The 101213-nt window shown below is 44.7% G+C and overlaps 10 protein-coding genes across 10 annotated transcripts; all 10 read right to left on the bottom strand.

Moving 5' to 3' along the window:
* Positions 1–13951: 13951 nt before the first annotated feature.
* LOC140489042 (ferritin heavy chain B-like) lies at positions 13952–15681 on the bottom strand. The gene is made up of 3 exons (XM_072588281.1): positions 15514–15681; positions 14750–14875; positions 13952–14107 (listed from the first exon to the last, which is right to left on the bottom strand). Exons 1-3 carry the CDS (start codon positions 15679–15681, stop codon positions 13952–13954), a joined length of 450 nt encoding a protein of 149 aa, XP_072444382.1.
* A 6551-nt stretch (positions 15682–22232) lies between these two features.
* LOC140488949 (ferritin, middle subunit-like) lies at positions 22233–25910 on the bottom strand. Its single transcript, XM_072588174.1, has 4 exons — positions 25809–25910; positions 23913–24059; positions 23111–23236; positions 22233–22446 (listed from the first exon to the last, which is right to left on the bottom strand). Exons 1-4 carry the CDS (start codon positions 25908–25910, stop codon positions 22291–22293), a joined length of 531 nt encoding a protein of 176 aa, XP_072444275.1. The 3' UTR covers positions 22233–22290.
* Positions 25911–29221: 3311 nt separating this feature from the next.
* Positions 29222–34071, bottom strand: LOC140489041 (ferritin, middle subunit-like). The gene is made up of 4 exons (XM_072588280.1): positions 33970–34071; positions 30677–30823; positions 29847–29972; positions 29222–29377 (listed from the first exon to the last, which is right to left on the bottom strand). The coding sequence occupies exons 1-4, from the start codon at positions 34069–34071 to the stop codon at positions 29222–29224; spliced, it is 531 nt and encodes a 176-aa protein (XP_072444381.1).
* A 3968-nt stretch (positions 34072–38039) lies between these two features.
* Positions 38040–42503, bottom strand: LOC140488948 (ferritin, middle subunit-like). Its single transcript, XM_072588173.1, has 4 exons — positions 42402–42503; positions 39436–39582; positions 38649–38774; positions 38040–38195 (listed from the first exon to the last, which is right to left on the bottom strand). The coding sequence occupies exons 1-4, from the start codon at positions 42501–42503 to the stop codon at positions 38040–38042; spliced, it is 531 nt and encodes a 176-aa protein (XP_072444274.1).
* Positions 42504–50448: 7945 nt separating this feature from the next.
* On the bottom strand, positions 50449–55229 carry LOC140488947 (ferritin, middle subunit-like). The gene is made up of 4 exons (XM_072588172.1): positions 55128–55229; positions 52160–52306; positions 51344–51469; positions 50449–50662 (listed from the first exon to the last, which is right to left on the bottom strand). Exons 1-4 carry the CDS (start codon positions 55227–55229, stop codon positions 50507–50509), a joined length of 531 nt encoding a protein of 176 aa, XP_072444273.1. The 3' UTR covers positions 50449–50506.
* A 4008-nt stretch (positions 55230–59237) lies between these two features.
* LOC140488946 (ferritin, middle subunit-like) lies at positions 59238–64113 on the bottom strand. The gene is made up of 4 exons (XM_072588170.1): positions 64012–64113; positions 60900–61046; positions 60131–60256; positions 59238–59451 (listed from the first exon to the last, which is right to left on the bottom strand). Exons 1-4 carry the CDS (start codon positions 64111–64113, stop codon positions 59296–59298), a joined length of 531 nt encoding a protein of 176 aa, XP_072444271.1. The 3' UTR covers positions 59238–59295.
* A 3964-nt stretch (positions 64114–68077) lies between these two features.
* On the bottom strand, positions 68078–70690 carry LOC140489040 (ferritin, middle subunit-like). Its single transcript, XM_072588278.1, has 3 exons — positions 70529–70690; positions 68845–68970; positions 68078–68233 (listed from the first exon to the last, which is right to left on the bottom strand). Exons 1-3 carry the CDS (start codon positions 70688–70690, stop codon positions 68078–68080), a joined length of 444 nt encoding a protein of 147 aa, XP_072444379.1.
* Positions 70691–76704: 6014 nt separating this feature from the next.
* On the bottom strand, positions 76705–80990 carry LOC140488945 (ferritin, middle subunit-like). The gene is made up of 4 exons (XM_072588169.1): positions 80889–80990; positions 78168–78314; positions 77383–77508; positions 76705–76939 (listed from the first exon to the last, which is right to left on the bottom strand). Exons 1-4 carry the CDS (start codon positions 80988–80990, stop codon positions 76784–76786), a joined length of 531 nt encoding a protein of 176 aa, XP_072444270.1. The 3' UTR covers positions 76705–76783.
* A 7357-nt stretch (positions 80991–88347) lies between these two features.
* LOC140489039 (ferritin, middle subunit-like) lies at positions 88348–92879 on the bottom strand. Its single transcript, XM_072588277.1, has 4 exons — positions 92778–92879; positions 89624–89770; positions 88970–89095; positions 88348–88503 (listed from the first exon to the last, which is right to left on the bottom strand). The coding sequence occupies exons 1-4, from the start codon at positions 92877–92879 to the stop codon at positions 88348–88350; spliced, it is 531 nt and encodes a 176-aa protein (XP_072444378.1).
* A 4314-nt stretch (positions 92880–97193) lies between these two features.
* On the bottom strand, positions 97194–101043 carry LOC140489294 (ferritin, middle subunit-like). Its single transcript, XM_072588683.1, has 4 exons — positions 100942–101043; positions 99073–99219; positions 97937–98062; positions 97194–97407 (listed from the first exon to the last, which is right to left on the bottom strand). Exons 1-4 carry the CDS (start codon positions 101041–101043, stop codon positions 97252–97254), a joined length of 531 nt encoding a protein of 176 aa, XP_072444784.1. The 3' UTR covers positions 97194–97251.
* Positions 101044–101213: the final 170 nt, after the last annotated feature.

Below are 101213 nucleotides of genomic sequence, written 5' to 3'. Positions count from 1 at the left end.
GTGCTTTTGGGTCATCTAGTGCAGGCAACTGATGTACTTTGTGGATCCATTCAGAATCTGCTGTGATCTTTTTGACCTGAGGTCTCAGGAAACCCAGTTTACAAACCAAAGCGGTAAATGCGCTGAGTGCGTCAGCCATGTAGTAGGCCTCAGGCTTCCATTCCTAAATTGCTGTTAGAAACATACTGCATGGTCAGCTTTTCTGTCTCCATGTTTAGTTATTAATTGTTTCAAGAAGGACCAGTCCCTCAACTCAAAGATGTTTCCAAATGGGAAGATTCTGGTTCTGTTTACATTGCAATCTGTAAAATGTGCAGCTCAGAAACTGGCCTCCCAGCTCAACATGGTGCGTCCCCACAGCGATATGGACATGAGGGTGTCTCAACCTAAAGTTGATTGTGTTGAACTGAGCAGCCTCCGGTGGAGTGGTGGGCTGTGAGAGTTTGGGGATTGAAGGTGCCTACTCAATGTTAGGGTATGATCACAGCATTGACGGATGGATTGGTGGAAGCAAGTTACTTTGACCCAGTATCTGATTCAAATACCAGGTTACAGTCTAGCCATTACTTGTCAGATTGAGTTACAACTTTGAATATTATTCATGGAACCATGGTCCGAGGTCAACCCTGATAAATAATCATGGCGATGAGAGCAGGTCAGAGGCTGGGAATTCTGTTGGGAATTTCTCAACTCCTGAATTTCCAAAGCCTCTCCACCATCTACAAGTAAAAGTGGTGGAATACTTTCCAATTTTCGGGCTGAGTCCAGCCCCAACTACAGTGACGAAGCCCCAGGGAAATCTCTCGCCATCCGGAGTTGGAACAATATCACTGTTTCTGAATCCAAGTCCCGGAAGCCCCCCCCCCCTCAGCAGCAGCAGCATCATTCTGGTCTCTCCCACACCAGGTGGGATGTAATAACCAGCTCATCACCACCACCTGAAGGGTCACTGTGGCTGGGCACATCAGGAAATGTATTAAAGAAAAAGAGAGATCCTATAAAGTGGCTAAGAACAGTGGGAAATCAGAAGACTGGGAAGGATACAAAAGTCAACAGAGGATAACAAAGAGTGTAATAAGAAATGAGAGGATCAAATATGAAGGTAGGCTAGCCGGTAATATTAGAAATAATAGTAAAAGTTTCTTTCAGTACATAAGAAACAAACGACAGGCAAAAGTAGACATTGGGCCACTTCAAACTGATGCAGGGAGCCTAGTGATGGGAGATAAGGAAATAGCAGGAGAATGTAACAAGTACTTTGCGTCAGTTTTCACAGTGGAAGACATGAGTAATATCCCAAAAATTAAAGGGTGTCACGGGGCTGAGTTGAGTATGGTTGCCATTACGAAAGAGATAGTGCTAGAAAAGTTAAAAAGTCTTAAAATTGATAAATCTGCTGGCCCCGATGGGATACACCCTAGAGTTCTGAGAGAGGTTGCTGAGGAAATAGCAGAGGCATTGGTTGAGATCTTTCAAGAGTCACTGGAGTCAGGAAAGGTCCCGGATGATTGGAAGATGGCTGTAGTAACCCCCTTGTTCAAGAAAGGATCAAGGCAAAAGATGGAAAATTATAGGCCAATCAGTTAACCTCGGTTGTTGGTAAAATTCTAGAATCCATCATTAAGGATAAGGTTTCTAAATTCTTGGAAGAGCAGAGTCTGATTAGAACAAGTCAACATGGATTTAGTAAAGGGAGGTCATGCCTGACAAACCTATTGGAATTTTTTGAAGAGGTAACAAGTAGGTTAGACCAGGGAAACCCAGTGGATGTGGTCTATCTGGACTTTCAAAAGGCCTTTGATAAGGTGCCACACGGGAGGCTGCTGAGCAAGGTGAGGGCCCATGGTGTTCAAGGTGAGCTGCTGGGATGGATCGAGGATTGGCTGTCTAACAGAAGGCAGAGAGTTGGGATAAAAGGTTCTTTTTCAGAATGGCAGCCGGTGACGAGCGGTGTCCCGCAGGGTTCGGTGCTGGGGCCACAGCTGTTCGCATTATATATTAATGATTTGGATGAGGGAACCGCGGCCATTCTAGCGAAGTTTGCCGATGATACGAAGTTCGGTGGACAGGCAGGTAGTACTGAGGAAGTGGGGAGGCTACAGAAGGATCTAGACAGGTTGGGAGAGTGGTCCAGGAAATGGCTGATGGAATTTAACGTGAGCAAGTGCGAGGTCTTGCACTTTGGCAAAAAGAATAAAAGCATGGACTACTTTCTACATGGTGAGAAACTTAATAAAGCCAAAGCACAAAGGGATCTGGGAGTGCTAGTCGAGGATTCTCTAAAGGTAAACATGCAGGTTGAGTCTGTGATTAAGAAAGCGAATGCAATGTTGTCTCTTATCTCAAGAGGGTTGGAATATAAAAGCAGAGATGTACTACTAAGACTTTATAAAGCTCTGGTTAGGCCCCATTTGGAGTACTGTGTCCAGTTTTGGTCCCCACACCTCAGGAAGGACATACTGGCACTGGAACGTGTCCAGCGGAGATTCACACGGATGATCCCTGGAATGACAGGTCTAGCATATGAGGAACGGCTGAGGATACTGGGATTGTATTCATTGGAGTTTAGAAGATTAAGGGGAGACTTAATAGAGACGTACAAAATAATACATGGCTTTGAAAAGGTGGATGCTAGAAAATTGTTTCTGTTAGGCGAGGAGACGAGGACCCGTGGACACAGCCTTAGAATTAGAGGGGGTCATTTCAGAACGGAAATGCGGAGACATTTCTTCAGCCAGAGAGTGGTGGGCCTGTGGAATTCATTGCCACGGAGTGCAGTGGAAGCCTTGACGCTAAATGTCTTCAAGGCCGAGATTGATAGGTTCTTGTTGTCTAGAGGAATTAAGGGCTAAGGGGAGAGTGCTGACAAGTGGAGCTGAAATGCGCATCAGCCATGATTGAATGGCGGAGTGGACTCGATGGGCTGAATGGCCTTACTTCCACTCCTATGTCTTATGGTCTTATGGTAGCCTTCTGATTGGCACACTGAAGATTGACCAATAAAAACCACCCTGGGATGGGGGTGTGGGAGTACAACACTAGAGGGGCATAGACTAAAGGTGAGAGGGGAAAGATTAAAATAGAGACGTGAGGGGCAACCTTTTCAGACAGAGGGTGCTGTGTACATGGAACGAGCTGCCAGAAGTAGTTGTGGAGGCGGGTACAATTATAACATTTAAAAGACATTTGGATGGATACATGAATAGGAAGATTTGAGAGAGACATGGACCAAATGCAGGCAAGGGCAACTGGTACAGCATGGACAGGTTGGGCTGAAGGGTCTGCTTCTGTGATGTATGACTCTACTGGTGTGCAGCGATGTGTTTCCTTAGGATGGTGTGTGGGCTCAGTGGTTAGCACTGCTGCCCCACAGCGCCAGGGACCTGGGTTTGATTCCAGCCTCGGGTGAGTGTGTGTGTGTATACTCTCCCTGGGTCTGTGTGGGTTTCATACGAGTGCTCCAGTTTCCTCCCACAGTCCAAAGATGTGCAGGATCGGTGAATTGGCCATGGGAAATGCAGGGTTAAGAGGATTGAGTGGGTCTGAACAGGATGCTGTTCAGATAATTGGTGCAGACTCAATGGGCTGAATGGCCTCAGCCTGCACTGTAGAGAGTATGTCAGCATGACTTGATTGTTTACAATAAAAGGTTTTACGTTGTGGAATAAATACGTTAAGGACCTAAACCCTCCCTGAAGGCTGTAGTGTATGCTCATTACAAAAGTCACTCAAACAATCACCAGGAGAGCCCCCTCCCTAACCCACGATCCCTGAAACCCCAAAGATGAAGGAGCAGCTGTACAGAAGAGTCAGCATCTCCAGGTTTTCCTTTCAGGATGACAGCACTCCCCAACTTGGAGAGAAATCACTGCTCCTTCAACATCACTGGGTCAAATCAAACTGCATCAGGAGAATCCTTCAGCACATGGGAAGCTGGGAGGAAGCAAGGATCAGCTTGGACTGCAAACTGCTGACTTTAGCAGCAAGAGTAAACCAGATGGAAGCATCTAACCTCAAGCATTGCTGTGTTATTCCCAGATCACAGTCATGCTGCTCATTTCAGCTGTAGGAGACGATGGGAGCATGTGTATTAATTCAATGCAGCTCAGGAGAATTTCTTCAGCTGACTCCCAGGAACGTGTATCTGCAGGGAATTATCCCAGCTCTGTGTGGGCAGGCTTGAGGTTCAGATAGGGAGGTACACAAAAGTGAGGGATGATACAGGGGGGATAACATTGCTACTGTGGGGAAGAACTCTCCCTCCTGTGGATTGGCTCCTAGTTGTGCTAGGATGGGTATTTAATCAAGGAGACCATCAGGAGCTGCATGTTTTATTCAGACTACAGAGAAATGAGCCACTCTTTGTACCCCACTGTTAAGGGCTGTAACAAGGGAAGGGGTGATGATCACAGGCCCCTGGGCTAGTCTGAACACCAATGGGCTCCAAAGGCTGGGCACAGAGGTAGAAGAAAACAGTAGCATTTAGAATATCCTGGTCATGTTAGAGTTCCATTGGGAGATATAACCTGACGAATTGAGATCATTAGTTAGAAACCAGAACCTCATGTACCTCACCCAAAGCCCATAAGGAAGAGGTGAACAGATCTGGTTATCCCAATCATGCAGTTTTTGATTCCAAATTGTGGAGCAAGACATTGATGCGGAGGTGAACACTTGATGAGCAAATCTGGAAATGAACGTGGAATCAAAGATTTAGGGTGTCTCGGGAAATGGATGTTTGGTCTCTAGAGGTATGGAAACTTCCCTGCCCACTGTTTGCCTAAAACTGTAGGTATTAGTCCATAAAAGTAGAATTCTTGGACAAAAGAATCATTAAAAATGTTTTATACCCGTGTAAAACACCCAACCTCACACGTGGGGCAGGATAGCTTGTATTTTAGTTACAACAACCCCATCTAGTTATTCCTGTCCACTGGGGTGTGGAGTGTCAGCTGAGGTGGAAGAGTAAAGAGGAGACATTTGGGAAGATGTTTTAGTCCAGAGATGTGAGCCAAATTGCAGGATGATTACTGACATCAAGCCCCCCCAGAGATAGCACACAAATTGGAGAGAAGGATCAGTGGTGTGAATGAAGGACAAAAAAAGCAAGATCAAGAGAACATTTTATCCATTTCCATTCAGGTAGTACAGCCATTACATTCTTGTCAACATATTCCTTCTCCCTAGGGAGGAGCCAGATTGTCCAAGTGAAGTCAGTAATGCATTCAGACAAAAGCAGACAGTACCCCCTGCCCCACTAACTGCTGTCCTCCAGTGAGAGCCTGTCAAACAGGTACTCTCCCAGCCCATTCTCAGGGGCTCCCAGACGCTTCAGGTTGGTGGTGTAGTCCCCAAGTCGCTTGATGTTCTCAACCTCCTCATCCAAATAGTGAGTCTCCAGGAAGTCACACAGCTGGAACACAGGAATATTACAACTCATTACATGAGCACAATCCAAGACAGTTTGGAGAATTCCCACTGCAAAACAGACTGGGCAGTACTAGCTCTAGACAACCCTGAAAAATCTAGCAAACTAGAGATTTTGTACTGTCAAATATAAATCAGCCTTTCAGCTGGCACATCTTGCCATTTAAGTGGAGCTGAGTTGTATTGGGGTGGATGGTCATCATTCCACTGCAATGGTCCTGAATGAGGATTCAGTGGCCAATATCACTTCAGCACTCCCACCAGATTACAATCCAAGTTCCTCCTTGCTGAAGAGTTAGATTGATCATTCCAGATCTGTACTGGTGGTTACAATGTGATATCTGGACAGAGTTAAAAATCACAACAGAATTTGTCCAACAGGTTTATTCAGAAGCACTGGCTTTCAGAGTGCTGCTTCTTCAGGTGGTTGAAGATTAGTTTGGAAGCGCTTTGAATAAGCCTGTTGGGCTATAACCTGGTGTTAGCTTTAACTTTGTACACCCCAGTTTGACAGTGGCTTCTCCAAATCACATCTCCCCAAATATGTTGCATTATTGAATTTCAAACCCAGAGACCAACCAGTGAGGTGTTGCCCTGAGGGTCTCGCAGTGATGAGAATGAGGAGGTGGTGAAGCTTACATGAGGGTCAGTCTGGGCAGTGGAGAGTTGGTGTAGATCCAGCAAACTCTGGTTCACATTCTTCTCCAGATCCAGGGCAACCTGCATTGCCTGCAGACTGTTACCCCACTCATCCCTCTCTGGCTTCTGAAACATGGAAACAAATGACAGTGGAGGATCAGAATCAGAATCCTGACAGTGGAATGAAGCAGGTCATTTAGCCCATTTGTCCACATCAACCCTCCAGAGGGTCCCACACTGACCCAACCCATACCTGTAATCCTGTTTAGAGAAACATGTAGCCTGTGTATCCTTGGAAACTGGGCAACCTAGCATGACCAAACTGAACAGCACATCTTTGTGCCATGTTCAAACAGAGCAGATCCTAGAGGCTGGAATTGGACCTGGGTCCCTGGCATGAGACAGTGCAGTGCCAGTACCATCCTCAAGTCCAGAGGATGATTTGAGGAGGAAGGGTTTTAGAGGGATCTCAGGAAATTGAGAAATATGGAATGCAGCACCTGAGTGTGGGGGAGGCAGCTAGTCCAGTGACATTGCATCTGGAGAAATACTTCAAATACTAGGGTATAGTGGGTGAAGGACTAAGTGCAGGTAGGTGGGATTAGTGTAGTTTGGTCAGCCTAGATATGGTAGACCAAAGGGCCTGTTTCTAGGCAGTGAGTGGGAGATGGAAGAGATCATATGGGAAAGACAAGCAACAGTTCTTCACTTCCCCCTTCAGGGTGAGCAAACCCTGTTACTGGTAGATTGAAGCCACATCACGAGAGCAGCCAATCCCCTCCCCAACATTCCCACCTTCACATCCTGGAGGAGGACTCTGCCTCCACGCTGATTCTGGAATTTCAGCAGCTTCTCTGCATGTTCCTGCTTCTCCTGGGACTGAGCTTTGAAGAACCGGGAGAAATGGTGCAGGGCAACATCATCCCGGTCAAAGTATGACATCTGAAAGAGAACCATTTCCATCCCATTAGCACATCATGGGCCCAATTCTAGTTGGGAGAAGTAGAGACTAATTTAGCCATCAGTCTGACAATTCAAGCAGTTATTAATGCACTGCATTCTCAGCCATTTTAATATCCCAGTGTTGTCCAGTGAGCCAGCAGCTCTTCACCCCAGCTTCCTCCTGAGGACATGCAACATCCATGTTTTAATTTGGATTAAACAGCTGGTGAGTTCCTCAGCAGGTCTGTTACAGCATCAGAGGAGAGAAACACGAAATTCATGTTTCTGCTCATTAACACCATTAGAATTGGAAGATATTAGACATTGACTGAAAAACTCTTCAATAAAAAGGAAGGATGTATTTAGAGTGATGTGCCAAATGGAACTAGATTAATGTGGGATATCTAGCTGGCATGGAAGAGTGGCTTCGAGAGTCTGTTTCTGTGAAGACCAGGTCTGGGATGGTAGGTTTCAAATATTCTTCAGTTGGTTCAATGTAGTTGTAACCTTTAACAAGGTGAGGGTTCAGTTGGATGACAAGGAAAGCCACTGGAGTACTAAGTGCAGTCTACTCCAGTCACTTGTGCAACTTGTAGATCATTGGGATTGTCTGTACCATAGATTGGATCAGTACAAATGTGTTCATATCAGAGTATGGAAGGAATGAGTGGAATGGAGTGAGAGAAAGGGGACCTGGGGTTTGCTGAGGAAAGCCTGTGCAAGGAGCCTTTGAATTGTGAGCAAGCAACTGCGTGATTAGAAAAGTGTAACTTGATCAAGGAAGAGTCCGAGACAGAAAACTTCATGCAGCTCAGATTAACCATTACATCAAGCTGGTGACACCATCTGCAGGTAAACTGATAAGTACTAAGCTTGGTTGGACTTGAGCAGTTTAAACCCATAATTAAACCCATAATGGGTGTAGATTTACACCCATAATTGACACAAACATTGAACCATCATGCTCACAAGTGAAGTGTTAATGCTACTCCTTTCAGCAGGATGTTTCGTCCTTGGTTTGTGCCCCCCCTCAAGAAGGGTCATAAAGGCAGAGGTGCTGCTGTGTCTGGAAATAGCTTCAAAAAAAAACAAACAAACAAACAACAGGGGTGGGGCCAGTTATTCTCCAATCTTGGTTTGTTTTAACAGGCAGAAACTGCTAGTAGCAGAGAAGCTGTTACTCAAACTAGGTTCCATGCTTCAAACAGATGTTTCTTACTTGAATGCTCTGAAAACACCTGCCAGCAAGAAACAGAGTTTGTATTTATCATTTGCTAAAGGGGGTGTTTTTGGGCTGTTGTGGGGATTGGAACAGCTCCATTGTTATGTTGCAATTGAGTCCATTGGGCTCCAAATAGTTGGATTGTCTCAAATTCCTGTTTCCTTTTGTTGGGGCTTTTATCAGAGAATGTAGATAGTTGTTTTTATTAAGCAGAATGGTTTGACCAGCTGCATCACCTCCTGGAGTATACACAATACTACTGCCTTTCTGATGAGGAAAGGTTAGGGTCTGGGCAACCTTAGTGGTTTTGACAGATCCAGATTGGGCCCCAACAGTTGGTTGAGGATTATGAAGGGGCACAACTCAGGTCAGACTGGAAGGGAGTGATCCATCCTTATTAAAAGCTAACTGGTTCACCAATGAAAGCTGTTCCCACCTCCATCAGAGCTCTAGGGATTTCATCCTCATCTCATGAGAGGGGACCTTTAAAACAGAGCCCAGAGTGTGATGAATATTCACCACATTTGTACGAGTATACCTACAGCATTCAAGCAGACACCATCCAGGATAAAACAGCCCACTCCATTAGTACTGCATTCTCCACCTCCCTTCAATGTCCATTATCTACCAGGTACCCTGCAGCACTCACTAAACACCTTCCAAATAGGTCATTCTAACACTTCAGAAGGGCATGGGCAAATCATTACTGGAACAAAGTGGGCCATTTTAATTCTCATACCATCCTGATTTGATGGTCTCCATTTCTTCAGTCATTGGGTCAAGTTTCAGACTACTCCAGCCACCTTGTGGGTACACCAACACTACAGCAAATTGGCTCTTCCTCCAGGTGAAGGGGTGGACAGCCAGTGGCTACCTGACCACCCACACAAATGGATAATACAGAAAGCTAAATAGGCCTCAACTGGAGCCTACTTAACAGGCAGCCAGTCACAGGCTGACATTAAATACCTCTGCTCAGATAAGCCAAGTATCATTGATAAACACTGCCATAACACCCTTTTACAGTATCAAAAAAGTATGCTGCTTATTTGGCATTAGCAGAAAGTGCAAGCATACCAGAATGCATTAAAATAGCAAAACAGCAACTAGTCAATGGATACCTCCATTTCCACCATGTGGTGGACCTAAATTCACTTACTTACAGTGTGGAAACAGGCCCTTCAGCCCAACATGTCCACACCAACCCTCTGAAGAACAACCCACCCAGACCCACTTTACTTCTTCACCTAAGACAGTTAATTTAGCACAGCCAATTCACCTAACCTGCAGGTCTTTGGACTGTGGGAGAAACCAGAGCACCCAGAGGAAACCCACACAGAAATGGGGAGAATGACAATTGTCTGTGTGGAGTTTGCACAGAGGTGGGAATTGAACCCAGGTCTCTGGTACTGTGAGGCAGCAGTGCTAACCACTGTGCCATCATGCCACCTACAAAATGGTTAAGCTATTCCTGTAAAATATCCTGTTTTGACAACTCTAGGGAAAATGACAGTTACTGCCTGTTATAGCCATATCAGAGAACTGTACACTAACCAGGACACTGCACCCCAGCAACATCACTGAACATAAACAGGAGCATACATTATTGCACATCAGTATCATACCCCATTGTTGTTGTAACACCACATTTATCTTGAATTATGAAATAGGCAAGAGCCAGTCAAAAAGAGTATCAAGGTAATTAGAAATAAAGAGCTCACTTCAAATAATAGAAGCAATTATAAATAGAGACAACACTCACCAAAGACTGATAGAGATAGGAGGCAGTGAGCTCCAGGTTAATCTGCTTGTTGACAGCAGCTTCACAATCCTGGTGATAGTTTTGACAAACCTGGGAAGCCATTTTGTGAGAAATATTGTACTACTTGCCTACCACAAACTTTGAATTATAACCAACTCTACCTAAATCACCACAGCCTTTGGACTTTTATTTGTATTCCAGGAGCAGACCTCATTTTATTAAGCAGGAAATGACATCATCAGTGATGGCCAATCACTCTTGTTAATCAATCGATCAGCTGCCATGTCCATTCAGCGCAGAATGGGAATTGGATCCAGAAGCCAATTAGAATTGACAACCAGTGGATGATGAAATTGGTGATTGACCTTTGACCTCTTACACAAGTGCAAATTCTGTAAATATATCTAGCTGAAAATGAGATTAAAACATACTCTGAAACTTTACTATCGTATTTGTGCTTGTGTTTTAAGACATGCTGAAAACAGATTTGCAGAATTTTATTAGTTTTTCACTCTGAGGGATTTGTCTTCCGAGCTTTTGAATGACAGTGTTGTGAGTCTATTGAAAAATGGCTAGATTTTGTTGATCTTAAACATTTGCCTATTGATTGACAGTGACAGAAGTGAAGTGTTTTTGGGTCATCTAGTGCAGGCAACTGATGTACTTTGTGGATCCTTTCTGAATCTGCTGTGATCTTTTTGACTTTCGGTCTCAGGAAACCCAGTTTAAAACCAAAACGGTAAATGTGATGAGTGCGTCAGCCATGTAGTAGGCCTCAGGCTTCCATGTTTAAACTGTTGTTAGAAATAGACTGCATGATCAATTTTTCTGTCTCCATGTATAGTTATTAATTGTTTCAAGAAGGACCAGTCCCTCAACTCAAGGATGTTTCCAAATGGGAAGATTCTGGTTCTGTTTACATTGCAATCTGTAAAATGTGCAGCTCAGAAACTGGCCTCCCAGCTCAACATGGTCCATCCCCACAGTGATATGGACATGAGGGTCTCTCAACCTAAAGTTGATTGTGTTCAACTGAGCAGCCTCCAGTGGAGTGGTGCGCTGTGAGAGTTTGGGGATTGAAGGTGCCTACTCAATGTTAGGGTATGATCACAGCCTTGACGGATGGATTGGTGGAAGCAAGTTACTTTGACCCAGTATCTGATTCAAATACCAGGTTACAGTCTAGTCATTACTTGTCAGATTGAGTTACAACTTTGAATATTGTTCATGGAACCATGGTCCGAGGTCAACCCTGATAAATATTCATGGCGATGAGAGCAGGTCTGAGGCTGGGAATTCTGTTGGGAATTTCTCAACCCATGACTTTCCAAACACTGTCCACCATCTACAAGTAAAAGTGGTGGAATACTTTCCAATTTTCTGTCTGAATCCAGCCCCAACACTGACGAAGCCCCAGGGAAATCTCTCGCCATCCTGAGTTGGAACAATATCACTGTTTCTGAATCCAAGTCCCGGAAGCCCCCCCCCCCCACCCCAGCATCATCATCATTATTCTGGTCTCTCCCACACCAGGTGAGCTGTAATAACCAGCTCATCACCACCACCTGAAGGGTAACTGTGGCTGGGCACGAAACGTAGCCTTCTGATTGGCACACTGAAGATTGACCAATAGAAACCACCCTGTGATGGGGGAGTGCAACACTAGAGGGGCATAGGCTTAAAGTGGGAGGGGAAAGATTAAAAACAGGGATGTGAGGGGCAACCTTTTCAGAGAGGGGGTGCTGTGTACATGGAATGAGCTGCCAGAGAAAGTGGTGGAGGCGGGTACAATTATAACATTGAAAAGACTTTTGGACGGATACATGAATGGGAAGGTTTTAGAGAGACATGGGGCAAATGCAGGCAAGGGCAACTGGGACATATTTGGAAATCTGGTCGGCATGGACAGCTTGGACCGAAGAGTCATACATCACAGAAGCAAACCCTATGATGTTACTGGTGTGCGACAGCATGTTTCTTTAGGATGGTTTGGGTGGCTCAGTGATTAGCACTGCTGCCTCACAGCGCCAGGGACCTGGGTTTGATTCCCGCCTCGGGTGAGTGTGTGTGTGGATAGAGTGTGAATGCTCTCCCTGGGTCTGTGTGGGTTTCCTATGAGTGCTCCAGTTTCCTCCCACAGTCCAAAGATGTGCAGGATCGGTGAATCGGCCATGGGAAATGCAGGGTTAAGAGGATTGGATGGGTCTGACCAGGATGCTGTTCAGATAATTGGTGCAGACTCAATGGGCTGAATGGCCTCAGCCTGCACTGTAGAGAGTATGTCGGCATGACTTGATTGTTTACAATAAAAGGTTTTACGTTGTGGAATGAAATATGTTAAGGACCTAAACCCTCCCTGAAGGTTGCAGTGTATGCTCATTACTAAATTCACTCAAACAATCACCAGGAGAGCCCCCTCCCTAAAACCCCAAAGATGAAGGAGCAGCTGTACAGGAGAGTCAGCATCTCCAGGTTTTCCTTTCAGAATGACAGCACTCCCCAACGTGGAGAGAAATCACTGCTCCTTCAACATCACTGGGTTAAATCAAACTGCATCAGGAGAATCCTTCAGCACATGGGAAGCTGGGAGGAAGCAGGGATCAGCTTGGACTGCAAACTGCTGACTTTAGCAGCAAGAGTAAACCAGATGGAAGCATCTAACCTCAAGCATTGCTGTGTTATTCCCAGATCACAGTCATGCTGCTCATTTCAGCTGTAGGGGACGATGAGAGCATGTGTATTAATTCAATGCAGCTCAGGAGAATTTCTTCAGCTGACTCCCAGGAATGTGTTTCTGCAGGGAATTATCCCAGGTCTGGGTGGGCAGGCTTGAGGTTTACTGAAAGTGCAGGAGTGAGTCTTCAGATAGGGAGGTACACAAAAGTGAGGGAAGATACAGTGGGATAACATTGCTACTGTGGGGAAGAACTCCCCCTGCTGTGGATTGACTCCTAGTTGTGCTTGAATGGGTATTTAATCAAGGTGCTCATCAGGTGCTGCATGTTTTATTCAGACTACAGAGAAATGAGCCACTCTTTATACCCCACTGATAAGGGCTGTAACAAGGGAAGGGGTGACGATCAGAGGCCCCTGTACTGGTCTGAACAGCAATGGGCTCCTAAGCCATACTCAGGAAAAAGAAAACAGGAGCATTTCGAATATCCTGGTCATGTTAGAGTTCCAGGGGGAAGTTATAACCAGACAAATTGATATCATACCATTCCACCATCTGGGTAGAAACCACAACCTGATGGATCTCACCCAAAAGCCTATGAGAGGGGAACAGAGCTGGTCACCCAAATTATGCAGTTTTTGAAAGGACTCTGCAATTTGGAATCAAAGGAAAGAAAGGCATTGATGCTGAGGTTAACACTTGATGGGCAAATGTGGAAATGAACTTGGAATCAAAGATATAGGGTGTTGAGGGAAATGGATGTCTAGACCTGATCTTTTGATGTATGGAAGCTTCCCTGCCCACTGTTTGCCTAAAATTGAAGGCCAAAAAGTATAATTCTAAGACAAAAGAATCATTAAAAATGTTTTCTACTCCAGAGCGTAAAACACCCAACCTCACATGTGGGGCAGGATAGCTTGAATTTTAGTTACAACAACCCCATCTAGTTATTCCTGTCCACTGGGGTGTGGAGTGTCAGCTGAGGTGGAAGAGTGAAGAGGAGACATTTGGTGAGGTGTTTTAGGCCAGTGATGAGAGCCAAATTGCAGGATGATTACTGACATCCAGCCCACCCAGAGATCACAAACAAATTTGAGAGGAGGAGGATCAGTGGTCCAAACGATGGACAAAAAGCAAGATCAGTAGAATGTTTTATCCATTTCCATTCAGGTGTTACAGCCATTACATTCTTGCCAACATATTCCTTCTCCCTATGGAGGAGCCAGATTGTCCAAGTGAAGTCAGTTATGCATTCAGACAAAAGCAGACAGTACCCCCTGCCCCACTAACTGCTGTCCTCCAGTGAGAGCCTGTCAAACAGGTACTCTCCCAGCCCATTCTCAGGGGCTCCCAGACGCTTCAGGTTGGTGATGTAGTCCCCAAGTCGCTTGATGATCTCAACCTCCTCATCCAAATAGTGAGTCTCCAGGAAGTCACACAGCTGGAACACAGGAATATTACATGAGCACAATCCAAGACAGGTTGGAGAATTCTGCTGCAAAACATACTTGGCAGTAATAGGTCTAGACAACTCAAATCCAAACTAAAGATTTTGTACTGGTGAATATATTAGCCTCTCAGCTGGCACATCTTGCCATTTAAGTGGAGTGAGTTGTATTGTGGTGGATGGTGATCATTCTACTAAAATGGTCCTGAATGAGGATTCAGTGGCCAATATCACTTCAGCACTCCCACCAGATTACAATCCAAGCTCCTCCTTGCTGAAGAGTGGTAAGATTGATCATTCCAGATCCACACTGGTGGTTACAATGTTACATCTGGACAAAGTTAAAAATCACAACATCAGGTTTTGTCCAACAGGTTTATTCAGAAGCACTGGATTTCAGAGTGCTGCTTCTTCAGGTGGTCGAAGAGTATTAGTTTGGAAGCTAGAGCTTTGAATAAGCCTGTTGGATTATAACCTGGTGGTGTTAGTTTTAACTTTGTACACCCCAGTTTGACATTGGCATCTCCAAATCACATCTCCCCAAATGTTGCATTATTGAATTTCAAACCCACAGAGACCAACCAGTGAGGTGTTGCCCTGAGGGTCTGGCAGTGATGAGAATGAGGTGAAGCTTACATGAGGGTCAGTCTGGGCAGTGGCGAGTTGGTGTAGATCCAGCAAACTCTGGTTCACATTCTTCTCCAGATCCAGGGCAACCTGCATTGCCTGCAGACCGTTATCCCACTCATCCCTCTCTGGCTTCTGAAACATGGAAACAAAGGACAGTTAAGGATCAGAATCCCTACAGTGATGTGAAGTCAGTCATTTGCCCACATCAACCTTCCAGAGGGTCCCACACTGACCCACCCAACCCTGAAATCCTGTTTAGGGACAAACGTAGCCTGTGTATCCCTGGAAACTGGGATACCTAGCATGACCAAACTGACTGGCACATCTTTGATCAGTTCCCAGATGCTGGAATTGGACCTCGGTTGCTGGCACTGAGATACTGCAGTGCCAGTACCATCCTCAAGTCCAGAAGATGATTTCAGCAGGAAGGGATTTAGTGGGATCTCAGGAAGCTTGATAAATATGGAATGCTCACCTGAGGATTGTGTGGGGGGAGGCAGCGAGTCCAGTGACATTGCAGTAACATCTGGACAAATACTGCAAATGCCAGGGTACAGTGTGTGAAGGACTAAGTGCAGGTAGGTGGGATTAGTGTAGTTTGGTCAGCATAGATATGGTAGCTGAAAGGGCCTGTTTCTATGCAGTGACAGGGAGATGGAAGAGATCATATGGGAAGACAAGCTACTCTTCACTTCCCCCTTCAGGATGAACAAACCCTATTACTGGTGGATTGAAGCCACATCACGAGAGCAGCCATTCCCCTCCCCAACATTCCCACCTTCACATCCTGGAGGACAACTGCCTCCACGCTGATTCTGGAATTTCAGCAGCTTCTCTGCATGTTCCTGCTTCTCCTGGGACTGAGCTTTGAAGAACTGGGAGAAATGGTGCAGGGCAACATCATCCCGGTCAAAGTACGACATCTGAAAGAGAACCATTTCCATCCCATTAGCACATCACTGGCCCAAATTCTAGTTGGGAGAAATTGAGGGCTAAATTAGCCCTCAGACTGCCTGCCTATTCAAGCAGTTATTAATCCTCTGCATTCTCAGCCATTTTAATATCCCAGTGTTGTCCAGTGAGCCAGCAGCTCTTCACCCCAGCTTCCTCCTGAGGACATGCAACATCCATGTTTTAATTTGGATTAAACAGCTGGTGAGTTCCTCAGCAGGTCTGGTACAGCATCAGAGGAGAGAAACACGAAATTCATGTTTCTGCTCATTAACACCATTAGAATTGGAAGGTATTAGACATTGACTGAAGCTCTTCAATAAAAGGAAACGAGAGTGCAGGATGTATTTGTGGTGGGGTGGGGGCCCAAAGCTAGACAACACAGGGTTAACATGAGGGATGGACATAAATGGACCCAGGCAGCAGCTTTTTCCAAAAAAAAAAAAGGTATGGAATGAACTGCCAAAGGAAGTTGTGGAGACTGGTACAATTACCACATTTCAAAGGCATCTGGATGGGTATATGTATGAGAGTTTAGAGTGATATGTGGCAAATGGAATGAGATTAATGCAGGATATCTAGCTGGCATGAAAGAGTGGCTTAGAGGGTCTGTTTCTGTGCAGACCAGGTCTGGGATGGTAGATTTCAAATATTCTGCATGGAACCAACTGAAGTTGTAACCTTTAACAAGGTGAGGGTTCAGTTGGGTGACAAGGAAAGCCACTGGAGTACTAAGTGCAGTCTACTCCAGTCACCATTAACCAGAGGGGAATACCCAGTCACCAGGACATTGGGATACAAAACTGATATCAGAACACAGGGACTGTAGGCCATTCAGCCCCTCAAGCCTGTCCTGCCATTCAATGAGAAAGTAACCATGAGGCTGCTGCAAGGAACTACATTGTTCCTTTGGGGCTAAAGTGGATGTTGGACACTGCTGGCACTAATTTAAATTAGGAGAGGGGGTTTGTGGAAGTTGTAGATCATTGGGATTGTCTGTACCATAGATTGGATCAGTACAAATGTGTTCATATCAGAGTATGGAAGGGAATGAGTGGAATGGAATGAGAGAAAGGGGACCTGGGGTTTGCTGAGGAAAGCCTGTGCAAGGAGCCTTTGAATTGTGAGCAAGCAACTGTGTGATTAGAAAAGTGTAACTTGATCAAGGAAGAGTCCGAGACAGGGAAAACCTCGTGTGACTCATATTAACCATTCCATCAAGCTAGTGACACCATCCGCAGGTAAACTGAAAAGCACTATGCTTGGTTTGACTTGAGCAGTTCAAACCATTAGATTTAGACCCATATTTGACTCAGACATTGAACCATCATGCTCACAAGTGAATGTTATGTTAATGCTACTCCTTTAAACAGGATGTTTCATCCTTGGTTTATGCCCCCTTCAAGACAGGTCATAAAGGCAGAGGTGCTGCTATGTCTGGAAATAGCTTCTTCAGTGGAAAAAATGACAGGGGAGTGGCCAGCCCAGTTATTCTCCAATCTTGGTTTAACAGGCAGAAACCACTAGTAGCAGAGATGCTATCACTCAAACTAGGTCCCATGCTTCAAACAGATGTTGCTTACTTGAATGCTCTGAAAACTCTCCTGCCGGCAAGAAGCAGAGTTTGTAGTTACCATTTGCTAAAGGGGGTGTTTTTGCCTGCAACAGTGTACCTGCAACATTCAAGAGTGAGACACCATCCAGGATAAAACAGCCCATTCCATTGGTACTGCATTCTCCACCTCCCTTCAGTGTCCATTATCTACCAGGTACCCTGCAGCACTCACTAAACACCTTCCAATTAGGTCATTCTAACACTTCAGAACAGAATGGGCAAGTCATTACTGGGAAAGTTAGGCCATTTTAATTCTCATACCATCCTGATTTGATGGCCTCCATTTCTTCAAAGGGAAACTTCAGACTACTCCAGCCACCTTGTGTGTACACCAACACCACAGCAAATTGACTCTTCCTCCAGGTGAAAGGATGGAGGACAAGTGGCTACCTGACCACCCACACAAATGGATAATACAGAAAGCTAAATAGGCCTCAACTGGAGCCTAAGTGGAGGCCAGTCACAGGCTGACATTAAATACCTCTGCTCAGATAAGCCAAGTATCATTGATAAACACTACCTAAACTCCCTTTTACAGTATCAAATCTAGTATGATGCTTATTTAGCATTAGCAGAAAATAAAACCAAACATACCAGAATACATGAAAGCAGCAGAAAGACAGCTGGTCAATGGATACCTCCATATGGTTGACCTAAATGGTTTTTAAGCTATTCCTGTAAAATATCCTGTTTTGACAATCCTAGGGAAACAACAGTTACTGCATGTGACAGCCATATCAGGGAGTTGTACACTAACCAAGAACACTTCACCTTGCATACATTATTGCACATCAGTATCATACTGCATTGTTGCTGTAACACCACAGTTATCTTGAATTGTGAAACAGGTAAGAGCTACTAAAGTCAATCTCCAGGAGCATCAAGTTAATCTGATAAAGGAAAAAGGAAAACTTTACTTCACATAATAGAAGCAATTATAAATAGATACAACACTCAAAGACTGATAGAGATAGGAGGCAGTGAGCTCCAGGTTAATCTGCTTGTTGACAGCAGCTTCACAATCCTGCTGATAGTTTTGACAAACCTGGGAAGCCATTTTGTGACAAATATTGTACTACTGGCCTACCCAAGACAAGTCACAAACTTAGAATTACCACCAGCTCTACCTAAAGCACCACACCCTTTGGACTTCTATTTATATTCCAGGAGCAGACCTCATTTTATTAAGCAGGAAATGACATCATCAGTGATGGCCAATCACTATTGTTAATCAATCGATCAGCTGCCATGTCCATTCAGTGCAGAATGGGAAGTGGATCCAGAAGCCAATTAGAATTGACAACTGGTCGATGATGAAATTGGCGATTGACCTCTTACACAAGTGCAAATTCTGTAAATATATCTACCTGAAAATGAGATTAAAACATACTCTGAAACATCACTATTGTATTTGAGCTTGTGTATTAAGACATGCTGAAAACAGATTTGCAGAACTTTGTTAGTTTGTTACTCTGAATGATTTGTCTTCCTAGCTTTTGAATGACAGTGTTGGGAGTCCATTGAAAAATGGCTAGATTTTGTTGACCTTAAACGTTTGCCTATTGATTGACAGTGACAGAAATGAAGCGCTTTTGGGTCATCTAGTGCAGGCAACTGATGTACTTTGTGGATCCTTTCTGAATCTGCTGTTATCCCTTTAACCTTAGGTCTCAGGAAACCCAGTTTACAAACCAAAACATTAAATGTGCTGAGTGCCTCAGCCATGTAGTAGGCCTCAGGCCTCCATGTCTAAACTGCTGCTGGAAATATATTGCACGATCAACTTTTCTGTCTCCATGTTCAGTTTTTAATTGTTTCTAGATAAACTAGCCCTCAACTCAAGGATGTTTCCAAGTGGAGAGATTCTGATTCTGATTCTGATCCTGTTTACATTGTATTCTGTCGAACATACAGCTCAGATACTGGCCTCCCAACTCGATGTGGTTCATACGTACATCTTTACGGACATGAGAGTATCTCAACATAAAGTTGAATGTGTTGAACTGAACAGCCTCAAGTGGACTGGTTGAGCTGTGAGAGTTTAGGGATTGAAAATCCCCACTCAATGTTAGGGTATGATCACAGCCTTGACGGATGGATTGGTGGAAGCAAGTTACTTTGACCCAGTATCTGATTCAAATCCCAGGTTACAGTCTAGCCATTACTTGTCAGATTGAGTTACAAGTTTGAGTATTGTACATGGAACCATGGTCCGAGGTCAACCCTGATAAATAATCATGACGATGAGAGCAAGTCAGAGGCTGGGAATTCTGTTGCGAATTTCTCAACTCCTGAATTTCCAAACACTGTCCACCATCTACAAGACCAAAGTTATGAAAAGTGGTGGAATACTTTGCAATGTTCTGGATGAGTGCAGCCCCCAAGAACACTGACAAAGTCCCAGGGAAATCTCTCGCCATCCGGAGTTGGAACAATATCACTGTTTCTGAATCCAAGTCCCGGAAGCCCCCCCCCTCAGCAGCAGCATCATCATCATCATCATCATTCTGGTCTCTCCCACACCAGGTGGGCTGTAATAACCAGCTCATCACCACCACCTGAAGGGTAACTGTGGCTGGGCACGAAACGTAACCTTGTGGTTGGTACACTGAAGATTGACCAATAAAAACCACCCTGGGATGGGGGAGTGGGAGTACAACACTAGAGGGGCATAGGCTAAAGGTGGGAGGGGAAAGATTAAAATAGGGACGTGAGGGGCAACCTTTTCAGAGAGAGTGTGCTGTGTACATGGAATGAGCTGCCAGAGGAAGTGGTGGAGATGGGTACAATTATAACATTTAAAAGACATTTGGACGGATACATGAATAGGAAGGTTTTAGAGAGACATGGACCAAATGCAGGCAAGGGCAACTGGTACAGTTTTGGAAATCTGGTCAGCATGGACAGGTTGGGCCGAAGGGTCTGCTTCTGTGATGTATGACTCTATGACTCTACTGGTGTGCAACAACATGTTTCTTTAGGATGGTGTGGTGGCTCAGTGGTTAGCACTGCTGCCTCACAGCACCAGGGACCTGGGTTTGATTCCAGCCGCGGGTGAGTGTGTGTATATATAGAGTGTGCATGCTCTCCCTGGGTCTGTGTGGGTTTCATATGAGTTCTCCAGTTTCCTCCCACAGTCCAAAGATGTGCAACATCGGTAAATCGGCCATGGGAAATGCAGAGTTAAGAGGATTGGGTGGGTCTGAAAAGGATGCTGTTCAGATACTTGGTGCAGATTCAATAGCCTCAGCCTGCACTGTAGAGAGTATGTCAGCATGACTTGATTGTTTACAATAAAAGGTTTTACGTTGTGGAATAAATATGTTAAGGACGTAAACCCTCCCTGAAGGCTGCAGTGTATGCTCACTACAAAATTCACTCAAACAATCACCAGGAGAGCCCCCTCCCTAACCCACGATCCCTGAAACCCCAAAGATGAAGGAGCAGCTGTACAGGAGAGTCAGTATCTCCAGGTTTTCCTTTCAGAATGACAGCACTCCCCAACTTGGAGAGAAATCACTGCTCCTTCAACATCACTGGGTCAAATCAAACTGCATCAGGAGAATCCTTCAGCACATGGGAAGCTGGGAGGAAGCAGGGATCAGCTTGGACTGCAAACTGCTGACTTCAGCAGCAAGAGTAAACCAGATGGAAGCATCTAACCTCAAGCATTGCTGTGTTATTCCCAGATCACAGTCAGCCTGCTCATTTCAGCTGTAGGTGACGATGGGAGCATGTGTATTAATTCAATGCAGCTCAGGAGAATTTCTTCAGCTGACTCCCAGGAATGTGTTTCTGCAGGGAATTATCCCAGCTCTGGACGGACAGGCTTGAGGTTTATTGAAAGTGCAGGAGCGGTGTTAGGAGTGAAGCTTCAGATAGGGAGGGACACAAAAGTGAGGGAAGATACAGTGGGATAATATTACTACTGTGGGGAAAGAACTCCCCCTGCTGTGGATTGGCTCCTAGTTGTGCTAGGATGGGTATTTAATCAAGGCGCACATCAGGAGCTGCATGTTTTATTCAGACTACAGAGAAATGAGCCACTCTTTATACCCCACTGTTAAGGGCTGTAACAAGGGAAGGGGTGAAGATCACAGGCTCCTGTACTGGTCTGAACACCACTGGGCTCTTAAGGCTGGGCACAGAGGTAAAAGAAAACAGTAGCACTCAGAATATCCTGGTCACGTTAGAGTTCCATGGGGAGCTATAACCAGCCAAATTGAGATCATATCATTAGCTGGTTCCACCATCGCGTTAGAAACCAGAACCTCATGGACCTCACCCAAAGCCCATAAGGAAGAGGTGAACAGATCTGGTCATCCCAATCATGCAGTTTTTGATTCCAAATTGTGGAGCACCTCTACAGTGAAGGAAGACATTGATGCGGAGGGGAACACTAGATGAGCAAATCTGGAAATGAACGTGGAATCAAACATTTCGGGTGTCTAGGGAAATGGATGCTTGGTCTAGAGGCATGGAAACTTCCCTGCCCACTGTTTGCCTAAAAGTGTAGGCATTACTCCAAAAAAGTATAATTCTTGGACAAAAGAAGCATTAAAAATGTTTTCTACTCCAGAGTGTAAAACACCCAACCTCACATGTAGGGCACGATAGCTTGAATTTTAGTTACAACCCCATCTAGTTATTCCGGTCCAGTGGGGTGTGGAGTGTCAGCTGAGGTGGAAGAGTGAAGAGGAGACATTTGGGTGAGGTGTTTTAGTCCAGTGATGTGAGCCAAATTGCAGGATGATTACTGACATCAAGCCCCCCCAGAGATAGCAAACAAATTTGAGAGCAGGATCAGTGGTCCGAATGATGGACAAAAACCAAGATCAAGAGAACATTTTATTCATTTCCATTCAGGTGGTACAGCCATTACATTCTTGACAACATATTCCTTCTCCTTAGGGAGGAGCCAGATTGTCCAAGTGAAGTCAGTAATGCATTCAGACAAAAGCAGACAGTACCCCATGCCCCACTAACTGCTGTCCTCCAGTGAGAGCCTGTCAAACAGGTACTCTCCCAGCCCATTCTCAGGGGCTCCCAGACGCTTCAGGTTGGTGATGTAGTCCCCAAGTCGCTTGATGATCTCAACCTCCTCATCCAAATAGTGAGTCTCCAGGAAGTCACACAGCTGGAACACAGGAATATTACAACTCATTACATGAGCACAATCCAAGACAGTTTGGAGAATTCCCACTGCAAAACAGACTGGGCAGGACTAGCTCTAGACAACTCAAATCCAAACTAGAGATTTTGTACTGGTGGATATATTAGCCTTTCAGCTGGCACATCTTGCCATTTAGGTGGAGCCAAGTTGTATTGTGGTGGATGGTGATCATTCCACTGCAATGGTCCTGAATAAGGATTCAGTGGCCAATATCACTTCAACACTCCCACCAGATTACAATCCAAGTTCCTCCTTGACCTTCTTGTTGAAGAGTTGCAAGATTGATCATTCCAGATCCACACTGGTGGTTACAATGTGATATCTGGACAAAGTTAAAAATCACAACATCAGGTTTTGTCCAACAGGCTTATTCAGAAGCACTGGATTTCAGAGTGCTGCTTCTTCAGGTGGTCGAAGAGTATTAGTTTGGAAGCTCGAGCTTCTGAATAAGCCTGTTGGACTATAACCTGGTGGTGTTAGTTTTAACTTAGTACACCCCAGTCTGACACTGGCATCACCAAATCACATCTTTGCACATATTGCATTATTGAATTTCAAACCCACAGAGACCAACCAGTGAGGTGTTGCCCTGAGGGTCTCGCAGTGATGAGAATGAGGTGAAGCTTACATGAGGGTCAGTCTGGGCAGTGGCGAGTTGGTGTAGCTCCAGCAAACTCTGGTTCACATTCTTCTCCAGATCCAGGGCAACCTGCATTGCCTGCAGACCGTTACCCCACTCATCCCTCTCGGGCTTCTGAAACATGGAAACAAGACAGTTAAGGATCAGAATCAGAATCCTGACAGTGGAATGAAGCAGGTCATTTAACCCATTTGTCCACATCAACCCACTAGGGGGTCCCACACTGACCCAACCCATCCCTGTAATTCTGTTTAGAGAAACATGTAGCCTGTGTATCCCTGGAAACTGGGCAACCTAGCATGACCAAACTGACCAGCACATCTTTGTGCCATGTTCAAACTGAGCAGTTCCCAGAGGCTGGAATTGGACCTGGGTCCCTGGCACTGAGACAGTGCCGTGCCAGTACCATCCTCAAGTCCAGAGGATGATTTGAGGAGAAAGGAAGGATTTTAGTGGGATCTCAGGAAATTGAGAAATATGGAATGTAGCACCTGAGTGTGGGGGAGGCAGCTAGTCCAGTGACATTGCAGCAACATCTGGAGAAATACTTCAAATACTAGGGTATAGTGTGTGAAGGACTAAGTGCAGGTAGGTGGGATTAGTGTAGTTTGGTCAGTATAGATATGGTAGACCAAAGGGCCTGTTTCTATGCAGTGAGTGGGAGATGGAAGAGATCATATGGGAAAGACAAGCAACAGCTCCTCAATTCCCTTCAGGATGAGCAAACCCAGTTACTGGTGGATTAAAGCCACATCACGAGATCAGCCATTCCCCTCCCCAACATTCCCACCTTCACATCCTGGAGGAGGACGCTGCCTCCACGCTGATTCTGGAATTTCAGCAGCTTCTCTGCATGTTCCTGCTTCTCCTGGGACTGAGCTTTGAAGAACTGGGAGAAATGGTGCAGGGCAACATCATCCCGGTCAAAGTATGACATCTGAAAGAAGAATTCCCATCCCATTAACACATCACTGGCCCCAATTCTAGTTGGGAGAAGTAGAGACTAATTTAGCCCACAGACTGACTATTCACAGTTATTAATCCTCTGCATTCTCAATTGATTTAATATCCCAGTGTTGTACAGTGAGCCAGCAGCTCTTCACCCCAGCTTCCTCCTGAGGACATGCAACATCCATGTTTTAATTTGGATTAAACAGCTGGTGTGTTGCTCAGCAGGTCTGGTACAGCATCAGAGGAGAGAAACACTAAATTCATGTTTCTGCTCATTAACACCATTAGAATTGGAAGATATTAGACATTGACTGAAACTCTTCAATAAAAGGAAGGAGGTATTGAGAGTGATGTGGCAAATGGGACTAGATTAATGTGGGATATCTGGCTGGCATGGAAGAGTGGCTTAGAGGGTCTGTTCTGTGAAGACCAGGTCTAGGATGGTAGATTTAAAATATTCTACATGGAACCAACTCAAATTGTAACCTTTAACAAGGTGAAGGTTCAGTTGGATGACACAGAAAGCCACTGGAGTACTAAGTGCAGTCTACTCCAGTCACCATTAACCAGAGGGGAATACCCAGTCACCAGGACATTGGGATACAAAACTGATATCAGAACACAGGGACTGTAGGCCATTCAGCCCCTCAAGCCAGTCCTGCCATTCAATGAGAAAGTAACCATGAGGCTGCTGCAAAAAAAATGACATTATTCCTTTGGGGCTAAACTAGAAAAATGGATGTTGGACACTGCGGGCACTAATTTAAATCAGGAGAGAGTTTTGTGCAAGTTGTAGATCATTGGGATTGTCTGTACCATAGATTGGATCAGTACAAATGTGTTCATATCAGAGTATGGAAGGGAATGAGTGGAATGGAATGAGAGAGAAGGGACCTGGGGTTTGCTGAGGAAAGCCTGTGCAAGGAGCCTTTGAATTGTGAGCAAGCAACTGAGTGATTAGAAAAGTGTAACTTGATCAAGGAAGAGTCCGAGACAGGAAGAACCTCATGCAACTCAGATTAACCATTACATCAAGCTGGTGACACCATCCACAGGTAAACTGAAAAGCACTATGCTTGGTTGGACTTGAGCAGTTCAAACCATTAGATTTAGACCCATATTTGACTCAGACATTGAACCATCATGCTCACAAGTGAAGTGTTAATGCTACTCCTTTAAGCAGGAGGTTTCATCCTTGGTTTGTGCCCCTTCAAGACAGGTCATAACGGCAGAGGTGCTGCTGTGTCTGGAAATTGCTTCAAAAACACAAACAGGGAAATGGCCAGTTATGTTATTTTCTAATCTTGGTTTGTTTTAACAGTTGCCAGAGGTGGGAATTGAACCCAGGTCTCTGGTACTGTGAGGCAGCAGTGCTAACCACTGTGCCATCATGCCACCGACAAAATGGTTAAGCTATTCCTGTAAAATATCCTGTTTTGACAACTCTAGGGAAGTGACAGTTACTGCCTGTGACAGCCATATCAGGGAATTGTACACTAACCAAGGACACTGCACCCCAGAAACATCACTGAACATAAACAGGAGCATACATTATTGCACATCAGTATCATACCCTATTGTTGTTATAACACCACATTTATCTTGAATTATGAAACAGGCAAGAGCTACAAGAGCCAGTTGAAAAGAGCATCAAGTTAATTAGAAATAAATAAATAAATAAATAAATAAATAAATACCCATAATAGAAGCAATTACAAAGAGAGACAACACTCACCAAAGACTGATAGAGATAGGAGGCAGTGAGCTCCAGGTTAATCTGCTTGTTGACAGCAGCTTCACAATCCTGGTGATAGTTTTGACAAATCTGGGAAGCCATTTTGTGACAAATATTATACTACTTACAACAAGTCACAGGCCAACCACAAACTTAGAATTACCATCAACTCTACCTAAATCACCACAGCCTTTGGACTTTTATTTATACTCCAGGAGCAGCCCTCATTTTATGAATCAGGAAATGACATCATCAGTGATGGCCAATCAGTCTTGTTAATCAATCGATCAGCTGCCACATCCATTCAGCACAGAATGGGAATTGGATCCAGAAGCCAATTAGAATTGACAACTGGTGGATGATGAAATTGGTGATTGACCTTTGACCTCTTACAGAAGTGCAAATTCTGTAAATATATCTACCTGAAAATGACAATAAAACATACTCTAAAACTTCACTATTGTTCCTGGGGTTGTGTATTAAGACATGCTGAAAACAGATTTGCTGAAATTTGTTAGCTTGTTACTCTGAGGGATTTGTGTTCCTAGCTTTTGAATGACAGTGTTGGGAGTCCATTGAAAAATGGCTAGATTTTGTTGACATTAAATATTTGCCTATTGATTGACAGTGACAGAAATGAAGTGATTTTGGGTCATCTAGTGCAGGCAACTGATGTACTTTGTGGATCCTTTCTGAATCTGCCGTGATCTTTTTGACCTTAGGTCTCAGGAAACCCAGTTTACAAACCAAAACGGTAAATGCGCTGAGTGCGTCAGCCATGTAGTAGGCCTCAGGCTTCCATTCCTAAATTGCTGTTAGAAACATACTGTATGATCAACTTTTCTGTCTCCATGTTTAGTTATTAATGGTTTCAAGAAGGACCAGTCCCTCAACTCAAGGATGTTTCCACGTGGAAAGATTCTGATTCTGATTCTGATCCTATTTACATTGTATTTTGTCGAATGTACTGCTCAGAAACTGACCTCCCAACTCGATGTGGTCCATACGCACATCTTTATGGACATGAGAGTATCTCAACATAAAGTTGAATGTGTTGAACTGAGCAGCCTCCAGTGGAGTGGTTGTGCTGAGAGAGTTTGGGGATTGAAGGTGCCCACTCAATGTTAGGGTATGATCACAGCCTTGACGGATGGATTGGTGGAAGCAAGTTACTTTGACCCAGTATCTGATTCAAATACCAGGTTACAGTCTAGTCATTACTTGTCAGATTGAGTTACAACTTTGAATATTGTTCATGGAACCATGGTCCGAGTTAACCCTGATAAATATTCATGGCGATGAGAGCAGTTCAGAGGCTGGGAATTCTGTTGTGAATTTCTCAACTCCTGACTTTCCAAACACTGTCCACCATCTACAAGTAAAAGTGGTGAAATACTTTCCAATTTCTGGCTGAATCCAGCCCCAACACTGACGAAGCCCCAGGGAAATCTCTCGCCATCCTGAGTTGGAACAATATCACTGTTTCTGAATCCAAGTCCCGGAAGCCCCCCCCCCTCAGCAGCAGCAGCAGCATCATTCTGGTCTCTCCCACACCACGTGGGCTGTAATAACCAGCTCATCACCACCACCTGAAGGGTAACTGTGGCTGGGCACGAAACGCAGCCTTCTGATTGGCACACTGAAGATTGACCAATAAAAACCACCCTGGGATGGGGGAGTGGGAGTACAACACTAGAGGGGCATAGGCTAAAGGTGAGAGGGGAAAGATTAAAAATATGGACGCGAGGGGCAGCCTTTTCAGAGAGAGGGTGCTGTCCACATGGAATGCGTTGCCAGAGGAAGTGGTGGAGGCGGGTACAATTATAACTTTTAAAAGACATTTGGACGGATACATGAATGGGAAGGTTTTGAGAGAGACATGGGCCAAATGCAGGCAAGGGCAACTGGTACAGTTTTGGAAATCTGGTTGGCATGGATAGGTTGGGCCGAAGGGTCTGCTTCTGTGATGTATGACTCTATGACTCTACTGGTGTGCAACAACATGTTTCTTTAGGATGGTGTGGTGGCTCAGTGGTTAGCACTGCTGCACCAGGGACCTGGGTTTGATTCCAACCTCGGGTGAGTGTGTGTGTGTATATATATATATATAGTGTGCATGCTCTCCCTGGGTTTCCTATGAGTGCTCCAGTTTCCTCCCACAGTCCAAAGATGTGCAGGATCAGTGATTTGGCCATGGGAAATTCAGGGTTAAGAGGATTGGATGGGTCTGAACAGAATGCTGTTCAGATAATTGGTGCAGCCTCAATGGGCTGAATGGCCTCAGCCTGCACTGTAGAGAGGTATGTCGGCCTGACTTGATTGTTTACAATAAAAAGGTTTTATGTCGTGGAATAAATATGTTAAGGACCTAAACCCTCCCTGAAGGCTGCAGTGTATGCTCATTACAAAATTCACTCAAACAATCACCAGGAGAGCCCCCTCCCTAACCCCCGATCCCTGAAACCCCAAAGATGAAGGAGCAGCTGTACAGGAGAGTCAGCATCTCCAGGTTTTCCTTTCAGAATGACAGCACTCCCCAACTTGGAGAGAAATCACTGCTCCTTCAACATCACTGGGTCAAATCAAACTGCATCAGGAGAATCCTTCAGCACATGGGAAGCTGGGAGGAAGCAGGGATCAGCTTGGACTGCAAACTGCTGACTTTAGCAGCAAGAGTAAACCAGGTGGAAGCATCTAAACTCATGCATTGCTGTGTTATTCCCAGATCACAGTCAGCCTGCTCATTTCAGCTGTAGGAGACGATGAGAGCATGTGTATTAATTCAATGCAGCTCAGGAGAATTTCTTCAGCTGACTCCCAGGAATGTGTGTCTGCAGGGATGGTTTGCAGTGAGTTATCCCAGCTATGGGAGGCAGGCTTGAGGTTTATTGAAAGTGCTGGAGTAGTGTTAGGAACTTCTCTCCCCACTGTTTGGACTAATGCCTACAGTTTTAGGCAAAGGATAATTCTTGGACAAAAGAATCATTAAAAATAGGTTTTCTACTCCAGAGTGTAAAAACACCCAACCTCATGTGGGGCACGATAGCTTGAATTTTAGTTACAACAACCCCATCTAGTTATTCCTGTCCACTGGGGTGTGGAGTGTCAGCTGAGGTGGAAGAGTGAAGAGGAGACATTTGGTGAGGTGTTTTAGGCCAGTGATGTGAGCCAAATTGCAGGATGCTTACTGACATCAAGCCCCCCTGAGAGATAGCAAAAAAATTTGAGAGAAGGATCAGTGCTCTGAATGAAGGACAAAAAGCAAGATCAAAAGAACATTTTATCCATTTCCATTCAGGTAGTACAGCCATTACATTCTTGCCAACATATTCCTTCTCCCTAGGGAGGAGCCAGAATGTCCAAGTGAAGTCAGTAATGCATTCAGACAAAAGCAGACAGTACCCCATGCCCCACTAACTGCTGTCCTCCAGTGAGAGCCTGTCAAACAGGTACTCTCCCAGCCCATTCTCAGGGGCTCCCAGACGCTTCAGGTTGGTGATGTAGTCCCCAAGTCGCTTGATGATCTCAACCTCCTCATCCAAATAGTGAGTCTCCAGGAAGTCACACAGCTGGAACACAGGAATATTACAACTCATTACATGAGCACAACACAAGTTTTACAATTCCCACTGCAAAACAGACTGGGCAGTGGTAGCTCTGATAAACAATGAAAAAGGTCTAGCAAATACAAGATAATTTGCACTGTGGTGAAGATTAGCCTTTCTGCTGGCTCATCTTGCCATTTCTTAATGGGAGCCAAGGTGTATTGTGGTGGATGGTGATCATTCCACTGCAATGGTCCTGAATGAGGATTCAGTGGCCAATATCACTTCAGCACTCCCACCAGATTACAATCCAAGTTCCTCCTTGACCTTCTTGCTGAGCAGTTGTAACATGGTAACCATCAATATGGATCTGGATTGATCAATGTTAGATCTGGACCAAGTGTTGCATTATTAATTTCAAACCCACAAAGACCAGTGAGGTGTTGCCCTGAGGGTCTGGCAGTGAGGAGAATGAGGTGGTGGTGAAGCTTACGTGAGGGTCAGTCTGGGCTGTGGCAAGTTGGTGTAGATCCAGCAAACTCTGGTTCACATTCTTCTCCAGATCCAGGGCAACCTGCATCGCCTGCAGACCGTTACCCCACTCATCCCTCTCTGGTTTCTGAAACATGGAAACAAAGGACAGTGGAGGATCAGAATCCATACAGTGGGATGAAGCAGGTCACTTAGCCCATTTGCCACCAACCCACTAAACTGCATCCCACACTGACCCCACCCCATCCCTCTAAATCCTGTATTTGCCATAGCTAATGCATGTAGCCTGCACAATGGGCAACTTAGCATGGTCAACCAATTAACCTGCACATCTTTGGAATGTAGTAAGAAACCGTACTGGAGGAAACCAACCCACATTGGGAGCACATGCAAACTATAGACAGTTGCTGGAGGCAGGAATTGAACTGGGGCCTCTGGCACTGAACCACTGCCATCCATGAAGTCCACACAAAGGTTTGAGGATGAAGGGACTTGAGGAAGCTGCTCAATAGATATGGAATGTACCACCTGAGGAAAGTGGGGGAGGCAGCTAGTCCAGTGACATTTCAGAAACATCTGGAAGAATACTTCAAGTACCAGGGCATAGTGGGCTAAGGTCCAAGTGCAGGTCAGTGGGATTAGTGTAGTTTGGAGGTTAGTCAGTATAGATTATAGTGGACTGAAAGACTTTTTAATATTGTGACATTAAGATGGAGGAGATCATACTGGGGAGCCAAAAGACCTTTTCACCTCCCTTCAGGATGTGAAAGCCCAGTCACTGACTTGAAGCCACATCACAAGATCAGCCAATCCCCTCCCCAACATTCCCACCTTCACATCCTGGAGGAGGACTCTGCCTCCACGCTGATTCTGGAATTTCAGCAGCTTCTCTGCATGTTCCTGCTTCTCCTGGGACTGAGCTTTGAAGAACTGGGAGAAATGGTGCAGGGCAACATCATCCCGGTCAAAGTACGACATCTGAAAGAGAACCATTTACATCCCATTAACACATCACTGTGTGCTCTTTTCCTCCCTCCCTCCACCCATTCTAGTTGGGGAAAGCAAAAGACTAGTTTAACCCTTGAAATCTGACTGAGTATTCAAGCAGCTGTTAAACCTCTGGGTTCTCAGTAATTTTAATATACTAGTCTTGTCCAATGAGCCAGCAGTTCCTTTAACTGGTTAAGGTACAACTCCAGCTGCCTCCTGGGGACATGCAAACAACATGTTTTATTTTGTATTAAACAGCTGGTGAATTGCTCAGGCCTGGCACAGGATCAGAGGGGAGAAACACTGAATTCATATTTCTGCTCATTAAACACCATGAGAATGGTTAGCCAGAGATTGAATAGGGTTTAAACAAAAGAAAACTAGAGTGTAGAATGTATTCAGGGTGGAAGAGCCCAGAACTAGAGGACAGGTTTAAGGAGAGAGCAGAGAGATTTTAAAAGGGTTACAACAGGCAGTTATTTCAGTAATGGTGAATGGAATGAGCTGACAAACTGATGAAGGCTGGTGCAATGACAACATTGAAAAGGCATCTGGATGGATAGATACATGAATGGGAAGTATTATAGGGATATGGGCCAAGTGGGACTAGATTAATTTAGAAGAATTAATCAAGTCTAGACATAGAACTGGATTATGGGGTCTGTTTCTTTGCTGTACATTTCTATCTCTGTATAGATCTCAATTGGTTCTATGCAGAACATTGGAAGTCATAACCTTCAACAAGGTGAGGGTTCAGTTGGATGACAAGGAAAGCCACTGGAGTACTAAGTGGCGTCTACTCCATTCAACATTAACCAGAGGGGAATACGCAGTCACCAGGACATTTTTCTGAACAGAAGTAGAGATACAAAGCTGATATCAGAACACAGGGATAAGGGTAGTCAGCTCAAGCCTGTTCTGCCATTCAATGAGAAAGTAATCATGAGGCTGCTGTACGACACTACATTGTTCCTTTGGGGCTAAACTGGATAATGGATATGTGCAACTCACTAGTTTAGTTTAGTCAGGAGAGAGAGTTTTCTGCAGTTTGTACATCATTGGGATTGGATGTACCATACACTTGATCTATACAAGACTGTTCCTATCTTGAGGATGGAGGGGAATGAGAGAAAGGGGCCCCAGGTGTTGGCTAAGAAAAGCCTGCCCAACGACAGCCTTTGGATTGTTGCAGCAACGGTTTATTACAGGCCTGTGTATACAGTGCACAGACATTCGAACTTGTAAACAAGCAGCTGAGTGAATATTAAAGTGACATGATCAAAGAATGTTAAATACAGGAAAGACATCATGTGACCTGGCCATCCAACAATAAGGTCACCAGCTTAAAAATGTGACCTGAAAAACCACTATGCATGGTTTGACTTAATCTAAGTTCAAACCATTTAGATTTACATCATATTTGACTCAAACATTTTAATCATCATGTTCACAAGGGAATGGTGTGACCATGCAGTTCCTTTCAGGAGCTTTTCCTTGGTTTACCCCCTCAAGAGGAATCAAAGGCAGATGTGCCACTATGTTTGAAGAAGTTATTTACAGACAGACAATGGAAAGGGAGGGACCAGTTCAGTTATTTTCTGAGCTTGGATTGTTTTAGCAGAGAAGCTGTTACTCTGAAAGTAGGTTCCATGCTTCAACAAGTGTTTCTTACCTCAATGCTCCAAAAACACTGCCTGCAAGAACCAGAATTTGAATTTAATATTTGCCAAGGTGTGCATTTAGGATTGTGGGTACTGAAACAGCTCTTTTTGTTGAGATAGTCAATTGGGTTCCTAAAGAGTTGTGGTTTTAAATTGTTCTTTTGCAGGTGCTTATGCCACAGTATGTAAATAAAGTCTGTTTTATATAAGGCAGAGTGGTTTGACCAGCAGCACCACCACTGGATGATCCACCATACATCTGCCTCTAAATACAATTAGGGTCTGGGTGACCTTAAATTGTTTTACAGATCCAGCCTAATCCCTAACAGTCAGTTGAGGATTATGAAGGGGTACAACTCAGGTCAGAGTGGAATGAGTGATCCATCTTCATTAAAACTGGTTCATTGAAAGTTGTTCCACCACCCTCAAACAAAGGGTTAAGGAATTCATTCTCATCTGAGATATATACCCATCTAACCATTGGAGATTAGAAAGAGGAAGGGTTTGGAGGGAAATGGGCCAGGTAGGACTAGGTTGGGATATCTGGTCAGCATGGACAGGTTGGACAATATTCTTCCCATGTCTGGATGAGAGCACCAAAACATCTAAGCAGCAGACACCATCCAGGATAAAGCAGCCCACTCCATTGGTACTACAATCTCCACTTCCCCTCAGGTGTCCATTATTAGCAGGTACCCTGCAACACTCACTAAACACTTTCCAAATAGGACATTCTAACAGTGCATGGGCAAACCACTACTTGGAAAAACTGGCCATTTTGTTTCCCATACCAGCCTGATTTGAATGTTTCCACTTCTTCAGTCATTGGGTCAAAGATCTCAGACCACCCCAGCTACCTTGTGGGTGCACCAACACTTCAGCAAATCAACTCTCTTTGGGTGAAGGGATGGACAACGAATGGCTACTTGACCACTAAGTTACTCACGGTGAATGCAAAAAGCCTTAGGCCTCAACTGGGGCCTACTCAAGCAGATGCCAGTCACATCCTGACATTAAATACTTGTGCTCAGATTAGCCAAGCATCATTGATAAAACTCCCTGTTGCAGTATCAAAACCAATATACTTATTTAGGAACAGAAAATAGTTAAATATATCAATACATTAAAACAGTAGAAAGGCAACTAGCCAGTGGATTCTTTCATTCCACCCTACAGTTGACCCAAATGGTTTCAAAAATATCCAGTGAAACATCCAATTTTGACAGCCCTATAGGGGGAAGTGACAGTTACTACTAGTGACAGCCATATCAGCAAATCACATACTAACCAAGAACACTTCACTCTGCACACATCCCTGAAGGCAAACTGAGACATTAGTTAGTGTACAATCAGTATCATACCCCATTATTATGGTAGGAGCCAAGCTACAGGAGTGTCAAGTTAATTAAAAACAATGGAAAGTTGACTTTATATAAAAGTTTTAACTTTAAGCCCCAAGGGGACAATACTCACCAAAGACTGATAGAGATAGGAGGCAGTGAGCTCTATATTAATCTGCTTGTTGACAGCAGCTTCACAATTCGGGTGATAGTTTTGACAAACCTGGGAAGCCATTTTATGATGACTATTGGTCACCACAAATCAATTCACAGCCCAACTACAAATCTAAGACTAAGACCAACTGTACCTAAGCCATTACTGCCTTTGGACTTTTATTTATAGTCCTCATTTTATTCTGCACAAATGACATCATCAGTGATGGCCAATCACTCTTGTTAATCAATCAATCAGGTGCCATGTCCAATCAGCGCAGGATGGGAATTGAATCCAGAAGCCAATCAGAATTGACAACTAGTCAATGACGAATTTGTTGATTGACCTTTGGCCTCCTGCACAACTGCAAATTGTGTAAGTATATCTATCTGAAAATGAGAATAAAACATGCTCTAAAACTTCACTATATCTGAGGTTGTGTATTAGAAGATATTTAACACAGATTTGCAGAATTCTGTTTGTGACTCTGAGGGATTTGTCTTCCTACCTTTTGAATGACAGTGCTAGGACTCCATTGAAAAATGGCAAGACTTTGTTGACAGTAAACAGTTGCCAATTGCGACACAGCAACAAAAATAATGTGCTTTGGGTCATCTCATGCAGCCAACTGATGTACTTTGTGGATTCATCCTGAATCTGCTGTGATCACCTTGACCTTAGGTCTCCGAAAGGTCAGTTTGAAAACAAAAACACTCAATGTGCTGAGTGTCTCTGCCACGTAGTACGCCTCAGGCCTCCATGTCAAAATTGCTGCGAGAAACATATTGCTCGTTCAACTTCTCTATCTCCATGTTCAGTTTTTAATTGTTTCAAGAAGAACTAGCCCTCAACTCAAGCATGTTTCCAAGTGGGGAGAGTCTGATTATGTTTACTTTGGAATCTGTAGAACATACAGCTCAGAAACTGGCCTCCCAGCTCAACGTGGTCCATACCCACAGCTATATGGAGGTGAGGGTCTCTCAACCTGAAGTTGATAGCATTGAACTGAGCAGCCTCCAGTGGAATGGTGGCCTGTGAGAGTTTGGGGATTGAAGATCCCACTCAAAGTTCAGGTATAATCATCTCCATGAGGTATGGGTTGGTGGCAGTAAGTTACTTTGACCCAATAACTGCTTCAAAAACCGGGTTACAGTCTAGCCGAATCTTGTAGGATTGAATTACAGTTTTGAATATTACGCATGGAACCATGGTCAGAGGTCAAACCTGATAAATACTCATGGCTATGAGAGCAGGTCAGAGGCTGGGAATTCTTTACGAATTTCTCAACTCCTGACTTTCCACAGCCTCTCCACTATCTACAAGACCGATAAGTGATGGAATACTTTCCAATATTCTAGCTGAATACAGCCCCAACAACACTCATGAAGCCCCAGGGAAATCTCTCGCCATCCTGAGTTGGAGCAATATCACTGTTTCTGAAACCAAGTCCCAGATGGCCCACCTCAGTAGCAGCGATTTGGAGGTGTTGGTGTTGGACTGAGAGTGTATAAAGTTAAAAATCACACAACACCAGGTTATAGTCCAACAGGTTTACTTGGAAGCACTAGCTTTTGGAGTGCTGCTCCTTCATCAGGTTACTCTGCACAACCACCGTAGCCTCGTGATTGGTTTGCTTCTGTGATGTACGACTCTATGACTCTAATGAAGTACAATAGCATGTTCCTTTTGGGTGGTTTGGTGGCTTGGTGGTTAGCACTACAGTCTCACAGAGCCAGGGACTTGGGTTTGATTTCAGCTTTGGGTGACTGTCCGAATGGACTTTGCATGTTCTCCCCACGTCTGTGTGGGTTTCCTCCTACAGACCAAGGTTGTGCAGGTTCGGTGGATTGGCTGTGGGAAACGCAGGGTTAAGGGAATCCGCAGGATGGGCTGAATGCCCTCTTCTGGCACTGCAGGGAGCCTGTGGACAATAGCTTGATTGTTTAAAAAGATTTATGGAGTCATCGAATCAGAGAGATGTACAGCATGGAAACAGACTCTTCGTCCAACCCGTCCATGCCGACAAGATATCCCAACCCAATCTAGTCCCACCTGCCAGAATCCGGCCCATATCCCTCCAAATACTTCCTATTCATATACCCATCCAAATGCCCCTTAAATGCTGTAATTGTACCAGCCTCCACCACTTCCTCTGGCAGCTCATTCCATACATGGACCATGTTATGGAATAAATACAGGCCTTAAAGTCCCACACCCTGCCTGAAGGCTGCAGTGTGTATTTACTACAAAATTCACTGAAACAATCACCAGGATGTCTCTGACAGCTCCCTCCCTAACCCATGATCCCTGGAACCTCAAAAGGTAAAGGAAACAGCTGTACAGGAGAGTCAACATCTCCAGGTTTCCTCTCCCAGTCACACCACAGTTTACAGGGCAGTGTGATGCCAAAGGCCTGGGTTCAATTCCCATCACTAATTTGAGGTTACTATGAAGGAGTCTCCTTCTCAACCTCTTCCCTTGCCTGAACTCTGGTGGTCCTCAGGTTTAATCATCAGTTTCTCCTTTCTCTAATGAGAGCACAGCCCAATGGTCTGGTCAGACTATGGCAACACATCAACTCCCAACTTGGTCAGAAATCACTGCTCCTTCAACATCACTGAATCAAATTAAACTGCATCTGGAGAATCCTTCACCCCATGGGAAATTAGGAGCAGCTTGGACTACAAACTGCTAACTTTAGCAGCAAGAATAAATCAAATGGAAGCATCAAACACTGAGCATTGCTGTGTTATTCCCAGGTCACTATCATCCTGCTCATTTCAGCTGTTGGTAGCAATGGAGAGTGTGTATTGTAATCCAATACAGCTCAGGAGAATTTCTTTTTAGGCTGACTCCCTGCAATGTGACTGACAGGAATGCTTGGAGTGAATTTTCCCAGCTGTGGGCTGACAGGCTTGAGGTTTATCAAAGGGCAGGAGTAGTACGAGGAGAGAATTCACAGATAGGGAGGGATAGTTAAGTGAGGGTACCACAGTAGGACTATATTGCTAGTTCAGGCGAACATTCTCTCCACCCCCTCCCTGGCCCTCCAGTATGCATGAACTCCTTGAACTAGAATTGGTATTTAATCAAAGTCCCCATCAAGAGCTGCATGTTTGACCAGTTAATTCCTCCAGTTGTCTGACTCAATGTGCCCAACTGCCAGTGGCAGTGACAAGACAAGGGGTAAAGAACACAGGCCTGTGAGCTGTTCCAAACTCCAAATGGCTCCCTGTGCTTGGCCCACAGGGGAAGAAAACAACATTTACAATGTACTAGTCATGGTAGTGTTCCAGTGGGAGCTGTGCTAGACAACTTAAGATCATTTCATTGCCAGGTTAGCTGGTTCCTCCATCTGACCAGATACCAGAGCCTGATGGACCTCATTCAAGGCCTGGGGGAGGGAAAGAGAAGTGAACGTTTGATGGGTAAATCTGGAAGTGAACATTGCCCTAGATATCCCATATTTTTGATTCAATGAATGTCTGGACTTGATCTTTTGAGGAGGTATGGAAACTTCCTTTCACAAAGTGTATTTGGGTACAATTGTACTCAAGTCCAGAAAAGTGGAATTGTTGGACAAAAGAATCAGATGTTTGACACCCCACAGATTGCAACCATGAGTTGAAGCCCTTGTTTGGGGTGGGATGGGCAGGGGGTGGTGGTGAGGTGGGCAGGGTAACTTGAAGTTATGGTCATGACATAACCCCATCTAGTGGTTTCAGTCCAATGGGGTGGTGGGGAGGGGAGGAGAGAGAAGATGCAGCATCTAGTAAGGTGTTTTAGTCCACTAAATGTAATGAACCAAATTGCAGAATGATTACTGGCATCAAGTTCTCCAGAGATCACAAACAAATTCAAGTGAAGGATCAGTGGTCTGAATGATGGACAATAAGCAAGATCAACTACAAGATTTTATTCATTTCCATTCAGGTCATACAGCCATTACATTCTTGCCAACATATTCCTTCTCCCTATGGAGGAGCCAGATTGTCCAAGTGAAGTCAGTAATGCATTCAGACAAAAGCAGACAGTACCCCCATGCCCCACTAACTGCTGTCCTCCAGTGAGAGCCTGTCAAACAGGTACTCTCCCAGCCCATTCTCAGGGGCTCCCAGACGCTTCAGGTTGGTGATGTAGTCCCCAAGTCGCTTGATGATCTCAACCTCCTCATCCAAATAGTGAGTCTCCAGGAAGTCACACAGCTGGAACACAGGAATATTACATTAGCACAATCCAAGACAATCAAATTCCCACTGCAAATGAGACTTTGCCATATAACTCTAGACAGACATTAAAGTCTCACTGACAGCCAGAGAATTTGCACCAGTGAGGATGATAGCATTTAGCTGCTTCATCATGCAGTTTCTTAATGGGAGCTGAGTTGTATTGTTATGGACAGTGATCATTCCACTGCATTGGTCTTTAATGGGGATGGTGGCCAATATCATTTCAGCACTCCCATCAGATTAGAATCCAAAGTTTTACTTGACCTTATTGTTGAACAGTTGTAACATTGTAACCATCAGTATGGAGTGATCAATGTTACATCTGGACCAAGTGTTTTATTATTGAATTGCAAACCCACAAAGACCAACCAGTGAGGTGTTGCCCTGAGGGTCTGGCAGTGAGGAGAATGAGGAGGTGGTGAAGCTTACATGAGGGTCAGTCTGGGCAGTGGCGAGTTGGTGTAGATCCAGCAAACTCTGGTTCACATTCTTCTCCAGATCCAGGGCAACCTGCATTGCCTGCAGACCGTTACCCCACTCATCCCTCTCTGGCTTCTGAAACATGAAAACAAAAGGACAGTTAAGGATCAGAATCCATACAGTGGGATGAAGCAGTTTGATTAGCCATTTACCCACACCAACCCTCTAAATATCCCACTGACCCCACCCCATCCCTGTAATTTGTATTTCAGATGAAAAAATGCATGTAACCTATGCATCCCTGGAAACTATGGGCAACTTAGCATAAGCAAACTGACCTGCACATCTTTGGACTATTAAGACTGATCAGTTGTCAGTGGCTGGACTTTGGACCTGGGTCCCTGGCACTGAGTCAGTAGTATCAGTGCCATCCTCAAGTCCAGATAAGATCGGAGTGTGAAGGGGACAGAGAGGGTATTTGAGGAAGCTTCTCAATAGAGAAATATGGAATATACCAACTGCAGGGACTGGGGCAGCTGTTCGTGACATTTCAGCAACATTTGGACAAAGATAGCACACTATGCCCTGGCATTTGAAGTAAAGACCAAGTGCAGGTAGATAGGATTACTGTAGTTTGGAGTTTTTTGGTCACAGACTAAAGGGCCTGTGTCTATGCTATGACTTTCCTGGGAAAGCCAAAGAGCTTTGCACTTTCCCTTCAAGATGTGAAAACCTGGTCACTGTTGGCTTGAAGCCACATCAAGCAGCCAATCCCCTCCCCAACCCCCATTCCCACCTTCACATCCTGGAGGAGGACTCTGCCTCCACGCTGATTCTGGAATTTCAGCAGCTTCTCTGCATGTTCCTGCTTCTCCTGGGACTGAGCTTTGAAGAACTGGGAGAAATGGTGCAGGGCAACATCATCCCGGTCAAAGTACGACATCTGAAAGAGAACCATTTCCATCCCATTAACACATCACTGGGCCACATTTTGTTGAGAGAAGTAGGAAACTAGTTTAGCCCTTGAAACCAGACTATTCAAGCTGTTAAACCTCTGGGTTTGCAACTATTTTAACATAACAATGGTGTCCAATGAGCCAGCAGCTCATTTAACTGGATGATTTGGAATAGTGAGGAGAAAGTGAGGACTGCAGATTCTGGAGATCAGAGCTGAAAGTGTGTTACTGGAAAGCACAGCAGGTCAGGCAGCATCCAAGAAGCAGGAGAATCGATATTTCGGGCATGAGCCCTTCCTCAGGAAGAGCCCCAGCTTCTTCCTGGGGAACATGCAAATTCAATGTATTTTGCTTTGGATTAAACAGCTGATGAATTGCTCAGCAGGTCTGGCACAGCATCAGAGGGGAGAAACAATTCTGTTTCTGCTCACTCACTTCCATCAGAATGGAAGATGGATATTGAATAGGCTTTGAGCAAGTTAAGGAAACCACAGTGCAGGATGGAGGAATCCAAAACTACAGGGCACAGGTTAAGATAAGGGGTCGATATAGTGGACCTAAAAGGCAGTTTTTTCCAGAGCTGGGGTGCATGTATGGAATGAGCTGCCAGAGGAAGTGATGGAGGCTGGTGTAATTACAGCATTTAAAGGCATCTGGATGGGTACATGAATAGAGGGTTTCAGAGGTATATGGGCCAAGTGGGACTAGGTTAATTTAGGATATCTGGTTGGCATGGAAGTGCTGGATTGTTGAGTCGGTTTTTGCACTGTACATTTCAATTGGTCCCATGCAGAACATTTGAACTTGTAGCTTTTAACAAGGTGAAGGTTCCATTGGATGGAGAACCACTGTACTGTTAAATGCTGTCTACTCCATTCAACATTAACAAGAGGGTAATACCCAGTCACCAGGACATTTGATGGAAAAGTACAGATACAAAAAAACCTGATGTCAGAACACTGACAGTAGGCCATTCATCCCTTCAAGCCTGTTCTGCCATTCGATGAGAAATTAACCATTAGGCTGCCGCAAGGCACTACATTTTTTCTGTGTTAAACTGGAAAATGGATAGTGGATACTGCTGGCATTAGTTTAGTCAGGAGAGAGTTTTCTGCAGCTTGTAGATCATTGAGATGGGATGGACCATACACTTGATCTGTACAAGTGTGTTCCTGTCTGGAAGATGGAGGGAATGAGTGAAAGGGCCCCAGGGGTTTGCTGAGGAAAGCCTGCCCAATGATAGTCTTTGGATTATTGTAGCAACAGTTTTACTGCAGACTTGTATACAGTGCACTGACATCCAGGAACTTTTAAACCAGCAACGGAATGAATACAAAAATGAAACTTGAACTTCACTGCACGAAATACCTAGTGTGACCCAGAGACAACCCTTATCTGCAGATAACATCACCAGCTTGAAAAGTAAACTGAGAACACACTTGGTTCGAATTATTCCAACCAGTTCAAAGCTTTGCATCTATACCCATAATGGACCCAAAACATCTGAACCATCATGTTCAGAAGTGAATGGCGAAACCATGCCGCTCCTTCAGCAAGGTTATTTGGACCTTGGTTTTTTCAAGAGGGGTTATAAAGACAGGTGAGATATGTCTGGAAGTAGCTACTTCAAACAATGGCAAGGGAATGGCCATTTCTACTAGTTCAGGTTTTTGTGTTGGATTAGCTCCTTTGTGAAGTTGAAATAGAGTCAGGTTTCAAAAAAGTTATTTTAGGTTTTGTTTCAACAATATGTTCTGCTTTGTATAAAGCAGAATGGTTTGACCACCTGTATCACCCCTGGATTATCCACTATACAACTACCTTTACAATAAGAAAAATATCAGGTCTGGGCTTCCTTCTCAGAGGAGAGGGATCTAACCTGGTCCCTAATAGGGCATTAATATTTATGAAGGGGCACAACTCAGGTCAGAGTGGATATGAGTGGTCTATTTTTATTCTTGGACGCATTAAAAAACTAACTAGTTCACCAATGAAAGCTGTTTCCATCTCCATCAAACAGATCTTTAAAGCCTTCATTCTCATCTCACGAGAACCTCCAAACATGCAAGCCCAGAGTGTTGTTAATATTCTCCACATGTCTGGATGATAGCACTACAACATTCAGAAGCAGACACCATCCAGGACAAAGCATTGGTACTGCAATCTCCACCTCCCTTCAGCATCCCTTATCTAGCAGGTACCCTAGAAATTCACTAAACACCTTCCTAAAGGAAAGTTTAACACTTCAGCAGGGCATAGGCAAATTACCACCTGGAAAAACAGGCTAGTTTGATTCTTATGTCTGCCTGATTAGAGTGGATTGAGGCCTATTTGTGGATTCCAGTCACATGACCATTCCTGCTCAGATAATCAGTATCATCAACAAACACTACTAAGACTCCTTTTGCAGCAGAGTTAGTAGGATGTTTGTGATCAGCAAAGTTAAAGCAGAGATATCACAATACATTACAATGGCCAGTCAATGGATACTACCATTCCACTATATGGTTGACCAAATGGTTTCTAAAACAGTCCAATGAAGTATCTCATTTTGACAACCCTACAGAGACTGACAGCTACTGCAGTCACAACCCTCTCAGTTAGTTGCAAGAACACATGACCCTGCATACATCACTGAAGGCCAGCTGGGGATTAGTTATCTTACATCAGCATCATACTCCATTTTTGCTGAAACATCACATTTATCTTGAATTGATATTAAGGCAACAGCTACAAAACTCAATCTATAGGAGTATCAAGTTAATTAGAAACATCAGCATAAGTTTAGTTCTAAGCCAACACTCACCAAAGACTGATAGAGATAGGAGGCAGTGAGCTCCAGGTTAATCTGCTTGTTGACAGCAGCTTCACAATCCTGGTGATAGTTTTGACAAACCTGGGAGGCCATGTTGTGGAGAATATTGTATTACCTCACTCCCTAAAACAATTCACAACCCAACAACAAATTTAGTTTTAGCACCAACTATACCTAAACCATCAGAGCCTTTGGACTTTTATTTATACTTCAGGAGCTGACCCTCAGTTTATTAAGCAGGAAATGACATAATCAGTGATGGCCAATCACTCTTGTTAATCTATCGATCAGCTGCCATGTCCAATCAGCACAGAATGGGAATTGGATTCAGAAGCCAATCAGAATTGACAATGAGTCAATGATGGAATTACTGATTGGCCTTTGACCTCTTGCAAAAGTACAAATTTTGTAAGTGTATCTACCTGAAAATGAGAATAAAACAGACTCTAAAACTTTGCTAATGCATCTGAGGTTGTGTATTAAGAAATGCTCAACACAGATTTGCAGAATTCTGTTTGTTTGTTCATCTGAAGGATTTGTCCTACTACCTTTTGAATGACAGTGTTGGGAGTCCATCGAAAAATGGCTAGATTTTGCTGATATTAAACATTTGCCTATTGATTGACAGTGATAGAAATGAAGTGCTTTTGGGTCATCTAGTGCAGGGAACTGATGTACTTTGTGGATCCATTCTGAATCTGCTGTGATCTTTTTGACCTTAGGACTCAGGAAGCCTAGTTTAAAACCAAAACGGTAAATGTGCTGAGTGCGTCAGCCACGTAGTAGGCCTCAGGCCTCCATGTTTAAATTGCTGTTAGAAACATATTGCATGTTCGACTTTTCTATCTCCATGTTTAGTTTTTAATAGTTTCAAGAAGAACTAGCCCTCAACTCAAGGATGTTTCCAAGTGGGGAGATTCTGAGTCTGTTGACATTGTATTCTGTAGAATGTACAGCTCAGAAACTGGCCTCCCAGCTTAACATGGTCCATACCCACAGCTATATGCATACGAGGGTCTCTCAACCTCGTATTGTTGATTGTTTTGAACTGAGCAGGCTCCAGTGGGATTATGGACTGTGAGAGTTTGGAGATTGAAGGTGCCCACTCAATGTTCGGGTATGATCACAGCCTTGACGGATGGATTGGTGGAAGCAAGTTACTTTGACCCAATAACTTTCTCAAATATCAGGTTACAATCTAGCCCTACCTTGTTGGATTGAATTATAAGTTTGAATATTATACGTGGAACCACGGTCAGAGGTCAACCCTGATAAATATTCATGGCGATGACAGCAAGTCAGAGGCTGGGAATTCTATTGCGAATTTAGAACATTACAGCGCAGTACAGGCCCTTCGGCCCTCGATGTTGCGCCGATCAAAGCACACCTAACCTACACTAAGCCACTATCCTCCATATACCTATCCAATGCCCGCTTAAATACCCATAATGGGAGAGTCCACTACTGCTACTGGCAGGGCATTCCATGAACTTACGACTCGCTGAGTGAAGAACCTACCCCTAACATCAGTCCTATATCTACCCCCCCTTAATTTAAAGCTATGCCCCCTTGTAATAGCTGACTCCATACGTGGAAAAAGGTTCTCACTGTCAACCCTATCTAACCCCCTAATCATCTTGTACACCTCTATCAAGTCACCCCTAAACCTTCTTTTCTCCAATGAAAACAACCCCAAGTGCCTCAGCCTTTCCTCATAGGATCTTCCTACCATACCAGGCAACATCCTGGTAAACTTCCTCTGCACCCGTTCCAGTGCCTCCACATCCTTCCTATAGTATGGCGACCAAAACTGCACACAATATTCCAGATGCGGCCGCACCAGAGTCTTATACAACTGCAGCATGACCTCAGGACTCCGGAACTCAATTCCTCTACCAATGAAAGCCAGTACGCCATATGCCTTCTTCACTGCACTATTTACCTGGGTGGCAACTTTCAGAGATCTGTGTACATGGACACCAAGATCCCTCTGCTCTTCCACACTACCAAGTATCCGACCATTAGCCCAGTACCCCATCTTTTTATTACTCTTACCAAAGTGAATCACCTCACACTTAGCTACATTGAACTCCATTTGCCACCTTTCTGCCCAGCTCTGCAGCTTCTCTATATCCCGCTGTAACCTGCCACATCCTTCCTCACTGTCTACAACTCCTCCGACTTTCGTATCATCTGCAAACTTGCTCACCCAACCTTCTAACCCTTCCTCCAGGTCATTTATAAAAATGACAAACAGCAATGGTCCCAAAACAGATCCTTGTGGAACACCGCTAGTGACGGCACTCCAAGATGAACCTTTGCCATCAACTACTACCCTCTGTCTTCTTCCAGCCAGCCAATTCCTAATCCAAACCTCCAACTCACCCTCAATGCCATATTTCTGTATTTTCTGCAGTAGCCTACCATGGGGGACCTTATCAAACGCCTTACTAAAATCCATATATACCACATCTACCGCTTTCCCCTCATCTACCTCCTTAGTCTCCTTCTCAAAGAATTCAATAAGGTTTGTGAGGCATGACCTGCCCTTCACAAAACCATGCTGACTATCCTTGATCACATTATTCTTATCCAGATGTGCATAAATCCTATCCCTTACAATTCTCTCTAAGACTTTGCCCACAACAGAAGTGAGACTCACTGGCCTATAGTTACTAGGATTATCCCTACTCCCCTTCTTGAACAAGGGAACCACGTTTGCTAGCCTCCAGTCCTCTGGCACTACTCCTGTAGACAAAGAGGACACAAAAATCAAGGCCAATGGCTCTGCAATCTCCTCCCTTGCTTCCCAGAGAATCCTAGGATAAATGCCATCAGGCCCAGGGGACTTATCTATTTTCACCCTTGCCAGAATTTCCAACACCTCTTCTCTACATATCTCAAAGCCATCCATTCTACTTATTCGTGCCTCAGTATTCATATCGACAACAATGTCCTGTTCCTGAGTGAATACTGACGAAAAGTATTCATTCAGTGCCTCCCCAATCTCTTCAGCCTCCACACGCAGCTTCCCATTACTATCCTTGATTGGACCTATTCCTACCCTAGTCATTCTTTTATTCCTAACATACCTATAGAAAGCCTTAGGGTTTTCCCTAATCCTACCAAATAAGGAGCTCTCATGTCCCCTCCTTGCTGCTCTTAGCTCTCTCTTCAGGTCCTTCCAGGCTACCTTATAACTCTCAATCGCCCCTATTGAACCTTCACGCCTCATCTTTACAAAGGCCGCCCTCTTCCATTTAACAAGGGATTCCAATTCCTTATTAAACCACGGCTCCCTCACACGACCCTTTCCTCCCTGCCTGATAGGTACATACTTATCAAGGACACTAAATAGTTTCTCCTTGAACAAGTTCCACATATCAATTACGCTCTTGCCTTGGAATCTACTTTTCCAATCCACACATCCTAAGTCATGCCTCAACGCATCATACTTTCCCTGCCCCCAGCTATAACTCTTGCCCTGTAGTACACACTTATCCCTCTCCATCACGAGTGTAAAAATCACCGAATTGTGGTCACTGTCCCCAAAGTGCTCACCTACCTCTAGTTCTAATACCTGGCCTGGTTCGTTACCCAGAACCAAATCCAGTATGGCCTCACCTCTTGTTGGCTTATCTACATATTGTGTCAGGAAACTCTCCTGCACACATTGCACAAACACTGACCCATCTAACGAACTGGAGCTATAGCTTTCCCAATCAATATCAGGAAAGTTAAAGTCTCCCATAACAATCACCCTATTACTGTCACTCTTCTCCTGAATCATCTTCACAATCCTTTCTTCAACGATTCTAGGACTATTAGGAGGCCTGTAAAAGACTCTTAACAGGGTGACCTCACCTCTCCTATTCCTAACCTCAACCCAAACTACCTCAGATGGCAAATCTTCGTCCATCTTCCTTTCCACCGCTGTAATACTATCTTTGACAAGCAAAGCCACACCCCCCCCTCTTTTACCCCCACCTCTGACCCTACTAAAACATTTAAACCCTGGAACCTGCAACAGCCAATCCTGTCCCTGATCTAGCCATGTCTCCGTAATAGCCACAACATCGAAGTCCCAGGTACCAACCCACGCTGCAAGTTCACCTACCTTATTTCGTATACTTCTGGCATTAAAGTATACACACTTCAAACCACTCTTCTGTTTACAGGCACCCTCCTTTAAGATTGATGCCATATTCCTAACCTCCCTACACTCCAGGTCCTGCACCCTAAAGCTACAGTCTAGGTTCCCATGCCCCTGCAGAGTTAGTTTAAACCCCCCCCAAGAGCACTAGCAAACCTCCCCCCAAGGATACTGGTGCCCCTCAGGTTCAGGTGCAGACCATCCTGTTTATAGAGGTCCCACCTTCCCCAGAAAGAACCCCAGTTATCCAAGTACCGAAATCCCTCCCTCCTGCACCATCCCTGTAGCCACGTATTTAACTCTTCTCTCTCCCTATTCCTCGACTCTCTATCACGTGGCACAGGTAACAAACCAGAGACAACAACTCTGTTCGTTCTAACTCTGAGCTTCCAACCTAGCTCCCTAAAAGCCTGTCTAACATCCTCAGCATTCCTCCTACCTATGTCATTGGTGCCAATATGGACCACGACTTCAGGCTGCTCCCCCTCCCCCTTAAGGACCCGGAAAACACGATCAGAGACATCACGTACCCTTGCACCTGGGAGGCAACATACCAAACGTGGGTCTCTCTCGTTCCCACAAAACCGCCTATCTGTGCCCCGAACTATCGAGTCCCCAATTATTATTGCTCTGCTCTTCTCCACCCTTCCCTTCTGAGTAACGGGGACAGGCTCCGTGCCAGAGGCCTGAGCCCCGTCACTTACCCCTGGTAAGTCCCCCCCCCCACAAGTATCCAAAACGGTATACTTGTTCTTGAGGGGAACGACCGCAGGGGGTCCCTGCACTGGCTGCTTCCTCCCAGTCCCCCTCACTGTCACCCATCTATCTGCCATCTTTGGAGTTACTACTTCCCTATAGCTCCGATCTATGACCCCCTCTGCCTCCCGAATGATCCGAAGTTCATCCAACTCCAGCTCCAGTTCCCTAACACGGTCTTGGAGGAGCTGGAGATGGGTGCACTTCCTGCAAGTGTAATCAGCAGGGACGACCATGGCATCCCTCATCTCATACATGTTGCAGGAGGAACATTGCACTGCCTTCACTGCCATCCCTCTAAAGCTAACCTTTATTTTAAAACAAAACTGGGTCTAAAGAATACAACAAGCAAAATTCAGCACTCAACTCCTGACTTTCCAAAGCCTCTCCACCATCTAAGAGACCAAAGTTAGGAAATATGATGGAATACTTTCCAATTTTCTGGCTGAATCCAGCCCCAACACTGACGAAGCCCCAGGGAAATCTCTCGCCATCCTGAGTTGGAACAATATCACTGTTTCTGAATCCAAGTCCCGGAAGCCCCCCCCCCCCCCCCCAGCAGCAGCAGCAGCAGCAGCAGCAGCAGCAGCATCATTCTGGTCTCTCCCACACCAGGTGGGCTGTAATAACCAGCTCATCACCACCACCTGAAGGGTAACTGTGGCTGGGCACGAAACACAGCCTTCTGATTGGTACACTGAAGATTGACTAAATAAAAACACCCTGTGACGGGGTAGGGGGGAGTGCAACACTAGAGGGGCATAGGCTTAAGGTGAGAGCGGAAAGATTAAAAATAGGGATGTGAGGGGCAACGTTTTCAGAGAGAGGGTGCTGTGTACATGGAACGAGCTGCCAGAGGAAGTGGTGGAGGTGGGTACAATTACAGCATTTAAAAGATAGTTGGATGAGCATTTGAATAGGAAGGTTTTAGAGGGATAGGGGCCAAATGCAGGGAAGGAGAACTTGTTCAGTTTTGAAAACCCTGTCAGCACAGATAGGTTGGGCCAAAGGGTCTGCTCCTGTGATGTGTGACTCTAATAAGTATAAAACAGCATGTTCCTTAAGGGTGGCACAGTGGTTAGCACTGCTGCCTCATAGCACCAGGGACCTGAGTCTGATTCCAGCCTTGGGTAACTGTGTGTGTGGAGTTTGCATGTTCACCCCATGTTTGTGTGGGTTTCCTGCGTGCTCCAGTTCCCTCCCACCGACCAAAGGTACAGGTTTGGTGGATTAGCCTGGGAAATGTAGGTTTATGGGGAAATGGGATGGGTCTGAGGATCATACTGTTCAGACTCAAATAGCCTCTTCCTACACTGTATGGAGTCTGTTAGCATGACTTAAGATCGACTACAATGAAAGGATTTATGTGGTGGAATAAATTTGTTCAGTGCCTTAAAGCCCCACACCCACCCAGAAGGTTGCAGTATGCACTAGCTACAAAATTCACTGAAACAATCACCAGGATGTCGCTAACAGCCCCCTCCCTAACCTATGATCCCTGAAACCTTGAAAGATAAATGAAACAGCTGTACAGGAGAGTCAGCATCTCCAGGTTTTTCTTTCAGGATGACAGCACTCCCCAACTTGGAGAGAAAATCACTGCTCCTTCAACATCACTGGGTCAAATCAAACTGCATCAGGAGAATCCTTCAGCACATGGGAAGCTGGGAGGAAGCTAGGATCACCTTGGACTGCAAACTGCTGACTTTAGCAGCAAGAGTAAAACAGGTGGAAGCATCTAACCTCAAGCATAGTTATGTTATTCCCAGATCACAGTCACCCTGCTCACTTCAGCTGTAGATGGCAATGAGAAAATGTGTTATAAGCCAATGCAGCTCAAGAGAATTCCTTGAGCTGACTCTCTGGAATGTGTCTTCTGGGACTGCTTGCAGTGAATTTTCCCCAACTTTGGGCCAGTATGCTTGAAGTTTATTGAAAGTCTGGGAGTGCATCCTCCACTGGGGAAGGAAAGGACAATGGAACATTACTGCTATTTTTGGGAAAGAAACCCGAATGCAGGTTGACTCCTGGCTGAGATGGAGTGGGTATTTTGCCAAGGTCCCCAGCAGGAGCTTAAAAATGTGTTGCTGGGAAAGCGCAGCAGGTCAGGCAGCATTCAAGGAGAATCGAAGGGCTTATGCCCAAAACATCGATTCCCCTTCTCTTTGGAAAAGCACAGCAAGTCAGGCAGCATCCAGCAACACATTAAGCTCTGATCTCCAGTCCTCATTTTCCCCCAGCAGGATCTGCATGCTTATGGGAGGGGGGAAAAAAAAGAAAAAAGGTGAACTGGTTAGTGCGCCCAGCTGCTAATGGCTTTAAACAAGGCAAGGGGTGAACAAAAAAAGATCACAGGCCCCTGAGCTGCTCCTGCTCTGAACTCCAACTGGCTCCTGAGGCTGGGAGGAGAGGGAAAGAAAATGGCAGTGTTTAGAATATCCTGGTCATGTTAGAGCTAGACCAGACAAGTTGAGGTCATAGGGTTCCTCTGTCTGGGTAGAAACTAGAGCCTGATGGGCCTCAATCAAGGCTAACAGCAAGATGTTAACAGATCCAGTCACACAGATCACTGTTTGACTCCAAATTGTTGAGTACTGCTAAAGAAAATAAAGACTTGATGTTGAGGTGAATATTTGATAGGCAAATCTGAAAATGAACATAGAATCAAAGATGGTGATGTCTTGAACTGATCTTTTGAAGAGGTATGAAAAACTTCCTTGCACAGTTTACAATTATGCTCATCAGGTCTAGAGAGGTGTAATTCTTGGACAAGAGAATTATTATTAAATTTAAAGAAAAAACACTCCAGACTGCAACACCCAACCTCATTCTGAGACAGAATAGCTTGAATTTACAGCTATTACAATTCCATTTAGTTATTCCTGGCCAGTGGGGTGTGGGGCAAAAGAGAAGAGACATCTAGTGATGTGTTTTAGTCCACTGATGTGATGAGCTAAATTGTGATTACTGGCATCAAGCTCTCCAGAGATCACAAACAAATTCAAGTGAAGGATCAGTGGTCTGAATGATGTTCAATAAGCAAGATCAATACAAGATTTTATTCACTGCGAGGTCATACAGCCATTACATTCTTGCCAACATGCTCCTTCTCCCTAGGGAGGAGCCAGATTGTCCAAGTGAAGTCAGTAATGCATTCAGACAAAAGCAGACAGTACCCCATGCCCCACTAACTGCTGTCCTCCAGTGAGAGCCTGTCAAACAGGTACTCTCCCAGCCCATTCTCAGGGGCTCCCAGACGCTTCAGGTTGGTGATGTAGTCCCCAAGTCGCTTGATGATCTCAATCTCCTCATCCAAATAGTGAGTCTCCAGGAAGTCACACAGCTGGAACACAGGAATATTACAACTCATTACATGAGCACAATCCAAGACAAGTTTACAATTCCAACTGCAAGACAGGCTGGGCACTCAGCTCTGGACAGCCCTGACAAATCTAGCAAACAAGAAAGTTTGTAGTGGTGAAGATATCAACCAGTCAGCTGGCTCATCTTGCTGTTTAAGTGGAGGGAGTTGTATTGTGATGAACAGTGATCATTCCACTGCAATGGTCCTGAATGTGAATTCAGTGGCCAATATCACTTCAGCACTCCCAGATTACAATCCAAGTTCCTCCTTGACCTTATTGCTTAAGGGTTGTAATATTGTAAGCAGCAATATGGATCTGGATGGGTCAATACTACATCTGACCAAAAAGTTAAAAATCTCAGGTTATAGTCCAACACGTTTATTCAGATACACTAGCTTCAGGTGTAGTCCTCCTTCAGCAAGTGCTTGTGGAATACCATAACCACCTGATGAAGTAGCAGTGCTCTGAAAGCTCGTGTTTCCAAATAAACGTTTGGACGAGAACCAGGTTACAATTTTTAAACTTTGTACATCCTAGTCCAACACTGGCATCTCCAAATCATATTGCCCAATTTTTGCATTGAGTTTCAAACCCACAAAGACCAGTGAGGTGTTGCCCTGAGGGTCTGGCAGTGAGGAGAATGAGGTGGTGAAGCTTACATGAGGGTCAGTCTGGGCAGTGGCAAGTTGGTGTAGATCCAGCAAACTCTGGTTCACATTCTTCTCCAGATCCAGGGCAACCTGCATTGCCTGCAGACCGTTGCCCCACTCATCCCTCTCTGGCTTCTGAAACATGGAAACAAAGGACAGTGGAGGATTAGAATCCATACAGTGGGATGAAGCAGGTTGATTAGCCATTTGCCCACACCAACCCTCTAAACATCCCACATTGACCCCACCCCATCCCTGTAATTTGTATTACAGATGAAAAAAATGCATGTAACCTATGCATCCCTGGAAACTATGGGCAACTTAGCATAAGCAAACTGACCTGCACATCTTTGGACTATTAAGACTGATCAGTTGTCAGTGGCTGGACTTTGGACCTGGGTCCCTGGCACTGAGTCAGTAGTATCAGTGCCATCCTCAAGTCCAGATAAGATCGGAGTGTGAAGGGGACAGAGAGGGTATTTGAGGAAGCTTCTCAATAGAGAAATATGGAAGATACCAACTGCAGGGACTGGGGCAGCTGTTCCAGTGACATTTCAGCAACATTTGGACAAAGATAGCACTCTATGCCCTGGCATTTGAAGTAAGGACCAAGTGCAGGTAGATGGGATTACTGCCGTTTGGAGTTTTTTGGTCACAGACTAAAGGGCCTGTGTCTATGCTATGACTTGGAAATGGAGGAGTTTTTTTTTCCCCTGGGAAAGCCAAAGAGTTTTGCACTTCCCCCTCAAGATGTGAAAACCTGGTCACTGTTGGCTTGAAGCCACATCACAAGCAGCCAATCCCCTCCCCAACCCCCATTCCCACCTTCACATCCTGGAGGAGGACTCTGCCTCCACGCTGATTCTGGAATTTCAGCAGCTTCTCTGCATGTTCCTGCTTCTCCTGGGACTGAGCTTTGAAGAACTGGGAGAAATGGTGCAGGGCAACATCATCCCGGTCAAAGTACGACATCTGAAAGAGAACCATTTCCATCCCATTAACACATCACTGGCCCCAATTCTAGTTGGGAGAAGTAGGAAACTAGTTTAGCCCTTGAAACCAGACTATTCAAGCTGTTAAACCTCTGGGTTTGCAACTATTTTAATATAACAGTGGTGTCCAATGAGCCAGCAGCTCCTTTAACTGGATGATTTGGAACAGTGAGGAGAAAGTGAGGACTGCAGATTCTGGAGATCAGAGCTGAAAGTGTGTTACTGGAAAGCACAGCAGGTCAGGCAGCATCCAAGAAGCAGGAGAGAATCGACATTTCAGGCATGAGCCCTTCTTCAGGAACAGCCCCAGCTTCCTCCTGGGGAACATGCAAATTCAATGTATTTTGCTTTGGATTAAACAGCTGATGAATTGCTCAGCAGGTCTGGCACAGCATCAGAGGGGAGGAACAATTCTGTTTCTGCTCACTCACTTCCATCAGAATGGAAGATGGATATTGAATAGGCTTTGAGCAAGTTAAGGAAACCACAGTGCAGGATGGAGGAATCCAAAACTAGAGGGCACAGGTTAAGATAAGGGGTCGATATAGTGGACCTAAGAGGCAGTTTTTTTCCAGAGCAGGGGTGCATGTATGGAATGAGCTGCCAGAGGAAGTGATGGAGGCTGGTGCAATTACAGCATTTAAAGGCATCCAGATGGATACATGAATAGGAGGGTTTCAGAGGTATATGGGCCAAGTGGGACTAGGTTAATTTAGGATATCTGGTTGGCATGGAAGTGCTGGATTGTTGAGTCGGTTTTTGCACTGTACATTTCAATTGGTCCCATGTAGCTTTGAACTTGTAGCTTTTAACAAGGTGAAGGTTCCATTGGATGGAGAACCACTACTGTTAAATGCTGTCCACTCCATTCAACATTAACCAGATGTTAATACCCAGTCACCAGGACATTTGAGGGAAAGTACAGATACAAAAAAAACTGATATCAGAACACTGACAGTAGGCCATTCATCCCTTCAAGCCTGTTCTGCCATTCGATGAGAAATTAACCATTAGGCTGCCACAAGGCACTACATTTTTTCTGTGTTAAACTGGAAAATGGATGGTGGATACTGCTGGCATTAGTTTAGTCAGGAGAGAGTTTTCTGCAGCTTGTAGATCATTGAGATGGGATGTACCATACACTTGATCTGTACAAGTGTGTTCCTGTCTGGAAGATGGAGGGAATGAGTGAAAGGGCCCCAGGGGTTTGCTGAGGAAAGCCTGCCCAATGATAGTCTTTGGATTATTGTAGCAACAGTTTTACTGCAGACTTGTATACAGTGCACTGACATCCAGGAACTTTTAAACCAGCAACGGAATGAATACAAAAATGAAACTTGAACTTCACTGCACGAAATACCTAGTGTGACCCAGAGACAACCCTTATCTGCAGATAACATCACCAGCTTGAAAAGTAAACTGAGAACACACTTGGTTCGAATTATTCCAACCAGTTCAAAGCTTTGCATCTATACCCATAATGGACCCAAAACATCTGAACCATCATGTTCACAAGTGAATGGTGAAACCATGCTGCTCCTTCAGCAAGGTTATTTGGACCTTGGTTTTTATCAAGAGGGGTTATAAAGACAGGTGAGATATGTCTGGAAGTAGCTACTTCAAACAATGGCAAGGGAATGGCCATTTCTACTAGTTCAGGTTTTTGTGTTGGATTAGCTCCTTTGTGAAGTTGAAATAGAGTCAGGTTTCAAAAAAGTTTAGATTTTGTTTCATTTCAACAATATGTTCTGCTTTGTATAAAGCAGAATGGTTTGACCACCTGTATCACCCCTGGATTATCCACTATACAACTGCCTTTACAATAAGAAAAATATCAGGTCTGGGCTTCCTTCTCAGAAGAGGGGGAATCTAACCTGGTCCCTAATAGTACATTAATATTTGTGAAGGGGCACAACTCAGGTCAGAGTGGATATGAGTGGTCTATTTTTATTCTTGGACGCATTAAAAAACTAACTAGTTCACCAATGAAAGCTGTTTCCATCTCCATCAAACAGATCTTTAAAGCCTTCATTCTCATCTCACGAGAACCTCCAAACATGCAAGCCCAGAGTGTTGTTAATATTCTCCACATGTCTGGATGATAGCACTACAACATTCAGAAGCAGACACCATCCAGGACAAAGCATTGGTACTGCAATCTCCACCTCCCTTCAGCATCCCTTATCTAGCAGGTACCCTAGAAATTCACTAAACACCTTCCTAAAGGAAAGTTTAACACTTCAGCAGGGCATAGGCAAATTACCACCTGGAAAAACAGGCTAGTTTGATTCTTATGTCTGCCTGATTAGAGTGGATTGAGGCCTATTTGTGGATTCCAGTCACATGACCATTCCTGCTCAGATAATCAGTATCATCAACAAACACTACTAAGACTCCTTTTGCAGCAGAGTTAGTAGGATGTTTGTGATCAGCAAAGTTAAAGCAGAGATATCACAATACATTACAATGGCCAGTCAATGGATACTACCATTCCACTATATGGTTGACCAAATGGTTTCTAAAACAGTCCAATGAAGTATCTCATTTTGACAACCCTACAGAGACTGACAGCTACTGCAGTCACAACCCTCTCAGTTAGTTGCAAGAACACATGACCCTGCATACATCACTGAAGGCCAGCTGGGGATTAGTTATCTTACATCAGCATCATACTCCATTTTTGCTGAAACATCACATTTATCTTGAATTGATATTAAGGCAACAGCTACAAAACTCAATCTATAGGAGTATCAAGTTAATTAGAAACATCAGCATAAGTTTAGTTCTAAGCCAACACTCACCAAAGACTGATAGAGATAGGAGGCAGTGAGCTCCAGGTTAATCTGCTTGTTGACAGCAGCTTCACAATCCTGGTGATAGTTTTGACAAACCTGGGAGGCCATGTTGTGGAGAATATTGTATTACCTCACTCCCTAAAACAATTCACAACCCAACAACAAATTTAGTTTTAGCACCAACTATACCTAAACCATCAGAGCCTTTGGACTTTTATTTATACTTCAGGAGCTGACCCTCAGTTTATTAAGCAGGAAATGACATAATCAGTGATGGCCAATCACTCTTGTTAATCTATCGATCAGCTGCCATGTCCAATCAGCACAGAATGGGAATTGGATTCAGAAGCCAATCAGAATTGACAATGAGTCAATGATGGAATTACTGATTGGCCTTTGACCTCTTGCAAAAGTACAAATTTTGTAAGTGTATCTACCTGAAAATGAGAATAAAACAGACTCTAAAACTTTGCTAATGCATCTGAGGTTGTGTATTAAGAAATGCTCAACACAGATTTGCAGAATTCTGTTTGTTTGTTCATCTGAAGGATTTGTCCTACTACCTTTTGAATGACAGTGTTGGGAGTCCATCGAAAAATGGCTAGATTTTGTTGACATTAAACATTTGCCTATTGATTGACAGTGATAGAAATGAAGTGCTTTTGGGTCATCTAGTGCAGGGAACTGATGTACTTTGTGGATCCATTCTGAATCTGCTGTGATCTTTTTGACCTTAGGACTCAGGAAGCCTAGTTTAAAACCAAAACGGTAAATGTGCTGAGTGCGTCAGCCACGTAGTAGGCCTCAGGCCTCCATGTTTAAATTGCTGTTAGAAACATATTGCATGTTCGACTTTTCTATCTCCATGTTTAGTTTTTAATAGTTTCAAGAAGAACTAGCCCTCAACTCAAGGATGTTTCCAAGTGGGGAGATTCTGAGTCTGTTGACATTGTATTCTGTAGAATGTACAGCTCAGAAACTGGCCTCCCAGCTTAACATGGTCCATACCCACAGCTTTTTGCATACGAGGGTCTCTCAACCTCGTATTGTTGATTGTTTTGAACTGAGCAGGCTCCAGTGGGATTATGGACTGTGAGAGTTTGGAGATTGAAGGTGCCCACTCAATGTTAGGGTATGATCACAGCCTTGACGGATGGATTGGTGGAAGCAAGTTACTTTGACCCAATAACTTTCTCAAATATCAGGTTACAATCTAGCCCTACCTTGTTGGATTGAATTATAAGTTTGAATATTATACGTGGAACCACGGTCAGAGGTCAACCCTGATAAATATTCATGGCGATGACAGCAAGTCAGAGGCTGGGAATTCTATTGCGAATTTCTCAACTCCTGACTTTCCAAAGTCTCTCCACCATCTAAGAGACCAAAGTTAGGAAACATGATGAAATACTTTCCAATTTTCTGGCTGAATACAGCCCCAACACTGACGAAGCCCCAGGGAAATCTCTCGCCATCCTGAGTTGGAACAATATCACTGTTTCTGAATCCAAGTCCCGGAAGCCCCCCCCCCTCAGCAGCAGCAGCATCATCATTCTGGTCTCTCCCACACCAGGTGGGCTGTAATAACCAGCTCATCACCACCACCTGAAGGGTAACTGTGGCTGGGCACGAAACGTAGCCTTGTGATTGGCACACTGACGATAGACCAAATAAAAAACACCCTGTGACGGGGTAGGGGGGAGTGCAACACTAGAGGGGCATAGGCTTAAGGTGAGAGCGGAAAGATTAAAAATAGGGACGTGAGGGACAACGTTTTCAGACAGAGGGTGCTGTGTACATGGAACGAGCTGCCAGAGGAAGTGGTGGAGATGGGTACAATTATAACATTTAAAAGATAGTTGGATGAGCATTTGAATAGGAAGGTTTTAGAGGGATAGGGGCCAAATGCAGGGAAGGAGAACTTGTTCAGTTTTGAAAACCCTGTCAGCATAGATAGGTTGGGCCAAAGGGTCTGCTCCTGTGATGTGTGACTCTAATAAGTATAAAACAGCATGTTCCTTAAGGGTGGCACAGTGGTTAGCACTGCTGCCTCATAGCACCAGGGACCTGAGTCTGATTCCAGCCTTGGGTAACTGTGTGTGTGTGGAGTTTGCATGTTCACCCCATGTTTGTGTGGGTTTCCTGCGTGCTCCAGTTCCCTCCCACCGACCAAAGGTACAGGTTTGGTGGATTAGCCTGGGAAATGTAGGTTTATGGGGAAATGGGATGGGTCTGAGGATCATACTGTTCAGACTCAAATAGCCTCTTCCTACACTGTATGGAGTCTGTTAGCATGACTTAAGATCGACTACAATGAAAGGATTTATGTGGTGGAATAAATTTGTTCAGTGCCTTAAAGCCCCACACCCACCCAGAAGGTTGCAGTATGCACTAGCTACAAAATTCACTGAAACAATCACCAGGATGTCGCTAACAGCCCCCTCCCTAACCCCCGATCCCTGAAACCTTGAAAGATAAATGAAACAGCTGTACAGGAGAGTCAGCATCTCCAGGTTTTTCTTTCAGGATGACAGCACTCCCCAACTTGGAGAGAAATCACTGCTCCTTCAACATCACTGGGTCAAATCAAACTGCATCAGGAGAATCCTTCAGCACATGGGAAGCTGGGAGGAAGCTAGGATCACCTTGGACTGCAAACTGCTGACTTTAGCAGCAAGAGTAAAACAGGTGGAAGCATCTAACCTCAAGCATAGTTGTGTTATTCCCAGATCACAGTCACCCTGCTCACTTCAGCTGTAGATGGCAATGAGAACATGTGTTATAAGCCAATGCAGCTCAAGAGAATTCCTTGAGCTGACTCTCTGGAATGTGTCTTCTGGGACTGCTTGCAGTGAATTTTCCCCAACTTTGGGCCAGTAGGCTTGAAGTTTATTGAAAGTCTGGGAGTGCATCCTCCACTGGGGAGGGAAAGGACAATGGAACATTACTGCTATTTTTGGGAAAGAAACCCGAATGCAGGTTGACTCCTGGCTGAGATGGAGTGGGTATTTTGCCAAGGTCCCCAGCAGGAGCTTAAAAATGTGTTGCTGGGAAAGCGCAGCAGGTCAGGCAGCATCCAAGGAGAAGGAGAATCGAAGGGCTTATGCCCAAAACATCGATTCTCCTTCTCTTTGGAAAAGCACAGCAAGTCAGGCAGCACCCAGCAACACATTAAGCTCTGATCTCCAGTCCTCATTTTCCCCCAGCAGGAGCTGCATGCTTATGGGAGGGGAAAAAAAAAAAAAAAAGAGTGAACTAGTTAGTGCGCCCAGCTGCTAATGGCTTTAAACAAGGCAAGGGGTGAACAAAAAAAGATCACAGGCCCCTGAGCTGGTCCTGTTCTGAACTCCAACTGGCTCCTGAGGCTGGGAGGAGAGGGAAAGAAAATGGCAGTGTTTAGAATATCCTGGTCATGTTAGAGCTAGACCAGACAAGTTGAGGTCATATCATCCCCAGGTTATTGGGTTCCTCTGTCTGGGTAGAAACTAGAGCCTGATAGGCCTCAATCGAGGCTAACAGCAAGCTGTTAACAGATCCAGTCACACAGATCATGTAGTTTGACTCCAAATTGTTGAGTACTGCTAAAGAAAATAAAGACATTAATGTTGAGGTGAACATTTGATAGGCAAATCTGAGAATGAACATAGAATCAAAGATGGTGATGTCTTGAACTGATCTTTTCAAGTAGTATGAAAAACTTCCTTGCACAGTTTACAATTGTGCTCATCAGGTCGAGAGAGGTGTAATTCTTGGACAAGAGAATTATTATTAAATTTATAAAAAAACACTCCAGACTGCAACACCCAACCTCATTCTGAGACAAAATAGCTTGAATGTACAGCTATTACAATTCCATTTAGTTATTCCTGTCCAATGGGGTGTGGGGCAAAAGAGGAGAAGAGACATCTAGTGAGGTGTTTCAGTCCACTGATGTGATGAGCCAAATTGTGATTACTGGCATCAAGCTCTCCAGAGATCACAAACAAATTCAAGTGAAGGATCAGTGGTCTGAATGATGTTCAATAAGCAAGATCAACACAAGATTTTATTCACTGCGAGGTCATACAGCCATTACATTCTTGCCAACATATTCCCTCTCCCTAGGGAGGAGCCAGATTGTCCAAGTGAAGTCAGTAATGCATTCAGACAAAAGCAGACAGTACCCCATGCCCCACTAACTGCTGTCCTCCAGTGAGAGCCTGTCAAACAGGTACTCTCCCAGCCCATTCTCAGGGGCTCCCAGACGCTTCAGGTTGGTGATGTAGTCCCCAAGTCGCTTGATGATCTCAACCTCCTCATCCAAATAGTGAGTCTCCAGGAAGTCACACAGCTGGAACACAGGAATATTACAACTCATTACATGAGCACAATCCAAGACAAGTTTACAATTCCAACTGCAAGACAGGCTGGGCACTCCGCTCTGGACAGCCCTGAAATAAATCTAGCAAACAAGAAAGTTTGTACTGGTGAAGATATCAACCAGTCAGCTGGCTCATCTTGCTGTTTAAGTGGAGTGAGTTGTATTGTGGTGGATGGTGATCATTCCACTGCAATGGTCCTGAATGAGGATTCAGTGGCCAATATCACTTCAGCACTCCCAGATTACAATCCAAGTTCATCCTTTATCTTATTGCTGAAGAGTTGTAACATTGTAACCAGCAGTATGGATCTGGAGTGATCAATACTACATCTGACCAAAAGTTAAAATCTCAGGTTATAGTCCAACAAGTTTATTCAGAAACACTAGCTTCAGGTGTACTGCTCCTTCAGCAAGTGTTTGTGGAATACCATAACCACCTGATGAAGTAGTAGTGCTCTGAAAGCTAGTGTTTCTGAATAAACTTTGGACTATAACCAGGTTACAAGTTTTAACTTTGTACATCCTAGTCCAACATGGGCATCTCCATCATATTGCCCCAATTGTTGCATTGAGTTTCAAACCCACAAACGACCAGTGAAGTGTTGCCCTGAGGGCGTGGCAGTGATGAGAATGAGGTGGTGAAGCTTACATGAGGGTCAGTCTGGGCAGTGGCGAGTTGGTGTAGATCCAGCAAACTCTGGTTCACATTCTTCTCCAGATCCAGGGCAACCTGCATTGCCTGCAGACCGTTACCCCACTCATCCCTCTCTGGCTTCTGAAACATGGAAACAAAGGACAGTTAAGGATCAGAATGCCTACTGTGGAATGAAGCAGGTCATTTAGCCCATTTGTCCACACCCTTCCTCCAGAGATGGTCCCCACCCCATTCCCCTAATCCTGTTTAGGGAAAGTGTAGCCTGTGTATCCCTGGAAACTATGGGCAACCTAGCATGACCAAACAAACTGGCACATCTTTGTAGAATGATAAAACTGAGCCGTTGCCAGAGGCTAGAATTGGCACTGAGACAGCAGTACCATCCTCCAGTCCAGAAGGTTTGGAGAGGAGGGGTTTAGAGAGAGATCTCAGGAAACTTGAGAAATATGAAATGCACCACCCAAGTAGCAGGGGGAGACAGCTAGTCTCGTGACATTGCTGCAACATCTGGACAAATGCTTCAAATGCCAGGGTACAGGGGGCTAATGATTAAGTGCAGGTAGGTGGGATTAGTGTAGTTTGGTCAGCATCGATATGGTAGACCAAAGGGCCTGTTTCTTTGCAGTGAGTGCGGAGATGGAAGAGATCATATGGGAAAGACAAGCAACAGCTCTTTGATTCCCCCTTCAGGAAGGAGAACCCTGTTACTGGTAGATTGAAGCCACATCACGAGAGCAGCCAATCCCCTCCCCAACATTCCCACCTTCACATCCTGGAGGAGGACTCTGCCTCCACGCTGATTCTGGAATTTCAGCAGCTTCTCTGCATGTTCCTGCTTCTCCTGGGACTGAGCTTTGAAGAACTGGGAGAAATGGTGCAGGGCAACATCATCCCGGTCAAAGTACGACATCTGAAAGAGAACCATTTCCATCCCATTAGCACATCACAGGCCCCAATTCTAGTTGGCAAAAATAGAATACTAATTTAGCCTTTGAAACCAGGCTGACTATTCAAGCTGTTAACCTCTGGGTACAGAACAATTTTAAATGCAACATTGCTGGTCTGTTGGACAGCAGCTCCTTTAACGGGATGATTTTGAACAATCCCAGCTTCCTCCTGGGGAACATGCAAACTCTTATTTTGGATTAATCAGCTGGTGAATTGCTCAGCAGGTCTGGCACAGCATCAGAGGGGAGAAACAATTCAGGTTTCTGCTCATTGACTGAAATGAGTGCAGGATGTATTCAGGGTAGTGGTTCCAAAACTAGACAGCACAGGATTAACATGAGGGGGGGGATGGATATAAAATGAACCCAAGAGGCAGCTTTTTTCCAAAGAAGGTGGTGAATATATAGGATGAGCTGCCAGAGGAAGGAAGCTGGTACAATTACAACATTTAAAAGGCATCTGGAGGGATATATGAAAAAGGAACTGTTTAGAGTGATGTGCCAAATAGGACTAGATTAAAATTTAGGATATTTGGCTGGTAGAGGAAGAGCTGGATTAGAGGGTCTGTTTCTGTGCAGACCATCTCTAGAAATGGTAGATCAAGTGTTCTGCATGGAACCAACTGATGTTGTCACCAAGTGCAGTCCACTCCATTCAATATTACCCACTAGTTAATACCCAGTACATTTTTTCCAGAATGGAAAATGTAAAACTGCTATCAGAACATGGGGACAGTAGGCTATTTAGCCCCTCAAGCCAGTTCTGCCATTCTATGTGAAAGTAACCACAAGGCTGCTGCAAGGTTCTACATTTTTGTGCTAAACTGGAAAGTGGATATTGGACATTGGACACTGTCAGCACTAATTGCCGAAAACTCTCCTGCCTAAGCAGGTGGATCATTGGGATTGGATGTACCATACACCTGATCTATACAAGACTGTTCCGAGGGGGGGGGGGGGGGGAAGGGCCCCCATGGGTTTGCTAAGGAAAGCCTGCCCAATGACAGCTTTTGGATTGTAAGCAAGCAGTCAAGTGAAACTTGAATCAAGGAAAGCCTAATACAGAGAAGACCTCATGTGACCCAGAGATTAACCATTCTCTGCAGATGGTGTCACCACCTTAAAATGTGACCTAAAAGCACTCTGCTTGGTTTGACTTAATCCAACAAGTTCAAGCCATTTTAGGTCTACACCCATAAATTGAATCAAAACACTTGAACCATCATGCTCAAGTGAATGTTATGACAATGCTGCTCCCTCAAGTTATTGTCTCTTCCCCCCCTCAAGATGGGTCATAAAGGCAGGAGGTGCCATTGTTTGAAGCAGCTATTTCCAGACAATGGCAAGAGTGTGACCAGTTCTCCCAATCCAGTTATTTTCCAATCTGTTTTAGCAGGCAGAAGCTGCTAGTAGCAGAGAAGCTACTGAAACTAGGTTCCATGCTTCAACAAACATTTACCAGAATGCTCTGAAAACTCTCCTACTAGCAAGAACCAGAGTTTGGATTTACCATTTGCCAAGGGATTTACAGCTCCATTGTTATTGCAATTGGTCAGTTGGGTTCCCAAATAGTGTTGTTTTAAGTTGTTTCTTTTATTGGTGCTTCTACCATAGAATGTAGATAAATTCTGTTTTTTTTTTAAAATAAAGCAGAAGGATTTGACCAGCTGATTCACCCTGGATTATACACAATACAACCATCTTTATACTGAGAAAGATTAGGCTCTGGACAACCTTAGTGGTTTTGACAGATCCAGCCAGGTCCCAATAGTTGGAGAGGATTATGAAGGGGCATGACTGAGGTCAGACTGGAAAGGAGTGATCCATCCTTTGGATAGTACACTATCAACTTGACAAGAGTAACTGGTTCACCAAAGAAAGCTGTTCCCACATCCAAACAGAGCTCTAGGGACTTCATCCTCATCTCATGAGAGAACCTCCAAAACAGCCAAGCCCACTGTGTTGAATATTCTACACATGTACCTACAACATTCCAACAGCAGACAATCATCCAGGATTAAACAGCCCATTCCATTGGTACTGCATTCTCCACCTCCCTTCAGTGTCCATTATCTACCAGGAACCCTACAATACTCACTAAACACCTTCCAAATAGGACATGCTAACACTTCAGAAGGGCATGGGCAAACCACTACCTGGAAGAGGGGGGCTATTCTGTTTCTCATACCATCCTGATTTGAGGGTCTCCATTTCTTCAGTCACAGAGTCAAAAATCTCAGACCACTCCAGCCACCTTGTGGGTACACTAACACTTCAGCAAGTCAACTCTTCCTCCAGGTGAGGAGATGGAGGAATGGCTACCTGACCACTGACTACCCACATATGAATGGATAATACAGAAAGCTAAATAGGCCTCAACCAGGGCCTATTTAAGTGGAGGCCAGTCACAGGCTGACATTAAATACCTCTGCTCAGATAAGCCAAGTATCATTGATAAACACTGCCATAACTCCCTTTTACAGTATCAAATCTAGTATGATGCTTATTTAGCATTAACAGAAGGTAAAGCAAACATATCACAATATATTAAAGCAGCAGAAAGGCAGCTAGTCAATGGATATTTCCATTCCACCACATGGTTGGCGTAAATGGTTAAGCTATTCCTGTAAAATATCCTGTTTTGACAACCGTATGGAAATGACAGTTACTACTTGTGATAGCCATATCAGGGAATTGTACACTAACCAAGAGCACTGCACCCCAGAAATGTCACTGAACATAAATCTGGAATATACATTATTGCACATCAGTATCATACCCCATTGTTACTGGAACACCACATTTATCTTGAATTGTGAAACAGGTAAGAGCTACTAAAGTCAATCTACAGGAGCATCAAGTTGATTTGAAATAAGGAAAACTTTACTTCACATAATAGAAGCAATTATAAATAGAGACAACACTCACCAAAGACTGATAGAGATAGGAGGCAGTGAGCTCCAGGTTAATCTGCTTGTTGACAGCAGCTTCACAATCCTGGTGATAGTTTTGACAAACCTGGGAGGCCATTTTGTGATGATTAGGATACTACTTACCTACCCAAGACAAATCACAAGCCAACCACCAACTCTACCTAAATCACCACTGTCTTTGGACTTTTATTTATACTCCAGGAGCAGACCCACATTATAATTAAGCAGAAAATGACATCATCAGTGATGGCCAATCACTCTTGTTAATCAATCGATCAGCTGTCATGTCAAATCAGCGCAGAATGGGAATTGGATCCAGAAGACAATCAGAATTCACAACTGGTTAATGATGGAATTGCTGATTGACCTTTGACCTCTGACACAAGTTCAAATTCACTAAGTGTATCTACCTGAAAATGAGAACAAAACATGCTCTGAAACTTCGCAATTGAATCTGAGGTTGTGTATTAAGACATACAGATTTGCAGAATTCTGTTAGTTTGTTAGTCTGAGGGATTTGTCTTCCTACCTTTTAAATGACAGTGTTGGGAGTCCATTGAAAAATGGCTAGATTTTATTGAAATTACGTATTTGCGTATTGATTGACAGTAACAGAAATGAAGTGCTTTTGGGTCATCTAGTGCAGGCAACTGATGTACCTTGTGGATCCTTTCTGAATCTGCTGTGATCTCCTTGACCTTAGGTCTCAGGAAGTTCAGTTTGAAAATAAAAACACTAAATGTGCTGAGAGATTGAATAGAGTGCCATGCAGTAGGCCTCAGGCCTCCATTTCTAAATTGCTGTTAGAAACTTATTGCATGATCAACTTTTCTATCTTTATGTTCAGTCTTTAATTGTTTCAAAAACAACTAACCCTCAACTCAAGCAGTTTCCAAGTGGGGAGATTCTGGTTCTGTTTACATTGCCTGCTGTAGAACGTTCAGCTCAGAAACTGGCTTCCTAGTTCACGGTGGTCCATGCCCACATCTATATGGACATGAGGGTCTCTCAACCTAAAGTTGAATGTGTTGAACTGAGCAGCCTCCAGTGGAATGGTAGACTGTGAGAGTTTGGGGTTTGAAGGTCCCGACTCAATGTTAGGGTATGATCACAGCCTTGACAGATGGATTGGTGGAAGCAAGTTACTTTGACCCAATAACTTTCTCAAATACCAGGTTGCAATCTAGCCCAATCTTGTCAGATTGAGTTACAAGTTTGAGTATTATACATGGAACCATGGTCAGAGGTCAACCCTGATAAATATTCATGGCAATGAGAGCAAGTCAGAGGCTGGGAATTCTGTTATGAATTTCTCAATTCCTGAATTTCCAAAGCCTCTCCACCATCTACAAGACCAAAGTTATGAAAAGTGGTGGAATACTTTCCAATTTTCTGGCTGAATACAGCCCCAACACTGACGAAGCCCCAGGGTAATCTCTCGCCATCCTGAGTTGGAACAATATCACTGTTTCTGAATCCAAGTCCCGGAAGCCCCCCCCCCCTCAGCAGCATCATTCTGGTCTCTCCCACACCAGGTGGGCTGTAATAACCAGCTCATCACCACCACCTGAAGGGTAACTGTGGCTGGGCACGAAACGTAGCCTTCTGATTGGCACACTGAAGATTGACCGAATAAAAATTACCCTGTGACGGGGTGGGGGTTGGTGTGCAACACTAGAGGGGATTAGGCCTAAGGTGAGAGGGGAAAGATTAAAAATAGGGATCTGAGGGGCAACAATTTCAGAGAGAGGGTGCTGTGTACATGGAAGGAGCTGCCGGAGGAAGTTGTGGAAGCGGGTATAATTATTACACTTAAAAGACATTTGGACGGATACATGAATAGGAAAGTTTTAGAAGGACATTGGCCATATGCAGGCAAGTGTGTCTAGTTCAGTTTTGGAAATCTGGTTGGTATGGACAGGTTGTGCTGAAGGGTTTGCTTCTGTGATGTATGACTCTAATGGTGTACAACAGTGTGTTTCTTTAGGGAGGCATGGTGGCTCAGTGGTTAGCACTGCTGCCTCACAGTGCCAGGGACCTGGGTTTAATTCCAGCCTTGGGTGACTGTCTGTGTGGAGTTTGCATGTTCTCCCTGTGTTTGTGTGGGTTTCCTCAGAGTGCTCTAGTTTCCTCCCACAGTCCAAAGATGTGCAGGATTGGTGGATTGGCCATGGGAAATGCAGGGTTAAGGGGATTGGGTGGGTCTCCACAGGATGCTGTTCAGATGGTTGGTGCAGACTCAATGGGCTGAATGGCCTCTTCCTGCTGTTTAGGGAGTCTGTTGGCATGACTGGATTGATTAAATTAAAAGGATGTATGTAGTTGAATAAATATGTCAATGGCCTTAAACACCCACCCCCTCTTTGAAGGCTGCAATGTGTACTAGCTACAAAAATCACTGAAACAATCACCAGGATGTCTCTGACAGCCCCCTCCTTAACCCATAACCCCTGAAAGATAAAGGAAACAGCTATACAGAAGAGTTAGCATCTCCAGGCTCCCTCTCCCAGTCACACCACGGTATACACAGCAGTATGACACCAACAGCTTTGGTTCAATTCCCATCACTGATTCAAGGTTACTATGAAGGAATCGCCTCAACCTCTTCCCTCATGTTAGGTCTAATGGCCCTCAGGTTTAATCACCATCAGTTGCTCCTCTGTCTAATGAGAGCACAGCCCCAATAGTCTGGTAAGACAATGGCAACACAACTCCCAACTTGGGCAGAAAATCACTGCTCCTTCAACATCACTGGGTCAAATCAAACTGCATCAGGAGAATCCTTCAACATATGGGAAGCTAGGCTCAGCTTGGACTGCAAACTTTAGCAGCAAGAATAAATCAAATGGTAGTAACTAACCTTGACTGTTGCTGTGTTATTTCCAGGGCATTGCCATCCTGCTCATTTCAGCTGTAGGTGCCAATAGAGAGTGTGTGTGTTGTAATCCAATACAGCTCAGGAGAGTTTGTTTGGCTGACTCCTCACCATGTGACTGACAAGACTGCTTGGGGGTCAATTTCCCCAGCTCTGGGCTGGTAGGCTTGAAGTTTAACCAAAGTGGAGGAATGGTGCTAGCAGTGAGTCTGTAAATAGGGAGGTACAGTAAAGTGAGGGAGTTATAGTGGGGCTATATTGCTACTGCTGGAATGAGTTCACCCTGGGTGGAAGGGTTCCTTGATTAAACACCCATTCTAGCTCAAGAGCTGTACGTTTGACCAGTTAATCCTCCATTGTCTGACACAATGTGCCCAACTGCTCACAGTAGTGAGAAGGGGTGAAGATCACAGCCCCATAGTCTGGGCCCATAAGAAGAAAACAGCACTCTTTAGAGTGGTCTAGTCACAGCAGATTTCCAGCAGGAGTTGTACTAGACAAGTTGAGATCATCATTCCCAGGTTAGCTGGTTCCTCCAACGGGGCAAAAATCAAGAGCCTGCTGGACCTCACTCAAGGCCTGTGGGAAGAGGTGAGCACCTAGTGGGCAAGTCTGGAAGTGAACATGGAATCAAAGACTTTGGGATGTCTAGATTTGATCTAGAGACGCTTCCTGTCACAAAATTTGCTTGGGTACAATTCAGTTCCAAAAAAGTATAATTGTTGGACAACAGAATCAAAGGTTTGACACCCCAGACTGCAATCCTCCAACCTGAAGCCCTAGTGTGGTGGTGGGGGGGGGGTGGAAAAAAAAAGGTGGGAAGTGGGGTCAAGGTAGCTCAATTTGTCACTACATGACACCATCTTGTAATTTTTGTTCGATTGTGTGTGTGTGTGTGTGTGTGTGTGTGTGTGTGTAGCCCAGTGAGGTGATGAGCCAAATTGTAGAATGATTCCCAGCATCAAGCTCTCCAGAGATAGTGATCAAATTAGAACAAAAAAAAAGGGATCAGTGATCTGAATGATAGACAGTAAGATCAATCAATACAAGATTTTATCCATTTCCATTCAGGTAGTACAGCCATTACATTCTTGCCAACATATTCCTTCTCCCTAGGGAGGAGCCAGATTGTCCAAGTGAAGTCAGTAATACATTCAGACAAAAGCAGACAGTACCCCATGCCCCACTAACTGCTGTCCTCCAGTGAGAGCCTGTCAAACAGGTACTCTCCCAGCCCATTCTCAGGGGCTCCCAGACGCTTCAGGTTGGTGATGTAGTCCCCAAGTCGCTTGATGATCTCAACCTCCTCATCCAAATAGTGAGTCTCCAGGAAGTCACACAGCTGGAACACAGGAATATTACAACTTGTGCTAATGCAATAATCCAAGACAGTTTTACAATTCTTGCTGCAAAAGATTTGGCCAGATAGCTTTAGACAGACAAAAAATCTAGCAAGAGATTTTACACCAGTGAGGATGACAGCATTTTAGCTGCTTCATGCCAGTCTTAATGGGACCCCAGTTGTATTGTGATGGACAGTGATCATTCCACTGCATGGTCCTGAATGTGATTGGCCACTGAATTCACTTCAGCTCTCCCACCAGATTAAAATCCAAGTACTTCCTTGACCTTCTTACTAAAGAGTTGTAATATTGTAACAAATCAGTATAGAGGAGGTAAAAAACAATGACTGCAGATGCTGGAAACCAGATTCTGGATTAGTGGTGCTGGAAGAGCACAGCAGTTCAGGCAGCATCCAAGAAGCGACTTGGATGCTGCCTGAACTGCTGTGCTCTTCCAGCACCACTAATCCAGAACCATCAGTATGATATAGAGTGATCAATGTTAGATCTGGACCAAGTGTTGCATTATTAATTTCAAACCCACAAAGACCAGTGAAGTGTTGCCCTGAGGGTCTGGCAGTGATGAGAATGAGGGGGTGGTGAAGCTTACATGAGGGTCAGTCTGGGCAGTGGAGAGTTGGTGTAGATCCAGCAAACTCTGGTTCACATTCTTCTCCAGATCCAGGGCAACCTGCATTGCCTGCAGACCGTTACCCCACTCATCCCTCTCTGGCTTCTGAAACATGGAAACAAAGGACAGTTAAGGATCAGAATCAGAATCCTGACAGTGGAATGAAGCAGGTCATTTAACCCATTTGTCCACATCAACCCTCCAAACAGCATCCCACCTCATCCCTCTAATCTTGTTTAGAGGAAGTGTAGCCTGTGTATCCCTAGAAACTGGGCAACCTAGCATGACCAAACTGACCTGCACTTCTTTGTAGAATGATAAAAGTGAGCAGTTGCCAGAGGCTAGAATTGGATCTGGGTCCCTGGCACTGAGACACTAGTACCAGTACCATCTGCAAGTCCAGAAGATGGTTTGAAGAGGAAGGGGCTTTGAGGGATCTCAGGAAGTTTCTCTAGAAAAATATGGAATGCACCATATGAGGAGAATGGGAGAGGCAGCTAGTCCACTGACATTGCAGCAACATCTGGACAAATAGCCCACTATTGTGGTTCTGTTTGACAAGCGGGAATTTGTATTGCAGACTTTTCGTCCCCTGTCTAGGTGACATCCTCAGTGCTTGGGAGCCTCCTGTGAAGCGCTTCTGTGATCTTTCCTCTGGCATTTGTAGTGGTTTGAATCTGCCGCTTCTGGTTGTCAGTTCCAGCTGTCTGCTACAGTGGCCGGTATATTGGATCTGGGTCGATGTGCTTATTGATTGAATCTGTGGATGAATGCCCTGCCTCTAGGAATTCCCTGGCTGTTCTGTTTGGCTTGTCCTATAATAGTGTTGCCCCAGTTGAATTCATGTTGCTTGTCATCTGTGTGTGGCTACTAAGGACAGCTGGTGTCATTTTGTGGCTAGTTGGTGTTCATGGATGCAGATCATTAGCTGTCTTCCTGTTTGTCCTATGTAGTGTTTTGTGCAGTCCTTGCATGAGAATTTGTACACTACATTGGTTTTGCTCCTGCTGGGTATCAGATCCTTCATTCTGGTGAGTTGTCAGAGAGTGGCTGTTGGTTTGTGTGCTGTTATGGGCCCTAGTGGTTGCAGTAGTCTGGCTGTCAGTTCAGAAATGCACTTGATGTATGGTAGGGTGGCATGTCCTCATTCTGTTGTCTTTCCCTTAGGCATCTGTTGATGAAATTGCGTGGGTATCTGTTTTTGGCAAATACATTGCCTAGGTGTTCTTCCTCTTTGCAGTTCTGGTGTACTGCAGTGTGTTGTGGCTCTTTCGAATAGTGTCTTGATGCAACTTCTTGTGTTGGGGTAGTTGCTTTCATAGTTCAGGACTGTGTGTGTGGCTTTCCTGTATACCTTTGGTGAATTCTCCATTAGGTGTTCTGTACAATCATGTCTAGGAATGAGTTGGTTGTCCTTTTCTTCCTCACTACGCCCTGGCATTTGAAGTAAGGAACAAGTGCAAGTAGATGGGATTAGTGTGGTTTGGTCAGCATAGGTATGGTGGACCAAAGGGCCAGTGTCTATGCTGTGACTTGGAGATGGAAGAGATCTACAGGAAAGCCAAGCAACATTGCTTTTCACTTTCCCTTCAGGATGTAAAAACCCTGTCACTGACAGAAGCCACATCTCGAGAGTAGCCATTCCCCTCCCCAACATTCCCACCTTCACATCCTGGAGGAGGACTCTGCCTCCATGCTGATTCTGGAATTTCAGCAGCTTCTCTGCATGTTCCTGCTTCTCCTGGGACTGAGCTTTGAAGAACTGGGAGAAATGGTGCAGGGCAACATCATCCCGGTCAAAGTACGACATCTGAAAGAGAACCATTTCCATCCCATTAGCACATCACTGGCCTCCATTCCAGTTATCAGAACAGAAGACTAATTTAGCCCTCAAGATCAGGCTGACTATTGAAGCTGTTAAACCTTTGGGTTCCCAACCATTTTAAATATACCATTTTGTCCAATGAGCCAGTGGTTCCTTTAACTAGAAGAATCAGAACTCTAGCTTCCTCCTGGCTACATGCAAATTCCATGTGTTTTATCTTGGATTAAGCAGCTGGTGAATTGCTCAGCAGGTCTGACAGCATCAGAGGAGATAAATGCTGATTCAGGTATCTGCTCATTAACTGCCAGAATCAGAAGATAGCGATTGAATAGAGTTTAAGTAAGTGAAGGAAACTAGAGTGCAGGATGTATTCAGGGCAGGAGGGTTCCTAAACTAGAGAGCACAGAGTTAACTGAGGGATGGATATAAATTGACCCAAGAAGCAGCTTTTTTCCCCAGAATGTGGTCCATGTATAGAATGAGGTGCTAGAGGCTGGTACAATTACAACATTTAAACCATCTGGAAGTATGTGAAGAGGAAGCTTTTAGAGTGATAGGTACCAAATGGAACTAAATTTAGGATATCTGGCTGCCCTGGAAGAGCTGGATTAGAGAGTCTGTTTCTGTGCAGACCAGGTCTAGGATGGTAGATTTCAAGTATTCTACATGGAACCAACCCCCACCCCCCACCCCAACCTGCCCCCCCCCCGCCCCCCCCCCCCCCCCCCCCACCCCCCGCAGCAGTAGCAGCAGCAGCATCATTCTGGTCTCTCCCACACCAGGTGGGCTGTAATAACCAGCTCATCACCACCACCTGAAGGGTAACTGTGGCTGGGCACGAAACGTAGCCTTCTGATTGGCACACTGAAGATTGACCGAATAAAAACCACCCTGGGATGGGGGAGTGCAAAACTAGAGGGGCATAGGCTTAAAGTGGGAGGGGAAAGATTAAAAATAGGGACGTGAGGGGCAACCTTTCCAGAGACAGTGTGCTGTCTACATGGAATGAGCTGCCAGTGTTGGAGGTGGCTACAATTACAACATTTAAAAGATGTTTGGACAGATACATGAATGGGAAGGTTTTAGATGGATGTCGGGCATATGAAGGCAAGTGGGACTCGTTTAGTTTTAGAAATCTGGTTGGCATGGACAGGTTGGACTGAAGGTTTGTTTCTGTGATGTATGACTCTATGACTCTAATGTTGTGCAACATGTTTCTTCAGGGTGGCATGGTGGCTCAGTGGTTAGCACTGCTGCCTCACAGCGTCAGGGACCTGGGTTTGATTCTAGCCTCGGGCACAAAGCTGTTGACCCCAGGAAACATTGAGGAGCTCAAGAGGGACTACGCAGGTTGGAGAACTGTGAATCCCCTCTTTGAGTCCCCAGTGGACTGGTGAGAAACAGTAAAAGGGAACATCAAGAGGTTCTTCATCCTCAAAGGTGTTCAGGAGGTGACAGAGAGGTGGGGAAAACTGTCCCAGTTCCAGGAAAGTATGCAGAACCTGCTCCTGCTGCAGACGATGGGGGTTGATGTCACGGAGGACCTCCAGGAGGTGAAGGGCCAGCAAGCCTCACTCATTGCCTTGGAGGCCACCAAGATAATCTTCCGGTCCAGGGTCCGCTCGGTGGAGCAGGACGAGACGTGCACCCTCCAGAAGGTGCACAAAGCGAGCTCCGTACTCAGCAGCCTGAAGGAAGAAGATGGCTCGAAAACGTCATCTCAGGCTGATGTCATGAGGATCAGCAAACCTATGCCAGTCTGTATGACGTGAAGCCAACCGACAGCACAGCCTCCCGTCGTTCCTGTCCTCTATCATGGAGGTCTCAGATGACAGAACACGGGAAAGGCTCGAACAAAGCCCTCAAGTCCTCCGAAAAGAATAAAACTCCCGGAAGTGATGGCTTACTGATCGAGCTCTATTCCGCTCTGTGGGACTTGATTGGCCAGGACCTGCTGGAGGTGTAAGTCAGTATGCTTCGGGCAGGTACCATGAGTAAATCCATGAGGAAAGGCATCATCACCCTCATCTACAAGTGGAAGGGGGACAGGGAGGAACTCAGAAATTGGAGACCTATCTCATTGTTGAATGTGGATTACAAAATTCTGTCAAAGGTAATCGCCAACCGGGTCAGGTCTGCTCTGGGGTCGGTGATTCACCCTGACCAAACCTGTGCTGTACCGGGCAGGAAGATCGCTGAGAGTCTCGCACTCCTCAGGGATACGATCGCCTACGTGCAGGACAGAGAGTTGGATACCTGCCTGATCAGCTTGGACCAGGAGAAAGCCTTTGACAGGATATCACACAGGTATATGAGAGATGTTCTCTCCAAAATGGGCTTTGGGGAGGGAATCTGCAATTGGATCAGACTGCTCTACACCAACGTTATCAGTGCAGTCTCAATCAATGGGTGGGAATCTGATAGCTTCCCAGTCAGATCTGGAGTCAGGCAGGGATGCCCCCTCTCACCCGCCTTGTTTGTGTGCTGCATAGAGCCATTTGCCGAGTCCATCAGGAAGGATGCGAGCCTGAGAGGGGTGACTATTCCTGGCAGCAGGGGCCTGCAGGTTAAGGCCTCCCTGTACATGGATGACGTCGCTGTTTTCTGCTCAGATCCTCTGTCCGTGCACAGACTCATGTGCATCTGTGACCAGTTCGAACGGGCCTCAGGTGCCAAGGTAAACCGAGGCAAGAGTGAGGCTATGCTCTTCGGGAACTAGGCCAACCAATCCTCGATCCCCTTCACCGTCATTACCAACCACCTGAAGGTGCTGGGTATTTGGTTCGGGGGGGCTGGGGTGTGCGCCAAGTCTTGGGAGGAGCGTATCAGCAAAGTGAGGCAGAAACTGGGCAGATGGAAGCTACGGTCGCTCTCCATCGCGGGAAAAGAACCTGGTCATCAGGTGTGAGGCACTGTCATTGCTATTATACGTGACACAGGTCTGGCCTATTCCCAGAACCTATGCCGCTGCAGTCACCCGGGCCATCTTCCATTTTATATGGAGGTCAAAGATGGACCGGGTCCAAAGGGACTCGCTGTACAAAGATCTGGGCAACGGGGGAAAAAATACACCCAATGCCACCCTCACCCGGATGGCCACCTTTGTGTGTGGCTGCATCAAGCTGTGCGTGGATCCCCGGTACCCAAACACCAAGTGTCACTACGTACTGAGGTTCTACCTGTCCCCGGTGTTGCGAAGGATGGGCCTGGCCTCGCTACCGCAGAACGGTCCGAGTAGTTGGACCGATCCATATCACCCGTCCTTCGTGGAGAAGTTTATGAAGAAAAACACCTTTGACCACAAGTCCATCAGGAAGTGGTCAGCACATAGTGTCCTTGAGACCCTACGGGAAAAGGAGAAGGCAGATCCTATCGAGTGGTTCCCTGAGCAGACTGTCAAAGCCATTTGGCAGAAAACCTCATCGCCAGAACTTTCCAACAAGCACCAAGACGTGGCTTGGCTGGTGGTGAGAAGGGCTCTGCCTGTGAGATCCTTTATGCACGCCCGGACTCTCTGCCGCACCGCACGCTGCCCTCGAAGCAGCTGCGGGGGGGACGAGACTGTCACACACCTCCTTCTGGAATGTGCCTATGCAAAGGAAGTCTGGAGAGGAATGCAGTGGTGTTTGTCGAGGTTCGTCCCGAGCAGCGCCGTGACGCGGGACTCCATGCTCTACGGTCTGTTCCCCAGGACGCACACCGAGACGAACATTAACTGTGCCTGGAGGTTCATCAACTCAGTGAAGGACGCTCTCTGGGCGGTCCGAAACCTGTTGATCTTCCAGCTGAAGGAGTTGACCCCGACCGAGTGTTGCAGACTGGCACATTCCAAGGTCCAGGACTACGTGTTGTGGGACGCGCTGAAGCTGGGGGCAGCTGCTGCCAAGGCGCGATGGGGAAAGACCACGGTGTAACATCTGCCTGCCTAAGAAGAACAGGGGGCCCACTCAGTAATTGGGCTCCACTGACACCTCAGCTAAATATATGGATATATGATTGATAAACATACAGACCTGTATATATAAATAATAAATTCTGATCTATGTAAAGAAATGGAATGTTTACGTATGTATGGCATGACCAACTGTACAGACCATCAAAATATTTTATGAATAAAGTATATTTCTGAAATAAAAAAAATTCTAGCCTCAGGCGACTTTCTGTGTGGAGTTTGCATGTCCTCCGTGGCTGTGGGCTTCCTCGGAGTGCTCCAGTTTCCTCCCACAGTCCAAAGATGTGCAGGATCAGTGGATTGACCATGGGAAATGCAAGATTAAGGGGATTGGGTGGGTCTGAACAGAATACTGTTCAGATGATTGGTGCAGACTCAATGGCCTTTTCTTGCCCTGTAGGGAGTCTGAGGGCACACCTTGATTGATTAAAACAAAAGGATTTATGCAGTGGAATAAATATGTCAAAGGCCTTATCGACCCACCCCTCCCTGAAGGGGAGAGTGTGTACTAGCTACACAAGTCACGGAAACATAAACTAGGATATCTCTGACAGCCCCCTCCTTACCCCATGATACCTAAAAGCTTGAAAAATAAAGGAGACAGCTGTATAGGAGAGTCAGCATCTCCAGGTTTCCTCTCCCAGTCACACTACAGTTTACAGAGAAGTGTGATGCCAGAGGCCTGAGTTCAATTCCCATCACTGATTTGGAGGTTACTATGAAAGAGTCTCCTTTGTAACCTCTTCCCTCACCTGAGGTCTGGTGGCCCTTAGGTTTAATCATCACCAGTTTCTCCTTTCTCTAATAAGGACACAGCCCAATGGTCTGGCAACGCAGCAAATCCCAACTTGGTAAGAAACCACTGCTCCTTCATCAAATCAAACTGCATCTGGAGAATCCTTCAGCATAGTGGAAGCACTGACTGCAAACTGCTGACTTTAGCAGCAAGAATAAATCAGGCAGAAGCATGTAACCCTGAGCATTGCTGTGTTATTCCCAGGTCACAGTCACCCTGCTTGTTTCAGCTGTAGGTATATGTGCTTTGTAATCCAATACAGCTCAGGAGAATTTGTTTAAGCTGACTCCTCACCATGTGGCTGACAATGCTTGGAGTGAATTTCCTCAGCTCTGGCAGGCTCAGTTTATCAAACTATAGTAGTAGTGCATCTATAAAATATAGGGAGGAACAGCAAAGTGAGGGAACCATGGCAAGTCTATATTGTTAGTTCAGGAATGAAGTCTTCCCTCTGGATGGGCTCCTTGATTAAATACCAATTCTACTCAAAGGCCCCTATCAAGAGGTTTGAGCTGTTTATCCCCCATTTGTCTGACACTCTGGCCAACTGCTTATGGCAGTGACAAGACAAGGGGCAAAGATCACAGGCCCCTGTGCTGGTCCAAACCCCAACTGGCTCTGTAGGCTGGAGCCACAGGAAGAAAACAGCAACATTAGAATGAATTAGTCGCTTTAGAGTTCTTGTGAGAGCTGTACTAGACAACTGGAGATCATATTCAGGTTAGCTAGTTCCTCCAACTGAGGAGAGCCAGGGGCCTGATGGATCTCATCCAAGGCCTGTGGGAAAGAGGGGAACACCTAGTGGTCAAATCTGGAAGTGAACATCAAATCAAATGTGGGATGTCCAGACAGTCTTGTGAAAGCTTCCATAGCTCTTCAAAATTTGCTACAACTGTAGCTGTTAAGTACAGAAAAGTATAATTGCTGGACAAAAGAACTAAAGGTTAGATATCCCACAGACTGCAATCCCCCAACCTGAAGTCCTAGTTTTGGGTTGGAGTGGAGGCCGGGTAGCTTGAATTTGTCACTATATAGAACTCCACCTAGTTATCCTTGTCCAATTGGCTGGAGTTTGGTGGGTGAGGAAAAGAAATTAGTAAGTTTTAGTCCAGTGATGTGGTGAGTTGGATTGCAGAATGATTACTAGCATCAAGCTCTCTAGACATAAATTCATGTGAAGTATCAGTGGTCTGAATGATAGACAGCAAGATTTTATTCATTTCCATTCAGGTAGTACAGCCATTACATTCTTGCCAACATATTCCTTCTCCCTAGGGAGGAGCCAGATTGTCCAAGTGAAGTCAGTAATGCATTCAGACAAAAGCAGACAGTACCCCATGCCCCACTAACTGCTGTCCTCCAGTGAGAGCCTGTCAAACAGGTACTCTCCCAGCCCATTCTCAGGGGCTCCCAGACGCTTCAGGTTGGTGATGTAGTCCCCAAGTCGCTTGATGATCTCAACCTCCTCATCCAAATAGTGAGTCTCCAGGAAGTCACACAGCTGGAACACAGGAATATTACAACTCATTACATGAGCACAATCCAAGACAGTTTGGAGAATTCCCACTGCAAGACAGACTGGACCATATAGCTCTAGACAGGAAAGTCTAGCTAATGGCTAGATATTGTGCCAGGGAGGATGACAGCATTTTAGCTGCATCAGTTTCTTAACTGGAGCCAGTTGTATTGTAGTGTACAGTGATCATTCTACTGTAATGGTCCTGAATGAGGATTCAGTGGCCAGTATCACTTCAGCACTCCCACCAGATTACAATCAAAGTTACTCCTTGACCTTATTGCTGAACAGTTGTAAGGTCAGTATGGAGTGATCGGTGTTACATCTAGACCAAGTGTTGTATTATTGAATTGCAAACCCACAAAGACCAGTGAGGTGTTGCCCGGAGGGTCTGGCAGTGATGAGAATGAGGAGGTGGTGAAGCTTACATGAGGGTCAGTCTGGGCAGTGGCGAGTTGGTGTAGAGCCAGCAAACTCTGGTTCACATTCTTCTCCAGATCCAGGGCAACCTGCATTGCCTGCAGACCGTTACCCCACTCATCCCTCTCTGGCTTCTGAAACATGGAAACAAACGACAGTTAAGGAACAGAATCCCTACAGTGGGATGAAGCAGTTATTTAGCCCATTTGTCCACACCCTCCCTCAAGAGTATCCCACACTGACTCCACCCCATTCCTGTAATCATGTATTTTTCCATGAGAACTACATTAGACTGGGCACACCAGGAAACCATGACCAAACTGACCTGCACATCTTTGGACTAAGACTGAGCAGTTGCCAGAGATTGGAATTGGACCTGGGTCCCTGGCATAGTGCCATCCAAGTCCAGATGAAGGTTGAGGAGGAAGGGATTAGATGATATTTGAGGAAGTTTTTAAAGAGAAAAATGGAATGTACAACCTGAAGGGAGTGGTAAAGGCAGCTAGTCCAGTGACATTTCTGCATCTGGACAAATATTTCAAGTGCCAGGACAGTGGCCTCAGGACAAAGTGCAGGTAGATGGGATTAGTGTAGTTTGGGGTTTGTTGGTCAGCATAGACCAAAGGGCCTGTGTTGATGCTGTGACAGGGCAATGGAGGAGATCCTGGGGAAGCCAATCAAGAAGTTTTTCACTTCCCCTTCAGGATGTGCAAATCCTGTCACTGACTTGAAGCTACATCACGAGAGCAGCCATTCCCCATCCACTTCCCCCCCCCCCCCCCAACATTCCCACCTTCACATCCTGGAGGAGGACTCTGCCTCCACGCTGATTCTGGAATTTCAGCAGCTTCTCTGCATGTTCCTGCTTCTCCTGGGACTGAGCTTTGAAGAACTGGGAGAAATGGTGCAGGGCAACATCATCCCGGTCAAAGTACGACATCTGAAAGAGAACCATTTCCATCCCATTAGCACATCACTGGCCTCCATTTAATGGAGACAAGGAGACTAGTTTAGCCCTCAAACATCAGACCAACTATTCCAGCTGTTAAACCTGGGTTCTCAGCCATTTTAGTATTGTCCAATGAGCCAGCAGCTCCTTTAACTGGACAGTTTGGAACAACCTCAGCAGGGGTGGCGGGAAGATGTAGTAGACCCAAGAGGGTGGTGCATGTATGGAATGTGCTGCTAGAGGAAAATGTTGGAGGCTGGTGCAATGACAACAGTTAGTAGGCATCTGAATAGATTAGAAGGGTTCAGAGGGATGTGGACCAAGTGGGACTACATTTAGGATATCAGGCTGGCATGGAAAAGCTGAATTGTACAGTGTTTCTGCACTGTACATTTCACCATCTGTTGAAATTTCAGTTGGTTCCATGCAGAACATTAGAAGTCATAACCTTCAACAAGGTGAGGGTTCAGTTGGACGAGAAGAAAAACCACTGGAGTACTAAGTGCAGTCTACTCCATTCAACATTAACCAGAGGGGAATACACAGTTACCAGGACATTTTTCTGAATGGACTAGAGATACAAAACATCAGAACACAGGGACTGTAGGCCATTCAGCCCTGAAACCTGTTCAGCCATTCAATGAGAAAGCAACCACAAGGCTGCTGTAAGACACTACATTTTTCCTTTGGGGCTAATCTGGATGTTGGACACTGCTGGCACAAGTTAGTCAAGAGACAGTTTTCTGCCACTTGTAGATTGTTGGGATTGGATGTACCATACACTTGATCTGTATCAGTGTGTTCCTATCTTGAAGATGGAAGGGAATGAGAGAAAGGGGCCCCAGGTGTTGGAAAAGGAAAGCCTGCCCAATGACTGCCTTTGGATTGTTGCAGCAACAATTACAGGCTTATGTAGTGCAGTCAGACATCCAGAAACTTGTAAGCAAGCAGCTGAGTGATTAAAAAAAGGTAAAACATGAACAAATTCACTGCAGGAAAGTGCTAGTGTGACCCTAGAGACAACCATTATCTACAGATAATATCACCAGATTAAAGTGTAACTGAAAACAGTGTGACTTAATCCAACAATTTTAACCCATTTAAATCTACATCCATAACTGGCTCAAACATTTGAACCACCACATTCACAAGTGAATGATGAAACAATGCTACCCCTTAGCAAGGTCATTTTGACCTTCGTCTTTCTCAAGACAGGTTATAAAGGCAGAGGTGAGATATGTCTGGATATAGCTACTTTAAACAAAGTCAGGAGAGTGTCCAGTTCAGGTTTTCATAGTATAACTTAGAGAAGCTGTTGCTGTGAAAAGCTATGCTTCAACAGATATTTCTGTTGAAATCTGTCTGTAACATTCAAAATCTGATTCTATCATTAGCAAAGGGATGTTGTGATGTTACAATGAAGTCAGTCATGTTTCCAAGTACTTAGGAAAAGTTCTGCCTTTTGTTTAAACCTACATTCCATTTTGTAAGCAGCAGAGTGGATTGACCAGCTGCATCAGTCCTGGAATATCCACTAACCAACTGCTTTTAAAGTGAGGCTTGGGTCTGGGCTTGCTTTTCAGTGTAGAGATCTGACCTGGTCCTCAATTAGTGCATTGTTGTTTGTGGGGGCACAACTCAGGTCAAAGTGGAAATAGGTGGTCTATTTTATTCTGGGATACTGTCAAGTTATTAAACTAAACTAGCTCACCAATGACAGCTGTACCCATCTCCAAACAGCTTTAGAGACTTCATTCTCATTACATGAGAGAGAACCTCTAAACAGAGGAGCCCAGAGTGTTATGAGTATTCTCCACATGTCTGGATGACAGCACTTACAACATTCAAGCAGCAGACACCATCCAGGATAAAACAGCCCACTCCATTGGTACTGCATTCTCCACCTGTCAGTGATTAACAGGTACTCTGCAACATTTATCAAAACCCATCCAGAAAGAAAGTCTGACACTTCAGCAGGGCATGGGCAATCACCACCTGGTAAAAAACAGGCCATTTTGATTCCTATGCCTGCCTTGGGTGGCATGAGGCCTACTTGTGGATTCCAGTCACACCCTGACCACAAATACTTCTGCTCAGATAAGCAGAGTATCAATAAATACTACTAGAGCTCCTTTCACAAAGGAATGTTATTTTTGATTAGAAAAAAAAAACAAAACAAAATAATGTCACATTACACAATGGCAGAATCATGACTAGCCAGTGGACACTATTTCACTAGATGGTTGGCCAAAATGGCATCTAAACAGCTCAATAACATATCCCATTTTGACAACCCAGAGGGTATAGCAGCTACTGCAAGTCACAACCCTCAGTTGTGAGTTGACCCCAAGAACAATTCACCCTGCATACATCACTGAAGGCCGAGGGGGGTGGGGGGTGAATTCATTATTTTACATGAGTATCATACCCTATTCTTGCTCTAAGAGCATTTACCTTGAAGGCAACAGCTACAAAAACCTCAATCTACAAGAGCATCAAGTTAATTAGAAATAAAGGAGTTTACTTCACATAATAGAAGCAATTATAAATAGAGACAACACTCACCAAAGACTGATAGAGATAGGAGGCAGTGAGCTCCAGGTTAATCTGCTTGTTGACAGCAGCTTCACAATCCTGGTGATAGTTTTGACAAACCTGGGAGGCCATTTTGCACTACTTTCCTCTCCAAACCAATTCACAGGCCAAGCACAAATTTAATCTCAGTACCAACTACACCTAAACCATCATAGCCTTTGGATTTTTATTTATACTCCAGCAGCAGACCCTCATTTTATTAAGCAGGAAATTACATCATCAGTGATGGCCAATCACTCTTGTTAATCAATCGATCAGCTGCCATGTCCAATCAGTGCAAAATAGGAATTGGATTCAGAAACCAACCAGAATTGACAATGAGTCGATGATGGAATTGTTCATTGACATTTGACCTCTGCACAAGTGCAAATCTGGAAGTGTATCTACTGAAAATGAGAATACAACATACTCTAAAACTTCGCTATTGCATTTGAGGTTGTGTATTAAGACATGCTCAACACAGATTTGCAGAATTCTGTTAGTTTGTTCATCTGAGGGATTTCTCTTACTACGTTTTGAATGACAGTGTTGGGAGTCATAGATCTAGTCAAATTGTATTTATAGACTCATAGAGTCATAGAGATGTACAACATGGAAACAGACCCTTCGGTCCAACCCGTCCATGCTGCTCAGATATCCCAACCCAATCTAGTCCCACCTGCCAGCACTCGGCCCATATCCCTCCTAACCCTTCCTATTCATATACCCATCCGAATGCCTCTTAAATGTTGCAATTGTACCAGCCTCCACCACATCCTCTGGCAGCTCATTCCATTCCTGTACCACCCTTTGTGTGAAACATTTGCCCCTTATGTCTTTTTTATATCTTTCCCCTCTCACCCTAAACCTATGGCCTCTAGTTCTGGACTCCCTGACCCCAGGGAAAAGACTTTGCCTATTTATCCTATCCATGCCCCTCATAATTTTGTAAACCTCTATGAGATCATCCCTCAGCCTCCGACACTCCAGGGAAAACAGCCCCAGCCTGTTCAGCCTCTCCCTAAAGCTCAAATCCTCCAACTCTGGCAACATCCTTGTAAATCTTTTCTGAACCCTTTCAAGTTTCACAACATCTCTCCAATAGGAAGGAGACCAGAATTGCATGCAATATTCTAACAGTGGCCCAACCAATGTCCTGTACAGCCCTGTATTCAATACTCTGACCAATAAAGGAAAGCATACCAAACGTCTTCTTCACTATCCTATCTACCTGCGACTCCTCTTTCAAGGAGCTATGAACCTGCACTCCAAGGTCTCTTTGTTCAGCAACACTTCCTAGGACTTTACCATTAAGTGTATAAGTCCTGCTAAGATTTGTTTTCCCAAAATGCAGCACCTTGCATTTATCTGAATTAAACTCCATCTGCTACTTCTCAGCCCATTGGCCCTTCTGGTCAAGATCCTGCTGTAATCTGAGGTAACCCTCTTCACTGTCCACTACTCCTCCAAGTTTGGTGTCACCTGCAAACTTACTAACTGTATCTCTTATGCTCACATCCAAATCATTTATGTAAATGACAAGAAGTAGAGGACCCAGCACCAATCCTTGTGGCACTCCACTGGTCACAGGTCTCCAGTCTAATAAACAACCCTCCACCACCACCCTCTGTCTTCTACCTTTGAGCCAGTTCTGTATCCAAATAGCTAGTTGTCCCTGTATTTCATGAGATCTAACCTTGCTAATCAGTCTCCCATGGGGAACCTTGTTGAAAGCCTTACTGAAGTCCATATAGATCACATCTACTACTCTGCCCTCATCAATCCTCCTTTTTACTTCAAAAACCTCAATCAAGTTTGTAAGACATGATTTCCCACGCACAAAGCCATGTTGACGATCCATAATCAGTCCTTGCCTTTCCAAATACATGTACATGCTGTTCCTCAGGATTCTCTCCAACAACTTGCCCACCACCGATGTCGGGCTCACTGGTCTTTAGTTCCCTGGCTTGTCCGTACCACCCTTCTTAAACAATGGTACCATGTTAGCCAACCTCCAGTCTTCTGGCACCTCACCTGTGACTATTGATGATACAAATATCTCAGCAAGAGGCCCAGCAATCACTTCTCTAGCTTCCCACAGAGTTCAAGGGTACACCTAGAGTCATAGTGTCATAGAGATGTACAGCATGGAAACAGACCCTTCGGTCCAACCCGTCCATGCCGACCAGATATCCCAACCCAACTTACTCCCACCTGCCAGCACCCGGCCCATATCCCTCCAAACCCTTCACCTTTACCTGTTTCAAGACATCCAGCACTTTCTCCTCTGTAATATCTTCCATATCCTTTTCCACAGTAAGTACTGATGCAAAATACTCATTTAGTATCTCCCCCATTTTCTGCGGTTCCACACAACGGCCGCCTTGCTGATCTGTGAGGGGCCCTATTCTCTCCCCAGTGACCCTTTTGTCCTAATGTATTTGTAAAAACCCTTTGGATTCTCCTTAATTCTATTTGCCAAAGCTATCTCATGTCCCCTTTTTGCCCTCCTGATTTCCCACTTAAGTATACTCCTACTTCCTTTATACTCGTCTAAGGATTCACTCGATCTATCCCGTCTATACTTGATATATGCTTCCTTCTTTTTCTTAACCAAACCCTCAATTTCTTTAGTCATCCAGCATTCCCTATACCTACCAGCCTTCCCTTTCACCCTGACAGGAATATATGTTTTCTGGATTCTCATTATCTCATTTCTGAAGGCTTCCCATTTTCCAGCCGTCCCTTTACCAGCGAACACCTGTCCCCAAACAGCTTTCGAACGTTCTTGCCTAATACAGTCAAAATTGGCCTTTCTCCAATTTAGAACTTCAACTTTTAGATCCAGTCTATCCTTTTCCATCATGACTTTAAATCTAATAGATTTATGGTGACAGGCCCCAAAGTGCTCCCCCACTGACACCTCAGTCACCTGCCCTGCCTTATTTCCCAAGAGTAGGTCAAGTTTTGCACCTTCTCTAATAGGTACATCCACATCCTGAATCAGAAAATTGTCTTGTACACACTTAACAAATTCCTCTCCATCTAAACCTTTAACACTATGACAGTCCCAGTCGATGTTTGGAAAGTTAAAATCCCCTACCATAACTACCCTATTATTCTTACAGATAACTGAGGTCCCCTTACAAGTTTGTTTCTCAATTTCCCTCTGACTATTAGAGGGTCTATAATACAATCCCAATAAGGTGACCATCCCTTTCTTATTTCTCAGTTCCACCCAAATAACTTCCCTGGATGTATTTCTGGGAATATCCTCCCTCAGACAGCTGTAATGCTATCCCTTATCAAAAATGCTACTCCACCTCCTCTTTTGCCTCCCCTTTTATCCTTCCTGTAGCATTTGTATCCTGGAACATTAAGCTGCCAGTCCTGCCCATCCTTGAGCCATTTTTCTGTAATTGCTATAATATCCCAGTCCCATGTTCCTTGCATTGAAATAAATGCAGTTTAATTTATTAGTCCTACCTTGTTCCTGCCTGTCCTGACTGTTTGACTCACTTCTCTTCTCAACTGTACCAGTCTCAGATTGATCTCTTTCCTCACTATCTCCCTAGGTCCCAACCCACCTTACTAGTTTAAATTCTCCCAAGCAGCCCTACAGCAAATTTCCCTGCCAGTATTTTAGTCCCCTTCCAATTTAAGTGCAATTCATCCTTCTTGTACAGGTCATTTCTACCCCAAAAGAGATTCCAATGATCCAAAAATGTGAATCCTTCTCCCATACACCAGCTCCTCAGTCATGCATTCATCTGCTCTATCCTCCTATTCCTGCCCTCACTAGCTCATAGCACTGGGAGTAATCCAGATATCACCACTCTTGAGGACCTCCTTTTTAAATTTCTGCCTAACTCTCTGTAATCTCCCTTCAGAATCTCAACCTTTTCCCTTCCTATATCGTTGGTTCCAATGTGGACAATGATCTCTTGCTGGCACCTCTCCCCTGTGAGAACATTCTGTACCCTCTCTGAGACATCCTTGATCCTGGCACCAGGGAAGCCACACACCATTCTACTTTTTTGTTGCTGAGTCCATTGAAAAATGGCTGGATTTTGTTGAAAATAAACATTTGCAACAGAGATAAAGTGCTTTTGGGTCATCTAGTGCAGGCAACTGATGTACTTTGTAGATCCATTCTGAATCTGATGTGATCTCCTTGACTTTGGATTTTTGGAAGCTCAGTTTGAAAACCAAAACGGTAAATGTGCTGAGTGCCTCAGCCATGTGGTAGGCCTCAGGCCTCCGTGTCTAAGTTGCTGTTAGAAATTTATCGCATGTTCAACGTTTCTATCTCCATGTTCAGTTTTTAATTGTTTCATGAAGAACCAGCCATCAATTCAAAGATGTTTCCAAAAGTGGGGAGATTCTGGATCTGTTTACATTGTATTCTGTCGATCGTACAGCTCAGAAACTGGCCTCCCAACTCAACATGGTCCATACCCACATCTATATGGACATGAGGGTCTCTCAATCTAAAGTTGATTGTGTTGAACTGAGCAGCCTCCAGTGGAGTGGTGGGCTGTGAGAGTTTGGGGATTGAAGGTGCCTACTCAATGTTAGGGTATGATCACAGCCTTGATGGATGGATTGGTGGAAGCAAGTTACTTTGACCCAGTATCTGATTCAAATACCAGGTTACAGTCTCGTCATTACTTGTCAGATTGAGTTACAACTTTGAATATTGTACATGGAACCATGGTCCGAGGTCAACCCTGATAAATATTCATGGTGATAAGAGAAAGTCAGAGGCTGGGAATTCTGTTGCAAATTTCTCAACTCCTGAATTTTGAAAGCCTCTCTACCATCTACAAGAACAAAGTTAGAAAAAGTGATGGAATACTTTCCAATTTTTTGGCTAAATGCAGCCTCAAGAACACTGGCAAAGCCCCAGGGAAATCTCTCGCCATCCTGAGTTGGAACAATATCACTGTTTCTGAATCCAAGTCCCGGAAGCGCCCCCCCCCCTCATCATCATCATTCTGGTCTCTCCCTCACCAGGTGGGCTGTAATAACCAGCTCATCACCACCACCTGAAGGGTAACTGTGGCTGGGCACGAAACGTAGCCTTGTGATTGGTACACTGAAGATTGACCAATAAAAACCACCCTGGGATGGGGGAGGAGGAGTACAACACTAGAGGGACATAGGCTAAAGGTGAGAGGGGAAAGAGTAAAAATAGGGACGTGAGGGGCAACGTTTTCAGAGACAGGGTGCTGTGTACAGGGAACGAGCTGCCAAAGGAAATGGTGGAGATGGGTACAATTATAACATTTAAAAGATAGTTGGACGAGCATTTGAATAGGAAGGTTTTGAGAGGAATAGGGGCCAAATGCAGGGAAGGAGAACTTGTTCAGTTTTGAAAACCCTGTCAGCACAGATAGGTTGGGCCAAAGGGTCTGCTCCTGTGATGTATGACTCTAATAAGTATAAAACACCCTTAAGGGTGGCACAGTGGTTAGCACTGCTGCCTCATAGCACCAGGGACCTGAGTTTGATTCCAGCCTTGGGTAACTGTCTGTGTTGAGTTTGTATGTTTGTCCCATGTTTGTGTGGCTTTCCTACGTGCTCCAGTTTCCTCCCACAGATGAAAGGTGTGCAGGTTTGGTGGAGTGGCTATGCAAAATTGCTGATAGTGTCCCTAAATGTGCAGGATAGGTGGATTTGCCAATGGGAAATGTAGGTTTACAGCAAATTGGGGTGGATGAGGATTATGCTGTTCAGACTCACATAGCCTCTTCTTACACTGTATGGAGTCTGTTAGCATAACTTAAGATTGTTTGCAATAAAAGGATTTATGTGGTGGAATAAATTTGTCAAGCGCCTTAAAGCTCTACACCCTCCCTGAAGGCTACAAAATTCACTGAAACAAATCACCAGGATATCTCAGACAGCCCCTACCCTGAACCATGATCCCTGCAACCTTGAAAGATAAAGGAACAGCTGTACAGGAGAGTCAGCATCTCCAGGTTTCCCCTCCCACTCAACTTGGAGAGAAATCACTGCTCCTTCAACATCACTGGGTCAAATCAAACTGCATCAGGAGAATCCTTCAGCACATGGGAAGCTTGGACTGCAAACTTTAGCAGCAAGAATAAATCAGATGGAAACATCTAACCCTGAGCGTTGCTGTGTTATTCCCAGGTCACAGTCACCCTGCTCATTTCAGCTGTAGGTGACAATGAACGTGCATTATAATCCAATGCAGCTCAGGAGAATTTGAGTCAACACCTTAGAATATGACGGCACTGAATTTTCCCAGCTTTGGGCTGGCAGTTTGCAGGAGTGGTGTTGGGAGTAGAGTCCTCAGATAGAGATAGTAAACTGAAGACACTGCAGTGGGACAAGTTTGTTACTTCTGGGAAACATTCTTCCCCCTCCCCTTGAGTGGGAACTCCGAATAGGTATTTAAATCAAAAAGGTCCCCAGCAGGAGCTACATGTTTGACTCAGACTATAGAGGAAAAAGAAACTAGTCAATGTGCCCAACTGGTAATGGCTGTAATAAGGCAGAGGATGAAGATCACAAGCCCCTGCGCTAGTCCTGGTCTGAATCCTAACAAGCTCCCTAGGTTTGGTGGGGGGGGGGCAGGTAGAAAAAGAGAGAAAGGAAAAAATAAAAAAAGGGGAAAAAAAGAAAAAAAGGGGAAAAAAAAAAGAAAGAAAACCCAGCCAGATTTTAGAATATATTGTTCACATTAGAGAGTTCCCTTGGGAGCAAAGCAAACAAGTCGAGATCATATTCCCAGGTTAGCTGGTTCCACGATCTGGACGGATACCAAAACTCTGATGGGCCTTATCGGAGGCTTAAATGGAAGGGATGATCAGGTCTTGTCACCCAGATCATGTAGTTTATGACCCCAAATAGTGGAGTATTGCCGAAGTGGAAAATAAAAAGTGTGAGGTGGAGGTGAACAATTGGATAGGAAATCTGGGATTGGATGTAGAATACAAGATGCAGAAATGGACATGTGGCCACCACTTTTTGATTAAGACTTGGAAACTTCCTTGCACAAAAGTTTGGCTATTATTGTACCCATCAAGTCCAGAAAAGTAATTCTTTTGTCCAATAACTAATAAAGGTTGGACACCCCACAGACTGCAATACCCACCCTTTTGAGGGTGGGGGAGGCAGAAAGAAGGTGGGGGGTGTGCAGAGAGGGAAGCAGAAAAGATTAGGAAGTGTTTTAGTTCAATGATGTGATGGGCTAAGTTGCAGGCAAACTCTCCAAAGATAACCAAATTCATGTAATGTATCAGTGGTCTGAATGATGGACAATAAGCAAGATCAAATACAAGATTTTATCCATTTCCATTCAGGTAGTACAGCCATTACATTCTTGACAACATATTCCTTCTCCCTAGGGAGGAGCCAGATTGTCCAAGTGAAGTCAGTAATGCATTCAGACAAAAGCAGACAGTACCCCCATGCCCCACTAACTGCTGTCCTCCAGTGAGAGCCTGTCAAACAGGTACTCTCCCAGCCCATTCTCAGGGGCTCCCAGACGCTTCAGGTTGGTGGTGTAGTCCCCAAGTCGCTTGATGATCTCAACCTCCTCATCCAAATAGTGAGTCTCCAGGAAGTCACACAGCTGGAACACAGGAATATTAACTCATTACATGAGCACAATCCAAGACAAGTTTACAATTCCCACTGCAAAGGGATTTGGCGATATAGCTCCAGAGACAGGAAAATTCAGTTAACAGTTAGAGAATTTGGGTCAGTGAGGATAATACCATTTTAGCTGCTTAATCATGCAGCTTCTTAACTGGAGTGGAGTTGTATTGTGGGGTAGTGATCATTCTACTGCAATGGTCCTGAATGAGGATTCAGTGGCCAATATCACTTCAGCACTCCCACCAGATTACAATCCAAGTTCCTCCTTGACTTTAAAAAGTCACAGTTGTAACATTGTGGCCATCAGTATGGATCTGGAGTGATCAATGTTAGGTCTAGATAGTGTTGTATTATTGAATTTCAAACCCACAGAGACCAACCAGTGAGGTGCTGCCCTGAGGGTCTGGCAGTGAGGAGAATGAGGAGGTGGTGAAGCTTACATGAGGGTCAGTCTGGGCAGTGGCGAGTTGGTGTAGATCCAGCAAACTCTGGTTCACATTCTTCTCCAGATCCAGGGCAACCTGCATTGCCTGCAGACCATTACCCCACTCATCCCTCTCTGGCTTCTGAAACATGGAAACAAAGGACAGTTAAGGATCAGAATCCATACAGTGGGATGCAGTAGGGCATTTAACCCATTTGTCCATTGACCCTCTAGAGGGTCCCACACTAACCCACCCATCTTGCATTTAGAGTGGCTAATGCATGTAGCCAGCACATCCCAGGCCACTATGGCCATGGAGGTACTGGAGGAAGCTACTCAATAGAGAGATATTGAGGACACCACCTGAGGGAGTGGAGGTGGTAACTAGTCCAGTGATATTTCAGCAACATTTGGACAAATACTTCAAATGCCAGGGTATAGTGGGCAAAGGAACAAGTGCAGGCACATGGGATTTGTGTAGTTTGGTCACCATAGACTTATGGTGGATCAAAAGGGCCCATTTCAATGCTGTGACTTGGAAATGGAGATTAGGGAAGTCAAGCAGAAGGCTGGTCACTGCCCCTTCAGGTGGCAAAAACCCTGTCACTTACTTGAAGCCACATCACGAGATCAGCCATTCCCCATCACCCCCCCCCCCCCCAATTCCCACCTTCACATCCTGGAGGAGGACTCTGCCTCCACGCTGATTCTGGAATTTCAGCAGCTTCTCTGCATGTTCCTGCTTCTCCTGGGACTGAGCTTTGAAGAACTGGGAGAAATGGTGCAGGGCAACATCATCCTGGTCAAAGTACGACATCTGAAAGGGAAGCATTTCCATCCCATTAACTAGAATTGGCCCCACTGATGTTATCAGCAGTAGGACACTAGTTTAGCCCTTGAAATCAGGCTGACTATTCAAGCTGTTAATCCTCTGGGTTCTCAACATTTTAATATACCAGTGTTGTCCAATGAGCCAGCAGCTCCTTTAACTGTAGGAGCTTAACAACCCCAGCTTCCTCCTGGGGACGCAAATTCACTTTTTGATTAAACAGTTGGTGAATTGCTCAGATCTGGCACAGCATCAGAGGAGAGAAACACTGAATTAGTGTTTTGGCTCATTAACCACCATCAGAATTGGAAGATATTAGAGATTGAATAGGATTGGAGAAAATGAAGGAAACTACATTGCAGGGTGGAAGAGTCCAAAACTAGAGGACATAGGTCCATTATATCTATCACTATCAACCCTGAGAGACAGCTTTTCCAAAAAAAAAAAAAGTGATGAGTGTATGGAATGAGCTGCCGAAGGAAGTGGTGGAGGCAAACCCAAATGACATTTAAAGGCATTGGATGGGTACAAGAATAAGAGCACGAGGGATAGGAGCCAAGTAGGACTAGATTAATTCAGACACCTGGTAGGCAGGAAAAAGCTTGATTGGATTGTCTGTTTCCATACTGTACATTTCTACAGCTGTAGAAATTTCAGTTGGTTCAATGCAGAACATTTGAAGTTGTAACCTTTAACAAGGTGAGGGTTCAGTTGTCTGAAGAGGACTAAGTGCAGTCTACTCCAGTCACCATTAACCAGAGGGGAATACCCAGTCACCAGGACAGTTTTCTGGATAGAAATAGAAATACAAAACTGATATCAGAACACAGGGACTGTAGGCCATTCAGCCCCTCACGGCTGTCCTGCCATTCAATGAGAAAGTAACCATGAGGCTGCTGCAAGGCACATTAACCTTGAAGGAACAAACTGGAAAATGGATGTTGGACACTGCTGGCACTAGTTTAGTCAGAAGAGTGTTTTCTGCAGCTTGTACATGGGATTGGATGTACCAATCACTTGATCGGTGCAAGTGTGCTCTTATCTGGAGGGGAATGAGATAAAGGGGCCCCAGGGGTTTGCCAAGGAAAACCTGCTCAGTGACAGGCTTTGGATTATTGCAGCAGTTTATTACAGGCCTGTGTATAAAGTGCACACAAACATCCAGAAACTTGTAAACAAGCATCAGATTCACTAATTGAAACTTGATCAAAGTAATGTGTAATACAGGAAAGACCTAATGTGACCTAGAGATCAACCATTATCTGCAGATAACATCAGCAGCTTAAAGTGTAAGCTGAAAAGCACTATACTCTATTTGACTTCAAGCAACAAGCCATTTAGATCAGCATCCAGATTTGCCTCATTTGAGGCATCATGTTCATAAGTGAGTGGTGTGACAATGCTGCCCCTTTAACAATGTTATTTTGTCCATTGCCTCTATGACATCCATTGAAAGATTAGAGATGCTGCTATGTAGATGCGGGAAGTAGCTACTTTAAACATTGGCAGGGGAGAGGCCAGTTCACAAAGTTGAAGTTTTCCTCAGCAGGCAGAAGCTTCTGGTCACAGAAGCTTTTACAGTGATAAGGTTCCATGCTTCAACAGATGTTTCTTGCCTGACTGAATTTTCCTGTGAGAACCAGATAGGAATTTACCATTTGCAAAGGGGTGTTTTTGGAATGCTGCAGGTATTGGAACATGAAGCCAGTTTTCCAAGTTTAAAAAAAAGTTATTCTAAATTCAGTTCTTTGTTTCAAAGACATTTTTTCACAAGGCAGAATGGTTTGACCAACTGCATCACCCCTGAAATATCTATTATACATGTACCTTTATTATAAAAGGTAAGGTCTGGGCTACCTTTAGAGGTCCTTAACAGTGGGAAGAGGTCTATGAAGGGTCATAACTCAGGTCAGAGTGGAAGTGTGTGGTCTATTCTTCTGGGACACAGGTTATATAACAAAAACTTACTGGTTCACCAATGAAAGTTGTTCCCATCTCTAACAAGCTATGCTTTAGGGACTTCATTCTCATGAAAAGAAACCACAATACAAACCCAGACTGATGAATATTCTACACATCTGGATGAGAGCATTTACAACATCCAAACAGACATAATCCAGGATAAAACCACCCACTCTATTAGTACTACATTCTCCAGCTCCCTTCAGTGTGGCGGGTCTACCAGGTACCCTGCAGCACTCACTAAGGTTAGTTAAACACACCTAAACAGATTCCACCATGTCAGAAGGGCGTGGGCAACTCTCTAGAGAGAAACAGCCAGCCATTTTGTTTACCATGCCATCCTGGTTGGAGATTAGATTTCTTCAGTCATTGGTCAAAAGTCCCAATTCCAGCCTTCCTGTGGATGCAGTAATACTTTAGCAGATCAACTCTTGATAACGTTATGGACAACAAATGGCTCCCTGACCATTGCATTCATCATACACGAGTGGGTAATAAAAAGCCAGATAAGGCCTCAGTTGAGGCCTCGAGTATCTGCCAGTCACAGCCTGACTTTGTACTTCTGCTCAGATAGACCAAACATTGAAAAATCCATAACTCCCTTCTGCAGCATCAAAACCAACAATGGCTATTTAGGATCAGCAGAAAGTTAGAAAAAAAAAAAATCACAATAAATTTCCATGTTAGAAAGGTGACTAGGGAATGGATACTTCCATTCCAACATTCAGCTGGCCCAAATGACAAAGAATATTTTAGAAATACCCAATTTTGACAGCCATAGGGAGGGAATGACAGTTACTACCAGTGACAACCTGATCAGGGATTAATAAAATAACCCCTGAGAACAGTTCACCCTGCATATGTCAGGGAAGGCCATCTAGGCATTAGATATTTTACCTCATCATATTCCATAGTTGCTGTAACATTTTTATCTTGAATTCATATTTAGAGAAGACTACAAAACTCAATCTACAAGAGCATCAAATTTATTTAGAAACATCAGCATAATAGATTGAATTTTAAGCCCACTCACCAAAGACTGATAGAGATAGGAGGCAGTGAGCTCCAGGTTAATCTGCTTGTTGACAGCAGCTTCACAATCCTGGTGATAGTTTTGACAAACCTGGGAAGCCATTTTGTGATGAATACAAAGCAAGGTCAAAGCCCAATCACAAATTGAGGATTAACACCAACTATACCTAAACAAACACTGCCTTTGGACTTTTATTTATACTTCAGGAGCTGACCCTCAGTTTATTAAGCAGGAAATGACATAATCAGTGATGGCCAATCACTCTTGTTAATCAATCGATCAGCTGCCATATCCAATCAGCACAGGATGGGAATTGGATCCAGAAGCCAAACAGAATTGACAACTGGTTGATGATGTAATTGCTGATTGACTTTTGACCTGCTGCATAACTGCAAATTCTGGAAGTGTATCTACCTGAAAATGAAAATAAAACATACCCTAAAACTTCACTATTGCATCTGAGGTTGTTTATTATAAAGACGTACTCAACACAGAGTTTTAGAATTCTGTTTGTTTGTTCATCTGAGGGATTTGTCTTCCTACCTTTTGAATGACAGTGTTGGGAGTCCATTGAGAAATGGCGAGATTATGTTGACATTAAACATTTGCCTATTGCTTGACAGTGACAGAAATAATGTGCTTTTGGGTCATCTAGTGGAGGCAATTTTGTGGATCCATTCTGAATCTGCTGTGATCTCTTTGATCTTGGGTCTCAGGAAGCCCAGTTTACAAACCAAAATGCTAAATGTGCTGAGTGCCTCAGCCATGTAATAGGCCTCAAGCCTCCATGTCTAAACTGCTGCTCAAAACCTACGGTACATTCAGCTTTTCTGTCTCCATGTTCAGTTTTTAATTGCTTCAAGAAGAACCAGCCCTCAACTCAAGGATGTTTCCAAGTGGGAAGATTCTGATTTTGGAAAGTCAGGAGTTGAGAAATTCACAGCAGAATTCCCAGCCTCTGACTTGCTCTCATCGCCATGAATATTTATCAGGGTTGACCTCTGACCGTGGTTCCATGTATAATATTCAAACTTGTAACTCAATCCGAAATGATAAGGCTAGACTGTAACCTGGTATTTGAGGAAGTTATTGGGTCAAAGTAACTTGCTTCCACCAATCCATCCGTCAAGGCTGTGATCATACCCTAACATTGAGTGGGGACTTTCAATCCCCAAACTCTTACAGCAAAACCACTCCACTGGAGGCTGCACAGTTCAACACAATCAACTTTAGGTTGAGACACCCTCATGTCCATATAGCTGTGGGTATGGACCACATAGAGTTCGGCAGCCAGTTTCTGAGCTGTACATTCTACAGAATACAATGTAAACAGAATAATCCCGCTAATTGGAAACATGCTCAAGTTGAGGGCCAGTTCTTCTTGAAACAAGTAAAAACTGAACATGGAGATAGAAAAGCTGAATGTACCATATGTTTCAAGCAGCAATTTAGGCACGGAGGCCTGAGGCCTACTACATGGCTGAGGCACTCAGCACATTTAGTGTTTTGGTTTGTAAACTGGACTATATATATATTGTCGCATATGCAGTTTGGTTCTGTACAATTGCATATCAAAGAAACAAACAAATATTGGACTTTGACTCTAGCCAACAAACCAAAGACTTCTCTTACTTGAACCAGATTATATTTACATGCATTTGAGGCAGTGGAAAGATCCAATAACTGAATGGATCGTCATTAACCTTCAGCAGAAAGACTTCAGACAGTGGTCTTTCATCAAATACCCCTCAGCGGCAGCTGCCCCAAGCTTCAGCACGTCCCTCAACACGTAGTCCTGGACCTTGGAATGTGCCAGTCTGCAACACTCAGTCAGGGTCAACTACTTGCTCTGGAAGACCAACCAAATTTCAGGTAGACCAAAGGGGGCCTTTCACTGAGTGGATGGTCCTCCAGGCGCAGTTGATGTTTGTCTTGGTGTGCGTCCTGAGGAGCAGATCATAGAGCACAGAGTCCCACATCATGGATCTGCTCAGGATGACTCTCAACACACACCACTGCATCATCCTCCAGACTTCCTTTGCAAGGGCACATTCAGGAAGGAGATGTGGGACAGTCTCTATCCCTGGCAGCCGCTTCGCAGGCAGTGTTCGGTGGCGCAGAGAGACTGGGCGTGCATGAAGGATCTCATAGGTAATGCCCTTCTCACCACCAGCCAAGCGATGTCTTGGTGCTTGTTGGAAAGTTCTGATGATGAATCATTCTGCCAAATGGCTTTGACAGACTGCTCATGGAACAACCCATCAGGATCCACCCTCTCCTTTTCCCAAAGGGTCTCAAGGACACTACGCGCTGAGCACTTCCTGGTGGACTTGTGGTCAAAGGTGTTTTTCTTTACAAATTTCTCCACAAAGGACAGGTGATATGGAATGGTCGAACTACTTGGAGGGTTTCACGGCACTGAGGCCAGACCCATGATTTGCAACACCAGGGACAGGTAGAACCTCAGTACATAGTGACACTTGGTGTCTGCGTACCGAGGTCTATGCACAACTTGATGCAGCTGCACACAAAGATGGCCATCAGAATAAGGGCAGTATGTTCCTCCCTCCCTCATCCAGAGTTTTGGGCATGGTGTCCCTCTGGACACAGTCCATTGTAGACCTCCAGGTGAAGTTGAAAATGGCTCAGGTAACAGTGCAGTTTCAGGGAACAGGCCAGACCTGCATCACAGACAACAACAGAAAGTGCCTCACACCTGATGACCAGGATTTTACCCACAATGGAGAGGGAGTGGTGCTCCCAAAGGCTCAGTTTCTGCCTCACCTTCTAGGGATAGGTAGGCAAGGTGGATCAGCCTTGGGATATGGGGGATAGCATGGGTCTGAACAGGATGCTGTTCAGATGATTGATGCAGACTCAATGGGCTGAATGGCCTCTTTCTGGCCTGTAGGGATTCTAACAGCATGACTTAATGTTTCCTTAAAATAAAAGGATTTATGTGCTGGAATAAATAAGTGCCTTAAAGTCTCACCCCCACCCTGAAGGCTGCAGTGTGTACTAGCTAAACAAAATTCATTGAAACAATCACCAAGATGTCTCTGACAGCCCCCTCCCTAACCCATGATCCCTGAAACCTTGAAAGATAAATGAAACAGTTGTACAGGAGAGTCAGTATCTCCAGGTTTCCTCTCCCAGTCACACCCACTCCCCAACATGGAGAGCAATCACTGCTCCTTCAACATCACTAGGTCAACTCAAACTGCATCAGGAGAAACCTTCACCCCATGGGAAGCTTGGACTGCAAACTGACTTTAAAAACAAGAATAAGTCAGATGGAAGCATCTAACCCTGAACATTGTGATCTGGGAATAACAGTCATCCTGCTCATTTCAGCTGGAGGGGGCAATGTAGAGTTCCTTGAGCTGACTCCTGGAATGTCAGGTGATTTTCCCCCTGCCCTGGGCTACCAAGCCTGAAGTTTTATCCCCAAACAAGGGTGGGGGTAGTGGGGAAGGCTGCCTGGTCTTGAGACAGAGTAGTCTGCTCAGGAAAGTAAAATGAGGGATGCACACAGGACAACTCATTTCTGGGAAAGTTGCCCAGAGTGTGGATTGGCTCCTTGTTGCTCCAAAATGGGCATTTAAAGTTCCCAGCCAGAGCAGTACATTTGAGATTAGAAGGGCATGAATAGTCAGTGTGGCTAACTGCTGAAACAAGGTGAAGATCAAAGGGCCCAGTACAGACCCTGGTCAGAAACCCAACTGGCCCCCTAGAACCTTAAGTTGGGCCCAATGTCCAAGCAAGCCACAACACAATATAGTTATGGCACTCTATTGGCAGCTATGTAAGAAATGTTGGGATTGTATCATTTCCAGGTTGGCTGGTTCCACAATCTGGAACTCACCTTAGTAGAGGTGAGCTGATCAGGTCAGTTTAGACTGAGATTTATTGCTAAAGTGAAAAGGAGTCATTGGAGGCTTAGGTAAGCTATTTAAAGGATGTCTACACTTTACTGTTTGTGAAAGGAAGTTTCTGTATCACCTCAAAGTTTTCCTTAAATCACAAATATAGTTATTAAGAATAGAGGAAAAAAGTGTTAATAGTACAAAGAAAATTGATGACTTTCCACCCTAGACTGTAATCCAACCTTATGTTCTAGAGGGGGTGGTGCAGGGCTGGCTTGACCACATGGTTACTCCAGAGGAGCACCTTCTGGAGATCCCAGTCCAATTGGATGATTGGAGTGGGGTAGGGAAGAGGAAAAGAAAACCAATGAAAGTTTCATACCTAGTTATTTGATCAGCCAAATTACTCATTCCAAGCTCAAGAGATCTACCAAAACAAAGTATCTGGTTTGAATGATGGACAATCAGCAAGATTTTATTCATTTCCATTCAGGTAATACAGCCATTACATTCTTGACAACATATTCCTTCTCCCTGTGGAGGAGCCAGATTGTCCAAGTGAAGTCAGTAATGCATTCAGACAAAAGCAGACAGTACCCCATGCCCCACTAACTGCTGTCCTCCAGTGAGAGCCTGTCAAACAGGTACTCTCCCAGCCCATTCTCAGGGGCTCCCAGACACTTCAGGTTGGTGATGTAGTCCCCAAGTCGCTTGATGATCTCAACCTCCTCATCCAAATAGTGAGTCTCCAGGAAGTCACACAGCTGGAACACAGGAATATTACAACTCATTACATGAGCACAAAGATAATTATAGAATTTTAAGTACAAAATTGAATGTGCCCAAAATGTCAACTCTTGCTCCTTGGTTGCTGCCTGACTTGCTGCACTTTCCCACTGATCCTCCAGCATCAATATTAATAACTCTAGATATTAGTTTGCTAGACTTCTCAGGAATATGTGCTGGTGAGGACAATAGCCTTTCAGCTGGCTCATCTTGCTGTTTCTTAACTGGAGCCAGTTGTATTGTGATGGACAGTGATCATTCCACTGCAGTGATCCTGAATGGGGATTCAGTGGCCAATAATCACTTCAGCACTCCCAAATTAAAAACCCAAGTTTCTCCTTCACCTTAAGGAGCAGTTGTAATTGTTACAATCAGCATGATCTGGAGTGATCAATGTTAGATCTGGACCAAGTGTTGCATTATTGAATTTCAAACCCAGAGACCAACCAGTGAGGTGTTGCCCTGAGGGTCTGACAGTGAGGAGAATGAGGAGGTGGTGAAGCTTACATGAGGGTCAGTCTGGGCAGTGGCGAGTTGGTGTAGATCCAGCAAACTCTGGTTCACATTCTTCTCCAGATCCAGGGCAACCTGCATTGCCTGCAGACCGTTACCCCACTCATCCCTCTCTGGCTTCTGAAGGCAAGGACAGACAGATCAGTTATTGGAGAGAGTTACATTCACCTTGGCCATGTGGCTGGTCTGAAGCAGGAAGTTCAGGAACAGGCCATTGTTGAGATCAGGGTTAAGTTTTATTTAAAAAATTGTTTGAATCCGGTGTCCATTTGAGACCTTAGATCAGGATATTCACATCCTTATCTTGTCACAACAGCCATTGTGTCCCACCTCTTGACCACAAGGTACAAGGTTCAGTCCCACTTGCACAATGGTTTCACACTTGCCAAGTACATGGATTCATTTGAGGGACAGCAAAAATGTTTACAATAATAAAATATACTTTTGATACAAGGTCAGAGATCCCAGAAACATTCAGATTGGGTGAAGGTGGGTGCAAGAGTTGGGGCATTGAATATAGGAATCAGTCCTGTTTTACAAAGTTGTAAAAATCAGTTAGGACAAAGGAACACTGGCTCTGGCCACCACACTACCAGAAGGATGGCATTGTCCTGGAGGGGGTACAGATGAGATTCAACAGGATGTTGCACAAGATGGAAAATCCATTGAGGGGAAGACTGGATGTTTTATTGGAACAGAGGCAGATAGGGTATCTGATTGGACAATAGTGAGAATCTCTTCCCCATGGCAGACAGCAAGACTAGAAAGCACAGGTTTAAGGCATATGTTGGGGAAAGTTTCCTCAACCCGCAGTAGAAATATGGAATGCATCACCTGATGAATGGAGGCAGCTAGTGCAGTGACATTCCAGCAACATTGGACAAATACTACAAGTTGCAGGGTGTAGTGGTCTAAGGACTAATTGCAGGTAGATGGGATTAGTGTGGTTTGGAGTTTATTGGTCAGCACAGACTAAAGGGCCTGTGTCTATGCTGTGACTTGGAGATGGAGGAAATCATTGGAGAAGTCAAGCAGAAGACCTTGTCACTTCCCCATCAGGATGTGAAAACCCAGTCACTGACTTGAAGCCACATCACAAGATCAGCCACTCCCCTCCCCAACATTCCCACCTTCACATCCTGGAGGAGGACTCCACCTCCACGCTGATTCTGGAATTTCAGCAGCTTCTCTGCATGTTCCTGCTTCTCCTGGGACTGAGCTTTGAAGAACTGGGAGAAATGGTGCAGGGCAACATCATCCCGGTCAAAGTACGACATCTGAAAGAAGAATTCCCATCCCATTAACACACTGGGCCCAATTCTAGTTTAAGTAAAAAAAAGTCCTCTTTAGGTATCGGAGATGCTCAATATGAAGTCAGGTTTATTGACTATGGAAGATCAGTAAAGTGAAAAAGCAACAGTGTTCAAGTCCAGTAAACAACTAAACTTTTGTACTGAATTAGGGAAAGCAGTTTATTTGTTCACAAGTAGAAGTTGAACACTGATCAGTTTGTAAGTGTAAGGATGAGAAATAAAGTGGAAACTGAAAATCGCTTCTATCCAAACGATTAGACTTTAGGCCTTTGACCATTTGGTCAAACTTGGAGAAAGGTGATGACTGCACATGCTGGAGATTGGAGTCAAGAGAGAGAGTGATGCTGTGAAAACACAGCTGGTCAGGCAGTATCTGAAGAGCAAGAGAGTCAACATTTTAGGCAAATGTGATGAAGCCCTTCCTGAAGTGCTTTTGCCTAAGACATCAATTCTCCTGCTCCTTGGATACTGCTTGACCTGTTGTACTTTTCTAGCACCACTTGATCTGGTCAAGCTTGACAATTCCTACTCCACAACAGAAGAATAGTAGCAGAGCACCTTCAAGGCAGCCATGATGGTACTGTACTAATGCAGAGAACAAGCCAGAAATATAAATCTGGTACCAGAAAACTCAAACAGTCATTGCTTAGACTAGTCAGTAATTCCATTCCTATTAATTAGCTAGCTCAAACCACCCAGTCTAAGCAAATAAATCACTCCACCAATATAGGGGTAGAGGAGGAAAGAGGGTAGTGGTGTAGTAATAGCAGAGTTGAGATACCCAGGTTCATTTCCATTTACTAGATACAGGTGAAACATCTGAACTGATCAATTAGAAAAGAGAAAGAACAGTACACAGTTACACGGAGATTAATATTACAGACCAAACTCAGGAACAGTTAGCAAGTGTAATAAGTCCAGCTGATTAGACCCTTTAGGACACTTGTAACACTTTCACTGTTACTAGTCTAGGGATAGAGACCCAGGTCCAAGTCCCACCTGCTCAGACATGAACAAAAAACATTACAGTGCAGTATAGGCCTTCAGTGTTACACCAATCTGAAGCCCATCTAACCTACACTATTCCATTTCATAGAAGTGCCTATCCAATGACTATTTAAATGCCCTTAAATTTGGCAAGTCAACAACTGCTGCAAGCAATACATTCCACAGCCCTACTATTCTGAACTACTTCAGACATCTATTACCCCCCCCCATTTAAAGTTATATCCCCTAATACTAGCCATCACCATCCAAGGTTGAAAGGCTCACTGTCCAACCTATCTAACCCTCTGATCATTTTTGTATGTCTCAATTAAGCCACCTCACAACCCTCTCCAAGAGAAACAAGACCTTCTCCCATACCAGGAAGAATGTAAAGTCTTCCCTGACCCCTTTATAAAGCTTCCACATCCTTCCTATAACAGTGACCAGAACTGTACACAGTACTCCAAGTGCAGCCACACAGTTTTGTACAACTGCAACAGGTTATGGCAACAACATCTGAAAAGTGAATTAGAAAGGTAGGTTAATTAAAAGAACACACCTGACATCTATCCAAGTATAAGACTGACATCAATAGTTAATTCAGCCATGAAGTCCAAGCAAGAAACTATTCAAGTCAAATCAAAAACAGAAGCTTTAATTTTAAAAAAGGCTTTATTTGAAAAAACAGACAAAACTCACCAAAGACTGATAGAGATAGGAGGCAGTGAGCTCCAGGTTAATCTGCTTGTTGACAGCAGCTTCACAATCCTGGTGATAGTTTTGACAAATCTGGGAGGCCATTTTGTCAAAAGAAGCCTTAGCCTGATTCCTACTTTTTTTCCACAAAAACCACACACACAATGCTCAATAACAGCTACCCATTACCTTTTAGTGTTAAATTTATACTCTAGGAACATAATCCTCATCTTTTAAAGCAGGAAATGACATAATCAGAGGTAACCAATCGTTTT

The sequence above is a fragment of the Chiloscyllium punctatum genome, chromosome 18 (genome assembly GCF_047496795.1).
Source record: "Chiloscyllium punctatum isolate Juve2018m chromosome 18, sChiPun1.3, whole genome shotgun sequence".
Lineage (NCBI taxonomy): Eukaryota > Metazoa > Chordata > Chondrichthyes > Orectolobiformes > Hemiscylliidae > Chiloscyllium > Chiloscyllium punctatum.
This window is presented reverse-complemented; position numbering and strand designations above follow the sequence as displayed.

What these genes read in the sequence shown, in the direction of transcription:
- LOC140489042 (XM_072588281.1), bottom strand. Translation starts at nt 15,681, where the DNA reads ATGGTTCTCTTTCAGATGTCGTACTTTGACCGGGATGATGTTGCCCTG. An exon ending in CAGGATGTGAAGGTGGGAAT is followed by an intron (nt 14,876 to 15,513) that starts GTTGGGGAGGGG and finishes TCCATGTTTCAG; the next exon opens with AAGCCAGAGAGGGATGAGTG. An exon ending in CTGCCCAGACTGACCCTCAT is followed by an intron (nt 14,108 to 14,749) that starts GTAAGCTTCACC and finishes CCTGTGTTCCAG; the next exon opens with CTGTGTGACTTCCTGGAGAC.
- LOC140488949 (XM_072588174.1), bottom strand. Translation starts at nt 25,910, where the DNA reads ATGGCTTCCCAGATTTGTCAAAACTATCACCAGGATTGTGAAGCTGCT. An exon ending in CCTATCTCTATCAGTCTTTG is followed by an intron (nt 24,060 to 25,808) that starts GTGAGTGTTGTC and finishes TTCTTCTTTCAG; the next exon opens with ATGTCATACTTTGACCGGGA. An exon ending in TCCTCCTCCAGGATGTGAAG is followed by an intron (nt 23,237 to 23,912) that starts GTGGGAATGTTG and finishes TCCATGTTTCAG; the next exon opens with AAGCCCGAGAGGGATGAGTG.
- LOC140489041 (XM_072588280.1), bottom strand. Translation starts at nt 34,071, where the DNA reads ATGGCTTCCCAGGTTTGTCAAAACTATCACCCGAATTGTGAAGCTGCT. An exon ending in TCCTCCTCCAGGATGTGAAG is followed by an intron (nt 29,973 to 30,676) that starts GTGGGAATGTTG and finishes TCCATGTTTCAG; the next exon opens with AAACCAGAGAGGGATGAGTG. An exon ending in CAGCCCAGACTGACCCTCAC is followed by an intron (nt 29,378 to 29,846) that starts GTAAGCTTCACC and finishes CCTGTGTTCCAG; the next exon opens with CTGTGTGACTTCCTGGAGAC.
- LOC140488948 (XM_072588173.1), bottom strand. Translation starts at nt 42,503, where the DNA reads ATGGCCTCCCAGGTTTGTCAAAACTATCACCAGGATTGTGAAGCTGCT. An exon ending in CCTATCTCTATCAGTCTTTG is followed by an intron (nt 39,583 to 42,401) that starts GTGAGTGTTGGC and finishes GTTCTCTTTCAG; the next exon opens with ATGTCGTACTTTGACCGGGA. An exon ending in TCCTCCTCCAGGATGTGAAG is followed by an intron (nt 38,775 to 39,435) that starts GTGGGAATGGGG and finishes TTCATGTTTCAG; the next exon opens with AAGCCAGAGAGGGATGAGTG.
- LOC140488947 (XM_072588172.1), bottom strand. Translation starts at nt 55,229, where the DNA reads ATGGCCTCCCAGGTTTGTCAAAACTATCACCAGGATTGTGAAGCTGCT. An exon ending in CCTATCTCTATCAGTCTTTG is followed by an intron (nt 52,307 to 55,127) that starts GTGAGTGTTGGC and finishes GTTCTCTTTCAG; the next exon opens with ATGTCGTACTTTGACCGGGA. An exon ending in TCCTCCTCCAGGATGTGAAG is followed by an intron (nt 51,470 to 52,159) that starts GTGGGAATGGGG and finishes TCCATGTTTCAG; the next exon opens with AAGCCAGAGAGGGATGAGTG.
- LOC140488946 (XM_072588170.1), bottom strand. Translation starts at nt 64,113, where the DNA reads ATGGCCTCCCAGGTTTGTCAAAACTATCACCAGGATTGTGAAGCTGCT. An exon ending in CCTATCTCTATCAGTCTTTG is followed by an intron (nt 61,047 to 64,011) that starts GTGAGTGTTGTC and finishes GTTCTCTTTCAG; the next exon opens with ATGTCGTACTTTGACCGGGA. An exon ending in TCCTCCTCCAGGATGTGAAG is followed by an intron (nt 60,257 to 60,899) that starts GTGGGAATGTTG and finishes TCCATGTTTCAG; the next exon opens with AAGCCAGAGAGGGATGAGTG.
- LOC140489040 (XM_072588278.1), bottom strand. Translation starts at nt 70,690, where the DNA reads ATGGTTCTCTTTCAGATGTCGTACTTTGACCGGGATGATGTTGCCCTG. An exon ending in TCCTCCTCCAGGATGTGAAG is followed by an intron (nt 68,971 to 70,528) that starts GTGGGAATGTTG and finishes TCCATGTTTCAG; the next exon opens with AAGCCAGAGAGGGATGAGTG. An exon ending in CTGCCCAGACTGACCCTCAT is followed by an intron (nt 68,234 to 68,844) that starts GTAAGCTTCACC and finishes CCTGTGTTCCAG; the next exon opens with CTGTGTGACTTCCTGGAGAC.
- LOC140488945 (XM_072588169.1), bottom strand. Translation starts at nt 80,990, where the DNA reads ATGGCCTCCCAGGTTTGTCAAAACTATCACCAGGATTGTGAAGCTGCT. An exon ending in CCTATCTCTATCAGTCTTTG is followed by an intron (nt 78,315 to 80,888) that starts GTGAGTGTTGTC and finishes GTTCTCTTTCAG; the next exon opens with ATGTCGTACTTTGACCGGGA. An exon ending in TCCTCCTCCAGGATGTGAAG is followed by an intron (nt 77,509 to 78,167) that starts GTGGGAATGTTG and finishes TCCATGTTTCAG; the next exon opens with AAGCCAGAGAGGGATGAGTG.
- LOC140489039 (XM_072588277.1), bottom strand. Translation starts at nt 92,879, where the DNA reads ATGGCTTCCCAGGTTTGTCAAAACTATCACCAGGATTGTGAAGCTGCT. An exon ending in TCCTCCTCCAGGATGTGAAG is followed by an intron (nt 89,096 to 89,623) that starts GTGGGAATTGGG and finishes TCCATGTTTCAG; the next exon opens with AAGCCAGAGAGGGATGAGTG. An exon ending in CTGCCCAGACTGACCCTCAT is followed by an intron (nt 88,504 to 88,969) that starts GTAAGCTTCACC and finishes CCTGTGTTCCAG; the next exon opens with CTGTGTGACTTCCTGGAGAC.
- LOC140489294 (XM_072588683.1), bottom strand. Translation starts at nt 101,043, where the DNA reads ATGGCCTCCCAGATTTGTCAAAACTATCACCAGGATTGTGAAGCTGCT. An exon ending in CCTATCTCTATCAGTCTTTG is followed by an intron (nt 99,220 to 100,941) that starts GTGAGTTTTGTC and finishes TTCTTCTTTCAG; the next exon opens with ATGTCGTACTTTGACCGGGA. An exon ending in CTGCCCAGACTGACCCTCAT is followed by an intron (nt 97,408 to 97,936) that starts GTAAGCTTCACC and finishes CCTGTGTTCCAG; the next exon opens with CTGTGTGACTTCCTGGAGAC.